Source organism: Lynx canadensis, chromosome A1, assembly GCF_007474595.2.
Source record: "Lynx canadensis isolate LIC74 chromosome A1, mLynCan4.pri.v2, whole genome shotgun sequence".
NCBI lineage: Eukaryota > Metazoa > Chordata > Mammalia > Carnivora > Felidae > Lynx > Lynx canadensis.
In genome coordinates this window covers 109,923,861-110,068,039 of record NC_044303.2, presented here as the reverse complement: position 1 = coordinate 110,068,039, position 144,179 = coordinate 109,923,861, and the positions used below count along the sequence as shown (strand labels likewise).

At 42.7% G+C, this 144,179-nt stretch overlaps 1 protein-coding gene and 1 pseudogene across 1 annotated transcript; one reads left to right on the top strand and one right to left on the bottom strand.

The window, feature by feature from the left end:
- Positions 1–78,873: 78,873 nt before the first annotated feature.
- Positions 78,874–126,340, bottom strand: HSPA4 (heat shock protein family A (Hsp70) member 4). The gene is given in 21 exon segments (XM_030318083.2): positions 78,874–81,075; positions 81,289–81,450; positions 82,748–82,867; positions 85,406–85,513; positions 86,221–86,346; positions 87,478–87,630; positions 91,044–91,133; positions 92,067–92,248; positions 93,241–93,374; positions 93,815–93,921; positions 94,466–94,617; positions 96,257–96,333; positions 101,991–102,201; positions 102,204–102,234; positions 104,219–104,352; positions 104,992–105,090; positions 108,603–108,729; positions 110,584–110,686; positions 110,688–110,722; positions 112,768–112,825; positions 126,011–126,340. Coding segments are annotated over 21 exon segments (2,520 nt in total). The 5' UTR covers positions 126,118–126,340; the 3' UTR covers positions 78,874–80,871.
- LOC115512099 lies at positions 115,948–116,692 on the top strand (annotated as a pseudogene).
- Positions 126,341–144,179: the final 17,839 nt, after the last annotated feature.

Here is a 144,179-nt window from a genome sequence, read left to right as displayed (position 1 = left end):
CATACTCAATGGGGAAAAACTGAGAGCTTTTTCCCTGAGATCAGGAACACGACAGGGATGCCCACTCTCACCGCTGTTGTTTAACATGGTGTTGGAAGATCTAGCATCAGCAATCAGACAACAAAATCAAGGCATCAAATCAAAGGCATCAAAATTGGCAAAGAGGAAGTCAAGCTTTCACTTTTTGCAGATGACATGATCTTATACATGGAAAATCCGATAGACTCCACCAAAAGTCTGCTAGAACTGATACATGAATTTAGCAAAATTGCAGAATACAAAATCAATGTACAGAAATCAGTTGCATTCCTATACACTAATAATGAAGCAACAGAAAGAAAAATAAAGAAACTGATCCCATTCACAATTGCACTACCAAGCATAAAATACCTAGGGATAAATCTAACCAAAGATGTAAAAGATCTGTATGCTGAAAACTATAGAAACTTTATGAAGGAAATTGAAGAAGATATAAAGAAGTGGAAAAACATTCCGTGCTCATGGATTGGAAAAATAAACATTGTCAAAATGTCAATACTACACAAAGCTATCTACACATTCAGTGCAATCCCAATCAAAATTGCACCAGCATTCTTCTCAAAGCTAGAAGAAGCAATCCTAAAATTCATATGGTACCACAAAAGGCCCCGAATAGCCAAAGGAATTTTGAAGAAGACCAAAGCAGGAGACATCACAATCCCAGACTTTAGCCTCTACTACAAAGCTGTAATCATCAAGACAGCATGGTATTGGCACAAAAACAGACACATAGACCAATGGAATAGAATAGAAACCCCAGAACTAGACCCACAAACGTATGGCCAACTCATCTTTGACAAAGCAGGAAAGAACATCCAATGGAAAAAAGACAGCCTCTTTAACAAATGGTGCTGGGAGAACTGGACAGCAACATGCAGAAGGATGAAACTAGACCACTTTCTCACACCATTCACAAAAATAAACTCAAAATGGATAAAGGACCTGAATGTGAGACAGAAAACCATCAAAACCCTAGAGGAGAAAGCAGAAAAAACACCTCTCTGACCTCAGTCGTAGCAATTTCTTATCTGACACATCCCCAAAGGCAAGGGAATTAAAAGCAAAAATGAACTACTGGGACCTTATGAAGATAAAAAGCTTCTGCACAGCAAAGGAAACAACCAACAAAACTAAAAGGCAACCAACAGAATGGGAAAAGATATTTGCAAATGACATATTGGACAAAGGGCTAGTATCCAAAATCTATAAAGAGCTCACCAAACTCCACACCCGAAAAACAAATAACCCAGTGAAGAAATGGGCAGAAAACATGAATAGACATTTCTCTAAAGAAGACATCCAGATGGCCAACAGGCACATGAAAAGATGCTCAACTTCACTCCTCATCAAGGAAATACAAATCAAAACCACACTCAGGTATCACCTCACGCCAGTCAGAGTGGCCAAAATGAACAAATCAGGAGACTATAGATGCTGGATATGATGTGGAGAAATGGGAACCCTCTTGCACTCTTGGTGGGAATGCAAATTGGTGCAGCCACTCTGGAAAACAGTGTGGAGGTTCCTCAAAAAATTAAAAATAGACTGACCCTATGACCCAGCAGTAGCACTGCTAGGAATTTACCCAAGGGATACAGGGCTACTGATGCATAGGGGCACTTGTACCCCATGTTTATAGCAGTACTCTCAACAATAGCCAAATTATGGAAAGAGCCTAAATGTCCATCAACTGATGAATGGATAAAGAAATTATGGTTTATATACACAATGGAATACTACGTGGCAATGAGAAAGAATGAAATATGGCCTTTTGTAGCAACGTGGATGGAACTGGAGAGTGTGATGCTAAGTGAAATAAGTCCTACGGAGAAAGACAGATACCATATGTTTTCACTCTTAGGTGGATCCTGACAAACTTAACAGAAACCCATGGGGGAGGGGAAGGAAAAAAAAAAAGAGGTTAGAGTGGGAGAGAGCCAAAGCATAAGAGACTCTTAATAACTGAGAGCAAACTGAGGGTTGATGGGGGATTGGAGGGAGGGGACGGTTGGTGATGGGTATCGAGGAGGGCACCTTTTGGGATGAGCACTGGGAGTTGTATGGAAACCACTTTGATGCCAAATTTCATATATTGAAAAAAAAAGAATTATTTATATTACATTCTGCTCTTCAAACAGTATGGATTTGACCTCCTGATTGGACCCTGGATGATGTAATTGGGAATGAGGCAACATGAGTGGGAATGCTCTCATCGCTGAATTTTGCAAAGGTGCAAAAGCAATTCAACTGAGGAAAGACAGCCTTTCCAATAAATGGCCCTAAAGCCATTAGACTCCTACAGGAAGAAAGAGGAGGAGAAGGAGGAGGAGGAGGAAGAGGAAGTAGAACAGTTTCAGCTTAAGTCGAAACAGATCATGAACTTAAATGTAAAAGATAAAACTACAAAGTTTTAAAAAAAAACAGCAGAAACTCATCAGGACCTAGGGCCCCTTCAGGACCTTTTGATGCCAAAAACATGATCCATAAAGGTAAATCTGACAAACTAGAATTCATCGAAACTAGAAACTTTTGCTGTGTGAAAGATCCTGTTAAAAGAATGTAAACACAAGCTATAAAGAGGGAGAAGACACTTGCAAACCATCTACCCAACAAAAGACTAGTATCTACAATACACAAAGAACACTCAACATCAACAGTAAACTAGCAAGCAATCCAATTAGAAAATGCGCAGAGGGCATGAATTCCAAAATTCAAAAACATTTCATCAAAGAGGATATACACAGGGTAAGTAACACATGAAAAAGTGTGCAACATCATTACCCAAAAGGGAAATGCCAGTGGAAGCCACACTGAAGTCTCACTATATGCCTACCAGGATTGCTAAAATACTACTCTCCTAAAATAAAAAATAGTGACAGCACCAAATGCTACTGAGGATACAGAACTGGACAGCTCCCACACTGCAGATGGGAACGTACCACGGTGCAGCTACTCTGGAAAACCACCAAGCAGTTCAGCTGTTTTCAATCAGTAGTACATACTACCATATGACCCACTGATTACACTCCTGGCCATCTATCCCACAGAAATGAGAACTGATCTTCACACAAAAACCCATTTACAAATGGCACCTTAATTCATAACAGCCTCAAACTGGAAGTAGCCCAGATGTTCTTCAACAGGTGAACAATTCAACAAACTGTGACACATCCAGACCCAGGAACTCTACCCAGTGGTATAGTGGAGAAAGTTCTGACACATGCAGACACATGCAACAACTGTGAAGGAGTCTCCAGAGAATGATGCTGAGTGCAAAGGTCACTATCAAAAGGCTGCACACTGCATATATGATTCCATTCATATAACATTGCTGAAAAGGCAAAATTACAAAAATGGAGAACAGATTAATCGTTGTCAGAGATATAAAAATGGTACGAAGGTTGGAGCAAAGTGGGAATAGTTTTAAAAGGACAATGTGCAGGGCAACTGGGTGGTTCAGTCGGTTGAGCATCTGATTCTTGATTTTGGGTCAGGTCATGAGCCCAGGGTCATGTGATGGAGCCTTGCAGTGGTGCCTGCTTAAGATTCTCTCTCTCTCTCTCTCTCTCTCTCTCTCTCTCTCTGCCCTTCTCTCCCACTTGTGTGCTCTCTCTGAATTTATATAATAATAATAATAATAATAATAATAATAATAAAAGTAAAACATGAGGGGCACCTGGGTGGCTCAGTCGGTTAAGCATCCAACTTCAGCTCAGGTCATGGTCTCCTGGTTTGTGAGTTCAAGCCCCATGTCAGTCTCTATGCTGACAGCTCAGAGCCTGGAGCCTATTTCAGATTATTTGTCTCCCTCTCTGTCTGCCCCTCCCCTGCTCATGCTCTGTCTCTGTCTCCCAAAAATGAATGTTAAAAAAAAAGTTTTTTGTTTTAAAGGAAAACATGAAATCTTGGTGGTGATATAAATACTGTGTCTTGATTGTGCCAATGTCAATACCGTAGTCATGGTATTGTACTGCGGTTTTACAACATATTACCTTTGGATCAATCTGGATCAAGAGTCCATGGGATCTCTCTGTATTATTTCTTTTTTTTTATTTAAATAAGAAATTTATTGTCAAATTGGTTTCCATACAACACCCAGTGCTCATTCCGACAGGTGCCCTCCTCAATACCCATCACCAACCGTCCCCTCCCTCCCACCCCCCATCAACCCTCAGTTTGTTCTCAGTTTTTAAGAGTCTTATGCTTTGGCTCTCTCCCACTCTAATCTCTTTTTTTTTTTTCCTTCCCCTCCCCCATGGTCTTCTGTTAAGTTTGTCAGGATCCACCTAAGAGTGAAAACATATGGTATCTGTCTTTCTCCGTAGGACTTATTTCACTTAGCATCACACTCTCCAGTTCCATCCACGTTGCTACAAAAGGCCATATTTCATTCTTTCTCATTGCCACGTAGTATTCCATTGTGTATATAAACCACAATTTCTTTCTTACAACTACATGTGAACCTACAATTACCCCAATTTTTTTTTTAAATTTCAAAACTTCTAAGCCCAGATGGTGTCACTAGTAAATTCTATCAAACATTTAAGGAACATATAACACCAATTTATACAAACTCATCCTGAGAAAAGAAAGCAATCAAAATAATTCCCTATTCATGTTGTGACCCTAGAATAACTCTTTTATATGAAAATCGACAGGATCAACCCAAGAGTGGGAAAATTACTAGCCTAGTTACTGATAATATAGATTCCAAAATCCTAAACAAAATATCAGCAAAGGAATACAGCCACTTAAAAAAAAGAATAGCACATTATGACCAAGTTGGATTAATCCTGGAAATGCAAAGTTGATTTAACACAAGGAAAAAATGATTGATGTAATTTACTACAATATCAATTTAAGGAGGAAAAACATGAGCATTTCAAGAGATGTAGTAAAAGCAATGAAAAAATACTAAATTCATTCACATTCTTGGTCTCCTCTTTGCAAAGGAGAAACACAAAGAAATTTTCTTTTGTTATAGATACTTAATTTTTTTTAAATTTACATTCAAGTTAGTTAACATATCATGTAGTATTGGTTTCAGGAGTAGAATTTAGTGATTCATCACTTAAATAAAACACCCAGTGCTCCTCCCAACAAGTGCCCTGCTTAATGCCCATCACCCATTCAGCCCATCCCCCGCCCAACACCCTCCAGCAATCCTCAGTTTGTTCTCTGTATTTAAGAGAGTCTTATGGGTTGCCTCCCTCTCCGTTTTTATCTCATTTCTCCTTCCCTTCCCCTATGCTCATCTGTATTGTTTCTTAAATTCCACATGAGTGAAATCACATGATATTTGTCTTTCTTTGAATGACTTATTTCGCTTAGCATAATACACTCTAGTTCTATCTACGTTGTTGCAAAGGGCAAGATTTCATTCTTTTTGATCATCATGTAATATTCTATTGTATATATCTGCATTTGCGTGTGTGTATCATCAGTGGATGGACATTTGGCTCTTTCCATAATTTGGCTATTGTTGTCAATGTGCATGTGCCCCTTTATTTTTTTTTTTAACTTGTTTTATTTTTTATTTCTTCAAATTTACATCCAAATTAGTTAGCATATAGTGCAACAACGATTTCAGGAGTAGATTCCTTAGTGCCCCTTACCCATTTAGCCCATCCCCCATCCCACAACCCCTCTAGTAACCCTCAGTTTGTTCTCCATATTTATGAGTCTCTTCTGTTTTGTCCCCCTCCCTGTTTTTATATTATTTTTGTTTCCCTTCCCTTATGTTCATCTGTTTTGTCTCTTAAAGTCCTCATATGAGTGAAGTCATATGATATTTGTCTTTCTCTAATTTCACTTAGCATAATACACTCCAGTTTCATCCACGTAATTGTAAATGGCAAGATTTCATTTTTTGATTGCCGAATAATACTCCATTGTATGTATGTATGTATGTATGTATGTATGTACGTTTGTATGTATGTGTGTGTGTGTATGTGTGTGTGTATATATCTAGATAGATAGATAGATAGATAGATACACACACACATACACACATCTTCTTTATGCATTCATCCATTGATGGACATTTGGGCTCTTTCCATACTTTGACTATTGTTGATAGTGCTGCTATAAACATGGGGGTGTATATGTCCCTTTGAAACAGGCATGTGTCCCTCTAAATCTGTATTTTTGTACCCGTGGATAAATACCTAGTAGCACAATTGCTGGGTCATAGGGTAGCTCTATTTTTAACTTTTTGAGGAAACTCCATACTGTTTTCCAGAGCAGCTGCACCAGTTTGCATTCCTACCAGCAGTGCAAAAGAGAGCCTCTTTCTCCGCATCCTCGCCAACATCTGTTGTTGCCTGAGTTGTTAATGTTAGCCATTCTGACAGGTGTGAGGTGGTATCTCATTGTGGTTTTGATTTGTATTTCCCTGATGATGAAGAATCTTTCTTAACTGACATGAAAATCTATAGAAAACCCTCTTCATGGTAAAACACTTGAAGTGTTCCCTTTCTTTGCTTTCCAAACTGAGGTGCTTCAGGAGCGGTGGGCTTCAATACAGGCACAGCCAGATCCACGAACCACACCACACACAATCAGTTGTGAAAACGACACAGAAATGGCATCAAGAAAACCTGTTCATAAAGATATGAATCCCTTAAGGGAGGAGACCCCAAATTCTTTTTTTTTTAATTTTTTTTTCAACGTTTATTTATTTTTGGGACAGAGAGAGACAGAGCATGAACGGGGGAGGGGCAGAGAGAGAGGGAGACACAGAATCCGAAACAGGCTCCAGGCTCTGAGCCATCAGCCCAGAGCCTGACGCGGGGCTCGAACTCACGGACCGCGAGATCGTGACCTGGCTGAAGTCGGACGCTTAACCGACTGCGCCACCCAGGCGCCCCGAGGAGACCCCAAATTCTTAAGAAACATACTCTTTGCCAAGAAGCACAACCAAGAAGGCCTGAAGAGGATGCAGGCCAACAATGCCAAGGCCATGAGCGCGCACGTGCTGAAACTGTCTAGGTCCTCGTCAAGCCCAAGGAACCAAGCCCAAGATCCCAAAGGGTGACAGCTGCAACCTCAGTCGACCTACCTACACTGCTTTCCCCAAGCTCAAGAAATGGGTACATGCCCACAATGTCAAGGTCTCAGGCTCTGCGGGTCAAAGGCCAAGGCCAAATCTCAAACCGAGGCCCAGGTTCCAGCTCCTTCTGCAGCTCAGACTCCCACAAGTGCCCAAGCCACCACAAAGGCTCCAATGCAGAGGCTCTATCTACCAATCTGAGGAAGAAGGACCGGTGTGACCCTGGGTCTTCTGTCTGCATGGGGCTGGGGTCCTCCTGTGCTGTTTGGACAAACAAACCTGTGACAGGAAAAAAAAAAGTGCTCCCTTTGAGACAGGGAACAAGACAAAGATCCCACTATTGCCACTCCAATTCAGCCCTGAACACTGTGATCCTAGCCAGATTAATAAGACAAGAAATTAATTAGAAGGTGTAAAGATTTGAAAGACAGAAACAAGATTATATGATTAAATGGGTAGCAAATTCAAATGAATATATATATATATATATATATATATATATATAATACATGATTAAAATTTATGAGGGTTTAGTAAGGTTACTGGATTAAAACAAGAGTACAACAAAATCAATTACATTTCTATATACCAGGACAAAGAGTAAAAATAAAAATTATTCTTTTGAAAGATACCCTTTACAATGGCATTTTTCCAAAAGTACCCAAGAATAAAATCAATAAAATCTACAAGATCTCTTTGAAGAGAACTTGAAATGAGAAACAGTGAAGACAGTAAGTGGAGAGATAGACCATGCTGATGAACTGGAAGATTTAATAATATAATGATGTTCAATTTTCCCCAAATGATTTACAGAATAATTACAATATCAATCATAATTTCAAGAGGTAATTGTGACAAGCTAATTCTAAAATTTATAAAGAAGTCTGAAAGGCCACAAATAACTAAGAAATTCTTTTTTTTTAATTTTTTTTCAACGTTTTTATTTATTTTTGGGACAGAGAGAGACAGAGCATGAATGGGGGAGGGGCAGAGAGAGAGGGAGACACAGAATCCGAAACAGGCTCCAGGCTCTGAGCCATCAGCCCAGAGCCTGACGCGGGGCTCGAACTCACGGACCGCGAGATCGTGACCTGGCTGAAGTCGGACGCTTAACCGACTGCGCCACCCAGGCGCCCCAAGAAATTCTTTTTTTAAAAAAAGGCTTGGAGGGACTGGCCTTATCAAATAAAAGACTTAATATAAAAGTATGATAATTAAGACAATGTGAAATTGAACAGCATTACTCAAAGATCAATGGAAGTAGGGGCACCTGCGTGGCTCAGTCGGTTGAGCGTCCAACTTCAGCTCAGGTCATGGTCTCACAGTTTGTGAGTTCGAGACCCGCATTGGGCTCTGTGCTGACAGCTCAGAACCTGGAGCCTGCTTCAGATTCTGTGTCTCCCTCTCTCTCTGTCCCTCTCCCCCTCACGCTCTCTTTCTCTCAAAATAAATAAACATTAAAAAAATTTTTTTGAAAGATGATTGGAAGTGAATAGAGAAATCAGAAAGAGATATATAAATACATGGAAATTTTATATATAGCAGGGGTAGAATTGTAGATTGGTGAGAAAAAGATGAACGTCTTTCAATAAATGGTACTAAGGAAAATGGGTATCCTTAAGGGGAAAGAAGTGGACCCTGTCTCACCCTATACAAAAAAAAAAAAATCATTTCTGGGTACATTTTACAAAGTAGCATTTAGAAGAAAATAAAGAACATCTTTAGGACTTTAAAGTTAGAAAAAAATTTTTTGAAAAGATACCCCAAAAAAAGATGAATAAGCCTACCGACATTAAAATTTAAAAGGTATGCTCTTGGGACGCATGGCTGGCTCAGCGGTTAAGCATCTGACCCTTGGTTTAGGGTCAGATCACGATCTCATGGTTCGTGAGCTCAAGCCCCTCATTGGGCTCTGCACTTGGAATCCTCTCTTTCCCTCTCTCTCTCTGATCCTCCCCTACTCATGCTCCCTCTCCCCCTCTCAAAACAAATAAGCTTTTTTTTTTAAGTTATAGGAGAATATATATATTCCTTCATTTCCACAACAACAAAAAGTAAACCCAGTGAGCCAACCAACATATAAAAAGATGTTCAGTCACATCCGCAATCAAGTAAATGAAATAAAATCAAGCAATGTCAGTGTATTTCAGATACAAATACATTCCAATCTGGAAAAAATTAAAATGACTAATAATAACAAATGATGGTGACCACAGAGAGCAACAAGACCACTCACCCATGGCTGGCAGAGCCCACGCCGGCACATCCGCGTTGGGAAACTTTTAGGCATTATCCTAACAAGTTTTAGATGTGTGTAACCCATGCCCCAGCAATTCCACTCCTACATAAATGCACAGTAAAGACCCACACGCATGTGCAGCAAGACACATGTTCATGAAGGGGCGCCTGGGTAGCCCAGTCAGTTAAGCATCTGACTTCGGCTCAGGTCATGATCTCGCAGTCTGTGAGTTCAAGCCCCATGTCAGGCTCTGTGCTAACAGCTCAGAGCCTGGATCCTGCTTTGGATTCTGTGTCTCCCTCTCTCTGCCCCTTCCCTGCTCATGCTCTATCTCTCTCTGTTTCTCAATAACAAATAAACGTTAAAAAAAATTTTTTTTTAAAAGACACATGTTCATCAAGAGTCGCCATAGCATTTGCTGTAATGGCAAACACTGGAAACAACTCCAATGTCTTTCAACAGGCAGAATGACAAACACATTATGATATACTCACGTAAGAGAATACGGCAATGAAAATGAATTAAGTGCAGCTACACACAATATTAGAGGCATCAGAAAACTAACACTGAACAAGAATAGGTATAGTCCAAAAACAGTCAAATCTCAACTAAACTGTACTTTGTCAGAGACACATAGAAGTAACAAAACTAGGAAGAGGCAAATAGAAAAAGACTTTCACAAAAGTCAGAATAATGAGAGAAGAGAAGAGATTACTGCTGAGAAGATACACAAAGACAATATTCTATTCCCTGACCTGGTGATGATGATTATTTTCTTTTAATGTGTATTTATTTTTGAGAGAGAGAGCACACATGAGTGGGGGAGCGGCAGAGAGAGTGAGACACAGAATCCGAAGCAGGCTCCAGGCTCTGAGACGTCAGCACAGAACCGGACGAGGGCCTCGAACCCATGAACTGCAAGATCATGACCTGAAGTCAGATACTCAAGTGACTGAGCCACCCAGGCACCCCAATTATTATTTTTAATAATTGAGTATGTGTTATATGTAGTGTTCTGTATTATGTTATATCTTAAATTAAAATATTTCTTAAAAGACTTCTGTTCCCAGCAATACAGGGAACCACGTTCCCCCAACACAAAAAAATCTATTCCCACCTGGGGAATGCTGGAAAAAATACATCAAGTGTTCTTTTTTTTAAATTTTTTTTTTTCAACGTTTATTTATTTTTGGGACAGAGAGAGACAGAGCATGAACGGGGGAGGGGCAGAGAGAGAGGGAGACACAGAATCGGAAACAGGCTCCAGGCTCTGAGCCATCAGCCCAGAGCCTGATGCGGGGCTCGAACTCACGGACCGCGAGATCGTGACCTGGCTGAAGTCGGAGGCTTAACCGACTGCGCCACCCAGGCGCCCCTTTTTTTTTTTTTTTTTTAATTTTTTTTTTTTTTTTCATCAAGTGTTCTTAAATGCAGAGCTGAAAGAAACCAAAGCTACCACACAGAGAAAGATAAATCAGAAGATAAATTATGAGCAAACTGGGATTTGGGTTTGGATACATAAGTAGGAAGAGAAATAAAACCCGGGAACCAAGCAAAGTGAGGAACTATAAACTGAACCTCTGGAATAAATATGAGATATTCAACAGGACACATTCTCAAGGAAAGAGGATCCTAGAGAAAATTTTACCATTGGTTCAGAGAAACAAGGAAAAACATCGGACTCTGCATCTGGGTGAGAGAAAAAGCCTCTCTTGAAAATGAGTAGTCATGGCCCTACTCAACATGCAGATTTGGAGTTCGAATTTATACCATCCTTGCGGTTCAGGAATCTCCAAAGTGAGAAACGGGCCTAACAATTAGTGCTGGACCAGCAGCCCCAGCGAGGCACACAATGGAAACTAATAGAAAACCACTCTGAAGGGACATGCCTTCCACCCAGGCCATCCAGGATTCTCAAAGATAAACCTGTGTTGAATATGAGCTCAAAATAAAAAATGACTCAACCACATGAGGGAAAACCCACCAGGTGCAAAAGACATAAGAAACAGCAGGATAAAACCCACAAGAACTTCAGATACTAAAATAGTTGGAGAGAAAACATGTTTAAAATGATTAAAATCAAAAGAAGGAATTGAAAATCACAAAAGAAAAATAAAAAGCTGCAAAAGGAGAACAGGCCCAGATGAAAAAGAGCCAAGGGAAACTTCTATAAATGAAAAAGAGAGAAAGAGAAACGCAAAGTTCAATAAATACAGTCAAGAGCACATTAGCGCTGGGACCAAGAGCAGCAGAAATGCTCCCAATGGAACACAAAGAGATCAAGAGATGGCAGGTCTAGGACAGAGGTTAAAAATAGAGCAGACAAAATAAAAATAGCAACTCCCATCTAATAGAGAAGTCCAACTTAGGACCTAGGAGTTTGGACATAGGTGATGTTCAGCAATTATGGCTGAGAGGCGATGGAATCCATGAGCCAAAAAACTCAGAAAATCTCCGCGGAGCAGGAAAAGTAAAGGTAAATCCACATTCAGCGCTTATCAAAACAAGCAAACTCTTGGCCCGCTTCACCTATTTCCGCCATCCCCCGATTGCTGAAATCACTACAGTGCACACCGGAAACTAATATAACACTGGATGGGAACTATCCTGGATCTAAATAAACAAAGGGACACCTGGGTGATTGAGTCGGTTAGGCGTCTGACTTCGGCTCAGGTCATGATCCCCCAGTGCATGGGTTTGAGCCCTGTGTCGGGCTCTGTGCTGACAGCTTAGAGTCTGAAGCCTGCTTTGGACTCTGTGTCTCTCTCTGCTCCTCCGCCACTCACGCTCTCTCTCTCAAAAATAAATAAACGTTAAAAAAATTAAAGTAAATGAAATTTTTTTTTAATTTTTAAAAAGTAAATCCATACTTGTAGTAAGACAGATCACCAAAGAGAAGAATTTCAAAGCAACCCAGGAAAGAAGACAGTCCACCTGTGAAAGAACTGCAGTCATACTGACAGATTTAACCGCAATAGGAAAATGCGAAAGATCACAGGATGAGGTCTTAACATGCCTAAAAGGAAAAGAAGGTGAATCTAGAATTATCACCAGAACAACCATCAAGTGTCTACTTTCAGAAGACTGAAATTACACTGAGAAGGAAAGAAATTTGAGAAACTAATCAATGAGGATATATACATGGAGAGAAGTCCAAGAGTAAGAACTATCAACCTGAGAGATAGAAAAGCAAAGTGAAATTAAAACACTGGACAGCAATGATACATAACATAGAGGGAAGTCACCTAAGTTAAACATCCTGAAATCTTTGCACTGTTCAGAGGAAGGAAAGAGGAGTGCCTGAGTGGCTAAGTCTGCTAAGCCTCTGACTTCAGGGCAGGTCATAATCTCCCAGTTTGTGAGTTTGAGCCCCAGGGCGGGGTCTGTGCTGACAGCTCAGAGCCTGGAACCTGCTTTGGATGGTGTGTCTCCCTCTCTGTCTGCCCCTTTCAACTCTCATAGTCTCTCTCCAGCTCTGTCAAAAAGAAACAAACATTAGAAGAAGAAGAAGAAGAAGAAGAAGAAGAAGCAGCAGCAGCAGCAGCAGCAGCAGCAGCAGCAGCAGCAGCAGAAGCAGCAGCAGCAGCAGAAGCAGCAGCAGCAGCAGGAGGAGGAAGAGGAGGAGGAGAACAAGAAGGAGAAGAAGAAGAAGGAAAGATTTTTTTTTTTGCTTTGAAACTGAATTGTAAGATTTCCAAACCAATAGATGGAGTCAAAGGGAATTAATATCACACAAAAAATAAATCTATCAATCCAACAGAAAGCAAAAAAGGAGGAGATCCAAGTGGCAAAGAACTAGCATAATAAATAGAAATGACAAAATAAGAGGCTAAAAATAAATCCTAAAGGCTGTAATCACAACGGAAGAAGCTTGCCAGTTGAACGTGATTACTAGATTACGTTTTAGGAATATAATTCTGTTTTACGTTGTTTGTAAGAGAAACCTGTACGACACAAGCATACACAGAGATAAAAATAATGGATTGGAAAACACTATATAGTGTTGACCCCTTCATCAGCAAATGTCCATTAGCTGATGAAGGGGCCAACAATATATAGTATCCCCACACAGGTGGAACGTTATTCAGCTAGAAAAAAGAATGAAGTACTGGATGAACCTTGACAACATCATGCCAAGTGAAAGAAACCAGACACACCAGGGTACATCCTGTATGATTCCGTTTACAGGAAATGCCAAGAAAAAGCAAATCCATCAAGATAGAAAGTAAATGTGTGGTTCCCAAGGGCTAAGAGGGAGGAAAATGGAGACTAACAGCTAATGGGGAGTGTTTCCTTTGGAGAAGATGAAAATGTTCCAGCCATAGATAGTGATGGTCATTGTACAACTCTGTGAATATACTATAAGCCACTTAACTATATACTTTAAAAGTGATTTTTATGGTATGAATTCCATCTCAATAAAAAAAAGACATACATTTAAAAAGGTTAAACAATGGATTAGAATACAAGTCAGACACAAAAAAAAATTGTTCTACAACTCTTCTGGTCATATTAATTCCTGACAGTAGACCTTAAGACAAACATCAGGGATAAAGACAATTACTGCATGATAAAAGTGGCCATTCACAAGGCAGATAAAACAAATTTTTAAAACATAGCTTCAAAATATATAAAGCAAATGTAATAGTGTTATAAGGAGGAACAGACACATTTACCATCATTTCAGGAGATTTTGACATAGCTCTTTCAATAACTGTCTTGAGCAAATAAAAACGGATAAAGATATATAAGATTTGAACCATACAATAAATACGCTTGATTCACAGATATATACAGAACCCTGCAATTAGAGAAAAATTCAATCCTTTCAAGCTTACGGCAAACTATACGAAAAACTAACCATGTACAATATACAATGCCACAAAAAATGTTCAATACCACAGGACCAAAATCACAAAACATGTTCCCTGAGCAGCATGTGATAAAACAGTAATCAGTAACAAGAACCTCTACACATTTAGAGAGTTAAATGTAAATTTGTAAATAATTCATATGTCAAAGAAGAAATCCCAATGGAAATCAGAAAATATTTCAGGTTGAGTTATTAGAAATATAGCTATAAATATTACTTGAGATAGTTTAAAGATATATATATATATATATATATATCAGAGTTATTAGAGATATAGCTATAAATATTACCTGAGATAGTTTAAAGATAATATAGATATAGATATAGATATACATAGATATATATAGATATATAGGTATATAGATATATAGATATATAGATATCTCTCTCAGAACTTGTATGATGCACAGAAGCAACAGAGAGAGGGAAATATGTACGTTCAAAATAAATGTCTACATTAGCAAAGAATAAAAGCCTCAACATCAGAGATGTGAGCATTCAACTCAAGGAATCACAAAGAGAACAGTAAACATGAAGAAAATAGGAGGCAAAAAAGAGGGAAGAGCAGAGACGCTTTTAAGAGAAAGAAATGATAAAAAGGGATTAATAAAACCAAAATCTTGTTTTTTTGCAAAAACTAATAAAATAGCAAACCCACAGGAACACTGATCAGGACAGAGTATAAACAATACAAGGAATGAAAAAAGAAGATGAAGTTACCACAGATCCAGCAGAGATATTAAAAAAAAAACCATAATGAATTACTATGAACAACTTTAAGAAATCTATATGAAAACTGATATGAAATGGACCATTTCCCAGAAAAATGGATTGCCAACACAAAGTCAAAAAGAAATGGAAACCCTGAACAAACCTATAAAAGAAAGCAAATCGATAGTTAATCTGCTCACAGAGACAAAACCAAAAACACGAGGCACAGACAGTTTAAAGAGGCAATTCTATCTTCTACAAAATGTTTCAGAAAATAGAGAAGGAAAAGCTTCTCCATTCGCTTTATGAGGCTAGTAAACTCTTAAAACAAATGCCAGATGAGAACAGTGAAAGAAATGAAAATTATGGGTCAATTTCACTTATGAACAACAGAAAAATTCTAAATAAAACGCTAGCAGATCAGACTTTCAAAGATAATGCCTCATGACCCAGAAGAGCATATCCCAGTAATGTAAGCATAGAGAAATTCTAATTTATTCCTGTAATTCACTACATTAAGGCATTAAAAAAGAAAAATCTCTGATCACCTCAGTAGATACTGAAAAAGCACTTGATAAAATTCAATACCCATTCATGATTTAAAAATAAATAAATAAGAGGGGCCTGGGTGGCTCAGTCGGTTGAGAGTCTGACTTCAGCTCAGTTCATCATCTCACAGTTTGTGAGTTCGAGCCCCATGTCAGGCTTCATGCTGACAGCATGGAGCCTACTGTGGATTCTTGGTCTCCCTCTCTCTCTGCCCCTCCCCTGCTTGCCCTCACTCTCACTCGCTCTCTCTCTCTTTCTCTCTCTCAAATAAAAAAATAAACATTAAAAAAAAAACAAACAAAACTCCTAGCCATTTAGGAAGAGGAGGAGGCTCTCTTGGGGATAATCAGGTTTGTGAATTCTCTCCAGTAATTCCCTTTGGGTTCGAACATTAGTACTTGAAAGTGAGCAGGCAGAGGGACCTCCAAATGTCGGCCAGGCAGCATTTAATCATTGCTGGTGACCAGAGACAGTGGGATATCTGTTCTCCTTCCCCTTTCTGAATAGCGAGCCTTATTGGGCTTCATCCTGCACTTGCTTCACCACCAGTCATTTGCTGGGGGAAGGAAGGCTGGGACCTGTCTTTGAGTTCATAGGTCACTAGAGGACACAAGGATGTCAGAGAGAGCCTGCAAATCACCTAAAGATCCCCTGGAATTCAATCTGCGATAGTGACTAGGTGTGACCTGGTGGGTATCCCTTGGGGAGAGGTTATATGTGTGTGAGGAAGACTGAAGTAGCCGCTCAGCAAGTATGGGGGCTGACCGTGGCAAAAACTAACCCGCTGGTCACAAAACTCACTTCCTCTTCTTTCCAGACACATAGGTACACAGAACCCAGCCCCTGAAGTTATATGTGCAGCCAGATGACAGAGTCTGGGCCACTGGAAAGAAAGCCAAGGTGATGTGCACCACTTCTAGACCTGACCCGTAAAACTCTTGCATGTGTGACCCTTCATGTTCCTTCCACTCTTCCAGGTGCCCTAGAGGCCATGCTGGAAAGAACCCGAGTCCTTTGTGTGATCAGTTAGAGAACTGGCCACCCATGAGAAACACGGAATTTGAAATTTAAGTGAGCAAGAAATCAACCTACCTTTTGCCACAGATGCTGAGATTTTCAAACCTGTTAGAGCAGCAAATACTCTCTTAACTAATGGAAATAAATAAAAGCTACATCATACTTAAGGTGAAATGTTACAGTCCTTCCCTTTAGAGTCAGCAAAGAATCAAAGATGTTCACGGTCACCTCTACTTTTCTGGAGGCCCTAGCAAGTACAGTAGTCTGATTGACTGGTAAATATGGGTTGGTAGGTGAATAAATGTGTTGCAAACAGGCGTAAGATTGAGAAGGAAAAACAAAAATATCATCATTTACAGTAGATGTAAACAAGCTGAAAATCCAAGAGTTTCTGAAGACACAAGTAAGAGAGTTTGATGTTACCAATCAATATAAAAAAGTTACTTGTGATTGTCTATAAAAGCAACAATGGATAATGTAATTTTTCAAGAATGCATCATTTCTAATAGCAAAAAAAAAAAAAAAAAAAAAAAACAAGGTACCAAAGAATAAATCTAACCAAAAGGTATGTAAGTGTTTTCTAGAAAAAACAATTGGGCGGGGGGCGGGGGGGGGGGGTGCAGTGCCTGGATGGCTCAGTTGATTAACGCTCAACTCTTGATTTCAGTTCAGGTCACTATCTCACAGGCATGAGATGGAGCCCCGCATTGGGCTCTGCACTGGGCGGGGAGCCTACTTGAGATTCTTTCTCACCCTCTTCCTCTGCCCTTCCCCACTTGGGCTCTCGTGTTCTCGCTCTCCAAAAAAAAGTTTTTGTTTATAAAAGACACTCGAGCACCTGGGTGGCTCAGTTGGTTAAGCACCCGATTTCAACTCACGTCATGATCTCGCAATTCGTGGGGTCGAGTCCCACGTCAGGCTTTGTGCTGACAGCTCAGAGCCTGGATCCTGTTTGGATCCTGTGTCTCCCTCTCTCTCTGCCCCTCCCCACTCGCACTCTGTCTCTCTCTCAAAAGTAAATAAACATTAAAAAAAATTTTTTTAAGAAGACACTTAAAAGACTTATATAAATGATGATATACGCTATGTCCATGACTAGGAAGGCCCAATATTCTAAAAATAAAAGTTTTCCCCCAAGTTAATCTGTACATTTCATGCAATTCCAATCAAATCTAATCCAATTCCAATGAAGACAAACATAGCCAAGACAATCTGGAGAGTAAGGAATGGCAGAGTTGATCTTAAAATAAGATTTCTCATAAAGCTATAGTAATTACAGCATTCGTATTGCTTCAGGGATGAACAAATACACTGGCGGAACTGAGCAGGAAGCCCAAAAACAAACCCACATGTACACAGGAGCGAGACACTTTGCCAAAAGAGGCAGCTTGGGTAACAAACCAGGGAGGAAACCTGCATGATTCAGTCAGTAGTCCTAAGACAATTAACCATCCCTATTAAAAGAAGATAGAGCAAAACTATAAAACCTTTAAAAGAGAACATAAAACATCTTCAACACTCTGGGTAAAAAGACTGCTTAAACAAGGAACTAAAATGCAAACCATAAAGGGAAAGATAAATACATGTGACTTCATTTTATACGCAGGGGGATATATATCTGAACACGCCTGCATGTACATAAAGAAATTCAGGAAGCATGTGTAAGAAATGAGTAACAGTGCTGAAGGGCTGGACAGATGGGGACAGGAGTAAAAGCCACCATTTCATTTATATTTATAGTATTGTTCACCATATGACTATACTACATATTTAAAAAATAAATTTTTTAAATGACTAACCCCAAAAGAGACCATAAGTGAAGTGAAAAGACAAGCCATCATCTGAGGCAAGATGTTCATAGTCATATAGTAAAGTATTGGTACCCAGACCACATAAAGAAATTCTTAATAGAAAAACAATCCAGTAAAAAGTAGGCAAAGACCTGAACATGCAAATTACAGAAGTGAAACATGGAGGCCAATAAAAAAATGAAAGCCTACTCAATTTTGTTAATAATCAGGAAATGCTATTTAAGTTTACACTGCAAGACGATTTCACCCTCATCAGAGTGGCAGTAATTAACCAATCCAATAATACCAAGTGCTGATGAGCTCCAGGGGAAATAGGGCCTTTTAGACACTCCTAGTCCAAGTGCAAATTGGCACCACCACTTTGGAGAGCAAGTTGGCAAAATCTAATTAAGTTAAAGACGTGTGTATCCTTTAATCCAGCAGTTACATGTGGAAGTCTAGAAATTCTAATGCATATGCACAAGGAAACATTTAAAGAATGTTCCCAGTACCACTGTTGGTAATAAAGAAAAACTGGCAACAATGTAAATGACCATCAGCGAAAGAACACATAAATAAGTTGTGGGATACTCACAGAAGGGAATGGAGCATGAATCAAACAGAGCTACGAGTACTAACATGGATGAATCTTAAAAACACAACGTTGACTTTAAAAAGCAAATCACATACAGGGCGCTTGGGTGGCTCAGTCGGTTGACCATCAGACTTTGGCTCAGGTCATGATCTCAGGGTTCGGGGGTTCCAGCTCCCGGTCAGGCTCTGTGCTGACAGCACGGAGCCGGGAGTCCGCTTTGGATTCTGTGTGTCTCTCTCTTCCCTCCCCTGCTCATTATCTGTCTCTCTCTGTCTCTCAAAAATAAATACACATTAAAAAGCAAATCACGTAAAAATATGCACAGATGATGTCATTTATATAAAGTTTTAGAAACGTGGAACATATACTATACGTTGTCTGCTTGTATAGTCATATGTAATGATAGTACCAAAACATGATGAAGACAACCAAAAAAATCCCTGGCAGTGGTTAACTCAGGAGTGGGAGAAGAGAACGGTGAGATCTTATCCCTGCATATGTACTCTCCTATTTGTTTAATCTGAAGAAAATGAGCAAGATACAGATGTTTCACAGAGCAGAGCAGTGGATAAGAGAGTACATCAGTGTCTGTTGTATGCTTGTCCATACTTTCCTTTTTTAGGATTTTTTTATTTATTTTTTATCTTTACACCCAACATGAGGCTCTAACTCACAACCCTAAGATCAAGAGTCACGTGCTCTACCAACTGAGCCAGCCAGTCACCCCTGTCCATATTTCTCTATATGATGGACACATTTTTTTTAAGTTTATTTTCTTATTTTGAGAGAGAGAGGAGAGAACACACAGGGGAGGGGCAGAGAGAGAGAGAGAGAGAGAGAGAGAGAGGGAGAGAATCCCAAGCAGGCTCTGCACTGTCAGCACAGAGCACAATGCAAGGCTCAAACCCATGAACTGTGAGATCATGACCTGAGCTAAAATCAACAGTCAGACACTTTAACCGGCTGAGTCACCCAAGCACCCATATAATGGACACATTTTTAAAGTTAGACCCAGACTATAAATAATTTGAGAGCCTTAAGGGAATGCCATCCTTTATGCTTTACTGTATTTCCCATTTTCAAAACATTAATTCACCTGCATACTTGTTATCATGTCAAGCACAAATAAGCCCATATATACCATAAGTCATAATAATCTGCTCTTTAATACAAATATGGCTCTGGATGGCAGGTATAATTTTCTACTCTTTTGTTTCCAATAATCAACAATTCATTTCAAAATTCCAAAAAGGCAAGAAAAGATAAAAAAGAATGAACTTTCAGGGGCACCTGTGTGGCTCAGTTAAGTGTCCAACTTCAGCTCAGGTCACGATCTCATGGTTCATGAGTTCAAGCCCCACATCAGGCTCTCTACTCCCAGCGCAGAGCCTGCTTTGAATCCTCTGTCTCCCTCTTTCTCTCTCTGCTTCCTCCCTTCCTTGTTCTCCCTCCCCCCCCAAAAAAAAATAAATAAACATTTAAAAAAAAAAAAAAGCAATGAAGTTTCAGTTGCAAGATGATAAACTAAATCAAGGCTACAGTCTTCTCTTGCAACCAATCCATAAAAATATTGGCAAAATCCAGGGCGCATGAGTGGCTCAGTCAGTTGAGCCTCTGACTCTTGATTTCGGCTCAGGTCATGATCCCAAGTTCATGGGATTGAGCCCCACATCAGACTCTGTGCTGACTGTGGAGTCTGCTTAAAATTTCCCCTCTCTCTCCCATTTCTCCTTTTGCCCCTCTTCCCCTGCTTGCGCCATCTAAAATAAAAAAGTAAAAACACAAAACTAAAATTAAAATTTACATGTTGATATTAAAAAAGACTCCATAGGGGCGCCTGGGTGGCTCAGTCAGTTAAGCATCTGACCCTTGGTTTCAGCTCAAGCCATGACCTCACGGTTCTTGGGTTTGAGCCCTGCATTAGGTTCAGCACTGAATACAAAGCCTGCTAGGGATTCTCTCTCTCTTCCTCTTTCTGCCCCTCCTCCACTTGCACACACACTCTATCAAAATAAATAAACTTTTTTCAATAAAATAAAATAGATTCCCTAACTAAGTCGGAGAACAGGCACATCTAAAGCATGAATCAGGGGCCAGAAACTCTTCTAGAACAGGGCACCAAGGAATAGAAAGATAGAAACTACACAGGAAAACTGGTGAGGGGAAGGAGGGGGAAAAAAAAGAAGAAACATTAACCATCTGCCACAACGTGAAGTTAAATATGTGTCTGCAGAAGGAAAGGACCTAAAATAAATAAAATCTAAATGTTAAAATAAATAAATCTCACACACACACCAACACTACCAGATAAGAAAATACAGTATAAAGCCTCTGTGATTATAGCAGTGTGGTACTGTGCGTGACTAAAGAGACCAATGGAATAGAAGAGAAAAATCCAGAAATATGAAAATTTAGCTTGCTTGCAGGCAGTGCCTCAAATGGATGGAGATAAGGTAGGCCTTCACTAAAAATGCTGTTGGTATACTAGATGCTCAAAGAAAAGATGATAAAACTGGACCAGCTCCTTACACCAAAGCCCCGAATAAATTCCAAGCTGGTCAAAGGTCTAAAAGTAAAAACTGAAACCATACAAATCATCAGTGGAAAATCTGATACAAATCATCAGCAAAAAAATACAAAACAAAACAAAAAGAAGGGCAAATATCCAGCATAATCGAAATAAAGTGGGGAAGACTGCCCTTACTCCAACTCAAAATCCAGAAGCAATTAAAGAAAAAAAGAATGTGACTACAACCAACTCAAACTTCTACAGGATAAAAAAATCAGTAGTTCTTGTGTACTAGCGCTGATTACAATACAGAGAGGGAAAAGAAACATCAGTACCATAATGTATCTTGGGATATACCTAATATGAAACATGCAAGAAACAGTACAACTAGAAGACTAACTGAAGGATAATCAAAAATGATCTAACTGGAGAGAGAAACTGTTTTTGAGAACAGGAAGGTTTATTCTAATTATCAGTCCTCTCAAACTATAAAGTCAAAGCAATCCCATTTCTAATAGCCACAAGATTTTTCAAGGAATTACACAAGATGATTCTAACATGTATATGAAGGGGGCACCTGGGTGGCTCAGTTGATTAAGCATCCAACTTCGGCTCAGGTCAGGATCTCATGGTTCCTGAGTTTGAGCCCCACATCAGGCTCTGTGCCGACAGCTCAGAGCCTGGAGCCTGCTTCAGATTCCATGTCTACCTCTCTCTGTGCCCCTCTCCCACTCTCACTCTATCGCTCTCTCTCTCAAAGACAAATAAATGTTAAAAAAAATTAAAAACATATATGAAAAGGGACAGCACTTTGGAAGAAAGTTTGGTGGTTTCTTGCAAAAGTAAACATACTCCTACCATATGACTTAGCAATTGTGTTCCTTGATATTTACCCTTCGGAGATGCAAACTTATGTTCACATGAAAACCTGCCCATGGATGTTTATAGCAGCTTCATTCGTAAGTGCCAAAACTTGGAAAGAACCGAGATGTCCTTCAGCAGGAATATAGATATATAAACTGCCATATATCCAGGTGATGGAATATTATTTAGTGCTAAAAATAAATGAGCTATCAAGCTATGAAAAGACGAATAGGAACCTTAAATGCATGTCACTAAGTGAAAGAAGCCAATCTGAAAAGGTTACCTAGTGTGTAATTCCAAACTCTGTGACATTCGGGAAAAGGCAAAACTATGCAGACAATACAAAGATCAGTGGCTGCCAGGGTTTAGGGAGGGAAGGTAGGAGAAATACGTAGAACACAAAGGATTTTTAGGGCAGTGCAACTCCTCAGTGTGATTCTGTCATGATGGACGTACGTCATTACACATTTGTCCAAACGCACAGAATGTACAACCCCAAAAGTGAACCCGAGTGCTAACTACTGACTGTAACAAATGCACCACTCTGCTGGGGGAGGCCGATGAGGGGGGAGGCTGTGCGTGTGTGGGGGCAGGGAGCGAGTGGGAAATCTCTGTGCCTCCCCCTCAATTTCATTAGGAAACTTAAACAGCTATAAAAAATTGTCTAAATAAACATTTTTAAGTTGTTAAAAATTTAAGTGTACAAACACAGTAAAAACACTTTTGAAAAAGAACAAAGGAAAAGCTTGTCTTACCAATTATCAAAATATCAACGTATGTATGAGGCACCTGGGTGGCTCGGTTGGTTAAGCATTGACTTCAGCTCAGGTCATGATCTCACACACAGTTTGTGAGTTCGAGCCCCGCGTTAGACTCTGTGCTGACAGCTCAGAGCCTGGAGCCTGCTTCGGATTCTGTGTTTCCCTTTCTCTCTACCCTTCCCCAACTCATACTCTGCCTCTGTCTCTCAAAAATAAATAAACATTGAAAAAATTAAAAATAAATAAAGAAAAAACATTAAAAAATTCTTAATAAAAATATCAACATATATATCTACAGGAATGACTACTGTTTGTATGAGAGTAAGACCAGGCAAATACAGCCAAGTCCAGAAGTGGATCTATGTGTGTATAAGAGGCATCTCAAATCAGAGGTAGGAAATTGGACCTCATAATGGTATTTAGGCAAGTAATTCTCCATTAGTGGAAAAATAAAAACATATCCCATATACTGTTCTCAGAAATAAATTTGATGAAAGACTTTAACAGTATTTTTAAAAAGTCAAAGTTTTGGAAGAAACTGAAGTAAGAGAAAGTTCTTCTTAAATCACAGATATATACCTAAATTAAAAATGATACATTTGGGGGCACGTGGGTGGCTCAGTCGGTTAAGCATCTGACTCTTGGTTTCCACTCAGGTCATGATCTCACTGTTCGTGGGATCAAGCCCCGTGTCAGGCTTTGCACTAACAGCACAGAGCCTGCTTGGGATTCTCTCCTCTCCCCATGCCCATCTCTCTGCCCCTCCCCCTCACGCATGATCGCATGCACCCTGTCTCTCAAAATAAATCAACCTTAGGGGCGCTTAGGTGGCTCAGTTGGTTAAGCTTCCGACTTCAGCTCAGGCCATGATCTCATGGTTCATGAGTCCAAGCCCTACATCAGGCTCTGTGCTACAGCTCAGAGCCTGGCAACTGCTTCAGATTCTGTGTCCCCTGCTCTTTCTGCCCCTCCCCTGCTTGTGCTCTGTGTGTGTGTCTCTCTCTCTCTCTCAAAAAAAAATAAATAAACATTTTTTAATTTTAATAAAAAAACTTTAAAAAATGATACATGTGGCTAAATAAAAATTGCAAGTAGGAATGGCAAAAACAACAAAAGAGCATGAAGCATCATGCTGTGTACTAAAAAGTACAACTGTCACATAGCTAACTAAGTATCCAGCCTACGTAAAGATCTCCTAGGAAAAAGATAACCCAACAGAAAAAAATGGATAGACAGGTAATTGACTGAAGAGCAAAACCACATAGACAATAAGATGAAAATATGTTACTGACACTCGTTCCAGCTTATGTTGGCTACTGGCATTCCTTGCCTTGTGGCTTCACCACTGCCTCTGGGGTCCCACTGCCTTCTCTCCTGCTTATAAGTGTCTCCCTCTGCCTCCCTCTTGCATACTTGCGGTTGCCTTTGGAGCACACCTAGATAATCCAGGAAGCTCTCCCCACTTCAAGATCTTTCATTTTATCACACTCTTTGCCATTATAAAGTCATATTCATCCTTTTGTCCTATAAGATATTCATCACAGTCTCCAGGGATTAGGATGTGATTATCCTTGTGGGAGGAAGTGGGCATTATACAACGTACCACAGGCCAGCTTACTCCAGTTCCCTTGGTGTTGAATGAGGTTAGTCCTAACTATCCAGTAGGGTTGTTGTGATAATTGAATGAATTAATAAATGTGAAGCACTGAGAACAATGCACGGCTCCAGAAATAATACTTGAAGGGGTGCCTGGGTGGCTCAGTTGGTTAAGCCTCCAACTTCGGCTCAGGTCATGATCTCACAGTCCATGAGTTCAGGTTGCACATCAGGCTCTGTGCTGACAGCTCAGAGCCTGGAGCCTGCTTTGGATTCTTTACTCTTCCTCTCCCTCTGCCCCTCTCCCCTGCTTGCACTCTGTCTCTCTCTTAAATAACAATATAAGTAAATAAATAAAAATATATATTTAGAAAAATACTGAAGGACCTTTTCAAGCAAGATGAAAAAATCTCAACCTATAAAAAAAGAAAAGAATAATTTTATAAACTCAACTCCATTAACATTTAAGTTATCTATACAATAAAGAACTCTACCAACAAAACAAAGCTATAAACTTCAGACTGGAAGAAGGTATTTGCAAAGCACCAATGAAAGATGAGAATCTACAATGTATAAAGAACTCCTGTAAATCATGAAGAAAAAGACAACACCATAAAAAATAGGCAACATATAGAAACAGGCAATTCACAGAAAGGAAACATACATGACATGAAAACAAGAAATGATATTTAACCTAACTAGTAATCAGGGAAGTGCATTTAAAATTGCAGTGAAATACCATTCACTTCTACCGGGTTGGTGAAAACCTAACAAAGTAGCAATTACTGACAAGGATAGAGAGCATTCCAAGCAGGATGTTCATTAGTGTTGATACCACATTTCATCAAATCTAGAACAACACTGATTACACGATGAATCATTATTTTGTGTATCAATAAAAGAATGGCACTGTGAAATAATTGTAAGACATCATGAATTTCAGAGATGTTAAAATGAGGGGAAAAAAGTATACCTGAGACTGTATGAAATATAATAGCAAAAAAAAAAAAACTGGAAATAGCCTGAAGTTTATCCATCACAAAATGGCTCAACAAAATGCACACTATACATTCATACAACGAAACTCGTATTGCAGCTGAAAGAACAGATCACAAAATCAGGTATTACTAAATGACAATGGCAAGCTGCAGAATCATCTCAAAGAGTATAACGTTTATGTTCACATGTATGCATGCATACACACACACAGACACACACACACTCACTCACTCACACAAAATTACACCCAAATTTTTTTAAATTACCATTTCTGGTAGAAGGATTGCATAAATACAATTTTTCCTACTTCCCTGAATCCACACCCTTTTGTAGTGCCTGCCCAAACTGACTTTGGTCTTAGCTATGAGGCTTGCTTTGGCCAATGGGGCAGGAAGAAACTTGACATAAGCAAAAGCTTGAATGAATACTTAAGGAGTTGCCTTATAGACCCTCTCAGCTACACAGAAGGAAATCTAGGAATCTTAACAACATTGTCTGACATGCCATGAGTAGCAATAAGTAAGCCTAGAAAAAAAAGAAGCTCTTAAAAAATTATGGGTGTGCCTTTTGGAAAATGGAGTTAAATGGCATCAGATGCATATACAAGCCACAAAGTTCTTGAGGATATTGTTTTTGTCCTAAGTGCCTCCAGACTGGGTTGAAAGTATTCAAAATGTAAAATGGCCTGTGGACAGGAAAAAGACTGAGAAATGACTCAAAGGACATATTTCTTCTTTAGGATTGGCCGAGGGCAGTAGAGAGAAAGGTGGTGTCAAGGGCCTTGGGAAAAAAAATGGAATAGCAGGCCCCTCCAAATGAGCAGCATTAGGTGCTAACCAAGGGACATTCACCACCTCTGAAGTATCAGGTACCTAGAAGTGAAGTCCTGACAAAAATAGGGAAACCTAGCAACATTTTTCTGGCTTGATTTTAGTAGTGCTGTGGACAGTGATGCAATATGCCTCCCATTCTTCCCCTTCTAAATGGGAATGTCCACTGCAGCTGTCCTGTTCCTGCCTCACCATGGTATTCTTGCGGGGGGGGGGGGGGGGCGGGGGGAGCAGTAATTTGTATTTTTAGTTCAGAGGTCCCAACATCAAGAGATGCTACATTCAGGAAGCCACATGAAGATGTGATGTGGATCATGAGATACTAGACTCCAAGCATATTGACATAACTGGAAAATCTTTTAGGGATACTGGACTGGGGGAGATCATCTTTTGTACATGGGAGGCATGTGATTAATCCTGTCCATAGTGTGCATGATGGTAGAATGATGGCATTAATGGCCCCAGGACTTCAGGTCTCCCTGTATCTGTACCTTTTAGTAGTGCCCTCTCACATGGTGTCTGGACTTATCCATGTGATTTGCTTTAGCCAATGAGACAGCAGCAAGCTGGATACATTACAAGCAGAGTCTCCAAAAAGGGCTTACATGTTTCCATTTCCTTTCTTGGACTCTCACAATGAAAACGTAGCCAGAATACCCTCATGGAAGAATAAGTGGAGGAGAGCAAAGTCAGTCCAGCCCAGGCCATTCAAATAAAGCAGACCGCAGCCATCTGCTAGGTGATCACAAGATTAGCCCCTATCAGATGAACTACCAATCTGTAGACTCGTGGATAATGGTGGTTGCTGCAAATTGCTAAGTTTTGGAATGACATGTCAAGGAATATGCGGTATGCAAAGGACTTTAGCCATACTTGTAACTTTCCTTTTTTAAGAAAGATAACAAATAATAAGATATAGATTATTTTTGTGATTAAAGAGTTAAAATTGTCCATGTCTGAATAGCCTAAGATCAGAAATTTCAACCCTGAACATCCATTCAGAAGCAAAAAGCACCAAAAAATATTGTGCCTCCCTACCACACTTCCCCACAGACTAATATGTAACTCTTTAAATAAAAAAATATATATATGTGAAGAGACATTCTACCAAGAAGGATATACAGATGGCACAGAAGCATAGGAAAAAAATGTTCACCATCATCGGCCATGAGGGAGACGCATATCAAGACCACAATGAGCTCACTACACCTACTAGAACAGTAACATAAATAGTAACATTGCCAAATGCTGATCAGTAGGGAGAGAAATTCAATCTCTCACACATTGCTGGTGGGAACATGAAATGGTACAGACACTCTGGAAAGGAGTTTGGCAGTTACTTTTTAAAAAAACTAAAAATATACTAGCTACATTGGGGTGAGCATCACGGAGTTGTCGAATACGGAGTTGTCGAATTACTATGTTGTACACCTGAAACTAATTTAACACTGAGGGTCAACTATCTACAAACAAGAAATATACCAATCCTATGACCCAGCAATTACATTCGACCCAGAAATCCTAGATAAAGACTTAGATCTAAACAACGCTTATATATGATTGCTCAGAGCAGGTTATAAAAACAAAAAAATGGAAACAACCAAAACCTCCCTTAATAGGTAAATAATTAAACCATGATACATCCACAGCATAGAACACCACTCATCCATGAAGATAAAGGAACTATTGATACACACAACTTGGATGCATCTCAGGGACTTTACACAGCATGAAAAAAGCCAGTCTCAAAATGTCACTTACTAGGAGATTCCATTGACATTACATTTGCAAAATGGCAAATTATGGAGATGGAAAACAGATTAGTAATTACCAAGGTTAGGGATGGTTGAGGAAAGGGGGAATGGGTTTGACTACAAAGAAGTAGCAAGAGGGAAATTTTTACAGCAATAGAATAGTTCTGTATCCCAAATGCAGTGGTATTGACACAAATATACACGTGATAAAATAACGGAACTACAGAGAACTAATGTATCAACATCAGTTTCCTGATTTTAACACTGTACCATAATTATGTGTGATGTAATCATTAGGGAAACTGGGAGAGGGGTACACAGGACCTCTCAGGTACCATCTTAGCAACTTCCTGTGAATCCCTAACTCTTTCAAAATAAAAAGCATTAAAAATAAAAAATAATTTTCAAAACACTAAACCATAACATAAAACTTACATAAATGAGAGAAGAGCTGATTTCTAGATTTTCTGACTATGAAACTGGAGAATGTCATCATAAGTGACCTAGCAGCCTCTAGATCAGTGTTTGTCAAACCAGAGGTCGAGATCTATTTGTGAACAGAGAACGACAGAGGCTGGCAACCAGCACTGGCTATGAATGGAATAGAACAGAGTAGCCTAAAAAATATCAGAATGCAAAACAGGTAGTAGGAACAAGTACAATTTCTTGAGATTTTCATTTAAGTTTTGTATGTGGATGTGTGCACTGAGTCTCTACATAAAATGTATTTCTTACTGGGGATTACTAAAGATACACTGAGAACACACTATCTTAGAACAGTATCTTCCATTGGGCACAAAGAAGTATATATAAGGAATTCTCAGCTGGACCATGGGTAACAGAGGAAACTGGGAAGTTAAGCATCCATCATCAACAGGGGAATGGCTAAAGAGATGTGGTGTGGTCACACCAGAGAACACCACTGGATTTGTTTTCTAGGGCTGCTGTCAACGTAAATAAAAAGGTAAACCAAGGCAGGCTTGAATTACCATAAATTGAATCTATTCAAGAAGAATAGCAAAGGAACTGCAATGTGGAAAACACACACTATGGCAAGCTACAGGCAGTCAGGGCAGTTCACCGAGGGTTCGGGGCACGTTGTGTTTATGGCAAGCAGTGCCAATGGGGGAAAGGGCAGCTGGAGTCCAAGCAGTAAGTTCACTGGCTTGAGGATGGGGAGAAATTCTTGTCAAATGTTTTTTGGTCAGGCATTTACACGACTCAGTCTCTTGGTTAAGTTCTGTTCTTCTGAGGGCACATGTGTGAAATTCTCCATTTCTATCTGGGTCTATTTTATTTTTTATATGTATACTTTATTTATTTATTTTGAGAGAGATAGAGAAAGAGAGAGACACAGAGAGAGAGAGACAGAGAGAGAGAGAGAGAGACAGAGTGTGTGTGTGTGTGTGTGCGTGCACGCGTACGTGTGAGCGAGCAGGGGAGGGGCAGAGAGAGGAAGAGATAAAGAATCCCAAGCAGGGTCCACACTGTCAGCCCAGAACCCAATGGGGGGCTCAAACTCAAACACCAGGAGATTATGACCTGAGCCAAAATCAGAAGTTGGATGCTCCACTGACTGAGCCACCCACATGTCCCATCCACTGGTGCTATTTTAGATTAAAATCCTTTCACGGTGCCTTCACAAATTATTACAAACTTGGTGACTTGAGACAACACAAATGTATTCTTTTACAGTATTTTCCAGAAGTCAGAAGTCTAACACAGGTCTCAGCAGACTAAACTCAAGCATCTGCAGGCTAGGTTCCATTCTGGAGGCTCTCAGGAAGAACCCATCTCCTGACCTTGAAGTTGTTCACAGAGGTTCCATTTCTTGCTGGCTCTAGACTGAGGGTCATTCCCAGTTTGTGGAGATCACTGCCTCCTTTGGTTCATGACCCCCTTCCTCCACCTTCAAAGCCAGCAACAGCAGACCTTGACACATCACATCTCTCTTACCTATCCTGCCTTCCTCTCCCTCTGTTAAGGACTAGTGATGAGACAGGTCCCACCTGGATGATCCAAAATAATCTCCTCATCTCAAGGTCCCTACCCTTAATCACATCTGCAAAGTCCTTTTGCCATGGGAGGGAACATATTCAGAGGTTCCAGGAGTTAGGGTGTTGACATCTTGGGGATGGAGGGACATTATTCTGGCTACAACCATGAAGCAATTTTTAAAATGAGGTAGACCTGTCAGTACTGATAGGGCTAGATCATGGAGATATTTGTTAATGAATGTTTTTGAAGCAAGCTGTAGAATGACATATGGTATATGACCTCTTGTGTCTTTATATAAACACATAGACATACAATACTACACACATAGACACCTACAAATAAATAATACAGATTTTCCATGGGCACAGAAATATAGATAGATAGATAGATAGATAGATAGATAGATAGATAGATACACAGACAGACAGACAGAATAAAGATCTAGAAGATATATACCAAACAAAGAACCATAGCAACCTCTAGGAAGGTAGGAATGGAACCAAGATTGAGCTGCTCAAAGGAAGCTACAGCCTTATTTAGGATAGTTTTCCTTTACAAAAATGAGAATATATTTATGCACACCTTATTGGAGTAATTAAAATTATAATTTAAACATAATACAAAAGTTTATGGAAAAACAATTTATGGAGAACCTGGTGGCTCAGTTAGGCGTCTGATTCTTGATTTCGGCTCAGGTCACGATCTCACGACCCAGCCCTACATTGTACTCCATGCTCAGCAGGAAACCTGCTTAGGATTCTCTCCCTCTCTCTCTGCCCCTCCCCACCTCTCTAAAATTTAAAAAAAAAATTAAAAATACAAGCATTAAAAAAAGTAATACAAAAATTTTTAACAAGCTACTCAATTATTCTGAGGAGTCAAGCATAGAATGACTCCTTATTGTATTCTTCATTAAAGAGAGAATTTTGTAAATTTTATTTCATATAAAAAAGAAAAAAAGAACCCAGGAAAATAGCTCCAAAAACACGTTTGGCCCTCCCCTGCCCGACAGGTGTCAGCCAGAACTAGGTATTTGGTGGTTGTGGTCCCTCCTGACACCTCAAGAGTGGGCCTGAATGGGGCACCTGGGTGGCACAGTTGGTTAAGCATCTCAGGTCAGAATTTCACAGCTCATCAGTTCAAGTCCCACATCAGGCTCTGTGGTGACAATTCAGAGCCTAGAGTCCTCCTTGGATTCTGTGTCTCCCTCTCTCTCTACCTCTCCCGCACCCACTCTCTGTCTCCCTCCTTCAAAAATAAATATATTTTTTAAACAATTTTAGAGGGACCTGGGTGGCTCAATCAGTTGGGCGTCTGACTTCGGCTTAGGTCATGATCTCACAGTCCGTGAGTTCAAGCCCCGCGTCAGGCTCTGTGCTGACAGCTCGGAGCCTGGAGCCTGCTTCGGATTCTGTGTCTCCTTCTCTCTCTGCTCCTCCCCTGCTCATGTTCTGTCTCTCTCCGTCTCAAAAGTAAATAAAAAAATTTTAAAAAAATAATAAATAAATAAATAAATAAATAAATAAATAAGTTTTAATTAAAAAAAAAAAAAGAGTGGGCCTGAATGATCAGCCATGAGAGCAAGTCCTCTGCTGTCCTCTGCCAAGGGAAAAACTCCTTTCATTTTCAAGGCTGTACCCCCACATGGTCAAACACAGCCATGTTAGGAGCACCTACAGTTCTCTGCCCCAAAGCCACCTTCCCACCAGAAGAGACAAGTACACACCAGCCCATAGGCCTGCTGACAACTCCAAGGGGGTATGGGCCAAGGAAAGCCCAACGCCGCTCCAGAGAGAGGAGATCACAAGTACAGAATGGACTCACAGAGGCTAAGGAGGAGCTCAAGAGCACCTGGTTAGTTGCTGTACCCCAGGCCCACGTGTACACACACACACACACACACACACACACACACACACGAGGGTTAAGAGAAAGCTTCATTTTCCCCAGGTCCTGGACCCACAGTAAATCCCATTGTCTTTAATACCCATGAGAAGGAAGAGTCCACATTATCATTTACTGCACAGACTCCAATTCCAGACCTTGGTCCCGAGCATAACCCACAGGTTTCTACTAAGGCAGCTGCAGATCAAGAGTCAAGACAACGCCCAGGACCAGGTAAGGTCAGCGATACCAGACCACAAAGGTGACAGCAAAATGTATCCCATTTGCCCCACCCTCTCATCCCAGACCCCTAATGCCCTGCTGTCTCTCAACCTCACCAACCCAGGAGATTGATTTGGACCATTTATACTCAGCCTCACACACTTATAAGGGAAATCTCACACCCTTCCAGATCAACAGAGTTACAGATGAAGCAAAAAGCCTTCCTTAAGAGGCTGTTCAATGAGAAAGTACACTTTATTTTTTTAATGTTTATTTATTTTTGAGAGAGAGAGGGAGGGAGAATATGAGTGAGGGAGGGGCAGAGAGAGAGGGAAAGAGAGGATCAGAAGCAGGCTCTGAGCTGACAGCAGAGAGCCCCGATGCAGGGCTTAAACTCACAAACCTCAAGATCACGACCTGAGCTGATGTTGGACGCTCAACCAACTGAGCCCCCAGGAACCCTGAGAAAGAACACTTTAATAGGCCACTGTAGGGATCTAGCATTAACTCAACCAGGTATTAAGCCCCTGCACCCTATACACACATCTTCCTAGAATTCTTTCCACCAAGAGCACTGCACAGGAAGGTTTGTAGGTCATGGAGCTGGTCAGAGGCTGAGCAGAATTCTGACTGTAAGTTTTTCAAAGTGTGGCACAAAACCCAAATGTTACAATTTTTCACAAAGAGTGAAGAATTTGACTACAGAAGCATTAAAACTTGCCTATGCCCCTGAAAAAAGAAAGCTGGAAAACGTATACAGCAACACACCCAACAAAGGACTCATTTATCAAGACTCACAGAAACCAATGAGAAAAACTCAAGAGGAAAAAGAACAGTAAACGTGAATAGATTAAGTGAAAAAAAACATACAACAGGCCAATTTCCAAGCCTATATTCCTACCTCCTTGCCTGTACTGGTTTCAGCAAGATCATATCTACAAAAATTTTTTAAAAATCATATTCCCTTTGATATAGTATGTCCACTGCAGGGATATACTCTCTGAACTTATTTGCAAAGGCTCCCCAAGAAATATATATATAATAATTACAGTTTTGCTAATAAGAGCAAAGAAAAAAAAAAGAACAGAACCAACCAAAGTGACCATCAATGAGAATAATTAGATAAAACTGTAGTATATTCAGGCCAGAACCACTATGCAGCTATGAAAACTGCTGGGCAAGATCTGTATGTGCTGACGAAAAACAATCTCCAGGCTAAATTATTATTATCCGAAGAGGGAAAAAAAGTAAAGTGTGGAAAAATGTAATCCTCTGAGTACGGATTCATATATGCAACTATATGCCTGATTTTCCCCAGAGGGAATCCATGAGAAACTCTAACAATAGCTGTCTATGAGGAGAGGGTAGGGGAGCCTACCGAGCCTCGGTGGCTCGGTTGGTTAAGTATCAGATTCTTGAATTCAGTTCAGGTCCTGACCCCAGGGCCATGGGATGGTGCACTGAGTGGGGCTCTGTGCTGAGCATGAAGTCTGCTTGGGATTTTCTCTCTCTCTGCCCCTCTCCCTCGGCCTCCCCCCCCCCTTCCCACCCCCTGCCCCACATGGGTACATTGTCTCGCTCTCAAAAAAAAAATTTGTTTCATTTGGTTAGTTTTTTTAACGTTTATTTTTGAGAGAGAGAGAGCCAGAGCATGAGCAAGAGACAGATAGAGAGAGGAGATACAGAATCCAAAGCAGGTTCCAGGCTCTGAGCTGTCAAGCACAGAGTCCAATGCAGGGCTCGAACCCACGAATCACAAGATCATGACCTGAGCCGAAGCTGGATGCTTAACCAACTGAGCCACCCAGGTGCTCTGTTTCATTTGGGTTTTTGGTTTTTTTTTTTTATGATATTGCTGGTATTTTTCCAGATACAAAGAGTATAACCTATTGTTTTTCTTTCCTGCAGCTCCCTATATTAAAAGAAAAGTAGCCCATTTAAAAATATAAATACATAATTAGATGAGGTTTTGAAGGTGGAACTAACACCCGGCAGCACCTTGCCCATTTCCTGTCGTCTTTGCCGAAATCCCAGGCCATGAACTCCAGTCCAAATCACAAGATTCGCACCCTCTTCTACTAGTGGTGCCTTCCAGCCTACTCTGGTGGCTCCACCCCAGGCACAACAATCACTACCTTGCACCAATCCTGCCTGAGAATCAAGGCAGAAAGGGCAAGAAAGAGCCTTCCAAGATGGCTGTGCCCCAGCCGAAGGTAGCCAAAAGAGAGCCTCATTCCTCACACAGAGGAACGGGTTTCTTCCCTAAGGAACTTGGCCTCCATCCAAGCCGGTGCCTGGTGCCAGGAGCCTGACCACAAATGTGAGCCATCAGTGATGACACTGCACACATGCTCTTCCAGCCAAGGTCAAGGGCCCAGTCCAGGAAGCAACATTTAAGGAGTGCCAGAGACATCCAATTTCTTGGGTTCCTTTGCTCATCTTTGGTAAATGTAAAAATGCATGCCTGAAAGGCCAGCTCCCTTTGAAGACACTCATCAGCTCCTTGGGTGCTTCCTTCATTCCAATTCCACACTCCGATTGTGACACAAATTGATTTTTCTGGACATTACAGGTATTTGCTGAATCTCCACGCTTCCTTGTTTGGCTTCAGGCTGGAGCAATGTCCTGGTTCTGGAGCTCATGAGGCTGACCTGGCTGGCATGCTGATGGAACGTGATTATAAAATCTGCATTTCCCACTTCAGACATGAGCCCCAAAGGAATATGTCCTGATTATTTATGCTCCTCTTGTCTTCAGCTTCTGGAGCTATGGGAAAATCTTCTCTCTACCCATCAAGTTTTATTATCTCTTTAAAAAAATGTCCCCCTCCCCTTATCCTCAAATATCATCCATCCATCCGGGCACCTTCGTGTACTCCTGGTCAGTGGCCAAGTACTAGCAGGAAGTACAGGCCCCAGAATGGATCATGAAACTGGGGAGGCAGGAAGAGCTCAGTCTGGAAAGAGGTAAAACACAGAGGTGTGAGGTGGAGTAGTCTCAGGGCAGGGGCTCACTGCACAACCAACATGAGAATGGGCTCTAGGAGCCCCAACACAGAAGAGCTGCTTGGGGTGAAAAAGATCCAACTTTGGGGTGCCTGGGTAGCTCAGTCGGTTCAGCATTTGACTTCGGCTCAGATAGTGATCTCACAGTTTTTAGGTTCCAGCCCTGCATTGGACTCTGTGCTGGCAGCACAGGCCCTCTGTCCCCCTCTTTCTCTGCCCCTCCCCTGCTCATGCTTTCTCTCTCCCTCTCTCAAAAATAAACAAACATTAAAAATTTAAAAAAAAAACTCCAACCCCATAAGCAACCCTGCTCGGGAAGTGCCAACTTTATGTCAGGGCTCATGAGCCCAGGACTGGTGCCCCTCTAATCACTGAAGCAGGACAGACACTCTGGGGAAAACCGGGCCTTCCCAGCTGAGCCAATCTGCTGCCTAAAGCTTAGCCCCTTTGCATACAAATGCCATACCTGAAGCTCCAGATGGCCACCGGAAAACCCCAAGAGAAAAAAAAATGGGGCCTACAACAGGCAAACGGATGTAACTGTGACAATTTTTTGAGCGAGAGAAAATGGAAAGAGGTTGGCAAAGGCCAGTACAGAGCAAGAAAGAAGATAGGAGCACCGAACAGAGAGGGGCCAAGGCAGTGGGTTTATCTTCTCAAGGGAAACTGGGAAAGACAGCAGCATAGCAAACTCAGAAAGGGGACAGGGAGCAGAGCTGTCTGCACACATCTCCTAACCTAGGGTCAGACATGGCTTCTAAGAAAGGGAGGACCAGCCCTCTCTGGTCACCCCAAGATAGGCTGAACCACCATGCTGGTTTGCCTTGGACTTAGGGTTTTCCCAGACTTGAGACTTATAGATCTAAAATCAACTAAGTCCAGAGCCAATCTGAAAAGACTCTATGGATGCTGATGCACAGGGGCACTTGTGCCCCAATGTTTATAGCAGCACTTTCAACAATAGCCAAATTATGGAAAGAGCCTAAATGTCCATCAACTGACGAATAAAGAAGATGTGATTTATATATACAATGGAATACTACTTGACAATGAGAAAGAATGAAATATAGCCTTTTAAGTAGCAACATGGATGGAACTGGAGAGTGTTATGCTAGGTGAAATAAGTCAGGCAGAGAAAGACAGATACCACACGTTTCCACTCATATGTGGAGTCTGAGAAATTCAACAGAAGACCAGGGGAGAGGGGAAGGGGGGAAAAAAGTTACAGAGAGGGAAGGAAGCAAACCATAAGAGACTCTTAAATACTGAGAACAAACTGAGGGTTGAAGGAGGCCGGGGGGTTGGGAGGGAGGGGAGGGTGGGTGATAGGCATTGAGGAGGGCACCTGTTGGGATGAGCACTGGGTGTTGTAGGGAAACCAATTTGACAATAAATGATATATTTTTTTAAAAATGAAAAGACCCGGGGCGCCTGGGTGGCGCAGTCGGTTAAGCGTCCGACTTCAGCCAGGTCACAATCTCGCGGTCCGTGAGTTTGAGCCCCGCGTCAGGCTCTGGGCTAATGGCTCAGAGCCTGGAGCCTGTTTCCGATTCTGCGTCTCCCCCTCTCTCTGCCCCTCCCCCGTTCATGCTCTGTCTCTCTCTGTCCCAAAAATAAATAAAAAACTTTGAAAAAAAAAATTTTTTTTAAATATAAATAAATAAATAAATAAATAAATAAATAAATAAATAAATAAATAAATAAATAAATATGAAAAGACCCTATGGAGAATCCAGAAGCGCAAGAGAAGTTCTCAGAGCCACCGTTCAGAGGCAAATTTCTGTCACTTTTCTTTTCAGCTCTTATAATTCCAGAATGTACTCAATCACAGGGCCCAAGTCAAGAGGCTCATAGGGCAGGGCCCCATGAACGGCCTTTACCCCAGTGGCCAATCCTTCTTTACAAGCTCAGTAGGCCTGCCTCACTTGGAGACAGGATGAAGGGTATGACACCAAACAAAGCTCCCAGGCTCTGTATTGCTTTGGAGCCTCTCCCTTTCTGGCCCCAGCTCCCAGACCTGACCATAGAGGAAGGAACTGGACCATCAATGCCCTCCAGGGCTGTGATCAAAGCTTTACAGATAACGAGGCAGTGTGGGGGGGAGGGGTGTTGGACTTAACAACAACACAAAAAAGGCAGAGGTCTAAGAAATTTAACATGAATCCAAGTTGGTGGGGCTAGTGTTTCTAGCAACCAAAGACTTTTCTGGGGTCCTTACAAACCCCACGAGGGGCTGAGCATCTCTACAGACTCGGGCTCAGGTGAAAAGGCAAAGCCAACAACTGGGTACACTTCTTTCCAAGCCAAGAGCGCTCTCTGAGTTTGAGCAACACGACCCGCAATGAGCGTGCCCTACACGCTACACCCCCACTCCTCCCACTGAGGACCCAGACTCAGCTCCTCACACCAAGAAGAAGATTCTGACTCGGGGGAACAGAAAGCCAGACACACACATCTGCTACCAGCTCCTCAAGTCTAAGGGTATGCCCGAGGGAGCCACTGAAGGCAGGTATGAGTTTTACAGATGAGCAACCATGCTCCTGTTGTGAGTTATTGTGAAGCCCGCTGTGGGCCCTGATCGGGTCCATAACCAGAATACCATTTGTTAACCAGTCAGGTGTTACACAAAAAATGTCCCTGTGGCTACCAGGCAACTGAATGTCTTGACCTTCAGTTTTACTTTACTAGATCAAGTCACACCGTGTTGATTTGATGTATGAATACATAAAGAATAATGAGGTGAAATATTAGTCAAAGTAAATATAATTTCACAGAGCTGGATAAACCAGGTGGAGATCTCACCCTTCAATACTTTTCCTACCTTGGCTCACTTTATCTTTCTTTTTCTCACTTGTTCTAAGAAAACTAGCTATTGAAGCTTTTGAGAGGATGCAAAAATTAAAAAAGAAAAATAATTCTACGAGTAACAAAAAAAAAAAGTTTCCATCATGCTGAGGAGGGAATACATTTGTGGAAATGATGGGCATTCCAGCTGCACTAGCCAGCCATCCTCAGACTTCTCCAGAATTTGCCAAGGACACAACACCAGAGAGTGAAAGAGGCCCTGGAACACAAAACAGGAGTGAGGTGAGACCAACTCTGCCTCTTCCATCCCCTAACTGTTGCCTGAGCCCAGAGGGGATACACTTGTGCAGGGGCCTCCTCCCAGGACCTATAACCCGGGTGTTTGGGAGATGCTTCTGGAGCTAAAAGCACTTTCACTGTGGGCAATTCAGAACGGTGCAGGTCACCCTTTCCCTCCCTGAACACAGAACTTCTCTGCATCCAAAGGGGCGGTGAGGGAACTTTGGATAACGTGCAGCGAGGGGTACTCGCAAGACCCTGCGACCAGAAAAACGGGGGAAGCAGCCACATTGCAAGCCAACAGCAGAGCTTAACTTCCACCCTCGGCTCTCTGCCTCTGCCTCTTCTCATCTGTCTCGGGTGCCATTGAGGCCAGCAGGACTGAGACGGCGGGCAGGACGGGGGCACTGGGAGACATGGTAACAAACAGCCTGACATGGATCCTCAGAGCTCAGAGAGACTCGCAGGGCTGCCTCCCAACGGTTCTCACACCATTACCTGATGAAGTGTGTTCAATAGGTGGCAGATGACTATCTCCAGGACTCCAGCTTATCTGCCCATTAAATCAGATTGCTAATAAAGAGGTTTTAATGGGGAGTATGAATCTTAGCACAGTAACTGTTTACCTCAAGTTTTTGTGCTACACACCCTGAAGTGAATCGCTAAACAAAAGAACATCTGTCACAGCTCTAGTCAACATTAGACAGCTGGGGCCAATCCTAGGTCCCTACCAAGCACAGAGAAGCCTCCTTGGAAGCACACAGGTACATACACACTCACACACACCATGGATACACAACACAAGCGGCCCTTTCCTGCTGAGGAGAGCACAGGGTCATCCAGACTTGCCACAAGATAGTCCTTCCTCACCTGTCCCTACTACCTAGAGAACCCTAAGCCACAGCAAACATCTGTCTCTCTCTCATGGCCATGGTGTCACACAGTTTGGGCAGGGACATCCCGAAATCAGAAGCAAGGGAGGCACAGAGTTGGTTGGGACACCCCCCCCCCAAGTCTTTTTATTGAGCCACAGAGTAAATTACTCTCAGAATCAGAATCACTCATGATTCTATTGTGGGAAGAAGAGAGACCGTAGAAACCAAGTCTGTCTGGTAGCATGTGAGAGACCACAATCCCAACTCAGGAGAAGTTTGGGATTCCACATAGTAACTGACCCAATACCGTAGCGACCCAGTATTTAACGTGTGTGAAGCACCAAGCCCAGTGGTGAGCACCTGCTCCATGTCATTCATTCTCACCACCACCCCGGGAGGCTGGGGTTGTCACCCCCATTCACAGATGAGAAAACCCAGCCCCAAAAAGGAAAGGGACATTCCTAAGTTCACAGGGCTAATATATGAAGGAATCTGGATTCAAATCCATGTCTGAATCACAAAGCACCTTCTAGCAATTAAAACATTACATACACACACCTGTAAGATGTGCTGTGGTGACAGAAAGGACGCATTAAATGAAAGTAGATGTGGGGGCCGTGAACTTCCTGAGCTAGAGGCTATTCCTCTGTTAATACCGTTGGACACTGTCGGGCACACTTCTTCCACGTCAAGGCCCGCATACTTAAGACTTGATCTCTGACCACACAACATCCCCAGGGACTTCCCCAGGACTACTGGCACTCTCAGCGCTGTGCATACAAGAACCAAGGCTAAAACACAGCATTTACACAATGATATTTTTTGAAGAGAGAGAGACAGCAAGCAGGGGAAAGGGGCAGAGAGAGACAGAAAGAGAGTATCAAGCAGGCTCCACACTCTGCACAGAACCCAACACAGGGCTTGATCGCACCACCCTGAGATCATGACCTGAACTGAGATTGAGAGTCGGACGTTCAACAGACTGAACCATCCAGGCACTCCGATATGATATTATCTTGACACAAAAGACTCAACCAGACAGAACTAAGCTATCGCGATTTCATCTCTAACTCAAACACTTGTGGGGTTTGGAAAATCACCCGTCTACTATGCTTACAGCCCACTAGCATGGTAAGAGGAAATAACCAGGCCTGTGACACACACGGCCCTCACGTGCAGCCAGGAATTCCTGACGAAGAACAAACCTCACAACACAACAGGGAAACGGAGTCCTGACCTGGACTCACTTGAATTTCAACACACACCGATTTCCACACAACACATCTCCTCCCTCGAGTGGGTCAGGGTGTGTTCCCTGAGCAGAGGACACTGGCAGCTGAGTCTGGGCCAGGCTTCTCGCTTCTCCTCATGCCCTCCACACACACCTGCCCCCTGCAGCCTGGGTCCAGGGGCAGCCCTGTGGGCACAGGAACCAGGGCAAACACAGGACAGACACTGGTACATGCAGGCATAGAAGGGCCCACATGCTGTCACTCTCTCCAAGGATGGAAGTTGTGTTGAGCATTCATCCCATGCTTATTTACCAAGTGTCTAGGCAAAGAGCTGATCCTGGGGCAGCAGGGGAGAGACTCGGGCCCATGATCACACAAGCAACCAGCAGGCAGGGCAGACGGGCCAGCAAAACGGACGCTCCCAGCCCGCTGTGATGAACACCGTTAGCACCCAGCCTCCTCTGAGCCTTGTGATGCTCCGGGGGTCCCATGGCCATGCATCCCATCACCACCTCATGGTCACCACCATGAGAACCGAAGACCTCCTCCTGGGGCCGGCAGCCAGAAGTGACATCAGCCTTAACAAATTTGGCCAAGGCGAATTCATGGAGACAGGGAAGGAGAAGAGGGTTACCAGGGACCCACGTTGGGGGAGGCAAGGTGAGTTACTATTTAATAGGTACAGAGTATCTGTTTGGGATGAACAAGTGCCAGAAATGGAAGGCAGCAATGGTTGCATAACATCATGAATGTACTTAAGGTCACTGAGTTGTGCATACAAAAATGGTTTAAATGGGCAGTTTTATGTTACATCATTTTACAATTTTTTTTTATTGGCCAAAGCAGGGAATCACCTCAATTGCCAGTCCTTCCTAGCCCTGGAGAATAACAAATGGTCTAGAGGTGAGTCTGAAACAGAGTGGATGCCCAATATATAATAACTATCATTCTTACCATTATCAATCACATGGGTTGTCTGTGACCACCTAAGTTATGAATGAATGAGAGAATGTTTCTCAACTACCACAAGAGAGTTTCTATCACAATTAAATATTAATTAACGCTACAATCACTGCAGAATCCCAATGGCTGACATCATACGTTTTCACATTCAAGCTCAGCTTACTCCCATCTCCCACCATAAGCTGTTTACCGTTGCTATTATTTTAGTTCCAACCACTGTGATCACTGTACTTAAAATTCAATCAGGCTTCTAATTTTAAGCATCTTTTTGGTGTATAGCGCCAACAGTTGACAAGCGTCCTGAATTTAACATCTGTTCCCAGCAGTAAATGGTTTTAATTTGAGAAGTGAAAACACATATAAGGCAATTATGAGCGACTCTCACACTGTGATTCATGGCTGTGCCACAGCATCTTCCTCCACGACGGTGACGGACTGAAGGATGGAGCACGCAGCCAGGAGGACTAGCAAAACATGGGAGCTACACAAGAGGCATGGACACCCCACTGCCACCAGAATGCCTTTTGACTAACAGAAAAACAACCTACTATGCTCCAAAAAACCTGCTGGACATTTTTACAGGCTTCCTCTCACGTAATCCTAGAGGAAGAGGCATTACCCCAGAACTAGGAGTAAAAACGGGGTTTCTGGGGCAACCTCATGACTCAGAAAGCCTCATTCATGTCCACAGTCAAGAAGCCATGGAAGGTGACCCCTGACCCAGTCTTAGTTGTGCCCCGTGACAGTGTTGATGTCTATGTCAAGGCTCTTGTATTCAGAGGATACAATTCAGGGGGATTCCAGCTGGAAACTAGCCAGCTGGGCTCATGGACTTGGGTCTGAACTTAGGGACAGAGGGGATGCCAACAAAGCCCAAAGTGTTTTTCATTCAGAGTTGGGATGTAATGTACAAGCTGAGACAATGATGGGATCATTAAGCATATAGAAAGCAAGCAGCAATTTCTTTGGCCTCAGTCAGATGCTAATTATATTTAAATTGGTAAACTGTGAAGGGAAATGGGCATAAAATGCTAGAAATATACCATGTTATTAAGGATGTGTGAAATCTTCAATTAGGAATTTTAATATTTGGGGGCACCTGGCTGGCTCAGTCAGTGGCAAGTACGACTCTTGATCTCAGGATTGTGAATTCAAGCCCCAGGTTGGGTGTAGAGATTACTTAAAAATACAATCTTTGAAAAAAGGAATTTGGGGATACCTGGGTAGTTCAGTTGGTCAAGGATCCAACTTCAGCTCAGGTCATGACCTCATGGTTACTGAGTTTGAGCCCCGCATCGAGATCTGTGCTGACAGCTCAGAGCCTGGAGCCTGCTTCAGATTCTGTGTCTTGCTCTCTCTCTGCCCTTCCCCCACTCATGCTCTCCCCCCCCCTTAAAAATAAAATAAACATTAAAAAAAGCAATTTTAATATTTGTAGCTCTCTAAAACAGAGCTCCCCTCATGTTCCAGCCTTCTCCACAGGGTCTTCTAGAACTATAGCTCCATAATTTAAAAATTCTCTGAGATCATCATCCTCTACTCAAAAGCCTCCCTGCCTTCTCTCAAACCTAGCTTTCCATGGAGATGCCACCCCATACCCCACACCCCAGATGCTCAGGGATGGGAGGTAGAGCTCCAGTCCTCTCTGCTGTCACATCAATACTCCCATCAATGATGACCAACTCATTCATCTAAGACTTAGGCTCATGACAACCATCTTCTCCTCCGCCCTCATTGCTTCTCAGCTCCTAGGTGACCAGTGTCCACATAAAGGACCCATCCTGCACGCGGACCTCCACTTCCTGGACCACCTATTCCAGTATCCTCCTCCCTCCACCCCCTTTTGGCCATCCAGAGTCACACCCAGAACCTTGTCATCTACCAAGAGCATTCAGCTATCAACGTCATTAATTCAAACATCACCTTCTGACCACACCCTCTCCTTGCAGCTTGCTGCCTCTCCACATTCTTTGGCAGCTCCAGGACCTCCATTTCTTCATCCCTTCTCTTTCTGCCCAATCCATCAGTGCGGTGCAGGTGCATGAATAGAAAAACCAGTTGAAGAGATTAATAAATTAAACAAGTTTGTCTTTTTATTCATGTAAATTGGAACGCTTCTATTATTCCATTGGTCAGTATAATGCTGGCTTTGACTTGGGGTGTTTATGTATGTGGTTTTTAAATATCACCTTAAGATATTATGTCAATCTATCAAGGGGTGGTCAAGGAAGGCCTTTGCTGCACTTAGGCACAAATCTGAAAGGAAGGAAAAGAGGGAGCCACATGGCTTCCTGGGTAGAACATTCCAAGCAGTACAAACACTAAATCCAAAGTCCTTGAGGTAGTAGGACATTTGGTGAGTCCAAAGAACAGCAGGGAGTCCAGCAGAGCAGCAGCAGCAGATCCAACAAAGGTGACAGAGTGATAGGAGATGAAATCAAACACATGGAGCAGGCTGGAAGGAGGAAGTGAACTACCAAGAGTTTCCAAGGCCATGTGAGGGTAGTGGCTTTTACCCCAATGGGAGGGTTGTAAGCAAACTAGTGACATGACCTAACTTGCAGTGTGAAGGTCATGTTCTGGCTGCTGGGTTAAGAAAAGACTCCGGTGGGTAGGGGACACCTGGGTGACTCAGTCAGTTAAGCATTTGACTCTTGATTTTGGCTCAGGTCATGACCTGACAGTTCGTGGGTTTGAGTCCCACATCAAGCTCTGTGCTGACAGCATGGAGCCGGCTTCAGACCCTTTGTCTCCCTCTTTCTCTGCCCCTTCCTACCCACCTCTCTCAAAAATAAACAAACATTTAAACAAATTTTTTTTAAAAAGACATTTAAACAAATTAAAAAAAAATAATAATAGACTACAGGGCTGGCCAAGGGTGAAAGCAGGGATTCTTGGTGGCAGGCTATGACAGCAATCCAATCAAGAGATGGACAGGGAGTTAGAAGGAGTCAAAAATGGTCAGATCTATTTTGAAGATAAAAACAACTAGACAGATAAATAAAAATAGGCAACAGGTGATAGCTGGAGAGCTGCTAGGTAGGAAATCAACAAAATGAAGGAGGTGCACATGCACATGTAAAAAAACCTACAAGTTACTGTTGAGTAAGAAGCACATCACAGAGAAGTACATGTGATTCTACTCACAATAAAAAATTACATACTTATACATTCATAGGAAGATATCTGGAATGATACACACTCCACTGCTAAGAGTGGTTTCCTCTAGTAAATAGGATTAGAAGGGGCATAGGGGGAGCTCTCCTCTCTTCAATACATTTTTGGATTAAGCAGTGAGCATTTATACTCATTACACATGCTGAAGGAGACAGGAGGGGTGGTGAGCACCCCTCCACATGACCAAGTGAACCCTGAGCCATATGACCTCTTCAGAAGTAAGTCCCCAAGGAGAGTCACACATCAAATGACATACTAGACCTAAAAGTTCCGACCAGCCATTAGCTTCTTTCTCACGGTAAACAATATTGCAGGGTCCACTCACTTCTTTGAGCTCCAGTTTCCTCACTGGTAAGACAGGGGTAACACCACCTGTGTCACTGGAAAGCCAAGATAACGGACCTATGCCAAGTGACTAGCAAATCGCCTGGGACACACAGACGCTCAGTAAACAGCAACCTCCGTCCCCTCCCCAGCCAGGATTCCAGGCAAGTCCAGAGGTGGGGCTGCTCCCAAAGTCTAAAAATGCTCTAGTATTCCAGTTCCAGGAAGGGTGCTGTTCTAAATGAGGTTGCAGCACCCCATCTCCCATAACAAAGAGGGTCTCCCTCAGAGGTAAGAGCCAAGTGCTTCACTCAGACCCGCTCTGGAGAAAGGCAGAGAGCAATATAGAAATATCCCCACCCTAACCTCAGTGTATAGCTGGGTTCCCCAAAAGTCTAAGTCAAGGTCAGAAGTTCCTGACAATTGTGATTTTCCTCCCTTGCTTGAGAGAAGACTATGGAGGGGAGGGAAAGAAAAGCTGGATGCTATTTATCTAAAATCACTAATGCTTTCTGAGAAGCCATAAAATGTGCATGCTCTTGCCAAATGGATGTCAAAAGAGCTTTGATCTCCATTTTGGCCGGAAATGACCCGTTCCCTTCCTAATGCAGATATATGGTTTTTGTGCCTAAAATCTGCCCAGTCAGATGCACGGCACATTCTTAATTATTCTGAAATGATTAAAAACAGAGCCATAAATCTATGCTTTGACACAACATGGTGATTTGACCCCAAGACATATCATAATGGGTTATTAACAATGCTTCCCAAATCTATGGGAATTTTTTTCCAAAGCTATTCGCTAATTAATAGCTGTTCACACAATGATCACTTTTGAGTAATTATGGAACTGTGCCACATTATTTTGTGATGAGAACATAATTATGCCCATTAAAATTATTTGCATACTTTTTAACCTTCTGCCAGAAATAAATGAGGCTAGTCTACGGCTAACACAAACTTTGTGACAAAACCTAGAGGTTATCACCTCTGCGACACTTCTTGCCCAAAGCTTGTTTTGTAGCCCAGAAATTTAGGATTCTTCCTTGAGCCTTTTTGGAATGCCTGGAAGCAAATGGCACTGAGAAAGTGCGTGGCAGGGGACATCTTCCTTATCTTACCAGCCTCACATCTCCATCTCTGTGACTGTCAGGCTGCTTACCCTTAGCATCCCTCATCTCGGCATGGCCCCCATGCCCACCTCACCTCTCCAGTCCACCTTCCTGACCAAGCCCCCAACACCCAATTTAAGCCACCAGCCTGACCGAACTATTTCCTGTGCCCACTCCTCACTTCCTTTGACTGACTGGGACCTACTGGAAGGCAAGACCTCATCCACGCATCCCTGTGTCCAGTAAAGCCTGTGAGACAGAACTTGCCTTGTCCAAGAGGCCATTACCAAGTGGAGGAAAGTTCAGAGAGCATCCTTCATTTCTGCTTGCATCTAAGCAGCAAGACCGGGTGGGAGATGTGGGGCCTTGCTTTTTCCTGTCTCAGGACTTTACTTTCTGTTGGGAGTACCTTAGGGTGTGCTTAAGATCGGAGGCGGGGGAGCCTTAGAGCTTTCCCTATAGGCTGTCCCTCCAAGGTTCTGGGAGTCTCCTGCCTTGGATTTGGGTACATCAAGAGGCCCTAAATGCATGGAACCAACTTGTACTAAAAACAGTATTCACCATTTATCGGAAATCCTAATTTAAAGGGGCACCTGGCTACTTATCTGGCAAGTGGTGATGGAGATGGAGGCAGGTGTCCCCCTGCAGGGCACCTGCCCAACGAGCCCAGGTGGTCTCCCTCGTTGCTAAGGCAGAGGCCAGCAAGGCCATCCAGCTCCTCAGCAGCCACAGCTCAGGTGTTCTGGGCTCGAAGCTCATCCCAAGAACCATGTCATGGGGTGCCTGGAAGGCTAAGTGTCCAACTAAGTGTCCAACTCTTGACTTTGGCTTGACTCGAGATCACACAGTTCGTGGGATGGAGCTCCACATGGGATCGAACCCCGTGTCAGACTCTGCACTGTCAACACAGAGTCTGCTTGGGATTCTCTCTTTCTCTCTCTCTCTCTCTCTCTCTCTCTCTCTCTCTCTCTCTCTGCCCCTCCCCCAATTGTGCTCTTTCTGTCAAAATAAATAAACATTAAAAAATAAAAACCACGTCATACTGCCTCAGCCCCTGCCCCTCTGTCCGGGTAACTTGTCTCCTGCCTAGTGTTCACCTTCTTCACCTTCCAGAAGACAGCCTTCACTCCCAACCTTCTCACTCCTGTCAGCATCTTGAGCTGTGGCCACAAGAGACTTCACTGCCTAAGGTCACAGGCAAGGGCAAGGGGGACAGAGTTCAAAAGGGGAGATGGTCCCTAACGCTGGCCACCACACAGTCCAAGAGGAACCTCCTCTGTACAGCATGGGGAGCTGATTGGGGGTGGGCAGGGAGAAGCGGTAGCAAAAGCTCACAGCTACAGCCAACCTTGTGTCCTGTCCCCTCCTGCTTCCTGTCCCCAGAAAAGGAGGCTTCCAACAGCTTCCCCCCAGTTCCCCAGATTCATTATTTCATTTGACTAACACATACATATTACACCCCTACTATGTTCCAGGAACTGATCTAGATACTTGGGATACATTAGAGAAAAAAACAGGAGAGATTCCTGCCTTCTATCATTTATTCATGGAGTAATTCAAAAACTCCAAAATTCAGGAGCAAAGCAGTCACAGATCAAACTGGAAACCAAACTTTCACCACCTGTGTTAAAGGTAGGTAACACTGCCTTGGATTGAAAACATTCGATTGTTCCCGAGAGAAAGAGAGAAGAACCAAAATAATCCAAGAATGATACAAGAATGTTAACAAATACACTGAAGGTTGTTCTTTGGGGAAAATCAGATTAAAACAATCGAATTTCTTTTTTTTTTTCTTTTTTTTTTTTAATTTTTTTTTTCAATGTTTATTTATTTTTGGGACAGAGAGAGACAGAGCATGAACGGGGGAGGGGCAGAGAGAGAGGGAGACACAGAATCGGAAACAGGCTCCAGGCTCTGAGCCATCAGCCCAGAGCCCGACGCGGGGCTCGAACTCACGGACCGCGAGATCGTGACCTGGCTGAAGTCGGACGCTTAACCGACTGCACCACCCAGGCGCCCCTAAAACAATCGAATTTCTGGCAAAAGAATTTGGCTAACGAATTTGGAGATCTCAATGACATGGAAGATTTTTAAGGAATATGTAAATTATCAAAATGAACCCTGATAAGAATTTTTTAAGACCAATCATGAAGGAAAAAGTCACCAAATATTTACTTGCACAAAGGCTCCAGGTCACATGCTGAATTTAACTTTCAAGAAACTGCTAATTCTGGTCATACGAACTGTTCAGCCACAAAAAACAAAGTTGACCAGCAATGTAATTTAAGAAACTACCATAATGCAGACATCAAAATCTGACAAAAGAGTACAAAAAATAAAACAAAACAAAAAAACCATGCATTATCCTCACTTGTGAAAATAAGTGTTAGGATGGCCAGTGACGCAGGTGGCAAAGAAATGCACCAAGAATGGAACAAGAAACAGGAACAGAGTTTATTCACTCTCCAGGGGACGAGAGGTGCCAGACATCAAGAGAGATGTCATTGGGGGACGCGTAGAGGGGATGCCTGAGTGGCTCAGTCGGTTACGCATCCGATTCTTGGTTTCAGATCAAGTCATGATCTCACGGTTCATGAGAAGGAGCCCCGCGTCAGGCTCTGCACTGAGCAGGGAGCCTGCTTGGGAATCTTTCTCCCTCTCTCTCTACCCCTCCCCCCATTCACACACACGTGTGTGCTCTCTCTCTCAAAATAAATAAACTTTTTTTTTAATGTTTATTTAGTTTTTGAGAGAGCAGGGCACGAGTGGTGGAGGGGCAGAGAGAGGGGGAAACACAGAATCAGAAACAGGCTCCAGGCTCTGAGCTGTCAGCACAGAGTCCCACGTGGGGCTCGAACTCACAGACTGGGAGATCATGACCTGAGCTGAAGTCAGACACTTAACCGACTGAGCCACCCAGGCGCCCCTAAATAAATAAACTTTTTTTAAAAAGTAGAGTGGCACCTGGGTGGCTCAGTCAGCAAAGCATCTGACTTGGGCTGAGGTCATGATCTCATGGTTTGCAAGTATGAGCCCTGCATCGGTCTCTGCGATGACAGCTCAGAGCCTGGAGCCTGTTTCGGATTCTGTGTCTCCTTCTCTTTCTGCCCCTCCCCCGTGAAAGTTCTCTACAAAAAAAGGTTTACTTTTTTTTTTAAAAAAAGAATTTCTCTTCCATGAGAATACTGGTTCTATCAAATGATTATTTCATTACGTGACACTATCAATGACAAGAAAACAGACATATACCATCCTTGGTTATTATAAGGCATGTTTCTTTCACATTGTTGAATAATGTCTTTCAAACAATGCACAAAGTTAATATTAAGTAATTCCTACCCTCTCTTTTCCACACAATCATCACGTTGGTGCATCTTAGAACCACTATCTTAATTTGAGGAAATAAGATAGATCTCAAATGAATAACTCTTATCATACCTACCAGTGTGACACTTAAGTTTTGACATTAAAGTCAGGAATAAGACAGGGATGCTCATTATCACCATTGTTAGCTAAGACTGTTCAGAAAGGCCTGAGCAATACAAAAAGAAACAGCATGTAAAAATATAACTATTAAAAATGACACTATACTATTATTTTCATTCAATCACTCATGGTAACATTACATTCCTACACAAGTCAAGATAATTTCATCTAAAAACCTATCAGAATAAGAGAGTTCCATATCATGGTAGTCACTAGCTGGCAAGGTGTAGTATAATGAAATAAACATATTCCTATGCTATTCCTAAGAATTTAAGTTGGTAAATCCTTTTGGAAACAATATGGCAGCTTCTATCAGAAATCTTAAAATATTCATAAAGAAACAAACTAAAGTTAAGACCTATTAGGGCAGATACTATTGCTTTCCAAAAAGCTAATCGTGTTTCTTTCCTCCTAACAGAATCCCAACTTTGGGGAACAATGTCATGACAATGTCATGTCACCTTTTGCCAAGAATAGGTCTTGGACTAGGCATTTGACGTACACCATGTAAAGGAAAGTACTAGAGACTTCAATCTCTAAAAAGAAAGATCTTAAGGGCAAATACCTTTTGCTCCTACCCTTTTCCTTCCTCCTTGGGATTCCAACAAACAACAACCTGATGCTTAGAGACGTGGCAGCTATTTGGGGCCATGAGGAGACACACTGTCCCTGAAAAATAGAAAAGAGCTGGAGAGGGGTTGATATCACTGAGCCACTGCTCCAGCCCATGTAGTCTTTTCTCTCAGTGTGCATCTGAATACACAGCGGGCCTCCATCCATCATGGCTGTCTGACATCTTTTTAATAATCCCATGATATTTTGTTGGTTTCATATGAATGTTACCTTCTTGCACTAGGAATCCGAACATGCACTTGTCAGACTTCCTTATCACTAGATTGAGGACATGGGTCCAGGTTCTGCTAATCTGACGACCCCTTCCCCCACCGGCCCCCCCCCCGGCCTTGGACTGGGACTCAGAAGGGAGAGGTGAAATGAAAGCCATGTGCAAGGAGCTCGGTTGTCTAGTAGTGTGCTGTACATGGCAGCTGGTCCTTCTAGACAATCTGTGGCAGAGCTTCTAGAGTTCAAAACCTGGCATTATTAGCACAAAGCATTAGCAAGCAGCCATGGTGTTTCACTACCAAGTTCCACAATGGGATGGAGCACTAATCTTGGCTCCATTGTTCCTGGCTGTCATATCCAAGCCTAGTTCTCTCCATCACCACCCCAACTTCCAGAGCTATTTAATACCTTGTGTAAAGATTTCTTTCTCCTTAAATATCAATAGTGGATTCTCTCATTTGCAAGCAAGAACCTGAACCTATAATTACACCTCTCACAGTCTATTCCAAAAAAAAAAAAAAAAAAAATCCAAAACCCAGAAAGAGCCTTATACATAAAGGTAACTACTGTTGTATTATCTGTAATGGTGGGGAAATTTTTTTTAACAAGTTAGATGTCCCACAATGAGAAAATTATTAAGAAATGTGTTATGAAACCACTTGAAGTCTATAAAATTTTTCTAATAACATGGAAAACTAAAATAATGCAATACTACAAAATTACACATAGTTGGTTATAGCCATATGAATAGTGATGAGAGTGCCATAACCATTTTCCCATTTGGGTCAGGGATTCCTTTCATTGGTCTAACAAGTCCATCCTATGGTGAACACCTTGGGGGTGTCTGCAAAGTCCATGATTCATCCCATCTTCCCTGAGAAGTTGCCTTCTCATAGCACAAGTGTGGATCCTAGCAGCCATGTTTGCCTCATGACTGTCCTCCCTCCCTGACCACAGCTGATTGGACCTCGGGAGACTACCTCACCCAAGCTGGGTCAGTGAGAATTTCTCTAGATATTGAATTCAGAACAATCCAGTTTCCTCATGTGACTGGAACTGAATGCCAGTAAGAACTCAGGTGGTCAGGATGGTCATCTTCTTATGTCCAGAGAAAGGAGAAACGCTGCCCTGCACAGCAAGAGTGGAGGGTGGGAAAGGGGAGATGGGGGGGGGGTGGAGTCAGGGGAGGAAAAAAAGAGGGGGGGTGATGGGAGGAGACAGGAGGAAGGAGAAAGAGAGGAAGACACAGGGCACACAAGGAGGAGACAGGAAGGAGAGTCAAAGGTGGAGAGAGCAAGGGGCTGGGAGAAAGGAGGTGGGGAGAGACTGGGAGAGGAAGAACAGACAGGGAGGATAAAGAGGGGGAGACAAGAGGAGATGGCAGGGGGCTAGAGGGGGAGCAGGCATCTCTCTAGGTTCTACTCCTAGCCTGTTCCTGAGTCTGGGATTCCTTCCTGCCCTTGGGTTCCAAGAGAAATTCCTATGCCCTCAAAATAATTTATTGCTAATAACTAATTTGAGAAGGTTTCTGTGACTCAGAACCAAGGATGATTTTACTTGATTTCTAAAGGTAAAACCTCAGGATGCCATGGGCAATCTGAGGGCATCTCACCCTCAGCTCCGCTGACTTCTTTTCTACCCACCCTCAACTTCCCAGGGGCCAAATCTTGCACCTCAGCCTGCACAGCCAAACTAAAAGTCACCCCAAGCAAGTCTAGCCAAAGCAACCTGGTGACACCAAGCTCCCAGCTCCACTCATGGGATCGGTCAGGGTGGGGGACCAGACGAGGGTGAGAATGAGCAATAGAGTACACAGCCATTTACTAAGAACAGACTTGGGGCACGTGGGTGGCTCCGTCAGTTAAGTGTCTGACTCTTGATTTTGGCTCAGGTCCGTGGGTTTGAACCCAGCATCAGGCTCTGCACTATCAGCACAGAGCCTGCTTCTGATCCTCTGTCTGTCTCTCTGTCTCTCTCTCTCTCTCTCTCTCTCTCTCTCAAAAATAAACATTTAAAATAAAATTTCTTTAAATTTTTTTTAAAAAGAAGAATGGCCTTGTCTTTACTGGAAGAAAAACAAAAATTTTGGAGCTGGGAGCTGCTTTAAAGGTCTAGCCCAGAGCCAAAAGGAGCAGTGGAGAAAGGAAACTAGTCCAGAGATAGGGCATTTTGAAAAGAAATCCAATGTGAGCAGTGCCTAAAAGATCCAGCCCACGAGAACAAAAATGAGTTGAAGAGAATACTTACAAAGTTTGCTGTGTAATTCCTGGTTGGTGGTCCCATTAAGAAAACCTTCAGCAAAGCTGTTCATTACCCTCATCAAGGCTTTTGGAGCCTCAGGCATCTCTTTCAGATGTTTAATGGTACTGAGGTTGCCTTAATGAAAGAAGGTCCAGGGTTTTTTCCTATTTCACACTGCAGCAGGGGTGCAGCAGAAAAACCAATCCATGGACTACTCAGAGTACAGAGGATGGGATTTGGTGGTTGGAATCCTAAAAATCAGAGGAAAGGGAGCCAAAGAAATGTTCATGCATTTTCTAAGGAGAGGGCTGCTGGTGACGGTACTTCTGACAGGTGCCCAGAGTCCAAGTGGGCTACAGTGTATAGAAAGGCTCCCATCATCCGTCTGTGCCATGTGCAATGGAACCTCTCCAGGAATCCTGTTTGACATGTAACTGAATTAATGGTGATGAGATGACTGCTGATCATCATGATTAAAGCCTTTGCTGATGCAGAAAACCCAGAACCTCGAAATGGCCAGACCTGCCATGCTTCCCCCACTCTGACTGCCCCCAGCAGTGATGCAGCCTAATCGGAATGTAGAACTCCATTCTCCGCTCCTCACCTTCTGGGGCCCTGTCACTAGAGAGACAAATGACTTGCCACCCCAGTATCCATTCCTGCCGCCTCCACAGAGAAGATTCTTATCTAGAGGTATGATGCCATCCTTTCTTCTCTCTGAAATTCATCTTCCCCAGAGGAGAAGGTCCTTCCAGGTCCAAGGAAGCACCTTCTGACAGGTCCACATCTGCATGTAGGAGGGTCGTTATCACACACCCACATGGGTCAGGAATGGTGTCTTAAAAAGAAATAATTTTCTGTCCTGATTAATATCTCTTTAAGACACTTTCTCTTCCCTCTTCCTCTCAGTAACACTCTTGGTTTCTTCATTATTAGCAAAATCCTACAAGGTTTGTATAGAAAGATGACTGACTTTTCATAACAAATTCCCCATACACATTCCAACAAAAAAATCATCTGCACCCCCATACACATGTCCCAGCCTGCCCCCAAAAAAATGACAGAAGTGGCCCACCAGGGAGCTGACAGCTCTAATGAGGGAGAGACTTGATTAGCACAGCCAAAGAAATGAGACCTCTCTGGGAAAGGCAATGAAAGCCTGGAGAAGCTCAAACATGTCTGGACAAAGCACAAGAGTAAAGGCAGAGAAACATGGTACATGCTGACCCTAAGAAGTGATGTCCTCAACTGGCCCTGGCCAATGCTTATGTTGGAACGAGCCCCCTTCATTCATTCCTTCTTGATCCTCCATCAACCCACCATTCTAATGTTCCTTTCACCTAATCACCCATCTTCCTTTTCCTGCCCCATTATTTATGCATTCATCCAACCATCCACACAACCTCCTCTTGCCTATTTATCCAGAGATTCACCACCCACTCTTTCCATCCACACTTTCATTCACCCATTTTTTCACCCAAACACTCCTCTGCACATTAGTCTGAGCTCCATCAAACCATCCATTCCTCCATCATCCGTGTTTTCAATCTCTTGGTTCATTTATGTCCCCACGAAGCCATTCTGTCACCTATCTATTCACCCATGTATTCATCCAACCAGCAGACTGCATGCTACACCTATGGCCAAGTTCTGTGGCTACAGATATGAGTATGAGCTACTCCCTGCCCTCTGTAAAGATCTCTTGGTCCAGTGTGGCCCAATGAAGAGGTCTTTATGAATAAAGCCCATGCAGTGAGCTTCTCTGAAGACCTAAGTGTGTGCTCTGTCTGGGATCCTGAAGCAGCTCCACCTGGCCAGCCCCATCACAGCCTGACCCAGGGACTGTCTCCTAGCAGGCACAGAAGAGGGGGACAACATCACATGCAGCACTGCCAAGACAGGAGCACCCACTTTCCAGAGCAGTGCCACTCAAGTGCCCAGACCAGGCAGGAGAGAGGGTTCTTCATAGTTGCAAAGGGCCCCTCATCTACATGGCTTCTTCTCATCAGCCTCCAGACCAGCACCAATCAATAGAATTATAGAGCAAGTCACAATCCCTATCAAAATAACACCAGCATTCTTCATAGAGCTAGAAAAACAATCCCAAAATTTGTATGGAACCAGAAAAGACCCCGAATAACCAAAGCAATCTGGAAAACGAAAACCAAAGCTCGAGGCATCACAGTCCTGGACTTAAAGCTGTATTACAAAGCTGTAATCATCAAGACAGTATGGTACTGGCACAAAACCAGACACTCAGATCAATGGAATAGAATAGAGAACCCAGAAGTGGATCCACAAATGTATGGCTAACTAATCTTTGACAAAGAATATCCAATGAAAACTTAACAGAGGACCACAGGGGAAGGAAAGGGGGGGATGAGTTACAAACAGAGAGGGAGGGAGACAAACCATAAGAGACTCATAAATACAGAGAACAAACTGAGGGTTGATGGCGGCGAGGAGAGGGGAAGGTGGGTGATGGGTATTGAGGAAGGCATTTGCTGGGATGAGCACTAGATGTTGTATGGTAGCCAATTTGACAATAAATTATATTAAAAATAATTTTAAAAATAATTTAAAAAATAAGAAGCTAACAAAAGAATATCCAATGGAATACAGATGGTCTCTTCAGCAAGTGGTGCTGGGAAAACTGGACAGGAACATGCAGAAGAATGAACCTGGACCACTTTCTTATCCCATACACAAAAATAAACTCAAAATGGATTAAAGACCTCAATGTAAGAGAGGAAGCCATAAAAATCCTCTTTGATCTTGCCCACTGCAATTTCTTACTCAACATGTCTCCAGAGGCAAGGGAAACAAAAGCAAAAATGAACGACTGGGACCTCATAAAGATAAAAAGCTTCTGCAGAGCCAAGGAAACAATCAGCAAAACTGAAAGGCAACCGACAGAATAGGAGAAGATATTTGTAAATGACTTATCAGATAAAGGGTTAGTATCCAAAATCTAGAAGAAGGTATCAAACTCAACATCCAAAAAAATAATCCAGTGAAGAAAGGGGCAAAAGACATGAATAGACACTTCTCCAAAGAAGACATCCAGATGGCCAACCAACACATAAAAAAATGCTCAACATCACTCATCATCAGGGAAATACAAATTAAAACCACAATGAGATACCACCTTATACCTGTCAAAATGGCTGACATTAACAACTCACGCAACAATGGATGTTGGAGAGGATTCAGAGACAGAAGACCTCTTTTGCACTGCTGGTAGGAATGCAAACTGGTGCAGCCACTCTGGAAAACAATATGGAGGTTCCTCAAAAAATTAAAAATAGAACTACCCTATGACCCAGCAATTGCACTACTAGGTATCTATACAAGGGATACAGGTGTGCTGTTTCGAAGGGACACATGCACCCCCATGTTTATAGCAGTGCTATCAACAATAGCCAAAGTATGGAAAGAGCCCAAATGTCCCTCGATGGATGAATGGATAAAGAAGATGTGGTGTGTATATACACACACACACACACACAAAGGAGTATTACTCGGCAATCAAAAAGAATGACATCTTGCCATTTGCAACTACGTGGATGGAACTAGAGGATATTATGCTAAGTGAAATTAGTCAGAGAAAGACAAATATCATATGACTTCAGTCATATGAAGAATTTAAGATACAAAACAGATGAACATAAGGGAAGGGAAGCAAAAATAATATAAAAACAGGGAGGGGGACAAAAAACTTAGAGACTCTTAAATATAGAAAACAAACAGAGGGTTCCTGGAGGGGTTGTGGGAGGAGGCATGGGCTAAATGGGTAAGGGGCACTAAGGAATCTACTCCTGAAATCATTGTTGCACTATATGCTAACTTGGGTGTAAATTTTAAAATAAATTAATTTTAAAAAAAGAATTAAACCAAAAAAAATAAAATAATGTAGATGGGACACCTGGGTGGGTCAGTGAGTTGAACATCTGACTTCAGCTCAGGTCATGATCTCACAGTTCCTGAGTTCAGGCCCCGCATCAGGCTCTGTGCTGACAGCTCAGAGCCTAGAATCCCACTTTGGATTCTGTGTTACTCTCTCTCTTTCTGTCCCTCCCTCGCTCATGCTCTGTCTCTTTCTCAAAAATAAATAATAAACACTAAAAACTTTTTTAATTAAAAAAAAGTGGAAAAACAATATATAAAGGTGGCATCCTTGGCATGATGTTAATAATCTCATCAAGGGCAATAAAAAATTGCCAACAAAGAGATTTCTTAAATCAACTTCGGAAAAAATAAATCTCAGCCCAATTTCTTATTATTAAGATCTAAGTTCAAATTCACTTCACCAGATATGCCTTTCTTTATTGCTGCTCCTGAAATAGCAACCATTACCCCGTTGCTTTGGCAGAGTATTCTCTTAAATATCTTTACAATTCTTAGTTGTTGTCGTTTGTTTACTTGTATAATATTGGTTTCTCCTACCTGGATAGAAGTTCTTTGAGGACAGGGACTTTGAATGTACTGATCACAACCAAGTCTTCAATCTAGAGAGACATCTGAAATATTCAAGGGCTCAAAAGTGTTTGTAGGATGATTGAATAAATAATCCAAGGAGTTGAATCAAGAAAGAAAGGAAGAAAGAAAACAAAGAAAAGAAAGAGAGAAAGCGAGCAAGTTATATACTTAAGGTTTTGTGGTGGCCACATTAAACAAGAATTTTTTTAAGGTGAAATTAACTTTAATATATTTTACTTAACTCAGTATATCTAAAATATCATTTCAACATGTACTCAGAATAAAAATTAACAAGAAAGTATTTTATACTTTTTGTATAAAGTTCAAAATCCAGCTTGTATTTTCTATTTACAGGACACCTCAATTCGGACCAGCCGCTTCAAGAACTCAATAGCTACAGATGATAAGCACCCACCATACAGAACGGCTCAGTTTGACAGCCCACGACCACCATTTTAAGGCCAGACCAAGACATGAGGCCACCGGAATAATCCGGGGCCTCTTTAAAATGACAGTTACTTGCCAAGTGTTTGCTAAGCAGTTCATAGAGGACCAGCTGAGCAGTGGGACAGGAAAGACAGGAAGACAAAGGACCCTCAAATCTCCTGCACTGCCCCCAACAAGTAAGGCCCAGCCACAAACCTTCACAAGCTCTCAGCAAAACCCAGGTCCTACAGTCACCAGACTGGCCTCCTCCCAACCAAGGCCAGCCACCCTTGGTGGTTGCTTAACTCTGCCCTAGGAAATTTAAAGTCCCCCAGGGCGCCTGGGTGGCTCAGTCAGTTAAACTTCCAACCCTAGCTCAGGTCATGATCTCACTGTTCAGTTAGTGAGTTTCAGCCCCACGTCAGGCTCCGTGCTGACAGCTCAGAACCTGGAGCCAGCTTCAGATTCTGTGTCTCCTCTCTCTGTCCCTACACACACACACACACACACACACACACACACACACACACACACTTTCTCTCTCTCTCTCTCTCTCTCCCAAAAATAAACAAACATTTAAAAAAACAAGCCCCTAAGGGTAATTCCTCCCAACTATATACAAGAAGCGTTATTCTTTTTTTTTTTAATTTATTTATTTATTTTGAGAGAGAGAGAGCGAGTGGGAGAGGTGCAGAAAGACAGGAAGAGAGAGAGAATCCCAAGCAGGCTCTGTGCTGTTAGGGCAGAGCCCAACAGTGAGACCTGAACTCAAGAAATCTTGACCTAAGCCCACAGACCCCGATGCTTAACTGACTGACCCACTCAGGCGCCCCTATAGAAAGGGTTATTGTGATATGTGGGTTTTCTCCAACTCTTCCAAGTTCAGGGCTATGTAAGCTCCTCTTGGAGATGGAACTCCAGGATGCTATCCAGCCAACTCATCTCTCCACCAGCTTTATCACAACTCAGGTTAAATATTCCTTCTTCCCCAGGACAGAAGATAAAGCTGGGAAAATACAGAGATATTGATCCACTGGACACAGACTTCCCAATTCTTGCATACTTGGGCTCTCGTGACTTCAAGAAGACTACCCAGCAACCAATGAGGAGGAAAGATGACCTCACTCTAGACATAAAGAAACTGAGGTGCGAAGGGGCTGAGTGACTAACAAAGTCACAGAGTGTATCAGTAAAAGTGAAGTAGCAAACTCAATCCCCAATTGTCCCCTTCCCCCTCATCCTTACCCACAGAAAGCCCCTCTAGACACGGAGACTAGGCTAAGGAGAGGGTCTCAAAATGTTACCTCTAAGGCGATGGAGCCATTCCATCCCCAGGGCAGGCCCATGAAGACGAGGCCTCACTGTCTAGTCCCACCTTCCCCTGACACTGTCACCCAGAAAGAGCACAGCTGGAGAGCCCCGCCTGCAAGTTCCCTTCAACGAGCTGCAGGACTTCTCACCTCTGTGCCTCTGCCCACACCACTCCTTCTGCCTGCCATGTTCTTCCTTCTCTTCCTTTCCCTGCTAGGCAAAGTCCTTGCAGCCTTCAAAGTTCAGCCAGACCTCAGCTCAAGGAAGCCTTCCCTGACAGCCCCAGGCAGAATGACTACTCTGCATGCAGTTTTTCCAATGAGCAATAACTTGTCCGTGCTTGTGTTCCAGTGCCTGTCCACACTCTGTACTCCCTGAAGGGCAGATATGGAACCTGTAACCAAAACACCAACCAATGAGCACATCAGCCAGCACACAGGAAGGAATCAGAAAATGTATATTAAAGAAGCAGGTGGGAAACTTATGGCTCACTGAGAGCCTGTGTCACCAATGTGTAGGCAGGGGTCCCCCACTCAGTTGCATCCCCCTCCCATTTCTCCGGAACCCCAGGTCCCTGTCAAACCCCCAGTCCCGGTGCAGCATGGACACTGGAAAACCCCTGCACACATGTGAACACAGGGAGTCCCTCCTGGAGTGACGATGCAGGGGTTCCCAACTTCCACATTACCTCTCTGTCCCCTTTGGAACTGTACAATTCTCCCCTCCCTACTCATACACTCAAAGTGACATCTTCTTGGCTCTCAATGAGAGATGTCAAAAGTCACAGGTAATTAATTTGCTCAAGAGCATAATGGGAGATTATTTATCTGTGTTCTCTAGAAAATGAAGGCCATAGTAGATCTTGCTGATTATATTACCCCACCGAGAGGCAGAAATAATCTTGAAGGTAGCAAATTAAATCACTACTTTGTAACTCACTAAAACAAAACTAATACCCAAAGAAATGTTTTCTCCACCGTTTTATAGCAATTTCACCATTAAACTGTCTTTGATTGCAATTCATAACAATGAATAAAGAAAAGGAAAAAGGAGATCTTTAGTCCAGCCAAGAAATTTATTCTAAGCACTAATGATTTTCCCTATAAGCAAAAACATTGGACATCGTTTCCAGAGTAGACACAGCCCACCTAAAATGAAGAGTGGGAGTTACCATGGTCACAGTGCATGAGCAAACTGCTTCATCCTCCCTCCTCCCCAGAGAAAGCCACCAAGTCCTCTTGCTGGTGCTAAAGCCTAGATGGCCCTCATCAGAACAGCCCAGATGAGTCCCCATGGCACTGCTCCGGGTATAGACTGCCAGAGAGCCCCAGACTGGGCCAGTCATCTTCTTTGGCCTTCAGAGTCCAGGGGTGTTTATGCTAAAAGGCTCCTGGATGGGGCAGGGAGCCAGTTCCAAGGGAGAAATGGGATCTGACACTGTCTAGATATCAAGCCATACAGAGGCTGGCCAGTCACTGAGGGAGAGAGGTAAGACCACTGAGTGATCTTCTTCCACAGTCCCCACTTTGAAGGAACCTGTCTCCTGGGGCCCAGAAAACCCCCAGGGTCCAGTACCTATGTGTCTGGATTCCAGAACCCCAAGCTGAGCAACCCTGTACAGCCTGGGATGGACAGACAGGAAGGAAGCTGGACACAAGGCACCTGCTCAGCTGGTTGATTCCTCCTCACTTAGATACCCCCTGGGCCATCTCCCTCACCCCTGTAGATCATATTACCATGCGACTCCCAAGTATCTGTGTCCAGCCAGCTCTCTACTCCCAGTGCCAGACTAAAACAGCCAACTGGCACCTAGATAGTTCCTGTCAGACATTTCAACACCACTGCAAAGTTACAGACTTTTACAATTCAACCATCCAAATCTGGGCTAGTGATTTTCTGCACTAAACCCGATGCTCCCGCATAAGGGAGTGGCGCCAACATCCATCCAGCCATCCCACTGGGCAAGCCAGACACCTGTGTGCAGCACACCTCCCCTTCCCTGGGAGCACATGCCTGCTCCCTCACCGAATCCAGGCGATTCCACTTCTTATGTGTCTCTCAAGTAAGAGCATTTTCTGTGCACCAGCCCCCACCACCCTGGCCCAGGCCACCATCTCCCAGCTGGGGTTGGCTTCCTTTCGTTCTGGCTCTGGGGCATTCCATTCTCAACTAGGAGCCAGGTAAGTCACTCTGCTTAAACCCTTCAACACTACCCATTGCTCTTACGATGAACGCCATCTTTCCTCCCCAGGCCTTCATGGCTCCATGGCTCTGTGTGGTCTGGCTGCGGTCTGTGCCCTCCTTCCCACCATGGCCCCTTCTCTCTGCGCTCCAGCCACTAGCCTTCATCCAGTCCCTTGCACTCTCCTAGATACCCACCCCGCCATCACAGGGTCTTTGCCCTCCATGCCCACCTCACCTGTTTTGACAGTTATCCTTCAGGTCTCAGCTTAAACACACATCCCCATGATAGGACTTCCCTACCATGGACTTCTTCCTTACAGCACTCACTTTCACTCATGTGCTCATAAAATGTCTGGCTCCAGTAGAAACCAAGCTCCATGAGGGCACAGACCATAGAGTCTATTTGGCTCATCACCACACCCCCAGTGAGTAGTTATTGTATCAATGAATAATAAATAAGGACAAGATCAGGGTTTCAACGCCATGGGCCAAGCATCTTTTTTTTCCTAAAGGAAGGACACACTCTCCATATGACTCAGCCCAAATGTCAGCCCCCTGCGGCCCTACACCAACCTTTGAGCCCAACTGCAAACTGATTCTTAACATTGGCCCTTCATTTATTCCTCCCTTGAGTGAGAAAATATGGTTGGTTCAGGGCCACTTGTCTATATACTTGGACAAATACATCGCGGGGCTTTTCCAGGCACACTCTTGAGGTCCTTCTGAGGAACACCAGTGACACCAGAAGACAAGCAGCAAGACGCTTCTCTCTCAGAATGTGGGGTCACCACAACGAGAAGCACTCTACTCACCTGTGAACAGTATCATGTGCCCCCCCACACACACACATGCAGCACCCCATCTTCAATATCCTCAACATCTTTCAGAGAAAAACATCACCCTTAACAAACCCCAAGAAAAACCACGTGTACAGGGAGATGTTCCAGGCTGAGCTTCGCTGGGCTCACGATCTGCAAACTCAAGAACATGGTAGGTTGCTGCTCCCTCCCAGGTGTCATTCGCCCAGACACTGAGGCATCTCCCAGGAGAGGACTTGCCCTGAGAGAAAAAAGGAGAAGCACTGTGAACTTGACCCAGAGACCAAGCCTGGTGATGTGACCTGTTCTGTCCCCAAGCTTTCAACCTGAGTTCAAGCGAGAAGAGAGTCGTCAATCAAAACCAAAGGACCCCTCTCCTACAAACACTGCAGGGCTCTGAGATGTCAGAAGTCAGGCTGCAGTACCCCCAAATGAAGAAAACATGAAAAAGGAACAGCTGCCTTCTCTTTGCCTCTGCATGAGCTCAAGGCCACATACACAAACCGAAAGTACTCAAGAAAGTGGCTGCAGGGAAAGAGGGCAGTTGCCTTCGGAACCAAGAGGCCGGGCCAGAATCATCTGGGCCCAAGGGCCCTGAAGATGAACCTGGAGGAGAAGAGAATAGGCCCCCAGATGCCACTGTGCTCCCTTGTTCACGGACATGCAGAGCAATCACAAAGGATTTAGGGAAATCACGCTGGGGACTGGCTCCTGATGAGCCAAGCTTCTAAGGAACGTGTGTGAGTATGTGCCAGCGAGGGCAGTTTCACTGCCCCAGTTAGTGTATGGAATTTGTAAAATCGAAAAGGTCCCCCAGAGACTCAGACCTTCCAAAGCTGAGTCCAGAGAGACAGGTTTATGGCTCATTATTAAACTGCTGAGAAAAGGTATAAACCAGGAGAATATTAGACATAAATCAAACGAATGAGGCTGCAGCCCCATTAGTAATGGGGAGACTCAGGCACAGGTGAGCGGTGTCTGAGTCTCATGGCCACTTGGTACAGAGTGAGCAGGGACAGGCAAGGGGGAAAGCCTGAGCCTCATGTCACTCAACCCCAACCAGCCCCAGCTCCAACACTCTGCCGCTGGGCTTCCGGCTTAGGAAGGCAGAACCAGAGTCTGGCTCACAGCAGGTGCCGTGTGAACGCTGTGGGTACAGGATGTGCTACCACAGGCAGGTGTCTCATGCTTGCGTGCTCTGACAAAGGCACCAGGAAGGCCAGGGACAGAGGGATTCAAGCCCCAAAAGAGGAGGCCCATCTCCCGGGGAAGAGGAGCGAGTGATGGAAGATGGAAAGTGCCTGTGTGGGAGTTTGGGCTGACCCCAAACACAACACAGCCAAGGAAGCCATTCACCTGTCCATCCTGACAGCCCTCCTGCCTGGAGAAGGGAGGCCAGGGATGTTACAGAAAGGGGTTTCTCCGAAGGGGTCAAGGACTGTGGAGTATCCCCTCCTACATGAAGAGGAGAGAGGGTGCTCTGATGAGGAACGGAGGCACCTTCAAGAGGGAGACTCCAGCTCACCCCCCTAGACTTTTCCTGAACTGTGGAATCACAGGACCTGGTGCCACCACAGGCCTAGAAGTGCAGTTGGGGGAGAAGGGAGAAGACAAGAAAATCCCGATATCCATTTTACACTTGACACTAAGGCTCTCAGAGTGTTCATGAACTGTCCCAGATAAGGCAGCCAGGAAGGCTCAGCCACCTGTCTCACCTGCTTTGGGGGTGAAGCGGAGTGGAGGGTGGGGGAAGTGTGCAGGTGCCAACATCTGCTGATGTTCCCCCACCTGGACCGGATACTCCCTGAAGGCACTTCCCAAACACCTCCCCAGAGTCCTCCCTCTTGGCCCAAGCGCCCCCTCCCCACTCACCTTGCACTGGAGCGGACACCAGGAAAAGGCCAGGCCTCTGTCGGGCCCCATGGGAATCCTAACACCAGAGGGGCGAGAGCAAGGTAGAGTGGCCCGATGGCCACCCATGCCTCCTCCCCAGCATCACTGCAGGGGGCTCATGAGGACAGATCACAGGAAGGGGAAGGACAAGCCTGTCTTCTGCCCCCACCCTCCCTCTTATCTCTGCCAGGGGTGCCGGAGACAGTCTTCTGCTGCAACAAAGCCAAGGCTAAGCCAGAGTGTTCCCTTTTATTTCACTTCATAAACTGCCTTTGGGTGCCTGGGTGGCTCAGTCGGTTAAGAGTCTGACTTTGGCTCAGGTCATGATCTCATGGTTTATGAGTTCAAGCCTCATAACAGGCTCTGCACTGACAGTGTGGAACCTGCTTGGGATTCTCTCTCCCTCTCTCTCTGCCCTTCCCTCACACGTGCACACCCACACGCTCTCTCTCTCTCCCTCTCCCTCTCTTTCTCTCTCTGTCCCCCAAAAAATAAACTTTAAAAAAAAATTAAAGACGGGCACCTGGGTGGTTCAGTCAGTTGACTGGCTACCTCTTGATATCAGCTCAGGTCATGATCTCGGGGTTCATGGGTTCAAGCCCCAAGTCGGGCTCTGTGCTGACATTGCAGAGCCTGATTGGGATTCTCTCTCTCTCCCTCTCTCTCTGCCCCTCCCCTGTTCTTAAGCTCTCTCTCTTTCAAAATAAACAAACCTTTTTTTAAAAGATTTTTAAAATAATGAATAAATAAACAAACTACTTCCTCAGGGAAGGCATAAAATTGAAATGTAACAGATGAGTTAACATAATTCGTGTAATTTTTACCTAGGAAAGTCTTTTACCTAGGAGGGTCAGTGTGGCATGAACAAAGCTCAGGCCTTAGAATGGTTCTCTCTCAACTGAGGCCCAGCTCTACCATTCATGTAATGGCCTTGGGACCACTGGTTTATTCAACAAGCATTTACTGAGCACCCATGACACCCTGGGTTTGTCAGAGGCATTGGATTACATCAATGATGAGGTGACACATGGTCCTTGCCCTCCTGGAATTTATAGTCTAGGGGCTAAGGACACCAATCAACAAGATAAATACAATAAAGTAGCTCATCTCTATGACAGGAATAATTCTCAGTATTTTACATGTATTAACTCATCTAATCCTAAGAGGAAAGTTCGATTATCATCTCCATTTTACACATGAGGCATAGAAGGACTAACCGACTCATCCAAGGTCACCCAGCTAGATGGGGAAATCAAGAACAAGCACAGGTGGTTGTAAGCTCTCTCTCTCAACCCCCTCACACTGCACCTCTTGTGATAAGACCTATGAAGGAAACAAAAACAGGGTGATGGCAAAGACCAGTTGGCAGAAGCCTTTTTACATAGGGAAACTGAGGGCACGATCTCTGAGGAGGGACAGAGACCACAAGTAAACAAGCAATGGAGCCATGGAAACCCCTGAGGAACAGCTTTTCAGACCGCAGAAATTGCAACACAAAGCTCCCGGTGCAAAGCCAAGCATGAGTGTCATCCAGAAATGCAACCCAGGCTGGTGAGACTGGAGTCCAGGACAGGAAGAAGTGGGAGGGGATGAGGCTGGAGAGGAGGCCAGACCAGATCTTTCCGGCAAAGAGGGAGTGTTTGATTATCTTGATAAGCATTCAGTAATACATGCAACTGTTGATTCACTATATTATACACATTAACATAATATTGTATGTTAACTATACTGGAATTAAACAAACAAACAAACAAAGCAAATGTTTGATTCAAAGTACACGAAAAACCCTGAGGATGCCTGAGCAGAGAGAATGAGAAGCTCTGAATCACTCTGGTGGAAGGTGGGTGGGGCCAGGACCTTGGACACTGACCCTCCATTTCCTCATCTACAAACGAGGTCTTGGCACATTCTAAGGCCTTTGGGGACATCCAGTAAGATAAAGCCTTACTCCTGATGGAGAACAGAGTTCTTGTGCACTCTCTGGAGGTACCAAACACGTGGAGGGTCACAGGCAGTGGGCCCCACGGTGAGGGATGGGAAGTACAGACCCGGTTCCTGAGTGAGGTCACAGCCCTAGCAGCAACTCTGCATCCAGCTGGCAGACAGTTCAGCCCAAGTTCCTTCCTTACCAGGTCAGCCTCTGCCACTCCAGGCAAAAAAAAAAAAAAAAAAAAAAAAAGTCTTTTCCCTCCCAGATCTGTCACAGTTCTGTTGCCCGAGAGCCAAGGTTTTCTATGGCATTTTAGTGTTAGGATGACCAATATGGATCTACACTGATCACTGGGAAACTAGCGGCAAATGTTTGGCCTCAACTCATCCCCATGGCCTGTGCCACACGCTGCCAAGATTTTTTTCCTCACTCGCCCCCTCCATGTGCACTGCCAGGAGGCTCTAAGGGTGGAGGAGCAGGGCTCAGAAGAAACTTGTGTTCCCTGAAGTGTGAATAATCCTATTAATAACCAAAGAACTTCCATTCACTGAGCCAGACATTTACCTGTAACCTGCACAATAATCCTAGGAGGTAGGCAATGTTCTTATGCCCATTTTGTGGACAAGAAAATGGAACCCCAGAGAGGGTAAGTGACATTCCCAAGGTGACAAAGGTGACAAAGACAGGATTTTAACCTGTACCTTTCTGACTGCACAGTCTGTATTGTTTATGCCTCACCAAGACGATCTTCTTACAGCAGAGACTCAGGATGGGTTTATCTGACACTGAGCCTCACAGGCCTCATTTAACCTGATGGCTAAGAACAGTTAACATTTACTGAGGGCTTGCTGGGGGCCAGGTGCAGTGCCAAACACTCCACATACACCATCTTGTCTCCTCTTCAAAGGGAGGTCCTACAGTTACCTCGATTTCACAAATCAGGAAGCAGAGCTCAGAGCAGCTAATTAAAGGCTCCAGTGCTGGGTCACACAGGAACGGGCCTTTGGGCTCAGGGCTGCCTGAGCGACATGATCAGCCATGTGTTTGTTGCTGAAAACCCTTAACCCTGGAGTGCTCTGGGGCAGACTGGAGTCAAGGATACCTCATCCAACCCCTCAGGGAGGCCAGCCTGGAGCTTTCCATGAAGATGAGGAAAGCTGAGCCTGTCTCCTGGCCAGACTGAAAGCAGATGACTTGGTATATGAACTCCCCAAAGGAATGGCTTTACCTTCTGCTTTTCAGGCCAGTCAGCCAGAAGAGTCATGCCAAGGCCAGTGGACCCAGAAGAGAGGCTCCATGCCAGGGCACCCCTCTCCTCCAGAGTATGTCAAACCCTGGAGTGCAGGCTGTAGACCTGCTGGGTCCCCATTTACCCCTGTGTCCTGGGAACACCCCACCATATAAACAGAGAGATGAAATTCAGCCAGAACCTCACCCCTGAACAAAGGGCCTCCATGGGTCCTCATTGCCGAACCACAGCCCGCACTGGGTCTTGCTTAGCACCTCTGCTCCTATAGGAGTTGAGGGAGGGCAGATGGACCCAGAGGCCTGGGGGTACAACACGACAGCAATGTGAGGGGCCATGCAACATAGGGACACTGCCCACTCTCCCAGCCCCGATGGCAATGTGTCATCACCAACTTCCTCTCTCCCATGCAGGCCCACGTAAGGAAGGAAGCCATACAGAAACTTCGGCGAAGCAGCTCTTTCTACTCACTAATGCCAGGGCCCTCAAGTGCTCCTATGGACAGCCACCTGGCCCCCAGCCGTTTGGTTCTGTTCTCTCCCCTCCATCCCTAGCAGTAACGGACTACTTGTGGGACCTCTCTGGGTGTCCAGAATGGTGCTGGACCCTCCCACGCATTCCTGTTAATCCTCATACTCGACCCAGCAGATAGGACTATTATTATCATCTCCATTTGACAGGTGAGGAAACTGAGGCACAGAAAACCCCAGTGCCTTGCCCATAGTCACCCAGCTCATGTGTGCTGCAGCTGGGACTGAGCCAGGCCTGTCCGGTTCCACACCTTCCCCCTTTTCCCTCAGTCCTCCAGGCAGCACCAAACATCTCTGCACCCTTATCTCTGGGGCACCAAGAGCCCAAGGGCCATCAGGTGGCAGGAACCTCTCACTGCCTCCTTCCCAAGGAACCGTACCTTCTCTTCCCTACCTCCTTCCCCCCGGGGGACTCCTTGCAGGGCGGCCTGGGACTATCAACTCTGTGGCTGTCCAGGAAGCAGTGATGGGCCCAAGTTCAGACACTCCAAGCTCCCTGGCTACAGTGTGACAGCGTCAGTCTCCCCAGATGTTGTTTACTAATAAATCCCTGAGGATTTATAATCAAGTTGATGGGGTCTAACTGATGGGTCCAGGACAAAAGGGAGCCAATTACCCGACACTCCCTGCTATGATCTTAAAACAGATGTTTGAGTGTGCAAAATGATGGCTTGTGGTTGGGAACCGCAGATACAATTCCAACCTTCCCTTTCATTGCCATTCATAAATGTTAAATGTGGCGAGATCTACATTGGAAATTCAGTTGTTGCGATTTTGTCCCAGGTTTGTGAAGCCAAGGCTACATATGGAGTCTGTGTCCTGGTGATTACTCTGCAACTCCAAGAGAAACACGCAGGAAAGAACTGGCACAAAGGGCAGCCGAGGACACGCCATGCAGGGCTCACCGCTGACCACCTTGTTCCTGGAGACACGTAATAGGGGTCACCAGCCCCTGCCCTCCCGAGTTTACACTTTGGTTGACTCATACCTGGACTAGCAGATCAGGCCCCTCCCACCCTTCCAGAACCCAAATCGGCCAGGCCCTTGGCACATTTATACTGGCCAAAGAGGAAGGGGAGCTCTCACACATTTGGGTGTGATTTACATACAGTTATACCTGGTTCTCTGGAATCGCCCTGAACCACCGCAGCAGGGACCCCGGGAAGCCAACCGTGCCACCGTCTCTGCTCACACACCTTCTCACACAACTGCCCACACAGGAGGGGGGAAGGGTAGCAGGAAAGATGAAGCAAAGGGAGTCTGGGAAGGTGGAACACCCCTGTCCAGGATTCTCAACGACAAGGTTTCTTGCTATATTTGCTTAAGGCCAGAAGCCGTTCCCAACAGACCAGTCCCTGGGCCTGCTCACAGGACAATCCCAGAAACCCTCAGCCAACCCAGCCCCATCTCTGAGCAGGTGTGTGTGCTGGAAGGCCCTGAGAATCCCGCACAAGAAGGCGCCTTTTATGGGCTGAGTTGTGTTCCCCTGAAAAAAGGTATGTTCAAGTCCTTGCCCCCAGTACCTCAGAATGGGACCTTATTTGCAAACAGCATTTTATAGAGTTAATCAAGGTAAAATGAAGTCATGAGAATGGTGCCTAATCCAATAGAACTGGTGTCTTTATAACAAGGTGAAATTTGGGGGCGCCTAGGTGGTTCAGTCGCTTAAGCAGCAGTCAGACTTGGGCTCAGGTCATGATCTTGTGGTTCATGGGTTCAAGCCCCAAGTCGGGCTCTGCACTGACAGCTTGGAGCCTGGAGCCTGCTTCAGATTCTCTCTCTCTCTCTCTCTCTCTCTCTCTCTCTCTCTCTGTCCCTCCCCAACTTGTGCTCTCTCTCTCTCTCAAAAATAAACATTTTTTTAAAAATAAAAAGGGGAAGTTTGGACACAGAAACACACACACACACACATAGGGAAGACAATGTGAAGACACAGAGAGAACCCCATCCACAAGCTAAGGAACACTTGGGACTACCAGAAGCCAGGAGAGGAGCTTCTCCCTCACAGACCTCAGAAGGGACCAGCCCTGTGAACACCCTGACTTCAGAGTACAGGCCTCCAGAACTGTCAGAGAAGAAATTCAGGGCTTTGAGTCCCCTGGCGTGTGGTACTGTGTTATAGCAGCCCCAGAAAACACGTACACCCACGGCCCCTGTGACACCACATTACACAACACAGCCAGAAATGGGCCATTCGCATTTTTAGGGGGCAGAGCTTTGCTGAAGGCCCTTCAAAGATCCAGGGCGCAAGCAGGCCACCCTAACATAAGCCTCCTCCAGGCCTCAGGAAGGACACTAGCAAGGTGTTCACATAGTCTCATGTTTTTGTTTTTTTTCATTTTGTGTATATGTTTATTTATTTTTGAGAGAGAGAGAGAGAGACAGCACAAGTGGGAAAGGGGAGAAAGAGAGGGAGACACAGAAACCGAAGCAGGCTCCAGGCTCTGAGATGTCAGCGGAGCCCGAACCAGGGCTTGAACCCATGAACCATGAGATCGTGACCTGAGCCGAAGTCTGACACCTAACCGACTGACCCACCCGGGCACCCCCGTGGTCCCATGTTTGGTGTGTGGGGCGAGGGCGGGGTGGGGGGGGGGATTATGAACCGGGCTATTTTACCACAATCAGGGCTGAAAAGAAAAGAAAAGAACATTTAATCACCACCAATTTACACTATGAATTAAGAAGGAAAAGTCCCCAAAACAGCATGCAGGGTGCATCACCAGAGCCTCCACAGAGGCTCCTTAATGTTGCCCCAGAGCCCAGTATGAGGAGAAGGTAAGGGCATCCATTTGCACCAGGAGGAGAAAACTGCCCCTGAGAGCAAACACAGGTCCACAAGGGAAGGGAGAGGGAGAGGGCCACGCAGAAGAGACACAAACAAGTGGCTGAAGACAACTGTCCATACGTCCTCGTACCAGGAACGGCAAACCTGTGATCTCTGACACCACAGCACTGGACTGTCTTCTTGGAGATCCAAAACAGGTATATTCCTCTTTCCCACTAGCTTGACAGACAAAGAGGAGGTCACTCACTTGTCAGGGAACCCCGCAAACAGCCTGGTCACTGCAATTATGGGTGGGGGCCAGTATTTCCACAGAAACCTCAGCCAAAACGATTTTATAGCTGGATGTCAGAAATCAGGGAGCCTGGTTGAACAAGGACAACAAATGGCCAACTTGTCTTCCAGCGAGTGATCACAGAGACCACGGGGGCTGGAGCCCCCCGTGGCACCGTGGTCACGCCAAACCACCTGCATCCTCACCAAAGTCCCTCCTGCAAACCACTCCCCACCCCCTTCCTTATCTGGTCACTGTCAACTCGCCCTGTTCTAAGGGTCAGGAATTGGAGGAGGTGGGGGCTGTGGAGAAAAGACGTCCCCCAAATGGATTACTACTCTGCTTGTGGCTCACAAGATTCCCACTCTGAATAGGTGCCACACCTTTTTTTTTTTTTTTTTTTTTTGAGATAGACAGCATGCGAGTGAGGCAGAGAAAGAAGGAGACGAAGAATCTCAAGCAGACTCCATGCCCAGAACAAAGCCCAAAGCGTGGCTCAATCTCATGACCCTGAGATCATGACCTGAGCTGAAATCAAGGGTCGGACGCTTCACTGACTGAAACACCCAGGCACTTTTTTTTTTTTTTAAGATTTTTTTAAAGTAACCTCTACACCCAACATGGGGCTTGAACTCACAACTCCGAGATCAAGAGTCGCAGGCTCCACCAACTGAGCCAGCCAGATGCCCTGCCATACTTTTTTTTAATATATGAAAACTGTCTGTTCCCAGAAGCAGATTCCCTTGGATTATACTCAGAACAATACGATCCCCACTTAACCACAGAAACCTGGCCATAATCCCGGACCACCATTCTTCACAGCAAACCTCCTACCCCAGGATCACAGTCTCCCAGGGATACAGGCCTCTGCTTGTGGAGGGGAGGGGGTCCCACAGCCAGCCCAGCCTGCCACAGCTTCACACCACCATCTCTGCAGCCAGCCTGCCCCCCTCTCCCCTCCACACAAACAGCGCGATCTGTCTACAATGCAAATCAGACCCAGTGGTGTGTTAGCTTAAACTTTTACCAGGGTTTATCAACACCCTTGGGAAAAAAGCAAGACCCCTTTTCTCTGTGTCAAAGATACAAGGGTTCCAAGCCCCAGGAATTCTCTCCTCCAGTACTGCGGGCTGTTTGCATGGGTGACTTACCTGCTATGTCCTGCAGGGGGTCAGCCATCAGTACAGGTCCCGGTAGCCACATGTGGCCCCCACAGACATGAGACCCCTACTGCACTAGCTGGCCCTCTGTAGTGCCTATTCAAGTGTGCCACAGTCAGGCAGCAGCGAACCCCAGCAGAGGCGCAGGGGGCCAACCACCTCCACCCACACCCCCAGGTGCATGGGCAGGGGTGAGGATGCATTCCTCCATCCTCCTGTATCACCCAGCCCGACTCCACCTGGGTTTATTAACTCTCTCAGGGGGCCCGTGGTCTTTCTTATAAAGTGACCTTGCTCACCATGACCTCCATCTCCGATGGCATTTATCATGCTCAATTTCAAAGGGCCCCAAACCTCTCTATAAAATAAAGGCTGCAGGGCGCCTAGGTGGCTCAGTATGTTAAGTGTCTGACTCTTGATTTCAGTTCAGGGGATGATCTCACAGTTCGTGGGTTCGAGCCCCACATCGGGCTCTGCGCTGCCTGCGGAGCCTGCTTTAGATTCTGTCTTCCTCTGTCCCTCCCCGACTTGTGCTCTAAGTAAATAAACTTTGAAAAATAAATAAATAAAGCCTGCAAAGGGGAGTGTGGAGACATTTTATGCAACTTCACCCACTGGGCTTTTCCTTATTTCTGGGGATTCTCGGCCCTGATCTTTCCATCCTGAGCTGTCTGTCGATCCCTGCTCACCCAGGGTCAAGCCATCCCCTCTCTCTTCACTGCTTATGTAACCACCACCTACTCATCTTTGCTTCCCAGCCCCTGACTCACCCCCTCAAGCCGCTCCATAGCTCCATCCAACCCCGCCTCCGTGGTGAATTATGTGCTTATCTACAGGCCCCACTAGACTAAGGGCCACCTAAAGACAGATGTGGGCCCTGCTGATGGGTGCATCCCCAGACCAGGGCACAGTCCCATGACTGCTCAGAGAAGGTGAAGGAGAAACTAAGCCAACAAATGAAGTTCTGACTCCCCCCCACCCCCACCGCCACTGAAGTCCCACAAGCACCAGAGCCCCTCAGATGGTTTGCCATGGTTCCCAGGTAAAGCCCTCCAGTGGCCACTACTGGCCCTTCCTGAGAAGCGGGCACCATCATAGTGACGCCAGATTGTCAGGAGCCATTTAGTTTGTAAACTCAAATTAACAGGAAGCAATTTCATTAACAGTGCTGTTGATGAGTGCATTCCAATTCAGGGCTTATTTTTAAAGTGTCCTCAAAAGCTGTGCAGAGCAGGCTGAAGAGCTGAGTCTGATATAATGGAAACTGCGTGACACTGTGTGTCTCACCTGGGAATATCCATACACCAAAGCCTTATCCCTCAACTGTGAGGACGCTTCCAAGCCACAGAGCTCCCCTCCAGTTTGAGGAGAGGATGGACAGGACGTGTGCATACCTGAAAAGGGGCTTTGGGGACCGAGGTCCCAATTAGAGAAGGGAACTCAACTCAGCAAACGCTTCTCCACCCTGGAGAAGCTCTCAACGTGGCCAGGACAAAGACACACGCAGAGAAACAAATCAGACTTACCGACTCTGTGAAAGCCTGGGCAAGGGGACGCACCAAGGAGACGAGCCAAAGGCCAGCCCCCTCCCCCCACCCCAGGAGAAGGGAGGCCCTGCACATCAGTGATCACAAATGAGGGCAAATCATTTAGCCCAAATCACCCCCAGGGCCAGTGTAAACTGGATGTCATATTCAAAGAGACACAAAATCCTGCCGCCAGACGCAGTCTCAGAGGAATTTCAACTTTGACTTGGCATTTCTTAAGGAACACTTTGCATTTTCCTCTCTTACTACTCCTGCAACTGTACCCGAATCTCTCCCTTTCCACCCACAATGGCCTTCACCCCCAGCTGTTTATTATGTCCATCAACAGCCTCATTTATTTCCCCTTTACCCATTACCCAGGCTCTCCTTCCCCAGAACAAAGCATCAGCATCACCTGGGAACTGTTAGAAATGCAAAAGTGTGGACCCCCATTGCAGATGTGCTGCATCAAAACCTCTGAGCATGGGGCCCAATGACCCCGTATTTCAACAAGCTGCCACGGGATTCAGAGGCACATTTGAGTCACTTCTTTACCTCAAGGGGGAGCCCGGAAGCTGATCCACAGCAAGGGTCCCCCACCCCCATCCCTCCCCTGCCACTTCAGTTCAGTCTCTCACACCCATTCTCCTGATTAGGCATTAGAGAAATCCGGAAAACAAGCTGACGAACACAGAACTCATAGAGGCTGGTCAAGGACAGGAAACAATCCTCTTTCAAGGGATAGAAGTGGAGGAAAACCCCCGGGGACACTCATACACCAGGGAACCTTGCGTCTTTCCTACCACTCAGGACTGGGGTCTCCACCATGAGGCAAAGAGAAGAGACTGAATTAGGTATCCGGGGTCTCACCTTTTTTACTCCAGTCGTTGCTCCTTGGCAGCAGATGCCCAGGATTCAGATAATCACGCAGCTGCTTCCTGGGAATCTCTGTCCATAGCTCTGGAGACCCCCTACTCTCTTCGTCCTGCTTCATCCCCTTCTGGGGCCAATAATGGGATGACGCAGAGTCAAGAGGAGTGGCTCAAGTCAAAACGAATGGTAGGGCGTCTGGCACCAGGTAGGAAGGATTCAGGGGTGGGGGAGGCAACACTCTCTCCCCAACCCGGGGGCTAGAGGCCCCGCCCCCAGGAGGCGGTCATTGTCTCTCTGCTCCTTGGCCTCCCTTCAGCATTTTCCTCAGGAGCCTGGGTTCTTGGCAGGTAAGGAAGGACAAGAAAGGAGATTCTTCCACAGCCCGCGAATACTTATTCTTTGCACTGCCAGTGGGACTTCAAAAGGCAAATGACATGCCTGGCGTTCATCACACTTTTACCCCTCTTGTTTGTCATGAACGTCTTCCACAACCATCATCTCATGTGACGGACAGGACTGGTGTGGTCCCCATTTTACCGAAGAAGAAACTGAGGCTCCTAGGCTTTAAGTCTTTCAGGGTCAATATGAGCTGCACGATGGGCATCACCTGGGAGATTGCTACACCTGTGGGCTCTCAAGCCCCATTCCAGCCCCACTCAACCAGAATCTGCCTTCTAGCAAGATCCCCAGCCGAGTGTGACAAGTACTGGGCTGGGTAATTCTCCAAGGTCTGGGGTCCGTCCAACATTCGTTTGCAACTAGCGAGCCTCACTCTGAGTGATAAGAATCGAAGGGCTTACTAGCAGAAGCCCATAAAAGATCCCCTGCTTTCTGGCCGGAGGCCTCTGTTAAACCACACCTATTGTGCTTTTAGCTACTGTGAAGGAGAGGAGATGGCTGACTGTGTTCTCCAAGTTCTGGGACTACTTCAGGACTGAAGGGGTTAAGGAGGCTGACCCAAGGCAAAGGAAGAGGGATGCCGCCCCCGTGTGGCAGCCTCGACACTGCAGCTCCATCGATCAGCACTAGCTGCAGGGGGCCCTCCAGAGTCTCAGCGAGCCAGTGCTACCCCAAATAATGCTCTATTCGGAGCCATTTATTTTTGGAGTGGGAGAGCCCCATATTCTGGTTAAACAACTTTCCAGAAGATTAACATTCGTCAAAATAGCTGGATTTGGAATTCCCGGCTCTGTGCACTTCTCCTGCTTGAGCCCTTTCCTCATCCAGAAAGTGGAGACTTGGGCTTGGGATACGGTTTGAAGTCTAGTTCTAATGCTTTGGGCTTGTTATTCACTGGAAATATTACCCTTCCGTGTTCAAGCATTCCCCGAGCGCCCATACCACCTGGGGGGCCGTTCTGACCCAGGCGGGGTCCACCCTTCAGTTGCAAGAGGTCGAGTAGACCAGAATAGGACCAGTCCAAGGGAAGGCCACCTGCCTGGTCTGGGGCTGCCTTTACTACTGTGGGGCGCCGTACATCTTCTGAGTCCTAGCCCACACAGCCCTCCGGGTCCTCACGGCCATCTCAGCTGAGTCCTACAAGTCTCCCCACTCCTGCCGCTTGCCCTCAAAATTGCTTTGCTGAGATTCACATCTTGGAAGCTGAGTCATTGAGATGGTTTTCCAAGTGTTTGCAGTTTTCTCCCCCCAAGCATTAGCCAAGTCTTAACTGAATAGACCGATTTATTTAAAATTTTCAAGTGCAAGTAGAAAAAAACGACGGAAGTAGTGAGTACAGGCCGGCTGACTTGTGGTAAGAAAAGGATTTTAGGTGCTCTCTCTCCCTCCATTGATCCAGGACTCCATATCCAACAGCACACCTGGACTTTGGAGAATATAAATCCCAACCAGTAAAAATGTCCAAACACAACGCTATATATCCTTAATTTTTCTGCCTGTTGTGCTTGATCCTAGGAAATCCCACCGAGGACTTGGAAGTACATACCCGCCCATTTTCCTTCTCTATCCTTCCAGCAGGTGCCAAAAGTGGAATGACAGGGTCAGGATTAGCCTGGCACTTGCCCATGGCTATTGGACAAATCTGGAAAGCAGTCTGTCTTTCCCAGTCCTCTGAGGGCTCCCTTTCCCTGAGCCCTCAGAAATTTACTCCATCCTTTCTCCTCCAATAGTTACTCCTCCCACAGACAGGATGGCTATGTTTCCATTTTGCCTCCAAGCCTGCTAACGAAGTCCCCTCCTTCACTTCTCCACATATGACACCTACTCCAGATAGCAGTGTCCAGCTCACAGAGGACAAAGGCACTGATGGTCATGTCCCACTCTGCTCCAGTCAGAAGCAAAGGAGAAGCACCACAGAAGGAATGCACTGGCCACACCAAGACAGCCATGGTCTGCAGAAAAGTGGAGGGAAGAGGCCCCACTTGCACCCAACAGTGGACCCAGGATGCTGCCCCATCTCCGTCGTCTCCAATCTGATGTCATTCCAAGTAGGCCACGCTTCCAAATACTCTCCACCTGCAACCTCACTGCATGCCCCTGAAGCCTGGCTCCCACGCTTTGGAAGTACCCCCAACAGCATCCAACCCTGCTGGCCATAGCCACCTCTCACTTTTCAAACTCCCCTCTCCTCCCTAGCCTGCCTCAGGCACCCTGACTCTCCTCTGGCAGGTGGTTTCCTCCCGAGCTCCCAGTTGCTCTCCCTGACACAAGCCTTCATTCCCTAAACCAAGAACGCGCCCCAAGCCCCAGACTGACACCAGCATCTCCGCTGACTCCAACAGACTTGAAGCTCCACTTCTCCATCACATACATCTGCTACTCTAGGTTCAAAAGCGTGGAGTCATTCCTTTAAAATTTTTCTCAACATCACAAAATTCCAAAATGCTCATTACACCAATCTTAGAAAATATAAAGCAAACACTGACAAACAGCAGCCACCCACAATTCTACCTTGGAAGGAAACCGTTTCATTTTGAAACATCCATCTCATTTTATGCAAACACATTTCATGTTCTTTTCAAACATGGGAAGCTGTGTGCATATTCTATAACCTACATTTCTCAAGTAAAAATAGAACATTCTGGGGGCACTAGGTGGCTCAGTCAGTTAAGCATCCGACTTCGGCTCAGGTCATGATCTCACATTTTGTGAGTTCAAGCCCCGAGTCAGGCTCTGTGCAGAGCCTGGAGCCTGCTTTGGATTGTGTACTCCCTCCCTCCCTCTCTCTGCCCCTCCCCGTTCGCTTTCTCTCTTTCTCAAAAATAAACATTAAAAATTTCTTAAAAATACAATATTGTTAAAGCCACTTTTAAAAGTAATGATTGAAATGTATCAAATGTACAGAGAAGCATATCATTAAAAGCCGGATCAACAAAACCTGAAGCCCCTGAAACCTGCATTGTTTTGCCATGTGATTATGCCACAAAGCTTAAATACATTTCCAGCTTCTAACATCAGAGTTCCATCTTACTTTCCAATCTTTCCTGTTTCTTCAGTACTAGGACCTACCATTTCCCATTTCTCATTTGGCTCCTTCCTTCAAACATGGATTTTTTTTTTTTTTTAAATAGGCTTCACATCCAGTGCAGAGCCCAATGCAGCACTTGAACTCAGGACCCTGAGATCAAGACCTGAGCTGAGATCAAGAGTCAGACGCTTACCAGACTGAGTCACCCAGGCACCCCAAACATGCGTCATTTTTAAAGTCCCACTAGCTCCAACCTCTCCCAGGCCCATCTCATTCTGCACAGTTGACCATCCCTAAAACACTGTCACTCTCAGGCTAAAAGATCTAAATAGCCCCCAGTGCTCCACACTAGATCCCCCTAATTGCTCAACCCCGCCACCTCCAACAGCTCTATAAAATTGCTTCAGGTGCTTAAAAAAATTCTCAAAGGCCACTGATCTAATGCCTCTGCAAGAATCCTCACCAATGCGGTGGGAGCTTTAGAAGTTCGCGCTGAGCTGAAGCTGCCACACTGCATAACCTTCACACTAGCTTTGGCTTCGCCTCCAACCCACTCTTCCTCAGTGACATGCAGGGCACTGGTTCCTCTCCTGGGTACACAGGACTGTTACTCTTTCCACATGACCCCAACACCTCTGTTGCTCTGATGACCGCTAGCTGGTTCCAGGCTTCCCACTCACTTCACCATGTGCCTACTCCTTTCCCAAGGTCAAGAGACCCATGGGAAAGCAGACCTCTGCTGAAGTCCTGAAGTCTGACCTCAGACACATCTGCTGAAGGGGGCTGACACAGGCCCTACTGGTAGGCTGTGACAGGTCAGCTCCTCCTAACACAACCAGAGCAGGACTCTGGAAGTGAGGCCTCCCGCCCCCTCACCTTGTAGTCCGGGCTCTTCAGATGGCTTCAACCCCTTTCCACACTCATTACCACCCCACATTCACACACACACACACACATCTGTGTACTCACACACACTATACATCCAATGGTGGCAAGGGTTACACTCTCACACTCTAGGCCACAGCGTTCTTTAACTAAAGGTGAGGGCATCAGTCCTCCACGGGGCCATAACCCACCTTCTGCTGCTGTCCAAACCCTCAAAGGAAGGACAACACAAGGGATGGATCCCCACATACCAGAGGACTGGGCCAAGACTCAACATGGGAGAACAGGAGTACAGAAATAGAGTAACTTCTTGCCACTCAGTATACTGTGCCTCAATTGTTCTTCAGATGGGGTCTCTGACCAATGTTAACAAGTAGAATTTAGTTAAGAGGACTCCTACCACTGGAGTTTTTATTGAAAACACACATACACACAAATGTACACACGCGCGCGTGCACACACACACACCTTTCATTAGGAAATTAAGGAAACCATTCCTCTGAGTGTAAGACAGGTTTCTTTTATTAATTTTTCCTAAACTTGTCTGTTTATTTAATGTTTCTCTTAGTGTAAGAACGTGACCCGGAGCTTTAACAAACCAATTTGGATAATGCAACCTGGATAAATGCTTGTCTGCAAACAAGTCCTCAATTACCATACACTCTCTGGCCTGGCCTCCAAGTTAATCCAATTGGTTTTAAGGCCTGTCTAAACAGAGAGCAAGCAGACCACATCATCTTATTTCTAGTTTAAACTTTAAACTTCAGTTTTACCCCCATCCCAACACCCGCACCCTCCCCCACACAAAAAGGTTTTTTAGAAGAAATGGCCATTAAAGGACGAGTCAGTTGCATAAGAATTGGCTTAATCCTGCAGCCAGCAAGCCAAAGTTAGCTATTGGCCTCAGCGCAGGCCAGCTGGAACTCAAAGCATGACGGGTAGAGAATGAATAGAGGACACTCTAAGAACAGGGCCAAGTCCTGGTGCCAGAGGCTTCCATGTGTGCTTACACACCAACATAAATACACTTCCACCTTCCTCCTCTATGCGCTGTTTCTCTAGAGCACTTCAGAAACTTATAACACTCTGAAAGTTTTTAGTGCAGACAGGGACAGAAACTTATTCTAAATAGGCAAAGCATCTTATTTCTAACAGCATAGGCCAAAATTAACAGAGAGGCACTCTGTCACACAGATAACAATTACAAAGATCCAAAATGTAACCGATGAAGCTTATAATAGCTTCTAAGGCAGGTACCAGCTGTAGCCTCTAATACAGGCTTCCCTTGGAGTTTCCAAATGCTTCCCTATCAACACTGCCCTATAGGGCAGTCACAGGGAATGCTTTGGTGCACCTGACATTGGCCGCACAGAAAGAATGCGGTGATGGTGAAATCAGGCACCGCACTTAACACTAATTTCAGACTCACCCAGTACAATCCAGTGTATCTTAGGGGTTTTTTTGTATGATCTGTCAGCTGTTTAACACATAAATTGGCAGGTTCGTGGCAGGTATTAACACTTAACACACAGTGACTGTGAATGAGCTAAAAAGCACTTTTAACTCTTGTCCTAGGACTTCAAGCTATACTTCAAATTTACACAGAACATCTCTCACCTGAATGAGCAGGCCAGGATACAAATCTTTACACCATAATTAACAAGAATCAATTCCTCAGTTCAATTTACCATGCCTATATCCAACAATACATCTATCCAATTCTAACTTCCCAACGAGAAAATGATTTAGACTTGATGCTTGGGGCATTATAGTGAACGTACTTTCAGGAATATTCTTTCTCAGGAAGAGCTTCCAGGTCCAAAATCCTCAGTTATCCACTTGCTGCAGGTGAAGGGGTCCATTTCCCCAAGAGCAGCACATGGCATTTGTAAGAGGAGCTCCTCTCCTGGGGGCGGGGGGAGGGGGAGGGGGAGGTGTCCCAGTGGAGTGAAGCAGCAGGAAGGAGCTCAGAGAGCACACTTCTCATGTTCTGCTATGTTAATTAACCCATGCCATGCCATGCTCTAGCCCTCAGAAAGAGGGGGACCCCAGCCCCATCCCCACACCAGGCAGGGAGCCTTCATGGCAATCTCTCCAACAGATTTCTGAAGCACAGTTTCCAGAGTTCCTGCCACACAGGTCACAATGAAAAGTCTGCTTGACAGGTAGTTAGAGCTTTTGCTATAGCTCAGCCTTCCAAAACAAACTTATCTTTGTGTAAGCATGATTAAACATAAAAGGAGTGAAGCAGAAGCTCGGTAAGTAAGACTAACTGGGCTTCTAAATAGTACCATTATGAAAAAGATACAATGCACTTAATTTCTGTATCTAACTATTTAGAAGTCAAAATGCTCCATACATTACCTATATCCCCTCCCCCGAAATCCCCTAAAAACTGACTAAGAAATCTCCAGTATTTGATTGCTCTAGTTGATATTTAGAACAAAGTTGACAACTTAAAGCTTTATAATAGTCTGTTTTAATATAAACAATTGTTGGAATCAATCAATGTCCATTTCAGGAAGCTTCTTGTCTGAATCCGAAGGCACAGCTGTGTCTGTACCCTGCTCGGCAGCCTGAGGGCCTGGGCTGTCTCCTTGTCCATCCACTGGTCCATTCTGCTCTGCATTTTTTTGCTCCTCTTTTGGAGGTTCCACTTTGGGTTTGGGCTTTGAAATTATAGGGCTACAGATACTCATCAGCTCCTAGAACGACAGAAGAGAAAATCATGGGTTCTTACAAAATAACAAATTTGACGTGACCCACTCAAATGAACCCAAGCCCACCATCTCCCAACCAGAAGCCAGAAACTAAGATGCAGTAACGAAGTTCCCAGCTAAGTGTCACTTTAAGGATTGTTAATAATTAATAACAAGGCTGACAAGAAAAGATAATTAAATATCAAGGCTATAAATTACCTTAATTTTAGCTTCAATCTCTCTTGCCTTGACAACTGGATCCACGGTCAGACTCTGCTTGTTCTGCAGATTCAGTTTGTTATTCATCCACTCCATGGCTTCATTTGTGCTTTTCTCCACCTTCATCATGTCTGCAGCATCCAAATGGTCATACTGGTCCTCCTGCAACCAGGAGACAACCAGACAAGGGTCAAAGGATTGATACTCTACCCACCCAAATATCCAGTTGTCTGCCATCTTTCAGAAAGTTACAGGCTTTTCAAAAATGAAGCACATTTAGCCTCACAATCTCAATAGAAATTCAATTCCTTAAAAAAAATTTCAAGAAAGAGTAACCCCAATTTTTAAAATACTCAGGAAACAAACTTAAGGGCCAAATATACACAAAAGATAGCAATTAAAAGACTTCAACAGCATAAAAAGCACAGGCCTGACACACAATCTTATGAAGATAATTTCACAAACATGACATTACAGGCCATTAGATAGGAGAACTGAAGTTTAGGCATACTAGTGAGGAACCAGAACAATAACAAAAACAATTTTATAAAGGAGACCTTTCAGAAGCAAATTCTTTTTCAATAAATAAGCCAAATTTATCACTCAAAGCTTCTTACACTGACAGACCATCAAGAACCTGGACTATAGTGAGTGGTTAAGAACCCATACTTTGTGGGGCCAGACGTCGGGCCAAACCCCAGCCCCTTCAATAGTAATTTGGGAGGGGTGCCTGGGTGGCTCAGTTGGTTAAGTGTCCGACTTCGGCTCAAGTCATGATCTAACCTTTTATGACTTCAAGCCCTACATCAGGCTCTGTGCTGACAGCTCAAAGCCTGGAGCCTGCTTCGGATTCTGTGTCTGTCTCTCTCTGCCCCTCTCACACCTGCACTCTGTGTCTCTCTCTCAAAAATAAACATTTAAAAAATTTTCCATAACAAACCAAACTGTATGCCTAATGGTTCTCAGAAAGACCAGGATAGAGCAGATTAAGTAAATGATACACATTTCAGAGCAAGAAAAGGAAACTGAACAATACTGCTCACTTCCAGATTCTACCTATTAAAACAGAGTAGCAAATCACAGCGTTCTTAGTAAGAGTCAATAAAATATCATACACATTACACTAACATCCAAAAAACAAAACAAAAAACCCAGCAGTATTACTGAACAATAGAGGAGAGGAAGGGGGAGGGGGGAGGGGGGAGGGGGGAGGGGGGAGGGGGAGGGGAGGGGGAGGGGGGGAGGGGGAGGGGGAGGGGAGGGGGAGGGGAAGGGGAAGGGGAAGGGGAAGGGGAAGGGGAAGGGGAAGGGGAAAGGGAAAGGGAAAGGGAAAGGGAAAGGGAAAGGGAAAGGGAAAGGGAAAGGAAAGAAAAGGAAAGAGCTGTTATGCCTCAAAACTTAACTCTACCAAAGTAAAAGTAGGGAAAGGAACAACAACAACAACAAAAAAAATAGATACCTTGTTTTTGAAAGAGCTGATTACTTTCATATACTGTTGGATTTGTTTCCCTAGTTCTTCAAATAATTTTGGTCTTTCTTCAGATTCCTGGAATCGCATCTTAATAGGGTGACCTAGATTCTTAACAGACGAAAGAATGCTTAAACTATCAAAGTAGTATTGTCTCTACTATTACCGAGATCTACTATGGAATACATTTCATTTCCATGTGCTATATATAAAAAGCCCAATAATGCTCCCCAGCCCAGTGAAATATATCCTTAGGCTAAATATGAGAATATACCTCTATACTGGTTCCATGTGGAGCCACAGTTCAACTTGTCACTGGAGTCCTAATTTTCAAAACACAGTGGGGAGACAACCCAAAAATAGATGCCTCCCGATAGTGATACACAATCCTAAGTACGAAGCACATGTGCCAAAAAAACAGTTTGTAAATTAAATCTGAAGTCTCTAGTTCTAACCATGAATTTATTAGATGGCAATAAACACCACAGAAGTAAATTAGACCGTAATAAGCAGAAAAACAAAAAAACTAGATCAGATTTTCTAGTTTTTTTGTCTTGTTTTGTTTTGTGTTTAATAACTAAGGGGGCAGAAAGATAACTACACAGATTGAGGAGACAAAGGAGCATGTATGGTCCTTATGGGGTTCCTGAGTCAAACTAACTAAAAAATACTTTATAAAACAACTGGAATTTGAAAACTAAATACACAGTAACATTAAAGTGGTATTAAAGGAGCGCCTGAGTGGCTCAGTTGGTTAAGCATCCGACTTCGGCTCAGATTATGGTCCCACAGTTTGTGGGTTTGAGCCCCACATTGGGCTCTGTGCTGACAGCCCAGAGCCTGGAGCCTGGTTCATATTCTGTGTCTCCCTCTCTCCCTGTCCCTCCCCTACCCACCCGCTCTCAAAAATAAACATTTAAAAAAATTTTTTAATTAAAAAATAAAAAAATAAAGGGGAGCCTGAGCAGCTCAGCCAGTTAAGCATCTGACTCTTGGTTTCAGCTAAGGTCACGATCTCACAGTTTTTGAGTTCAAGCCCCCACGTCAGGCTCTGCACTGCCAGGATGGAACCTGCTTAGGATTCTCTGTCTCCCTCTCCCTCTCTCCCCCTACCCTGCTCACTCTCTCTCAAGCTAAATAAACATTAAAAAGGGGGATGGGGATGGTAGGGGGGGATACGAAAGAATTTTTTAATGTAATAATGATATATAGTTTAATGTTGCATTTTCTTTTAAATACATACTGAAATATTTTCAGATTAAATACAAAAGACTTTCATCAAATACCTAGGAGTGGAAGGGAGCAAAAATGAAACAAAATTGGTCATGAACTGACAAAAGTTGAAACTACTGTTCTACTTTACTGTGTTTGAACATCGCCCATAATAAAAACTAAAACAAAAAACTCAATCTGAAGGATCTCTCTGGAAGCTCTTAATATCCTTCCAGAATGACAGGAAATTTGAAGGCACGGTCCTTGAGCAATTCCATTTCAGAAGGGAGTCACAATGGCCCAGTTTGACAACAAAGTAATCCACAGAAAGGTGAAAAGTTCTTCTTGTGCATTTGCATCCTTTTGCAAACAAAGGCCTCAACCTTAGATCATTTTTTGTTATTTTTTTTTAAATAAAGTTTTATTCAAACACAGTCACTTCATTCATTTGCAGCCCTTAACTCACAGAAAAGGCAATGACCCTGGACATGCACTAAAACATTCAGTGTACCAGGAATGATCCAAGGGCCTTTAAATCTTCACCCTAACATTCTCCCAACTGAACTTTTTCAGCCCCTTCATTTTTTTGTGCTTTCAACCCTAAGTTTAATGATCAGATTCTTTAATACAAAACCAGATGTTTTTGCTTTACTGAAAATCAAAGCTATATGGGGCTCCCGGGTGGCTCAGTCGGTTAAGCATCCAATTCTTGGTTTCAGCTCAGATCATGATCTCGCAGCTTCATGAGTTCAAGCCCCACATCGGACTCTGTGCTGGCAGCATGGGGCCTCCTTAAGATTCTCTCTCTCCCTCTCTCTCTCTCTGTCCCCCCACCCGACTCGCGCTCTCTCTCTCAAAATAAATACAAATAAAACTTAAAAAAAAAAAGTTACATAACAACCCTCCCTCAACTGCATTACAGTTGCCTTTAGGACAGGTTTTGCTAGGTTTTCCACCTCTGTATCAAGAATGCAATCTCCTTCAGTGAAACATTTTAAGGCTAAACTCCATTTTCAGAAAAATAATTTTGTTACTACAAGGTTCTAAAACAAAGATAACGGGGCACCTAGGTGGCTCAGTCGGTTAGGCATCCAACTTCGGCTCAGGTCACTATCTCATGGTTCTTGACTTCAAGCCCCGCATCGATATCTGTGCTGACAGCTCAGGGCCTGGAGCCTGCTGCAGAGTCTGTATCTCCCTCTCTCTCTGCCCCTCCCCCACTCATACTTTGTCCCTCAAAAAATGAATGCTAAAAAAAAAAAAATTTTTTTTTTTTTTTTTTAATTTAAAAATGAAAGAAAAAAAAAGGAAGCACTAGGTCCAACATGGGGGATGAACTCACAACTCCCAAGATCAAGAGTCGCATGCTCTGGAGCACCTGGGTGTCTGTCTGTCTGTCTCTGTCTCTCTCTCCCCAGCCCCCCCAAAATCACTTACTTTTAATTCTGCCAATTTATCAACATAAACTTGCTTTGGCTGGTCTTCTCCATCCTCATACAACCAGTTTTCAGTATCTTCTAATTTCAAGGTAAAACTGTTACGATCCTAAAGATGAATAAAATATAATTAGTGATGACAAAAATTAGTCAACTGGCCAGTGAAGTCAGAAGCACAGACTACAGCATCTGAATTCCCTCTAAAATATGGGGGGAGTAGGGAGACACAGACAAGACTGGCAGTATTATTTTACTTGTTACCTGCAGACAGTTTTATAATTCTCTCTGGTATGTAAGGGATAGGTTTAAAAATTTGGACACATTTGGATGTTTGAAATTTTCAGAAATACAAAAAGCATTTGAAAATATGTAAGCTATAAAAAAATAAAATCTTAAAAAAACTTTTGTAACTATGTGTAGTGACAGATGTTTAACTAGACTTACGGTCATCATTTCAGGTTTGCACATGTCACTATGTTGTACTCCTGAAACTAACATAATGTTTATGTATCAATTACGCCTCAATTTTTTAAAAGTGAAATAACAGTAAGCCTCAAAGAAAAGTGAGCTGATTTTTTTTAAATACAAGGTAAATAATAGCATGCAAATGTATCAAAAAGTGATGCAACAAAAACAAACAAAAAAATGATGAAGACTAGCCTTTGGGAATCATTGCACTAAAAAAATACAACACTTTTCCCCCAGAAAAGCACATTTTAATCATTTGAACATATACCTACAGATGCCAGCTCCCTTTCTACCTAATACAGCTGAGGCCACTCCCAGAAAACATGGAATAGGCAGGCACATACTTACAGCTTCACTCACAAACTTCTCATACTCGCCGCTAAGCTTGTCCCTCATCTCGTACACGTACTCTTCCACAGCATTCTTGGCATCATTCCTCTCTTTCTCCAGTTTATCCTGCATGATCATCTTACCCTGAGAACAGTACACATTAGATATTCAGACAGCTGAGACGAGGTCCTCTTAAATGTTAACTAATGTCGTCCTACAAGGAGAGAATCCTTCTTCCCCAAATCCTCTTAGCTCTGCAAATCATCCATGAATGAGAAGTGGAAATATGAGTCCTCAATAAATTATGAAGATCAACTCTGAGTTTTGTAGGTGTGCTTAGAAAAAAAATAGGGGCGCCTGGGTGGCTCAGTCAGTTAAGCATCTGACTTCAGCTCAGGTCATGATCTCCCAGCTCCTGAGTTCGAGCCCTGTTGTCGGGCTCTGTGCTGACAGCTCGGAGTCTGGAACCTGCTTCATTCAGATTGTGTCTCCTTCTCCCTCTCTGCTCTTAACCTGCTCACATTCTTATCTCTCAAAACTGAGTAAAAGTTAAAAAAAAATTTTTTATAATAAAAAATAAATAGAAATTATCAATATTTAGAAACTCAAAAGCAAAAATAAGGAAGAGAATTTAAGACAAGTGAACTTTAAGAAACTATCAGCTCAATGTCACAAGGTGGTATACTCTGCAGTATTACTACACAATACCAAAGAAAAACATCAAATCATTCACACAGTGTAAATGCTATAATTCTATAAAACAAATCTAAGATCCAAGGGATACATGATATTTAAAAAAAAAAAAAAAAAAAAAACTAACAGCAGACAATTCATTCAATAATTTGTGCTGCAGGGTCCCAAACCTTGCATCACTCACCATAACAAGAGTTCAGTATTGACTAGCAGTAGGGAAAGGAACTAATGAACAAAATAGCACTACCACTGATGCTTTGATTTCTACTACCATCAACTTCCATGACCCACCTCATCAAACATGCCAAGCTCCCAAGTAAACAAACACACTCACACACCTGAACATGAACAATACCACCATTAAATCAAAGACGTAATGTTAAAGATCTCATAACACAGCTTCTAGCAATACAGACATATAACCAGAGAAGAATTTTGACATTACATGGGATTTGCCCTTGCATTACCCAAAAACCTAAAATTGCTGCCTCAAGCCCCATAAAGGTCACTAGACAAAGAGTTTGAGCTCTATGGCCTTATTCATCAGTTAGCTGAATATTCTAAGAGGCTGGAAATAACCACCTCATTTTCAATGTACAAGTTGAGCATCTCTCTGTCTATCTGCCATAACAGCTGATTCTCAATGGGCAGGTCCACAGTACTGGTCTTCACTTTTGCCTTCTTGGCTTGGGGTGGTTGGTCCATCTTTTTGTCTTTTGATCCAGCTTGAGAGGTCTAAAATAACAAGAAATCACTATTAACAAACATATATGGGCCACCTTAAACTTCCATTTCAAGAGTTCTTTTTGCTTTTTTATCACTTTGTATTCTAATCTCAATAACCTGGGGCTACTTCTTATAGTATCTGCAAAGTTAAAAATATAAATACTGTGAGTAGTCAAATCCACAGCCACAGAAGTAATGGTGGGTGCCAGGGGCTGGGGGTAAGGGACATGGGGGAATGGGGAGTTGCTGGTTAATACGCACAGAGTTTCCAAACGGCAAGATGAAAACGTTTAGAAGACTGGCTACATCACAATGTAAATATACCGAATACTGCTGCACTGCATAAACACACACAAAACCTCCCATAATCCCACAATCAACACATAATCACAATTTTTTTTAATGTTTTAACGTTTTCTTTATTTTTGAGAGACAGAGACAGAGAGACAGAGCACAGGCGGGGGGGGGGGGCAGAAGGGGGGCGCGGAGGGCAAGGGAGACACAGTCTCCTAAGCAGGCTCCAGGCTCAGAGCTGTCAGCATACAGCCCGACGCAAGGCTCAAACCCAAGAGCTGTGAGATAATGACTTGAGTCAAAGTCGGACACTTAACCGACTGGGCCAGCCAGATGTCCCAACACATAATCACTATTAAATCTTCTCCAATTTTCTTCCAATCTTATCTAAACATACAGATTTGGATATGATATTAGGGAAAGATATGAATTTATGGTTCAGAAACCTATTACCAATATGATTTCCAGATCATCTATACCAATTTACATTCTCACAAAGAATCAGACAATCCATCCACCACACCCTGGCCACAAACAAGAATTTGTTTACCATCATCTATGATTTTCTTTGGGACAATAACCTTGGTGTGCCTGGATGGCTCAGTTACGTATCCGAGTCTTGATTTCAGCTCAGGTCATAATCTCACTCCTGGCTTGTGAATTCAAACCTCATATCTCCATGCTGTCAATGCAGACCCTGCTTGGGATTCTCTCTTGCTCCCTCTTTCTCTGCTCCTCTCCCACTTGCACATGAGCGCTCTTGCTCTCTCTCTCTCTCTCTCAAAATAAATACACTTTATTAAAAAAAAATAACCTTATCTCACACACTTACCTATTTCTTCATATTCCCTTGACATTCATTTATCAACCAACATCTCTTAGCATTTTAGTGATTTTTTTCCCTCAACTGACTTTTTCCGCTTTTTTTAACTTTGTATTATTTGTCCATATATCTATACAAGTCTTTATTGTTAAATGTATCCCTTTTTTTCCTTTGGGATAACTTTCATTGCTTTCATGCTTTCAAAGCCCTCCCTGATCCAAAGACTGGAAAAATATTCATTTGCTGTTTTTTTTTTTTTTTTTAACTACCTAACTTATCTGGAATTCAATTTGCTGTATGATACAAGGCACAATTTCAAAGCCATTTCCCCCACCTCCTATCCAAGTTAAGTCAGTTTCTAAAATTTATCATTTGCATTTAATTTCATACTAGGAAAGGTGTCAGCTCTCAAGCCACGTCAGCGAAGAAGCCTAACCAGCCCACTGAAATTTCCCACAGCTCCACAGCACTAGGAGGGGAAGGGACAGAGCACCTTTCCTTTCTCCTCGACAGTTCTCCATATACACACAAAGTACTACTCCCTCAGACTGTTGCCCTCAACCACTCACCATGAATGGTTTTCTACCTTGGAAAAGGCCTATAAGTAGGCTTTTCCACTTCCTCTGACCATTATTCTTTTTTATGATTTGCACACTCACAATAATTTCAAATATACTAATAAGCTGATGTGAAAATGAGTTAACAGCACCGCCTGGGGGCCCAGTCAATTCAGCATCTGACTCTTGGTTTCAGCTCCGGTCATGATCTCACAGTTCTGTGAGTCTGAGCTCCACATCAGGCTCTGTGCTGACAGTACAGAGCCTGCTTGGAATTCTGTCTCCCTCTCTCTCTGGCCCTCCCCTGCTCTCTCTCTCTCGGAAATAAACTTAAAAACAAAAACTTTAAAAAAAAAAATGAGTTTACAGACTTAAGCCATCTACAGGTTCTGCCAAACAATCAGAAATAGGTTACAAAGGTTAGACTACACATTGCAATATCCTAAGTTGAAAGAAAACACGTTTTCAATACTGACAACAAATTTAAACACGAAAACTTGGACGTCACCAAGTTAAAGAACAGGATTACAGGGGCACCTGGGTGGCTCAGCCAGTTAAGTTTCCAACTCTGGATTTGGGCTCACTCAGGTCGTGATCTTGTGGTTCATGAGATCAAGCCTCAAGTCAGGCTCCATGCTGACAGCTGTTGTGGGGTCCTCTCTCTCCCTCTCTCTCTGCCTGCACCACACCCACCCCCACCACGCACATGGGCGCATTCTCACTCTCTCAAGAAAAATTTAAAAAAATCAATAAAAAAATTAGGATCGTGAAGGATTCAACAGTGTTACATATATATTTTCAAATAAGTAGTTAGGATATACCTTATTATTTAAAACACTATCTTTAGACAAAAGACAAGTGTCAGATAACAAAATTTGAAAAAATTATGTCCCATTTATCAGTAAAAAATAAATTATAGGTAGGATGACTAACACCAACAGCCATTCAGAAACCAACAAGAACCAATCACAACCTAGCAAAACTAGTTTCTGAGTACATTCTTCCCACATACCAAATGGACTACAGTTCAATGTTCTAGCCAAACACTTTCCAAACACACTACAAAATCTTGCTTAAAAGTTTCAAATACATGGAGAATTCCTAACACAGCTGACCCTTGAATAATACAGGTTTGAACCGCACAGGTCCATGCATATATGGATTTCTTTTTGAAACAGTACAGTACTCCAAGTGCATGGTCTCTGCTTTATGATTTTCTTAGTAACATTTTTTCTCTAGCTTATCTTCTTGTAAGAATACAATATTTAATACATGTAACATACAAAAGGAGTTAATCAACTACTTATTTTGTGACTAGTAGGGCTTCTGGTCAACAGTAGGCCACTAGTCAACTTTTGGGGGAGCCAGACGTTATACACAGGCTTTTTACTGCATAGGGGTCAGGATCCTTAACCTGCGCATTATTCAAGGGTCAAATGCATAACTACCTTCGAAGATGCACTACCTCAGCCAAACCATCGATGTGAAGAGATTACAAATCACATTCACAAACACAACTATGGGGAACCTGGGTAGGTTGAGCACCTGACTCTTGATTTCGGCTCAGGTCGTTATCTTGCAGTTTGTGGGAACAAGTCCCATGCTGGGCTCCATGCCGACACCATGGAACCTGCTTGGGATTCTCTCCCCCTTTCTCTGCCCCTCCCCCACTCATGCCCTCCGTCTCTCAAAAAAAAATAATTACACACACACACACACACACACACACACACACACACAACTTATACCTCCATTTCTTCAGACTCTGCCTTATTCTCTGCTGGCGTGTGCTGCTGCTGCTCTTCAGCATGTGGTTCCTCCTGATCCACTTGCATCTTCTGAAAAACAGGTCGTATCAAATCCCGAAACTAGGAAACACTAATGAAAGAGTAAGCAACCCTCCTAACACAGGGGCAAAATCACATGGTAGGTAATTCTTGCTCAATTATCAGCACTCAGAATACCTAGACTCCAATTCCAGCTATAACATATGTTATCTCTAATAGGGAAGTCTTCCTCTCTGGATCTCAGTTCATGCATCTGCACAACGGAGTAACAGTTGTTACGTAAACCAGGGTGACTGTGGAACTACTCTGTAAACCACAGCAGTGTACTTTACTACTTTGTAAACTCATCTGATGCAGTGTGGCATCATCAGTGTATTTAACAGACGTTTCTGAAGAGAAAGGAGTTTCTTCCAGCTTCCTCATGAGTAAATTTCTCTCAAAAGTCTGGAGACTTTCAAGTTTTTAAATTAGTCTTTTCATCCTCCCAAGTAGAACCACTGCATGTACTAGGGGAGCTGAACACCTTCAGAATTCTGTTAAAAGAACAAAGGCTGACAATAATGATAAAACAAAGTTTGTGGAGACCTCAATTCTTGGCTCTCAATGCCTGCAGCACATTAGAATGACCTCGGAGCCTTCTAAAACTGATACCTGGGCCTTAATCCAGACCAACTCAATAAAATCTCTGGAGACTCAGTAGTTTCATAAAGCCTTGATTTTGATGAACAAGAAGGATGAGGCCCAGTGAATGATTCCAATGAGAATACAATCTACTTGTGAAAATAACTGAGACTCCAAGCATTCTTCAGTAATCAGAATCAAAAATAACTCAACTGAAAGACTGTATAAAGACGTATCTGCTTGAATAAGGGAACACATGCAAACTCACCCTCAGCACTCTGTCACAAAGTTCCTCCCTTGCCACCCAGTAAATTTGCTAGAATTTCTAGCCAAGTCACCTCTAGTATAAAACATCCAAATTACCTCTTCCTCCTTTGCATTCTGATCTGTTTCCATCGGTTCCTCATTTTCCTCAAACTTGAGCACTTCCACTAGAGATGCACTAGACACACTGAAGATGCCATGGATATTTACTCGCACCTTGACTTTCACTTTTGAACTGGAGCCATCAGACTGAGGAGTGACTTTCTGAACTAAAAACTGAGCTAGGGACATATGAGACAAAAGAGAAAATATGACCTGAAAGGACGAATTCAAACATGAATATATGCCTATATCGCCAGGTTATGCCCATTTCCCAGTGATAAGTCAGTAACATGATGCTTCAAATACTCTTACAAGCTTACATGATCATCAGATTTCTCCTTCGTCTTTCACAAATAGTCAAACTCTTAGTACCTTGTCCCAATTAAGGATTCAAACGTCTCCTAACCCTCCAAACATTCCCTTACCATTGGTCCCTTACTACAATTCATCTTTACATGCCACTGCCAGATAAGTTCCTAAACCGATGTCACCTTCTCCACTACTGAAAAAAAAAAACAAACCCAGGGATTCCATACTGCTTCTGTCATTTACCAAAAAACTGCCATATACGGAGTCAGTTAGTATACCAGAGTTTTACTTAAGTTTTATAATTCACAAACCTCTGCAAAATATGAATGATCGTTCTTATTCCAGTTTATAAATGAGGAAGACAGAGATTACCTTTCCCATAGCTTCTAAGTATCATTCACGGTATTCCTATACTTGACTCATGCATTCTAATTCTGTAATTATCATGTAACTCTAATTTCTCTCTCTTTACCTGGTATTATTTCCAGATTGTAAGAGTTTTTGAGAGTCTATGAAGACTCTAACCAACATGGATCCATGACCTAGGGTACTGATATAACAATTTCCTAATGATTTTCTGTGTATAACTCTGTGTTATGGTCAAAACTGAATTTAACTCTTTTTCAGTATCTAGGAATATTATGTGCAAGGTATACCCACTATGTTCATTAACCAAGAAATAACTGCCCACATAATAGGAGACCAAATTAAATAATAACCATCCTGCTAGTACTGAACTGGTAAAAAGACTGGCAGAGGTTTTTTGTGTATGAACTAAACTTCAGAATATTGTATTTGCCCTGCTATCCCAGTTCTCCCAAGTACTTTTTTTTTTTTTTTTTTAATTCCCAACTCTACTTACCTATAGCAGGATCTGGATAGGGCAAATCCTGCGGAGAGCTATAATAGGCCTCAAGAGTGAAAGGTTCCTTTCTATAAAAGGTGAGTACTTTAGAGAAAGGAGCAGCATGATTTTTTGTAAAGACTTCACAGTCACTAGATAAAGGAAAAAGAAAAAAACACACCAATTTAAGATATTCCTGAACACTTTTACCAATGTATGCTATGTTAGTAATTATAGCATGGCTCTAGTTACTCTTCTCTTGCTCTCATCTGGCATCATTTCCAGGATAGAAGAGCTTCCAAGGAAAATAAAAAACCGACATGTCTATCTATACATACGTATAAAATCAATTTTTAAGAAAAGGAATATACTTCAACAAGCACATAAAAGTCTTCAATTATTTCAGTCGGATCAACAGGAAACTAAATAAGGACACAAATTTATTCTCAAGACTAAAGTAAGGCATCACTCTGCTTCATGCACTGTGACAAAACGTTACGGATTTGTAAAAGGTGAAACAGAGGGCAATATTTTACTCAGACCTAACACTAAGTTAACTTTAAATATAAAAATAATTAATAAATGTTATTACCTTGACCCTTCTTCAGCTGGAGAATTCCATCTCAGAGATATTGGATATGGTACTACATCAGTTATAGAAAATTCTCTGACTTTGAAAGCAGGCGATAAGATTGCACACTAGAATAATAATTTTTAAAAATTCCATATGACAAGTACAGACATTATGAACTATTATGAGATGTATAAATAATAACTTCAAAAAACCATCAATGGTTTTTAAGTATTTACATTAATTATTTAATGATGTCTGAGTAAGTGGTTTTAAAAACTTGTTATCATTTGTCGAATTATCTTCCAGCCATTACTTACCATTTTCCCATTAACTTAAACCTTTACTCAACTGATGTAGAAGATTACTTCATATATAGACGATTAGTATGCCAAATTCTCATAATATCTCAGGCTTACATATGCTTCTAATAAATTAATTTATCTTACTGTGTATTACAGGGTACAGGGTACAATTCCATTGTCAATTATCAATGACCACCTGTGATTTATCAATACCACCTGTGATATCCATTTTAAAAACTAAAATTTCAGAACCTTACACCTACAGATCATCCTGAGGTGACCTCAGATTATTAGTGAATACAGAAAAGCAAAGCCATCTGGGAACAATAACCTATAAATGGCTAGCTACCTATGAAAGAAAGCTCACCTGCAACGCACAGCCTCGAGTGACCGCTTCATCAGCATTTAATGTTGTACTAAGTTCTTTTCCAAAAAATTTGCTGATCTTCTCTTTCACTGCAGGGATTCGTGTCGCACCACCAACTATCTCCACTGCATAAATATCTTCTTTCTTTAACTCTATTTTAAGATGATTAGAAGATATAGATTAAAACAATCTTTAGTACTTTACGGGGCAGCAGGGTGGCTCAGTCAGTTAAGTGTCTGACTCTTGATTTCAGCTCAGGTCATGATCGCACAATTTGTGAGACTAAGCCCCATGACAGGCTCTGCACTGACAGCATAGAGCCTGCTTGGGATTCTCTCTCTCCCTCCTTCTGCCCCTCCCACACACATATATGCATCACATGCGTTCTCTCTTTCTCTCAAATAAAAAAAATCTTTAAAAAAAATTTTTAATTAAAAAAAATAAAAATAAATTAGTACTTTGCATTGAAATAAAAGAGCAATGTAACATCTTAACACAAAGTAACTTAAAATGTAACAAAACTGCACCACTCCTTCACCCCACAGCCACCACCACCACTACCCATACATACATACATACATACATACATACACACACACACACACACACACACACACACACACAAACACACACACGCTCTGGGGGGGCGGGGGGGGGGGATTCCAAGCAGGCTCAGCCTGCACAGCCAGCCAGCACAGAGCCTGATGTGGGGCTGGAACCTGTGAACTGTGAGATCATGACCTGAGCCGAAGTCGGGCGCTTAACCTCCTGAGCCACCCAGGTGACCCAAGCAGGTTATGTTTTAATGCACAAAATAACAAGGACAGTGTGGCACAATACTGGAACTTAAGACATGAGTGCCAGGAATACTCAATGCCCTGCAGTGTACAGGCCCTGTAATCTCTGAAACAGTACCAAAGAATTGTTTAAACACCAATACTTAAGCTAGCCAAAGGAAAAATAAGAGAGCCTTGAAATACTGAGTGATCCTGATGTGGCATGAAAGAAAAAGCATTCAAAGCACGTCTAGCCACCTGAATATTCCATCTAGAACATTAATAATACAGGTACGGCCTCCTTATAAAAGAAGTAAAGAAGGTGCACATCAAATGTCTTCAGTCATTCATAAAATACTAACACCACATTTTATGCAACAAATACTGACGATACGTTGAGAAGGGCTATTTAAAGAAATGGATATCCCAGTATGGAAAAGTACATGCCAGTGTGCCATAGTCACTCTGATTTAAGAGCTGGGCCTTTGTCAAGATGACAGTATATCTCAACACACTGAAATACTCAGCAACCAACACAACAGTGGATTCCAAATAAAAGTATGTTGAAGGTTTTAGAAAAATTAAGGATACATTCCTAAATCAAACTTCTACTTTTAGCTAGAGATAAAATTAAAGCATCCTGTTAAAATAGCTTTGTGGTTATCACATCCTCCCTTTGCTGTATTTCTCAATCAGCAAAAGATTCACTGACAGAAAAGGCTTTAAGACTAGAATAAGCAGCAATGCAAAAGACAATTTTTACCAATAAATGAGATGCTTATATCCACCTCTGAGTCTGAATTAACTCGAGAAAAGTATTAGATTTCACTGGACAATATGATCAAAAGGGTGGGGGCTGGGGTGCTCCAGAGGAAAAATACAGATAACAAGAGGCTTCACGCAGCAATAAAGCAGTTCATACAATGAAAATGTATATAACTTTAACAAAAAGTTATAAATGACATTTTCCAAAGAGCCTGAATTATACAAACAACTCAGTCACAATAATACTTACTGGCCTGTTCCAAAACACTACGAAGTGGTGGCTCCACTCTAGCTAAGAGATCATCGCACATCTCCAGAAATTTGCCTCTATGAAAAAAACAGCAATAGGTTCAAATCACATTCCACTTTTATGTGGGGAATACATGGCTATAATCAAAAGGTAGGTAATAACAAGTATTGGCAAGAATGTAAAGAAACTGGACCCCTCACATATTCCTGGTGAGAATGCAAAATGGTATGGCTACTTTGGCAAAGGATTTGTCAATTCCTCAAAATGTTAAACACAGTGTTACCGTATGACCCAACAATTCCACTCCAGGTATACAACCAAACTAATTGAAAACACAAGTCCACACAAAAAATTGCACATAAATATTCTTCACAACAGCCAAAAAAGTAGAAAAAAACCTAATGTCCATCAAGCAGTATTCAGGAATAAAAAGGAATGAATACAGTAACACAGACTAATATTAGTTAAAAGATGGTTATTAAACTTTTAAAAAATTATGTGAGGTGAAAGAAGCCAATCAAAAAAGAACACATATTAGGGGCGCCCAGGTGACTCAGTGGATTAAGAGCCAACTCTTGATTTTGGCTCAGTTCATGATCTCACGGTTCGTTTCATGAGTTCAAGCTCCACATGGGGCTCTGTACTCACTGCGCGGAGCCGGCTTCAGATCCTCTGTCTCCCTCTCTCTCTGCCTCTCTCCTGCTTGAGCACTCTCTCTCGCTCTCTCAAAAATAAATAAAAAACATTTAAAATTTTTTTATTTTTGAGAGAGAGAGGGACAGAGAAAGGGAGACACAGAATCTGAAGCAGACTCCAGCCTCTCAGCTGTCAGCAAAGAGCCCAACGTGGGGCTCAAACCCACAAACTGTGAGATCATGACCTGAGCAGAAGTCAAACGCTTAAGTGAGCCACCCCAGTGCCCTTAAAAAATTTTTTTTAAAAAAAGAAGAAAACATATTATAGGACTCCATTTGTATGCAATGTTCAGAGTGGGCAAATCCAAAAAGCAGAAGAATAGCTGCCTAGGGCTGTAGTAGGAGAAACAGATGATGAAAGACAGCAAATGGGTACAATTTCTTTTTTTCCTTTTTTTTTTTTCCTTCAAACACTTTCAGTTTTAGGTTTACAGAGAAATACACAGAAAGTACAGAGAATTCCCACATACCCCTCACCAGGCCCCCACAATTCTCCTATTAACATCTTGCATTAGCGTGATACCTTCCCAATACAGACACATATAGTAATATAAACTAGGGTTCTATAGGCTTTGACAAATGTATGATGGTAAGTATCCAGCTTGATAAAGGCGTATGGAATAGCTTCACTGCCCTAAAAATCCTATGCTCCACCTATTCATCGCTCACTCCCCCTGAAATCAAACAGCATGGAACCTTCTCAAACTGGCTTCTTTTGTTTAGAAATATGCATTTAGGGTTTCCCCAAGTTTTTTTTATAGCTTGACAGCTCATCTAGGGTTTATGAGATGATGAAAATATTCTACAACTTCCTTGCGGTAATGGCTACAAATTTTGTGAATGTATTAAAACCCACTGATTACACACTTTAAGAGTCTGACTTTTATGAACTGTATCTCTGAGGTACAGAATATACAACACACCAGAAGAGCCAAAATTTAAGACCACCTATGCCAATATTGATGAGGACATAAAACAACTGAATCCCTTACGTGTTGGTGACCGTTTAAAATGAGTTTTTTCCTGAGCGCCTGCCTGGGCAGCTCAGGCAGTTGAGAGTCCAACTCTTGATTCTGGTTAAGGTCATGGTTCATGAGTTGAAGCCTCACTGTCAGTGCAGAGCCTGCATAGGATTCTCTCTCTTCCCTCTCTCTCTGCCCCTCCCGGCTCTCGTCCACACTCTCTCTCTCTCAAAAATAAACATAAAAAGGGGCGCCTGGGTGGCGCAGTCGGTTAAGCGTCCGACTTCAGCCAGGTCACGATCTCGCGGTCCGTGAGTTCGAGCCCCACGTCAGGCTCGGGGCTGATGGCTCGGAGCCTGGAGCCTGTTTCCGATTCTGTGTCTCCCTCTCTCTCTGCCCCTCCCCTGTTCATGCTCTGTCTCTCTCTGTCCCAAAATAAAATAAACGTTGAAAAAAAAATTAAAAAAAAAAATAAACATAAAAATAATTTTTTTATGTTTTTAATATGGTATTTATCTCTGAGAGAGAGAGAGCATGAGCAGGGGAGAGGCAAAGTGAGAGGGAGACAGAAGATCCAAAGCAGACTCCACTCTAACAGCAGTGAGCCCAGTATGGGGCTTGAACTCATGAACTGTGAGAACATGACCTGAGCCAAAGTCAGACACTCAACCAACTGAGCCACCCAGGCGCCCCACGCCCCGCCAAAAAAAATTTTATGAGTTTTTTTTCCCTAATAGCAATAAAACTGGAAAAAGCCAGTGTCCATCAAGAAAACAATAACCCTATAATGGCACACTAGTCAGCACACACAAGGAACAAACGACACATGCAACAACTAAGTCAAACTCAAGTTTTATGCAAAGCAAGTCTTACACAAAACTACATACTATATGACTGCATTTATAAGAAGTTCTAGGGGCGCCTGCATAGCTCAGTGAGTTAAGCGTCCAACTCTTGGTTTCAGTTCAGGTCACGATGACACAATTGTAAGGTATAGCTCCTCCCTGAAAGTGCAGAGACTGCTTGGGATTCTTTTCTCTCATTCTCTCTCTTTCACTCTCTAGGTCCCTTCCCAGCTCACACATGGGCACTCTCTCTCTCTCAAAATAAATAAACTCAAAAATCTTAAAAAAAACAAAAACAAAAAAAACAAAAAAAAAAACTTTAAAAGTTCTAGAACAGGGAATTGTAATCTATGAGCCCCTAAAATGAAAAATCCCCTAAGTGGCTGCCCCTGGGGATGAAGGCCTGAGGAAGCTTTTCCAAGATGGTCTATTTCATGATAAGGGTACTAGTTACAAAGATGTGTGCACTTGTCAAAACTCAGCAAATGAACATTTAAAAATTGAGTGTGTCATTAAATAAAAAAATCAAAAACTATAAAACACTGAATTCTGATTAATATGCATACTTTAGTATTTGGGGATAAGTATACAGATAGATGTGCACTATTTTGAGATGCACCAAAACAAATTGGTGGATAGACAGAAGGATGAATAGATGAATAGGTACATGACAAAACAAGCACTGTTAACGTTATAAATAGAACCCAAGTGGCAGCTTAACAATGTTCACTATAAGATTCTTTGTTGTGTTGAATACCTGAAAATATCCAACATAAAAACAATGAAAAAAAAAGTGCAGAGAGAAGTCTAGAAAGATGTCAAAAGCAACGGTAGAGGCTTTTTGATTCTTTTTAAAATTTGTTTGGAAAAATAATTCACGTAACTATAGAATTCACCCAGAGCACCAGGGTGGCTCGGTCGGTTAAGCATTCATCTCTTGATTTCTGCTCAGATCATGATCTCAGGGTCATACTGAGCCCCACATCAGGCTCCGTGCTGGCATGGAGCCTGCTTACGACTCTCTCCTCCTCTGCCTTTCTCCCCGCTCACGCAACACTCTCATTCTAAAAAAAATTAAATTCTGAAAGAATAAAAATCAAAGCACAAGAACAGAACAAGTATTGACGATGTAATTCAAGGAAAAAAACCCTCATATTTAAATAGCTATGAAACTATATACCGAAAATGCACACTGCATACCTGGGAAAAACAGATCAAAAACCACCAGCAACAACACCAAATTATTTGTAAATTATCAATTAAATGGGGGTGGGGGGCATCTAACAAAAGAACAAGTAACTGAAAAGTACACTGTCATAATCCCACAGCGATGCTATATGCCCAAAGGAGAGTATTATTCCATTTAGATAATCAAGGAAAGAACAGAAGCTAAGGTTATGGTCTATCCAACCAAACGGTGGACATGGAAAACTGTCATCAACAGTCAAGAACTTATCAGAGTTCACATGTGCTATTTTTAGAAACCCATCAGGGAAATATCCTTCCAACAACTCAAATGATGGAGAGACATTAACATAAAGTAGTAGTAACAAGCGTCAGCAAGAAGGTGGTGAAATTGAAACCCTTGTACACTGCTGGCGAGAATGTAAAATGGTCCAACTGCTGAGGAAAATAGTTTGGCAATTCCTCAAAAAACTACACATAGAATTACCATATGACTCAGCAATTCCACTCCTACATTTATTCCCAAAAGAACAGAAAACAAGATAGTCAAACAAACACGTATTCATGAATAGTCACAGAAGCACCATTCACGATAACTAAAAGGTAGAAACAACCCAAAGGTCCATTAGGTGATGAAAGGATAAAAAAGTGATGTTATCTATACAAACAAAATACTATTTGCCATAAAAAGCATAGAAGAACAATACATGTTACAACATGAATGATAAACACAGATAACACGGTGTTAAAGTCAGACACAAAAATGGCAAAACACATAGTGCATACTTCTATTTACATGAAACACCCAGAATAGGTAAACCCATAGATTTAAAAAAAAAAAAAAAAAAAGTAGTGTTTGCCACACAAGAGAGGCAGGGGAAGATGGGAAGTAACTGCTTAATGGCTATGAGGTTTTATTTTGGGGCGATGAGAACATTCTGTCACTAGACAGAGGTGGTCACCGCACAACAATGTGAATGTACTAAATGGCACAGAGTTGTTCATTTTAAAGCGTTACGTGGATTTTACCCCATCAAAAGTTAATCAGAAGAAATGCTAGATGGCGGAAATTATCTGGTTTCATTAGTTAAAAAAAAAAAAAAAAGACTGCTGGTGAGCACTACAGACTAAATGAAGACAATAAACTAGAGAATATGACAGCTTTGCACTCGATGTCCATAAAATACAACTGTTGAAAAAAAAAAGCACACAGGTTAATTAACTGTTTTTAGTTTTTAGAAAGACATTTACAAATGTCTACTTGGCTCTAATTACCACAAACATTCTACTAACAATTTCTGAAAGATACCCTGGTACTCCTTTGCCCCCCCCCAGACCACCCAACACATACACACACAATGCTGCTTAATAAAAATGAAAACCATCACTTTCAAGTAGAGAGGAAAGATGATTACAAATGTGGTTACTAGGCACAGTAAATCTAATTCAAATTCGATCTCAATTTTTTGAGGATAATTGAAGCCACACTTTCCCCAAACAAGCCATCAACCATGCCTGACTTCTATCAGTAGAGTTCACATCCTAAACAACTTATCACTCATCATCCAAGCAACCCAACTAGACAACGGTAACATTCTGGGTATTTCTGAGGATAGCCATGAAACATCAGTAACACAGAATTCTTGCAGCACTGTATAAAAAGAGCTGCTGCCCACAAGTGACCCTCGATTACTCAAGAACACCAATTTCTGAATCAATGACTACATCAAATTCAGAATTATTCAGCATTAAAGCACCTTGCCCTGATTTTTTGAAAACTGGCAACTCACATATAATACATGCAGCAGCACCTGTCAAGAGCTACCAACTGACTGAAATAATGAGGTAAAAGAGATTAGTCTAAATTATTAGAATAATCAAATCCAAACTTCAGAAAACGCAGGAGGCTGAATGGTCTCTACTTTTTACCTACAGAAGTTAGCTTACAACAATCACGGTAATTTCAACAATTAGCTACATAAATGCTAATATAAGTGGAGAAAAAAAATCACAGTTGAATTTAACATTAAAATAGTGATCTGATTACCTATTCATAGTCCCAGATACATCAACATCATTCATAAAACATTCGATGCTCAAAGGGAGGTCTGAAGCATTTGCACTCATCAATTTCTTCAGTTTCTCACACTCCTGAGACAGTCGTAATAATGCACGAATTTTGGATTTTATGTCTAGCTTGTATTTCTTCCCAAATTCTTCACAGAAGTGATTTACTAACACCTCATCAAATTTTCTGCTCCCAGTGTTGTGTCAAATGCAGTGGCCAGAACCTTAGGAAAAAAAGATAATTCAAAAATTAACCAATCAATTGAAATTTTTATCATGATATATATTTAACCGGTAAATTAACAAGGGGACACATTAAGTTTGAAACAAAGTAATGTGCACATGTCATTTAATCACGGTTACAAACACTGTGAAAAAAGACACTGTAATCCCCAATTTACAGATGATGCTACAGACCCAGATGAATCGGATCATCTGCAGGTCACAAAGCTAGTAAGTGGCAGAAGTACAACCCAAAACCCAATCCCCTCAATTCCCTCAATTCCAAAATTCAAGCTCTTTCCACTAGGCCAATCTGACTGCAAACTAAAATTACATATCCAAAGCCAAATGCAGTAATATGTCACTGCAATTCTGGTCTCTTGCCATCACAGAACTATGATTAATAGCAAAGGCCTAGCTCTATGCAGTTTACTATCAAAAAACATGCTAAAGGCTTAATTCACAGCAACTTGTAGAAATTTCATTAGCTTTGGTTATCCATTATCCAAATCTTTAGCAGATTAGAAGCAAACTAAATCTAGTTAGATTCACTAATAGAAGACAGACCAAATAAGAGATGACAGTCTTGACGAAAAAATAAAATCAATAAAAACAATCTATTCAATGATAAATGTTGTGGGGAAATGTTGTGAAGAAAAAGAAAAACAGGGCACAGAACTGAATATAGTCTAATTACAATTTTGTTTCTTCTAAAAACTAAAATGAAATACAACAACCTGTTCAGAGTAGTACAATTGTGAATGTTTTTCTTTTCATGTAAATGTTTTCCAAGTTTGGGGATGTTTTCATGATGAGTAAATTTTAATTGTAACTCCAAAACTGACAAATAGCAATAAAGGATAATTAGGGAGGGGGGAAAAAGGGCAGGTAATCAACCACTAATACACATCACTATGACCCAAAGCCAAAGCTAAATTATGGCCAGTAGCTTCTGTTCAAAAAGGTGAAAGTATACAATGTATTTTAGAAATAAAGCCATTTATTAGTGAGTAAAAGTTTAAGTACTAATAATTACACTTGGTTCATTATTTATATCTGTAAAAATCATGAACCTGTTATTTCCCAACTACCCCAAAGATTTTCCTTTTTATTTAACAAAAAAAAAAAAAGGCCTAAAAACAATATAAATCAGAATGTTAAGTGAAACCAAGTCTAGTTTTCAAAATAACAGGACTGTAACAGAGTCTCAACACGCCCCAAATTTAACATTTATTTTCAGTCAGTCCCTCCCCAACAATCCCCAAATTTGGGGGAGAAATGCAATTTAGGCCTTGACACAAACAACCCTGATACACAACCCTAATAATTAAATAATGCACTCAAAACTCCTTGGTTCTTAAGCAAATTCTAGATAAAATCACCTGCAGAACTGATTTTATATCCCACTGTGGAAGCAGCATATACCAGCAAATTCAAATGTTGACCAGATACTCTCTGGCCCTCTTTGTCTTTGATACTGCTAGACTTCTCAGTGTACAAAACTCTCTCCAGAGCTCTAAGATTTCCAGAAATCTGGACTATCTCTCTCAGTCTGGTTTCTTTTTGGCCATCCAAGTTCCAGTCCCTATACTCTTTTCCCAGAACATTCAAAACCTTAAGAGCAACAAGAGGATACCTTTGTCATCTCTTCAATCCTCAGTGTAAAATACACAAAGGGACTCAATGTTAAAGAATCCTAGTAAGCCTCTAAGGTAAGTATTATTTTCCACACATTGTAGATAAGTAAGGATCAGAAATCTTAAGAGCTTCTTCCTCAAGGTCTACACTCTCTGCTTCACACTACGCCAACTCCTGAAAAATTACAACTTCTACACTATCCCTACGTACCTAGTTTCTAGTTTAAATCATTCATACTAAGCTTCCATTGATGAAACAAAACGCTTTAATATATTTTTTCAATTGTCTCCCATAAATTCCTAATTACCACACACTTGAAATCACATTTTCCAAAAATAATATACTTACTTTAAGTTTCCCTCTATTAAATGCACATACAGAAACTTGATAAGAAGAATGCCCCATGTCTACAAAAACTACATTTCTTGGTTTCTCTTCTAGGGCAGGAAGATCTTGCTTATAGATTCCATATGCAAGAGCAACTACATAAGAAAAAAATTCAATGTATCATTTAAGTAGTACATTTAAAATTCAATTAAGTAAAAAAAAAAAAATTATATAGTAAATAGTAGGACTACACATACTATTTTAGAAAGAATCAAATTCTTCATACACTTGTATAATTTATTCATGAGGAACATTAACTTCAAAGAATAAAATGCTGACATTCCCTTAGACTTCCTTAATGTTTCCAATTTCCAATTCCAATGACTTTGCCAATTTTTCCCAAACCACTTCCCCCAGTTTTCCAAACATATTTTCTGGGATTTCTTCTACCTTTGTGCCATCTCAACATTTCCACGTTATCTCCTTCTGGATGCTGCTTTACACCTCATAATAGAAGTGGAGGAAAGGTCGATTTTGAATCTAGGCACTGCTCTGAACACACAATATCTGCTAGCCTTCCAAACAAACGTGATTAAATATCAAAGTAAGTGCTAGGCAGATAAAGAAAAAGCACCGGTCAGATGAATTCTTCACGCGTGACACAGTAACCAAAAACACTGTGGCACACAGGTAGTAAGTGCTCCAAGCAAAATGAAGAACAAGAAACCCCAGGGTTTTAAGATTGCAGAACCATCCAGATTCAGCAAGTCAAGAATGTTAACAGTCCCTGTTACCTGCAGTAGTTTCATTCATTAATCGTAAGCAATTAAGACCAGCAATTTGTGTTGCATCCATCACTGATCGTCTTTCTGCATCAGTATAGAACAAGGAACCTACAAAAAAATGTGCCAGTTTACTATATGAGACAGTCCTCATTTAAAATACACCTGCCAAAAAAACAGTACAATCCTGGGGTGTCTGGGTGGCTGAGTCGGTTAAGCTTCCAGACTCTTGATTTCAGCTCAGGTCATCATCTCACAGTACCTGGGCTCAAGTCCTGCACTGGGCAGAGCCTGCTTGGGATTCTCTCTCTTTCCCTCCTTCTGCCCCTCCTCAGCTCACCTGTGTTCTCTCTCAAAAGAAATAAATAAAAAACAAATAGACAAACAGTAAAATCCAGAAATGCCCTCAAATACGTACAGCGATTTTTTCTGTATATGATCAAGGAAGTATTTCAAACCAGTAAAGTTCAATATTCAGTAAGTACTGTTGGAACAAATGGATAGTCATACAGAAAGAAAAAAATCAAGTTGCATCCTTACTGCACACCTAATATTTCAAAGATTTAACAGTTAAAAAAAGTACTAGAAGGAAAGGGAATTTTTACCATTAGAGTAAGAAATTCTCTAACTAAAACACAAAATACAGTAGGAAAAAAAGAGAAAGAAAATATTATGTTTGAATAGCAATGCAGGAGGACAGATGGTAGCTATACTTGTGTGGGTGAACATAGCATGATGTATAAACTTATCAAATCACTAAGTTTTACACCTGAAACTAATGTAACACAGCATGCCAACTAGAAGTAAAAAAAAATGTTTTAAAGATTAACATATTTGACTCATAAAAATTCTAATGACCAAATGGGGGAAAAATATTTGCAACTCATATTATAAAAGGGTAGAGCTCATCTATTATATGAAGAACTACAAATCAATATGTAGACCATAAACTTAAAATGAGCAAAAGCTAAGAATGTTTTACAGAAAAGGAAATACAAAAGGGGTCTTAAATTGAAAAATGTTCTCAACTTCACCTAAAGAGTAAAACATTAAAATTACATACATTATTCAACTATTATGGAATTAGCTGATTCACCAATAACTCTTCTGGTGAAGCTGTGGTCAAACAAGCTCTATCACACACTACTGGTAGAAGTTTAAATTAGTAAAATTCTTTAAAGGGCAATGAAACAACAGCTGTTGAAATTACAAATACAGAGAAACTCTCTGTCGTAACAATTTTACTTCTAGGAATTTAGCCCTAGAAACAAACATCACACAGGAAAAATATCTATCTGTTCAAATTTACTCACTACAATGTAACTTTTTTTAAAATTCTTTACAATTAAAAAAAAACCTGGATGTGCCTGGGTGGCTCAGTCAGTTAGGCATCTGACTCTTGCTCTCGGCTGAGGGCATGATCTCACACTCTGTGAGTTCAAGCCCCACATCAGGCTCTGTGCGGATACCTCAGAGCCTGGAGCCTGCTTCAGATTCTGTGTCTCCCTTTCTCTCTGTTCCTCTCTGCTCACGCTCTGTCTCTCTCTGTCTCTCTCTCAAAAACAAACATCAAAAAAAAATTTTTTTAAGGGGGTTGGGGGGGGAGAAAAATTAAAGTAAAAAAAGATATATACAAGGGCGTCTGGGTGGCTCAGTCAGTTGGGTCTGATTCTTGATGTTGACTCATGTCAGGATCCCAGGGCTGTGGGACTGACCCCCGTTTCGGGTTCCACGCTGAACATGGAGCTTGCTTGGGATTCTCTCTCTCTCTCCCTCTGCCCCTCTCCCAACTTATGCTCTCTCAAATAAACATTTTAAGAAAAAGGATTATTTACTTGGGTACACAAAAACCTCTGGAAAGATCTGTAACCAAGTAATAAAACTCGTAACATCTAGGAAGAAAAAACTTCCTACTAGGTAAGCAGAGGGTGCAGAAGGGCCAATTTGATTTCTGAACAATGAGGCTACTATTACCTTTCCAAAAAATTAAAGTTTATGTTTTAACAATAATCAATTGATAAATAAAGCAAAATACACCCAGGCTCTATTTATATAGCTATTAGATATAACATGATACCAAGACCTGGGGCAGTACCTATGCAGAAGGGTTCACAAAGGGGCCAAGACTGCTGTCTTTGAAAGGCCTTAGAAAGGCCTGATGAAAAGGTTAGCCCTGGCCTGGCACAGAGTAACTTAACTGAGAAACAGGTCACTAAATTCAAAGAAAAATCTCCCTAAATAACAAGAGTGGCTCACTACACCTAAACTGCTTATACAACATTATTTATGCTGAATAGCTACCTTCCTTCTGGGAGTCTAGACCTTTGGTACAGGTTAGGCACAAGGTACTACCTACATAACTGACCTCCAGTTAGAAATCCGCAACTCCTAAGCTCAGGCAGAACTTCCCTAGTGTTGAGTGTGTCACGTGTTAACACAACATGTTGCTGGAAGAATCAAGCACATCAGGAACCTTGCAAGTGGACTCTTGGAAGTCTGTACCTGGTTTCCTCCAAACAATGCCCATGTACTTTTCCCCTCTGTTGATTGTGCTTTGTTATCTTTTCACTGTAATAAATCTATGCTTGAGTATGGCTACGTGGTAAGTTCTACAAATTCTCCTGGCAAGTCACTGAAACTCAGTGTAGTCTAGAGGACCCCTAACACATGACTTAATACATCACCTCTTAACTTGATCTCAAAGCTGGAAAAGCCACTCAGGCACTCTGCCACTGTACATAAATTTCACTTCTACACTGACCATATTTCAAGACCAAAATTAGGGCACTAGGTGGGGGAAACAGGGACAAATGTGAAAATACAACAGTTAGTGAAAGGCAGAAAGCATCTAGGAAGCACAAACACAGTGCCTGGACTGAATCTGAGCTCTTATGAGAAGAAGCACTTTTATTCTTTGCATCTCCAAAATATGGCACACAACAATAATCTATTTCTTCCTGACGAATGTCAGTTCTACTTTACTAGATAGCTAAGAACCAAGGAATCTACCAGACAACAGACTGCAGGACAAAACAGTCACCCAAGAGAGTCCTTGCTTTGCGGACCAATACACCAACATGAAGACAAAAGAGGCTACACAGCTAAGATACCAAGATAACAAATGCAGAGTAAGGAGATTCAGTTGCAAAGCCAAGACATCCACCCAAATCCAACAGTTCCTAAGGACTCCACTGTCCTACAAGCACAAAGCTACACAGAGCCAGGCTGCCATCCTAAGAGGGATATGGAAAAGACAAGATCAAATAGCAAAATACCGAAATGGAAATGAAGAAAATGACAACATAACTGAGAGTATTCAACTAATTCAACAAATGAGTAGCTATTGTGTGCCAGGCACTATGCTGTGTGCTAAAAGGAATCCAGGAGGAAGTGGGCTTTAAGATAAGCCTTCAAATAAGAATAGAAAAAAAAAAAAAAAAAAAGAATAGAGAAGACCTGAATAAAACTATGTGACAGAAAAGAACATCAAGAAAATGTAGCCTAGTTTGATAAATTCTTAAAATAATCACAACCTAAGGCAAAAAAGCAATTTTATTTGCAATTGACAAGTTTCTTTTCTGTGCTTCTTCACTCAAGTCCCCAGTAAAACAAAGGGATCAAACTCACCGAAACAACACAGTCCACAACAGGCTTCTTAAGAACACTTTCTGCTGTCTCCTTCAATTTGGACAAAAGCATGGCAGTCACTTGCTCTGTAGTAAAATTTCGCTCTTCCTCCATATATTTTACCTGCAATAAAACAACAAAGGATCTAGGCTTATTAAAGTTTCTCATGTCCTAAAGCCTTAAAATGAGCAATATCTAACACATCATCAAAGAAACATTATCTCAAGAGGGAACAAAACACTATTTAGGGAAGCAAAAATAACTTTAAAGTCACTTTTAGCTTTTTAACATGCTTGTCAAACATGAATACCTGCAGACAAGTACCATTACATAAACAATATACAGTGACCACCAACAAAACCTAAGACAATACCTGTGCACACGTAAACTAATATAAATCACATGACCCACATCGCACCTCTATAAAGGGGTCTGGTGGTGGAAACTCTTGCCACATGGACTAATACGTGTTTTTTACTTTGTTTACTGTGGTGACTTTACGGTCATTTCCAAAATTAGGATCCAATCTAACTGGAGGACACGTTTTTGTCCCATTTGTTCATTGCTATAGCAACACCCAGGACAGACCTGACCCCATAAGTACTTCTGAATTAAAGAATTTAAGAATTTATTCATTTAATTCAAGATACGCTACGCTGCAAAAATGTGCAACTTGGATAAGATTTGCAAACTTTAAATGCCGAAAGACTGCCTGGGATAAGCCCCATCCCACAGGCCCATATTCCCCCAAATACAATCCATACCACAAAACAGACCTCTCTTCTTTCCACTGCTCCAAATGAACCTGCACCCCACCTTCTCCTTACCTCTTCACTCCCCAACCCACTCCTCATATATTCTGGCTCACCATCTAGGAGTATCTCACTTTATTGCATATAAAGATGGGAAAGTACCCCTCCCTCCCAATAAGCCTCTTTCTAAGCTGCCTCTTCTTCCCCATTTGCTTAATTCTTAGTCAATTCCTCCACTCTTGTACTGGATCCACTTGTCCCCCAGGTCTTTTCCTAGTCTCCTCCTCCTTTGGCTCTTACAACATTTATTACCAAATGTGTCAATACCTATCCCTATTTCTTTCCTAACTATAAGCACCCTCCATTTATTCACCTCCTTTTTTTTCCCTTTTTCCCCTCCCCTGTGCTCCAGATTATCCACTACCAGCCCATTCAAACTGTTCTGAGATTATTGCCACAGATGTCCTAAGATTAGTCTTTGGTTATCAGAATTCTTCACTTCCAAATTCAACCTAATTCTCAGCTACACAGCACAACTGACTACCTTTTTCATATCATCCTCATCATCTCTTACATTTGAGCCTATTCCCGTGGTCATGATTTCTCCAACTGGGGTGTCTCAAACACCAAATCTCCTCTTGCTAAACTGAGTTGCCTGGGAAGCTCGATCCACCCTTCTGGATTCCTCTTACCACCTCTGAGTAGAGGGAAGAGTGTGCCCATCCTATCCATCCCTGGGCCTCTCACCTCTTTTGTATGATCAGCTCACTTAATACTTCACAAAGTCTTCTGGATGTCACAGAGATACCAAAAACTAATCTCCCTTTTCCCTAAAGAACAATACCTCTTTCCAATCTAAGTCCTATTGTCAAGAGTATGACCATACATTTCATTAGGACTTTAAAGTGTAAATTTCTTTGCTGGTATTGCAGAAAGTCATTCACTAAAATCACACTGGAAAGACTGCTCCATCAGTAAACAAGACAAGCAGCAATGGCAGTGTTAACTTTCAACCACTACCACCAATCAGTCCAACCCATAGTAACAGTGCCACCTATCACTCCCAATCAAATTCCAGGTCATTCAAAAAATGCCAACTGCCCAAACGGTCTTACTAGCAAAAGCTTCTCCTAAACATTTGTTAACGTTTTCACTACAACTTGAACTCAGAATAAAGATACAAATAAAACACTGTATTCATAAGGCATCACTTTGAGAATCTTACCTTTATACCAGTTAATCCAGTGGGCAGCTGCACAATATCATATGCAAGGTTAGATTTTTCTGCCTCCACAAATGGATCAGAGAATGCTCGGCATGGAATCTTTTAAACCCCTGGACGTGTTCTTTGCATTGGAGATCACCTAAGAGAAGGAATATCAGAGTCAAAACGTAAAAAGACTAGGAGCAATTAAATTAAAAAAAAAAAAAAAATTCAGGGATACCAGGGTGTCTCTGTCAGTTAAGAGTCTGACTCTTGATTTCAGCTCAGGTCATGATCTCACAGTTCATGGAATCGAGCCCCACATAAGGCTGTGTGCTAACAGTTTGGAGACCGCTTGGGATTCTCTCTCATCTCTCTTTGCCCTTCCTCTGCTCCCACTAATGTGTGCTGTGCTCTCTCTCAAAATACAGTTTGAAAATAAAATTCAGCAGCCTCAGACTCAATAGCAACATTTTAACTCCACAAAGTGTCCTTCTGAGTTCCATTTTCTTTGGCATTACACCTTTCTGTATGATCTGCTCCCATGTGAAGTGAGGAATAAGGGACCTGTACAGACCATAGTGGCAGGGATGGCACTAGAGCCCAGCTTGTCCTACTTCTCCATGAAGACATGTACAAAGGTATCTGTGATTCTTAAACTTCTAATCAACATTACATAAAATGACCTTTAATTTTTAAAAATTACCATAGTCTGTGATTCAAACTTTTCAGGACTCAATTGGCAATATCAATTCAGAAATTCTAGTGAAAGAAACTTAAGATTACAAAAAAAAGATAACATTAAGTACACAAAAATAATGCAAGACAGTGACCAAGTATTATTCATAATAGGAGGAAAACTGGAAACAGCATGGATGGTCAATTAACAGGACAATGGGTTTAAAAAATAAAATGTATCCATATACAGTAGGTAACATTATTTTAGAAAGTTGGAAGTATCTATATGGTATGATCTCACCTTTTAGAGTGAAAGAATCATTTAAACCCTTAGAAAGCAAAAAGGTTATACATTAATATACTAACAGTGATTCTGGATAACGATACTATGTTTCACTTCCAAATTTCTTTTACTTTTGTAAGAACCGCAGAGCTCCTCTTGTCAGCTATGTTAAAAGGCAGACAGAAGTCCTTTTACAAAACAATACGAGTCCTCCAAACCAGGCCCTACTTCAGTAGGCTGCCAAGCAGAAACTCAGTATCACAATAACTATGTCATCCTAGAAGTAGACAGGCAGTTGAGTACAAGTTAACTATTCTCAATAATGAAAGCAAGTTTCAAAACAAAAGAACTCACTGGAATTTCAGAAGGCAAGACATCCCAAACTAGTTCTCTACTTGGTATCTACTGCTTCCTAACATATATTCAACTTTTTGAAATCAGATTATAAAACACCCAACGTGACTAAATATGTGACTAAAAATCTATTGGCTAAGCACCATTCCATTGTCTCAGGCCTTTTTTTGTTGTTGTTGTTTTTTGTTTTTTTTTTTTTTAGTAACCTCTACACTCAACATGGCACGCAAACTCAAGACCCCAAGATCAAGAGTTGCATGGTCTTCCAACTAAGCCAGCCAGGGGCTTTTAAATCAGAAGCCCTGCCCAGTCCAGACAAAAGACAGGGTGCTTCAGGCTGAACCAGAAAAAAGATCAAATATGCAACTCTTTTACAGTCATTTCAGGCCCTCAAACACAGAACTCCTGGGAGTTCTGACACTCTGGTTACTCAGAAACCAACAAAGAATGTCAGGTGTAAAGTAAATAAAGTAACTAATGTCAAGTGTGCTTCTACAAGTATGCTTTCCTTCTTTAAGAACCTTGATTAACAAGATCAAATCTACAAACAACAATGACTCTAAGCAGGAGTAAGATGGAAGACCCCAAAAAGACAGACTTTAAGGAACACGTAAAATAAATGGGAATAAGTGAGCTTTGCTTAAACAAGATCTGGGCAAAATACCTCCTAGTGTCTTACGTTAAAACAGATTATACTGTTTATGTCATTTTAAAAAGCTATTTGCTTCTCACTCAAGCACAGGAGACTAAGATCAGACCTGTCTTTCTCAGCTGTCCACTTAGGGACTGCCATACTAGGCACGTAAAGGGCCCTCCAATAACTGCTGAATGAAAAGATGGACAAAACAGAGAAGTCAGTCATTTTAGGAAAAAAAAAAAAAAAACTCTACCTGGCTTTTAGCTGCTGCTCCAATTGAACGATTCTTAGGACCAAAAGAAATGCAAGCCCTAGAAGAAAAAACATTTAAGCATCAATCCTTACTGCAACATTACGTCCAGGCAGGATTACATCACCAGAGCAGGCAAGTTTTCTGAGTGTGAGGTTAAAAAGCCACATTTGTAAAAGCACACAGTAAATCTGATTTTGCCCTCTCCATTGAGTACGACTATCCATGAGAATGGGCGGCATCTGGAGCCCTGTCATTTAGACTTTGAAGCACAAATCTGATGAGATAACCATCTGTCTCACAATACTACCAAGAGGTGGACCAGCCCATCTCCACTATCTCTTATTCTTCAAGTCTGGGGCTCAAAATGCCAACACAAAGTAACGTACCCCCTTACTAATACATCTTGCCTTTTCAAACAGCTTACAACCTCACCAAGTAGCCTATAAACCTGGAGAACTTCTGTCCTCCTATATATAGTAAAGTTAACTTTAGTAGCAATGATTACACAAACTGTTTACATTTATTATCTCATTAAATTCTCAAGAGTTCCATCTTATCCCTCTTTTATAGGAAAAGAAACTGAGTCCAAAAGGTGAAGTAAACTTATCCGGGGTCACACAACTTAAAGCAATGAAGTGAGGGGCGCCTGGGTGGCGCAGTCGGTTAAGCGTCCGACTTCAGCCAGGTCACGATCTCGCGGTCCGGGAGTTCGAGCCCCGCGTTCAGGCTCTGGGCTGATGGCTCAGAGCCTGGAGCCTGTTTCGATTCTGTGTCTCCCTCTCTCTCTGCCCCTCCCCTGTTCATGCTCTGTCTCTGTCTGTCCCAAAAATAAATAAACGTTGAAAAAAAAAAATTTAAAAAAAAAGCAATGAAGTGAGACTCTAGATCCTTTCTCCATACCTTACACCCTACCTTGGACCCTCTCTATCTGCCCTAGACCCCTAGTTCTTCCAATTTAGAGTTAACTAAGCTCTGGAGTCATATTGCCTTGATCCAAATCTGACTATATTAAATGACCTATTGAGAATTCTTTTACTTTAATAAACTTACTAGCCCTGTGCAATCTGCCAGGAGGCTGGGCCTTTCTGTGCCTCGGTGGCCCTTTCCACCCTATAGGTAAGAACCCCTGTGAACCGATCTCCCAGAGCAGTTGAAGGTAGCTGTGCCCTGTAGGAGTATGGCATAGCCTAGGATCTCCTCAGATATGCTCTGAACTCTAAACTCTGCAGGACTAGAATGTGCTGGATGTAGAGTCCTAGAAACAAGCTTAGCTTTTCTGCATATATATAACACTAGCCACTAAAATTTCTTTTTAAATGTCCTCATTACTACATAATATCTCTATCACAGCCCATATTGCCCTTTAGAAAATGCTAATGATAATCTTATCCACTCCATTCACCCTCTCCACTCCAAAAAGGCCTTCTAGCCTAAGCCTAACATGGTAAACTCACATCCTTTTCTAAATGTCACCCGAGCTGAATTTCTAAGGTGTATCACACCAACACCTCAATCCCAACATAATTATAGGGCAACATTATTTATCTTCCATTGTTTCCTGCAGCCCTTTCTTCAAACCTTCATCTCCTCAAAACAAGCGCTGGGTCTTACAATAAAAAACATAATTTCTCACTTCATTATATCCTGTTGAAGGTTAATTTTCCTTTACCTGGAGAACTCTGAAATGGTCTTGCTTGTGATTATCTTCCAAACAAAATCAATAACCAACAAATAAAGCCCAGGTTCCTTAACTGTGGAACTTAAGACCTCTCACCAACCAACCCCAACCCCATTTTCCACCCGCATCTCAGGCAAAGTGACCCAACACAAGTTAGTCATCCAATCCTTCTGCTTTGCTCATACCACTTTTGCCACCTGAAATGCCTTGGCCCTTCTATATGCATCTCACTCATTCTCCAGAAGCATCACCCACTGTCTGTGAATCCTTCCCAATGTCCTTCAAGTAAAACTTAATCTTATTTCTACCTCTTAAACTTACCAGAATTGGGTTTAAAACTTGCTGGACTTTGGGCTATGCAATACAGAACACCTCCACCTCAAAGAATGTTCTATTATACAGAGCTGCGTAGGTAATGTTCTCAAAGTCAGTTAACATTTTTACCTACTTTTAAAATCTACATCTGCTTTAACAGTAAATATATGGTTTTATTTTGAAATTTAACTTATAAACCTTTTAAATATTTGACTAATCAGGAATTTTTCTTGTATGTGGTTTGAGGCAGGGATCTAAAATTTTTGGGGTGCCTGGGTGGCTCAGTCAGTTAAGCGTCCAACTTTGCCTCAGGTCATGATCTCACAGTTTGTGGGTTCAAGCCCCGCATAGGGCTCTATGCTGACAACTCAGAGCCTGGAGCCTGCTTTGGATTCTGTGTCTCCCTCTCTCTCTGCCCCTCCTCTGCTTGTGCTTGGTCTCTCTCTCTCTCTTTCAAAAATAAATAAATGTTACAGAAAATTAAAGAAATAAAACTGTTTTGCACATCTTGAAAAGCTAAATAAAAGTTGGTCTCAGTTCAAATTGAACAACAACGGTTTGAACTATGGGTATTTTGTGATACAGTACAGTACTATAAATGTATTTCTCTTCATTATTTTCTTACTGACAATTCTTTTCTCTAGCTTACTTTGTTCTAAGAATACAGAATACAAGACATATAATGCATAAAATGTGTTGACTGTTTTTCAGCAATGCTGCCAATCAACAGTAGACTATTAATAGTTAAGTTTTTGATTAGTCAAGTTACAAGGAGATTTTTGACTATGCAAAGGATTGTCACCCCTAACCCCTAAAACTGTTCAAGAGTCAGCTGTATTCATCCTTTTTTGGCTCATACATACACACACTACTGTTACAACTTCTTACAGAACAATCAAATGTCACTACTGGAATGTCAATCTTCACCACATGATACAGCACTAACACCTCAAACAAGGCATAACTCCTGCAAGTATGTGGAAAGTCCACATTTTCCTTAGCATATCATAGAAAATCATCAATATCCTATCACTACAAAGCAAATTACACTCCACAAAATTCTTTAATAGTAAGCCCATTGCACTAAAGAAAGAAATCCTTAGGTTTTCCACCTTGCCATCAACTTTATTGGTTTGAATACAAGCGCAAGTAAGAAGAGTTCAGACTCTAGAATCCGTATAATCATTATGGATCTGTCCAAATCCCTTCTCGGCCGTTCTAGCTGCATGACCTCTCTGCCACTTAACATCTCTGAAATTCTATCTGCTTGTCTCCAAAATGGGGAAGTTAGGGCATCAGCCTTAACAGCTGAGGAGAGCAGGAGAAGGTCACGGTGGCAGAAGACGGCTCCTTCTCCTACCAAAAGCAAAGATCACTCTGCCGAGAAGTCCCAGGATCATTCTAAAGATAAAGGGCCACCAAGTAGTCTAACGAGAATGATCACCGCAGGAATAAAGCTTGAAGAGATGCAGTGCTTCCATGCTTCCTCTGGTGGCAGCAACACCAGGTCGTGGTCCAGCTCTACCACCAGCACAGGTGTGAGCAGAGGCCCTTGCTCCTCTTAGCATCTAGCTGCTGGGGAAGTTCCAGCGTGCCCTGCAGCTCCAGCTCCAGCTCCAGCAGCTCCTCTGGCTCACAGAGTCCTAGGCATCGACACGACAATAGACGGTGCTCCCACTTGAAATCCAAACCACCCAAAAGAGGTGCAAAGGAAAGGAAAAAGCAGAGTCCTTCCCCTAAACCAACCCAAGTGCACATCAGAAGGCTCACTAGGAACGTGAGCACAGACCACATCATGGAGACATTGTCCACCTCTGGGAAAACTTAAATGATTAACGTGCTTGTTTCTACAACCTCTACATCCTTTCTAGGATGCACCCCCATCTGTCTACAGGCTAAGCGTCTATGGAGTCTGAGAATCCAGATGAATGAGGTGTTGGACAAAGGACAAATCAATGGTCAAGAGATCACTGGCACAGCTGTGCTGGCTCCCTGGCCTAGGCCGCCCCAGGTGATTCAGCCCTCCCAGAAGAATGCAGCCACCCCCGACCATGTGGTGCCAGTCACCCCCACAGATAAAAAGACAGAGTTCCCTGAGGCGCAGGCCTCCCCATGTGCCGGGGGATGTCACTCCCCTGGTGGCTGCTGTGGCCAGAGGAGCTGCTTCCAGCTCCAACTCCTCCCGATAAATAGGGCCACCGAACCTCTGCGCTGTGACTTCTATCCCATCCACTTCAGTTCTGTCACTTTTCTAAGCAAAACAGGATTGGTAGGGAGGAAAGAAATTCCTTATTCAAGGTTGGCCCAAACAACAGCAACTGAGAAATTTCCTCTGACAGCAGAGTTCCAGTTGCAGGAGTATTACTGGTTTGGGGTTGTGCCCATAAAGATGCTCTCCAGTTTTCAGGAGCTCATGAGAGAGTCACTTTAGTGGCAAAGCCATCAAGGACAAGCAGGGTAGCAGTGCGGCCCCAGCCTGGGGGTATGATTTTCATATCCACAAATGACGGAGGTCTAATCTGGTGGCCTGGTCATGCCCTTGCTTATTGGTCTGCAGGATCTCTCAGGAAGGAACGCACTTTTGAGCAGCTGCTGTTCCTGCTAGCCTGGCCCTGCTCCCCTGCTCCAGTCCTCTTCCAATGTCTAGGGTCAAACACTCCGTGTTAGTTCCCGAAAAAGGTTCTATTTTTACATGTACTCATGCACACACACCCACATCCCAGGTCTGCATTTCTCTCTGAAATTGGTGAACAAGTTGAGAGCCAGCTCTGCAGAGTCATAACTGCACAGACCCCTCTATTGCAGCTGTTATTCATGGGGGGGTCTTTTGCAGGTTACCCTGGCAATATGTACAGTACTTTTTGGCTTTTATTATACAGTCAGTACTGTAAATTTTGTTTTTGATTTTATAACTTGTAGCATTTGGGGCACTGTGGTGTTTATACTTTACTGTGTAGGAGTGAAAGGAATGTGTTGAATAAACCTGGGATAGAATGCAGATCGGAAAAAAATGAATAAAATGGGGAAAATTACAGCACCTACCTCATACCTGTACCAAGATTAAATGTGGTGATCCACTTTTAAAGGGCTTATATCAGAGGCTGGTACTATAAATAATATTAGCTATTATTATAGCTCCAGTGAAGCCCTGGTTTGAGTCTCATTTAAACAATATACAAACTGGGCGCCTGGGTGGCGCAGTCGGTTGGGCGTCCGACTTCAGTCAGGTCACGATCTCGCGGTCGGGGAGTTCGAGCCCCGCGTCAGGCTCTGGGCTGATGGCTCACAGCCTGGAGCCTGTTTCCGATTCTGTGTCTCCCTCTCTCTCTGCCCCGCCCCGTTCATGCTCTGTCTCTCTCTGTCCCAAAATAAATAAATGTTGAAAAAAAAATTAAAAAAAAAATAAAAATATACAAACTAATTTGCTATAAAAGTTCTGCTTCACCTTCTCAAGCTATCCATTAAAATCCAGTCAGCCATCTTCAAATCATCTACCTAGGAGGAATAAAAAGCCCTACTTCCATTCAAAAAGAACAAATGAATGGGGGTCAATATGCCAAACAGCACAAATCGAAGGATTTTAAAAATAAAAGCTTATGCCAAGTAACCTAATATGCACATGTGAAGAAAGCCCCAAGAGACTAAGTCAAATATTAGGGCCTGTTCGAGAACCTAGTCCACTACTTTCTAATTAGTGTAAGCTTATTGCAGAAAATTAGAAAACAAAGTATGGCAAAGAAAATAAACATCTGTAAATCCACAACCACCATCCCCACCAGGAATGGCCACTATTAGCATTTAATTAAATACTCCTACGGAATTCTAATAAATATAATAGGTCCTAAAAACACATAAGCTGAAATTCAGTTTGTTTCTCCTCAACACACCATCTGAACAACATTCAGGGGCCGAATCACCCCACTAGGATTTTTACATGGAACAAGGATAGAACAAGCTATTAAAAAGAAACATATCTACCACTCCCCACTCACCAGGAACTTCCAAAATTTGCACAGAGCCTGCACCCAATCTTTATCTATGGCAGGAAGCCTCTCCTTCAGCCAAACAGGTCAAGCTCCCACACCTTTCATATGCCAGGCAGTGTACTAAGCATTCTACACTTGATTTTCCCAGGTACTTGGAGAAAAGAACTATTATGGACCCAATTTTATAAAAGAAGTTAATGCGCCCTGAAACATAACTGGTAAATATCAGCATCTAAGATTCAAAATCAGTACCACCAGGCTCCAAGTCCCATATATATCTGCTTCTCATACTGCCTACCAAAACCCTTAAATTTATTCCCACTTCTAAACCTTCACTTAGACCATCCCAATCCTGTCCTCCATGTGTTTTAATCCTATGTGCTCAAGCCCCATCCCTGCCTTTCCTCATCACTCCATCCCCCAAGCATGCAACCTCTCCTCTGCATTGATAGCTTAAGTCTGTACTTAATAACCTGTCCACAACTGTTCTTACTCTCTTATGCTATTTACTACTGCTTTATCTCATTCGTGTTTCCACCTAGAATGGTTACACCTCTAGGCAGCAAGAATCTTTATCTTGTACTTCCTCTCTATGCCACACAACTCCAAGTCAATGCTGCTAAAAACAGAGACTTGGCTACTTGACTGACATTACTTTTCCTCCACTCCCAGTTACAGGTTGCTTTACATGAAATTAATTCAAATTAAGTTCAAGACTCCCCTGTTCTAATAGTTAAGTCCTAGAAATAACCATCTTTTTTTTAGGCCAGAGAATAACATCATTCTCCCCTTCCTGGGTAAGAAACACTACTGACCAAATATTTATGCACATTCTAATGCGATGTTATGAACAGCTGCAATCAACACAGATCCTTAAAAGGCAGTTTCATGTTTATAAGAATGTGTAGAACTGCTCAGGATATTAAAACAGCTGTTGCTCTAATTCGCTTTCTTAACCAATATAAGAAAATGAATTTATCACAGAATCCATAATAGTCTTTAGACTATCAAATAATAGATTTAAGCAAAAGCATCATGGAAGAGATTAATCAGACTATCCTCTGCTTACTTATCTATCCTCTGCTACTATCCTTCTATCCTGTGCTACTGCTTATCCTCTTACCCCTGAACTAGGAAGTACCTCCAAAATTAACATCTAACAGACCAAACAGCTCACACTTAAACGATACACTACTCTCAAAGCACATCAAATTCTTTTTCTTAATGTACTTTTTAAAGTTTATTTTTGAAAGAGAAAGAGAGACAGAGACAGAGAAAACTCAAGCAGGGGAGGAGCAGAGAGGAAGGACAGAGGATCCGAAGGAGGCTCTGTGCTGACAGAGAGCCCGTACAGGGCTCAAACTCACCATGAGATCATGACCTGAGCAAGATTATGACCTGAGCTGAAGTCGAACAGTCAACCAACTGAGCCACCCAGGCACCCCTTTTCTTTTTTAAGTAAAGTCCACACCCAGTGTGAAGCCCAAAGTGGAGCTTAACCTCATGAGCCTGAGATAAAGACCTGAGCAAGATCAAGAGTCAGACAAGTAACCTACTGAGCTACCCAGGAGCCCCAACACAGCAAATTCTTGAGGCATTAAGATTTGCACATTAAAAGCTGCAAATTATGAACCCTTAAGGCAAACTTCAATAGCTTCATTTTATTATCCTAACATAATCCACTAATGAATAGGATTAATTAAAAAAATACAAAAAGGTAGTAACAGCAATACTAGAAAATACTTGGCAATATTTACTGTGTCTGGCTTTATCTTAAAAACGTTGCATAGTTTTAACTCATTACAATCCTCACAATTCCAGTGAGAGAAATCACTTATCTTCCTGTTACAAATTAATCCTTTATATTTGTGTAAAGTATCCTGGCAGCAGTACTTTAAGCATATACAGCTGACCCCTGAACACAGGTTTGAAATGTGTGGGTCCAGTTATGCATGGATTTTTTGATACAATACAGTGGTATAAATGTATTTCCTCTATGATCTTAGTAAGATTTTCTTTTGCCTAACTTACTTTAAATAGAACATATATACAAAATTAAGTGTTAATCGACCATTTACGTTATCAGTAAGGCTTCTGGTCAACAGTAGGCTACTAGTAGTGAAGTTATTGGAATCTTTTTTGACATACAGATTTTTGACTGCACAGAAGTCAGCACCCCTGAACTCCACACTGATATACAGGGTCAACTGCATATTCTATGCCCCAGCAATTTCACATCTGGAACTCTATCCAACAGAAATAGAAGTACAGGAGCGCCTGGGTTGGTCAATTGGTTAAGCGTCCGACTGTTGATTTCAGCTCAGGTCATGATCTGAGGGTGGTTACATTGAGCCCAAAGTCCAGCTCAGCGCAGAGCACAAAGACTGCTTGGGATTCTCTCTCGCCTCTCTTTGCCCCTACCCCACTAGCACCCTCTCTCTCTCTCTCTCTCTCCCTCTCAAAATAAATAATTTTTTTTATAATTACACATTTAAGAAGGTAGATTCCTATCTATGGATGTCTAAAATATATGTGTAGAAATTTTACAAAATATAGTATGATCCTATTTGTTTAAACACACCCACTCCCCTATGTATATTTGCAGAAGTCTGGAAAAAAGGTATACAAGGATACACAACAAATAAATAATGAGAAGGACAAGAAATTTTAGCAACATAGTGTTTTTTTGTTACAACAAACATGTATCTTGTTAAGTCAAGAAAAAAATGTTTTAATGTAGAAAATCCAATTCAAGGGTGCCTGGGTAGCTCAGTTGGTTAAGTGCTGACTTCGGCTCAGGTCATGATCTCACAATTCATGGGTTCGAGCCCCACCTTGGGCTCTGTGCTGACAGCTCAGAGCCTGGAGCCTGTTTCAGATTCTGTGTCTCCCTCTGCCCCTCCCCCACTCGCTCCTCTCTCTCAAAAATAAACATTAAAAAAAATTTTTTTTTTAAATTTAGAACCTAATGGCATAAAGTTCCTGTCAAATAGTCTACCCACTTTGTATACAAAATTGTATTTTAGCTCATTAGTGATTCTAAGGAACTATTTTCACGTTTTCTGCAATTCAACATAAGAGGGTAAATGGGATAAGCAGTCTGAACTTTAGTTAACGAAGTAACTTGCCTTTTCTTTGAATCCAAAAGATCCAAGATCCACCTGCTATAATTAGCTCTACATAACATGCAAAAACAAGAACTTCATAGGAATACTTTCCTCACACAAGTATCAATTATTGATCTCCCAGTTAACCAGAAAGTACATACTTTCAGCTTTTGCTCTCTCAAAGGCAGCTAATAATAGACAATTTGGTCTCTTCAAATTTCTAATATTTCTAATGTTTTATTAGGAACTAGGGCCACAAAAAGGGTCATATAAACAATTCACACAAAGAAATTATTTCATAAGTAATTCATTTTTCTATCCTATACACTGTTCTTTTTGGAAAGTATAGCCCAATTCTTTCATAATGTTTGGCACTCCAGTAACATTTTCTTTCCAGAGCTTTAAGGTTGTACCCTTTCTACTGTAATAATCCCACTAAATATAAAAATAAGCTTTTCATCTTATTCCAAAGCCTATGATCAACATCAACTTGGATGCTCCTAATTTAAAACTCCAAAATTTATCTCAAAGCCACCCACACTGCCCCCCGCATGATACGACACTAGTGGAGAGCAACATCAACTCCCCCATGGAATAATATTGCAATAACCTAAGTAACACCCTGCTTCTTCTCTTCCCCTTCTCAGATAAATCCATTCTCCACAAAAAAAGGCAATCATACTTTTAAAATTCAAATTCTATCAACTCCTACTGCACCTAAATAAAAACCCTTTAACATGATTTACAAAGTCCTGCCTCACTCCAGTCCATCTATCTCACAACATTCTCTCAAACGGCTCAAGAGTAGTTATGATCTTCTCAGGCAAGTGTACCAAGCTCTTTTAAATGCTTCAGGTCTTCATCACTTGTTCTGGATCAGCTCCTGGATCAGCTCTTCCTTAGACCCACCCACCACCTCCAAGTAAATTTCTACTCATCCTCCAGGGCCTAACTTAACATTGCACTTCTTTAAGAGTATCTTCCATCCCCACCACACATCCAATTTAAATTAGGTGTCCCCACCCAGGCCTCATCATCATATTCTATACTTTCCTATCTAGACCTTTACCACAGTTAGTAGTGACTTGTTTGTTTAGCATCTGTTTTTTTTCCCCATCACCCATGCCCATGACGGCAGGATCCTATTTATTTGTCCAGAGTACCTCCAGGGCTTAGCACAATAGCTAACATATAGGAGGCACTCAATATTTCCTAAAATTTAGAAAACCTGGGGCACCTGGGTGGCTCAGTCAGTTGGGTGTCCGACTTTGGCTCAGGTCATGATCTCACTGCTCATGGGTTCGAGCCCCACGTCAGGTTCTGTGCTGACCGCTTGGAGCCTGAAGCCTGCTTCAGATTCTGTGTCTTCCCCTCTCTGCCCCTCCCATGCTTGTGCTCTGTCTCTCTGTCTCTCAATGATGAATAAATGTTAAAATTTTTTTTTTTTTTTTTTTTAAATTTAGAAAGCCTGTATTTAGTGGAAAAGCAAGAGTCTCTTCTGGACAAAAGTTAACTGGATCCTCCAAAACTGATTCCAAATACTGTTACACCTACAATTTGAAATGAGGTAATTCCAAAATAGCCAACTCTCCAAAAATTGCATCTCATTTCCACTATCACATTAAAGCAAACCTACATCATACTCTCTGTGTGCCTGAGACAAAAATCCATTTTTCCATAACTACTATAAAAAAAAAAAAAAAATCAACCTTTCCACTCCCACCTTCTACTTTGGGACACCAAGAAAGAACTTTAAACTAAGCAAAATCCTAGTTCAAAACATATGATATCCCTAGAAGTTCCTGGAAAATATAAAATATGGGTTAAACAGATTAAAAAAAAATCACTCAAGGGGTGCCTGGGTGGCTCAGTCTGTTAATCATCCAACTTCGGCTCAGGTCACAATCTCACAGTTTGCGGTTCGAGCCCCGTGTCGGGCTCTGTGCTGACAGTTCAGAGCCTGGAACCTGCTTTGGATTCTGTGTCTCCTTCTCTCTCTGCCCCTCCCTGCTTGCACTCTCTCTCCCACTCTCAAAAATAAACTTTAAAAAAAATTTTTTTTCAATTGCTCAAAAGTATCTAGACAGTATTTTATCATAGATACATGATGTATCTGGTCACCCATCACCTAGTCTTTGAGGCAAAATTAATTCCAATTTGGAAAGACTCATCTTTTTTCTTTGTTTTTTTTATTCTCAATTTCATTAACATACACTATAGTCTTGGCTTCAGGAGTAGAACCCAGGAATTCATCTCTTACACATAACCCAGTGCTCAAACCAAAAAGGGCCCTCCTTAATGGCCATCACCCATTTAACCCATCCCCCCACCCACACCACACCAGCCCTCGGTTTGTTTAATCTTTTTTTTCCTTAAAGCAACCCTTTTCATTCCAAACAATGGAATTCATGGTAAAACTGTTGTAGCTGTTGTCTTTTTTTTTTTAATTAAAAAAAAAAAAAAAGCCTAAGATAACAGTCTGAAAGAAAATTCAGGAACACTATTCGTTCCAATATAGGGAATTATCCCTGGAGAGAAGTCATGTTCAAAACTAGGCAAGAAAGGACCAAAAAGTTAAAAATGTGACTCAGTGCACTCTCTTTACAAATGAAGAAAACTTGGATCTAGAGAAGACAGTATCAAATAGAAAACTGATGCTTAAATAGTCAAAAACAAAAACTTCAATGCCTTGGGAAGAAAACTACACGGTATCTTTCCTGGAATGACAAATTAAAACATAAAAACCACTGTTAAAAACTGTAAAAATAGGAAGGAGTCTGACAACTAATGAATACAGGATTTCTTTTTGGAGGGATGAAAATGTTTTAAAATTGATTGTGAGGACAACGGCACAGTTTTGGGACTACACTAAAAACGATCAAACTGTACACTTTAAGTGAGTTGACTGTACCGTACGTGGGTTATATCTCAATAAAGCTGTTATAAACTATGAACAAATCGAGAAAGGGCCATCAAACCACATTTTAGGACCTGGGACGGGTTTTCAGGCAAGTGCCTGGTCTAGATAAAACAAGGGGCAGAAACTGGTCAAGTGGAAGTGTGAGCCCCTGGGCAGCAAAGATCAGACTAGTGGACAGAGCAATCTAGTTTGGCTACCAATCTGCTGAAAGGTGACAAAAGTTAGGGTGAAAAATCGGCCTTGGAACAGAAGCCCTCGAAGGGCCACCTGGCAAATAAGATAACCTAGAAAATAATAGGCTTCTTTAAAAGATTTTGTCCCAGAAGAAAACAATGGATTGAAAAGTATCTCTACGGTCAACAAGCAGGCTCTTTAACCAAGGAAAGACCTGAGTGAGTCAGGATTTTTTAGAGCTGTGTCTATACTGGTCCCATAACTTACTATAGATTCTAAAAGTCAAAGTGAACCCCTGAGTCATTCATTAACAATTGCGGCCAACACCCTGGTTGGAATGCATTAACTGTGAAAGTGGAACGCTGTTAGGTGTGGATGCGCACAGAATGAAAGAGAATGACCCAACATAGTTCCATATACTAAAACGAAGTGAAAAACCAATGCGAATGTAGAAGCATCAAGAAGACACTGATTTTAAGTACTTTCTGGCCGCTGTCGGCTCCAACCAGAGCACGAGCCTCTGGTGCCTCGGCTCCCTCTCTTCCGGGTGCTGCCCCGCCCCCACTCACGTGGGATTCTGGCCGCTCCATCTTCAGACGGCCGGCAGACACCGGATCCCGTACAATTCAACTAACTTTTATTAGGCGCCTGCTGTTTGCCAAGCTCCGAACTCTGTTCTGTGGTGGGCTCAAGATACGCTACTACGCCCTGGGCCTGCCTCTGCCCTCTAAAGGAAGAACTCGGTCCACTATACATCCCAAGCTTGCCTCCCCTCCAGGTCCTACCCATACCCTCCGCTGGTACGAGTACCCACTCACAGCCTTCGCTCAACCGGCAGACCAGTGGAAAAAGGCCTCGCCGCTGGCGCAGACACTCACGGCGAGCCGCGGCCACTGTGACCTGACACCCAGTGGGAGTTCCTTACCCACCGGGGCCTCGGTTCGAAACGGAGATCTGATTCCCCGGCCCGCGTTTCCCAAGGCGCGAGGGTCTCCGACCAGAGCAGGCGCTACCTCCCACCCACCCCCTCCCCGTGCACGCGGCCGGACCGGCCCACACTCACGGCGTGCAGCGGTCGCTGTACTCGTTAGCGATCGTCTCGATGCCGCCGGCGCGGGCCACAGCAACGTAGCAGCTCTGGAAGCCCAGGTCTATGCCCACCACCGACATGGCGCCGGCTACAGTTCGGGCTCGAGCCCAGGTCCGGCCAGCGAAACAGGACACGGACCCCGGCGGGGCTGGCGCGTGGAGAGCGAGCCGCGTGGGCCAGGGGATGGGGACTCGCGGGAGACGGGAGGGTGTCCTCGCGAGCGCCTAGATGTGGGAAGGAAGCCGCAGCGGAGAGCGCTGCTCAGGCCGGCTCCGGCTCAGCGGCCGCAGAGGAGGGCGCCGGTAGCGGGGGCGGAGAAGATCTCGAAAGATCTCGTCGCGACGAGAGTGAAGCTGTAGCGCGAGAACTGCGAAGGAAAGGAATGTTCTCGCGAGACGCCGGCTCAGACGCCTTTCCTTCTGAGGTTCCGCCCCCAATTGCGACAAGCGGACGTCACGTCCAGGCACGAGAACCTCGGAAGGGACAGAGCGGCGGAAAGATGCTTGGGAAGCCAATTGAGACTGCGCACGGAACCCGCCGCAGCGACTCCCCACGGCGGCAAAGAGCACTGGGGCACCTCCCCTTCCAGAAGAAAGTAGGAGGGCCAGCATGGGGCAAAATACTGAGGGGGCGCCGTTGGTCTACTTCCGCCGTTTTTCTTTATCAAAGAAGCTTCCGGTTGTGGGAGCGCAAACTAATCTTCGAAATCCAGAGAGCCTTCTCTGCTCCCCTCGGTGTAGGTCAGTCGATAGAGGACACGAACGCCCTTGAAATGCGGCCCTAAGCAGGGCCTTGGGCAGGGGCTCTGTTGAAGTCCAGGACCGCGCCCTGTCCGGCGAAGGGCAGGAATCTTCTCAGTCCCACCGCGGTGGTTTTTTCACTCAGCCGTGCCTCACCATTCTGTAGGAACCTACGTGACTTAAATCTTGAAATCTCCAGCACATTCCAAGCACCTGTCCTGAGCTAAATGCGAGGGACACGGATGAATGACACGCTACCTAGGTCCTTTCAGACCAGCTACTAAATGACAGGATTAGTCGAGGCTAAGGAATCTCACTTTAGAGCCCCTCATTTCCGCAGTGTATCAGATTGAGGACGGGAAGCCAGCGTGCCATCGGAAACCAGCCCTGTACAATAAGCATTTCTGATGAATTGATTGAAGAGATCTCAGCAGTGGAATCTGGACCTCCAAGTCTTCAGTAATGTGATTTTTTTTTTTTTTGGTCAATATTTATTTCATGTCTTTTCCTTAAGGGTGTTAAGTGTGTAATCTTTCAAACCGCCCCCCCCCCCCCAAACCTGAATCCAAAACTGGTCACAAGGATAACCAAAAAAAGGAAAAGGGATGGAAGTGGAAATTGTTATGCACAAAGTGGTGGAGACTAGGACTTTGCAGAAAAGCAAAAGTCTGCTTTCAAGTTGTTAACAAAACAACAAAAACAGCAATAGAATCTGGGTTGCTGAGAACTACAAGAACTTCGGTATTGTTGGAACCTAGCCTGAGTAGAAGATCTCAATCTCAAAGCTAGAACAATTGGACCATTTAATGAATGAGCCAAGAAGAAAGTACATTTTCTCAAATCTGCACCCCACACACACGCACACCTCAGTCTCCTGGAGCCATGCCCAAAGGCCAGATTGTTTGCCTTTACACTTGCAAATTGCCGCACAGTTCTTACGTTTTGGCTAAACCAAATGGGCTTTGTCTTTAAAAACTAGTACTGTGGGAGCGCCTGGGTGGCTCCCTCCGTTGAGCGTCCGACTTCGGCTCCCGTCATGGTCTCGTCATGGTCTCGCTGCCTGTGGCTTCCAGCCTGGCGTCGGGCGCTGTGTTGACAGCTTGAAACCTGGATCCTGCTTCGGATTCTGTGTTTCCCTCTCTCTCTCTGCCCCTTCCCCAGCTCACACTCTATCTCTCAAAAATAAATGAGCATTAAAAAAAATTTAAAAGATAAAAACAAGTACTGAGTGCTACCTGGGGTGGGAGGTTGAAGTAGTGGGTAATGGGAGCAGAAGCAGCAAGTTGTTTTTTTTTTTTAAGTTTATTTATTTATTTTGAGAGAGAGAGAGAGAGAGAGAGAGAGAGCAGGGGAGGGGCAGAGAGGAGAGACAGGATCCCTAGCAGGCTCTGTACTGTCAGCACAGAACCCAATGGCTGGATCCCGCAAAAGGTGAGATCATGACCTGAGCCACCCAGGCAGCCCAGAAAGAGCCTTTCAACAAAGAGCAGAGATGAACAGATACTCTACACCCACGTTCATAGCATTATTCACAATAAGCCAAAAGGTGAAAACAAACCAAATAACCACTGATGGAACAATGGATTTTTAACATGGTGTATGCATGCAATGGAATATTATTTAGCCGTGAAAAGGAACAAAACTGTATTACATGTTACAACATGAATGGACTTTAAAAAAACATTATGCCAGGGGCACCTGGGTGGCTCATTCGGTTGAGGATCCGACTTCGGCTCAGGTCATGATCTCACAGTTTGTGGGTGTGAGCCCTGCATCGGGCTCTGTGCTGACACCTCAGAGCCTGGAGCTTGCTTAAGATTCTGTCTCCCTCTCTCTCTGCCCCTCCCCAACTCGTGCTCTGTCTCTCTCAAGAATAAAAATGTTAAACAAAAAAAATTTTTTTAAACATTATGCCAAAAGAGGTAAATATGAAGCATCCTCACATTATAATTGCCTTTTATGAAGAGAGACTACCTTGGCATTCTTGTCCAGATGATGAAGCTCAATAATTGTTTGTGTTGCTTCTCATATGTATTTATATTGGAATGAATGTTGAAATAACATTCTAGTGAAAATCAAGTTTGGTATGTTTATTTTGAAGTAGTATTGGGGGAGTTGTTGATTTTTTTGCATCTATAGCACTGGTACTTTGAATAAAAGCTTTCAGTAGTTGCTTCCTTCATCAGAGAAGAATCCTTGAGACTGGTATACTTACTATTCCCCTGCATTAGAGAACATGTTTTCTAAATGTTGGGTGAAATCTTCATTGTTGTTACTCAATCAGAATTTGTGTTTAACTCCTATATGTCTAAGGACCATTCTGGAGTTTTTTGTGTGTATACTTAAAATACATAGGTAAATGGTTTTCTTCTTTTTTTTTTTTTAACATTTTCCAAAATAAAAACAGCCCTTTATAACCATGAAAATTAAAATAGAATAAAAAATATGCCAAGTAAAAGAAGCCAGACAGGAAAGGACCAATTTTGTATGATTCAATTTATATGAGAAAACTAGAGGCTGCATTCAGAAAAACAACTTGAACAATGGAAACCTGCTTAAGGTAAAAGGGCCCACAGTGACCCTGGGCTGAATACAAACATGTCCTTTAGGGGACCCACATCAAAATATCCATAAGCCCTAGTTGACCAATAGGTTACTTATACCTGGGCACAAGTACCAGAAAAGGAAAATTCTACATGTTCTCATGCCTCCTTATCTTCCCATTTTAACTATAGCCCTCCACCCTCACTGCCTTTTGGCAGACAGTCTCTGCTTTGCTGTCCTGCCCACCACTTCCCTTGCAGTGTATTCAATAAACTTCTATCTCCTTTGCTCTGCCTTGGGTGAATTCTTTCACCGACCATGCCACAGGCCTCTTCCTGAGCAGGTTGCCCTACATTTGGTGGCCCCAATCCAATCAGGACACCCCTCAAAAACCAAAATAGGCAAATTCATAGAAACAAAATAGAATAATGGTTAGCAAGGGCTTGTGCTTGGGGGGAATGGAGAGTTACTGTTTAATGGGTACAAAGTTTCAGTTTGGGATGGTGAAAAGTTCTGTTGATGGGTGTAGCCACACAACAATGCAAATATATTTAATGCTACTTTTTGGCATTTGTATTTGTATACTTTGTATACAAATTTGTATACAAAGATTTGTATACTTTAAGATGGTTAAAATGTTAGTTTTATGTTTTGTGTATTTTACCACCATAAAAAGTAAAAACAACAAAAAAAGGTTGACCTTGGGGAGCTTGGGTGGCTCAGTCAGTTAAGCATCTGACTTTGGCTCAGGTCATGATCTCACGGTTTGTAAGTCTGAGCCCAAGCATCAGGCTCTGTGCTGACAGCTCAGAGCCTGGAGCCTGCTTCAGATTCTGTGTCTCCCTCTCTCTCTCTCTCTCTCTCTCTCTGCCCCTCCCCCACTCGCTCTCTATCTCTCAAAAAATGAATAAACCTTAGAAAAAAAAATTTTTTAAAGGTTGACTTTGACCTTCCTTTTTCTTATATTTTTCTCCTACATAGGAGGATATCAGTGACACCAAGAACAGTATTGGCCTTTGTGATGACAAAAAGTCTTCTGCCTGTCTGCTCTGGATTGTAAGCACTGGGCAAACAGAGGCCAGACTGCCATAGGCTGAAGTGATTTTCTACCTAAACTATCACTAGGTCTGGGTTATGGACTCTGTCTCTGACTTCCTTCCTGTGGGAGACCTCCCCGGGCTTTAACTAAACTGGCAAAAAAGTACTACATCCATAACTTTTTATGTTCCACCTTCATATCTATCTACCTTATTTGCCTTGGCCCTGCTTTCAGTTTAAAATACCATGGGCCCTATCTATCTTTTTAATGATTTGTCCTTCTCAAAATAAAACATAACATCAGTCACAGAGAGTACTCATCCTGCTATAAATAGTTTCCTGGATCATCTAACTTATAGTTCAAGAGGCTATTCTGGGATATTTAAGTAAATGAAGTCAGAAAAAAGGTATTTAAGAATTCCAAGCAATCAAAAATGACAAGTTTCCAAGAATCACAATTGTGAAGCAATGAAGTTGCCAAAACATTTCTTGTTGAAGGCATTGTGGCTGAAGCACAAGTTACTTTGATTCAGCAAAGCATCTTGAGAATTTTAAAAGAAGGAACTTGTTGCATTCTTTTCTTTGGTACGATGATCAAATTTGTTTCTAAGCAATCAAGAAGATGTTTGTTTTAAATATACAGTGTTCATTAACTGCCCACCATGAGACAAGAAGTTCTCAGTTGGGAATTCATCATCTCCCCTGCCAAGTGTCTAATGGAATCCTGTCCTACACTCTGGGGGAGCTTCTGGAATTCTTTCCTTCAGGAGGAACCTACAAGCTCTGATAATGGTATTTTCCAGCCCCCTTTATATCACAGTGAGTGGACCAGTGCCTTAACCAAACCAGTACTCCTTTCTTAAACTCTAAAATTCCAGTAACTCCCTAATAGTGGTAATTACATCATTTCTAGATCCTACACCATGTGCCAGACATTGTGCTGAGTGATTTGGATATCATAATTCAATTAATCTTCATAGTAGATGAATAGAGGCTATTCTGGGATATTAGGTAGATGTTACTTTCCTGTTTAATAGATGAGAAAACTGAGACCTGAGACCAGGTTAAGGAACTGGTGACACAGCTTTCAAAACTCCTGACATCAACATTGGTCTCCTACAACTATATCACTCTTTTCTTTCAGTACATGTTCTTTGTAAAGTCTTATTAAAGTCAACATGGAAACACAAAAGAGTAAGAAAAAAGAAAAAAGAGTAAGAGAAATGATTCAACAAGTATCATTCACTGTTTACACTTTAGAACACATTTCTTCCTTTCAGTATTTTTGTTACATATGATGGTTGAATTGGGTTGTGCCTTTTTAACATTAGGTTAACCAGCCTCTCCCAAACTGATAGTGTTCCATCAGATAATAATAGATTAATATTGATGGGGTTTTGGGGTGGTGGGGGTTCAGGGCTGATGGCCAAGAAAGAATTCTTGAAGAAGTCTTTGGTGCAAAAAGGTGATTTTATTATAGCACGGGGACAGGACTCATGGGCAGAAAGAGCTGCATTGGGATGACTGGTTATATACTATGGAGTTGGGGGAGGTAAAAGGCAAAGGGAAGGCCTCCAGAAGGACTTTGATATGCTAAAGAGGACTCCTTAGATACCTGAGGCCTTGCTATTTCCGAGCTAAGGTGGTTTTTCCTCTAGTAAGGCATTAACATTAGGATAGTAGGGGTTTCCTCGAGAAATGTTATACTCTGTATTTGCCTCAAGTATTTGTCAATGGACTGCAGGTTATAAAGAAATTCAGGGGCGCCTGGGTGGCTCAGTCGGTTGAGCATCCGACTTCGGCTCAGGTCATGATCTCGCAGTCTGTGAGTTCGAGCCCCGCATCGGGCTCTGTGCTGAGAGCTTGGGCCCTGGATCCTGCTTCAGATTCTGTGTCTCCCTCTCTCTCTCTGCCCCTCCCCCGCTCATGCTCTGTCTCTCTCTCTCTGTCAAAAATAAATAATTTAAAAAAAAAAGAAAGAAATTCAATGTTACCTGCCATTTCCTTCTTGCCTTTGTTCTCCATATCACTATGTGGGAGGGTGATGTTGGGGATCCAGGAAACTGAGTCTATAGGTTTCTGGAGATAAGGCTATTGATAAGATTGCCTTTTTCTTGTAATTTACAGATATTTGTAAACTGATGGAGACTCATGTCCTACATGACTGTGATCTCTATCAATTAACCATTTGTTTTCTTTCCTTTCTTTGTTCTTGGGGAGCCAGGAGTGCCTGAGGAATATCAGACACATCCCACCTGGTTATGGGGGGGTGGGGGGGGGAGGTGGGTGAAAGTGCTAGCTTGTGCTTTGTTCTCAGCGTGCCTTATGCTCCCTCATCAAATATTACCATTTTAAAGACACTGAAAGTCCTATAGAAAATCTGTTTAACTTTGTTTAATCACAAATACAGTATAAATATAAGAAATACTATTTAAAAAATAGTAGAGCACAATTTAGTCTCCTTTTATCCTCAAGAATTTTCCCTTTTTAAAAAAATTTTTGTTATATTATATATAAATAAATTACATATAGTTATATTTTTTAGAGAAAGAAAGAGCAAGCCAGGGAGGGGCAGAGAAGGAGAGAGAAATCCCAAGCAGGCTCCATGCTGCCAGTGCAGAGCCCAACAAGGGGCTCATGAACTGTAAATTCATGAACTCATAAACTCATGAGCTGTAAGACCATGACCTGAGCCAAAACCAAGAGTTGGACACTCAACTGACTGAGCCACCCAAGCAGCCCCTCAAGCATTTTTCTAATCTTAATGTGCTTTTGATATAAAAACTACCATTAAAATTCACTTGTAAGTCCAAATTGTCTGAAATTTTAGGGTCCTTCCTCACTCTATCAAACTGTCTGCTTATATAGTAGCACCATGATCTCATTCTGAAGTCCTTCCCCAAATCCCCACTTTTTTGCCCTTATTTGGTCTGGTTACAGTTATGATATGGCTTGCAGTGTCATTATCATTCCCAGTCCTTTCCCTCTGTATAAACTTAAAATGCTGGATGAACTTTGCACAGATTTCTGCAGTCTACACAAGCTGATATGATCATGAAAATTTAACTCCTTTATCTAGATCCTGTAATCAACAGTAATTTTTCTGGCTTGGCTCACAACTTCCTTATCCATTGACTCAAGCCTCTCCTCAACCAGTGCAGAGTCAGTCTTCTTCCACTTCCAGTAGCTGACATTCCAGCTCCACCCCAAAGTGCTCCCTCTTGAACTGGTCTGCTGAGAGCAGAAACATGACTCTGACCACACAGCCCAACTGTACGGGGCCTTCCTGTGCCTGAGCATAGAGGGACCCCCCACCCCCACCCCAGGGAGCTATCTTGCCATAGTAACAGCAACCATCTCATTTCTACAAATTACAAATCTTTCTTAACAAGATCTTTCATTTTAACAATCAAATTCATCAGGACACAGTGTATACTATGCTGGTGTCCCTTCAGCTGAATACAACCCATTTGTCAAGACAGATGCCCTTTGCTTCTTGCACTAAGACTCAGAGAAAATGATTTTTAAAGGCCCTGTGGCCTCTGATAATAATTCACTCTTCAGGTTTCCTGATTTAAGAGGAATCTGAAGCATAGAGTGTGAATACTTATAATTTGATTAAGAATCACTGTTACGGGGTGCCTGGGTGGCTCAGCCGGATAAGTGTCTGACTTGAGCTCAGGTCATGATGTCACGGTTCATGAGTTCGAGCCCTGTGTCAGGCTCTGTGCTGACAGCTGAGAGCCTGGAGCCTGCTTCAGATTCTGTGTCTCCCTCTCTCTGCCCTGCCCTCACTTGTGCTCTCTCTCTCTCTCTCTCTCAAAAGTAAAGAAATAAACATTAAGAAAATTGAAAACAACAACAAAAAAGGAATCACTGTTACTATGAACACCATTAGTTACTAGGAACAAGCTCATGTGGCAGTATGCCCATACATTGCTTCATAACCAGAGGGGGACCATTTATTTTCTTGTTGACATGTAGTTAATGTTCCAATGCGATGTGAGTTCAAAATCTAAATATATCACAGGTGATTACAGTTTGACACTGAATGCCAGCAGCGCAAGCCCTAACTCAGAGGAGAATGACTAACATGTTTTCCTGGCGACAGCACAGACTTCCATCCTACGGTCAAAGGCAGCAGCAGCAGGCTAAAACAAGAGTGGAGACGATATGAGCTCACTAGAAGCATCAGAGTTTCCTTTCCAGACAAGACGAAGACAAGTCTGGGAAAGATGACCAGAAGAAGCTTCCATTATGGAGATATTATGAAATAAAAAGCATAATAAGGACAATTGTGTATTCTTGAAATACTTTGAAAGAATAAGGTACGCAGCAGAGAATAGAAATGTGATTAACCAGTCATTCTTCAAACTGGATGACCAGCCCTTTTAGAATACTATTTAGTCCTGAAATACAGCTATATTTTGTGCCATTTCCACTAAAGGCAGAAGTTTATTTTTAAAGAAAGAGCAGTGGCTTAGAGCTTCTTCTCTAAAAGTGAAATGCCCTTCCAAAGTCAAGGGAACACAGTGACAGTCTGGCATCTCTACATAAATGAAGTATAACCACGCAAATGAGGTTAAGTTCATGAATGTCTTCACCACCCCCACCCTCCATCTTGGCAGGCAAGTGAGCCCATGCACATGCACCTGTGTACAGAAACACATGTGTACATGGACACACACACACACACACACACACACACACAAACATTCCATATTTACTCTGACTGCTTAGGTGAGAGTCTTGCCCTAGAATTTTCAGTGGAATTTTCTAAAGCATGCAACACATTTTCACTGCAACATTTCAAAATGGCTGCTATGTGAGAAGCAGGGGTAGCCACATGCCCCTCATCTGTGAAGAGTAGCTCTCTTCACTAAAGGTGTGATTGCTGGGTAGCAAATCCATCTTGTCAGAACTGGAATTAAAAGCAAGGACTCAAACAGATATTTGTAGAGCAACCTTTATAGCAAGAGGGAACACAATATAATGAAGCAGTAAAAACTCTGATATTTGTACCAGAAAAGACAAAGATAAACCGAAATAAAAGTCCAGAAACAAACCCATGTATGAAAATTTAGCACAAGACACATGGTATTTCAAACTAGTTGTGAGGAAGGTGATTTGCAGACATTAGCTAACCGTTTGGGACAAAATTTTATTTTATTTTATTTTTTTAAGTGTTTATTTTTGAGAGACAGAGACAGAGACAGAATGTGAGCTGGGAAGGGGCAGAGAGAGGAGGGAGACATAGAATATGAAGCAGGCTCCAGGCTCCGAACTGTCAGCACAGAGCTGGTCACGGGATCCGAACCCACAAACCGTGGGATCATGATCTGAACCAAAGTCAGATGCTCAATTGACTGAGCCACCCATGTGCCCCCAAAATTTTAGATCCCTACCTCAAACCACATATAAGAACAAATTCCTGATAAGTCAAATATTTAAAGGTTTATAAGTTAAATTTCAAAATAAAAACATATATTTACCAGAAAATAAAGGTGAATATATAACATATACACTTACGCAAACACAGGCGCATATAGTGAACTTTTGTAAGCAGAGCACCAAAAGACAAAAACAGTGAAAGCAAAGATAGGAAACACAATGCAAAAAAGACCATAAACAAAAGTAAAGTGAATAAATACAAAATTAAGAAAGGTTACCCAGGGGCGCCTGGGTGGCGCAGTCGGTTAAGCGTCCGACTTCAGCCAGGTCACGATCTCGCGGTCCGTGAGTTCGAGCCCCGCGTCAGGCTCTGGGCTGATGGCTCGGAGCCTGGAGCCTGTTTCCGATTCTGTGTCTCCCTCTCTCTCTGCCCCTCCCCTGTTCATGCTCTGTCTCTCTCTGTCCCAAAAATAAATAAAAAACGTTGAAAAAAAATTAAAAAAAAAAAAAGAAAGGTTACCCAGATTTAGAGATAAGGCAAAAAGATTACTGCTTGCACTTTCAGTAACATTTTAAAACAACGTTTACCGAGCCTACCTAAGGGATCTATGATTCTCTAGAGAAAATGTAACTTTGTTTGACTTGCCATTTTTTGTTGATTAGGGCCCAGACTGTAAAATGAGACATTAACTTAAAAGGAGATTGATAAAGTGCAAATGGTGTTGGGGGGGGGGGGGGGGGGAAATGATTTCTGTTTAGTGGAAAAGATATCTCCAAAGATAATGCTTTTATTTCCCTGTAGAATAATGACAAGCTTTGTATTTAATTTAGCAATGTGACCTCAGTATTTTTGCCTTCACTTCAGTCTCGTGAGTTCTTCAATGAATCAGCTTTCCGATCCTACTGGTCCCCTCATTTATGAGTTATATATCATGGACACATTTTTAAATTTTCAAAAACTATACTTTGTCCAGAAAAAGCTAAAAATAAAACTGCCAAATGATCAAGCAATTCTATTCCTACTTATACACATAAAGGAATTAAAAGCAAGGATATCAAACAGATATTTGTAGAGCAATCTTTATAGCAGTATTATTTACAATAGCAAAATGTGGCAACAAGCCAAGTGTCCATCAACAGGTGAATAGATAAACAAAATATAGGCTATACATATAATGGAATATTATTCAGCCATAAACCAGGGATGAAATGCTGAGACATACTACATTATGAATAAACCTTGAAAGCTTTATGCTAAGGGAAATAACCCAGACACAAAAGAACAAATATTGTATGATTCCACATATATAGGGTACCTAAAAGAAGCAAATTCACAAAAGTAAAATAGGGACTACCATGGGCTGTGAGGAGAAGCAAATCCATAATTTTTTTTAATGTTTATTTATTTATTTTGAAAGAATGTGTGTGTATGAACAAGGGAGGGTCAGAGAGAGAAGGAGAGAGAGAATCCCAAGCAGGCTCCGTGCTGTCAGTGCAGAGCTCCCTTCAGATCCTCTCTCCCTCTCCCTCTGCCCCTCTCTGGCATGCTCTCTCTCTCAAAAATAAATAAACGTTTGTAAAGTAGAGGGAAAGAGAAGGAGTACAGTAGACTGTTTTAGATTCTGCAGCCCTACCACCTTGGCTTGAGTACCACTTACACCATAATCGCCTGAGTACATTTAAGGCAAGTAGCTTAACAGTCTCTAAGCCTCAGTTTCCTCCCCTGAAAAATGGGGGAAATAATAGGCCCTACCTCATAGGGTTGATGTGATGATTAAACAAGACAGTTAATATAAAATGAGCATTTCTCGGGGCACCTGAGTGGCTCAGTTGGTTAAGAGTTCGACCCTTTCTTTTATGGGGCGCCTGGGTGGCGCAGTCGGTTAAGCGTCCGACTTCAGCCAGGTCACGATCTCGCGGTCCGTGAGTTCGAGCCCCGCGTCAGGCTCTGGGCTGATGGCTCAGAGCCTGGAGCCTGTTTCCGATTCTGTGTCTCCCTCTCTCTCTGCCCCTCCCCCGTTCATGCTCTGTCTCTCTCTGTCCCAAAAATAAATAAACGTTGAAAAAAAAAAAATTTAAAAAAAAAAAAAAGAGTTCGACCCTTTTTTTTTTTAATGCTTTTTAAAAATTTATTTATTTTGAAAGAGGGAGAGGTAGAGAGAGTGAGTGGAGGAGGGGCAGAGAGAGAGGAAGACAGGATCCCAAGCAGGCTCTACACTGTCAGCACAGAGCCTGACACAGGGTTCAAACTCACGAACCGTGAGATCATCACCTGATCTGAAACCAAGAGAGAGATGCTGAACTGACTGAGCCACCCAGGCGCCCCAAGGGTCCAATTCTTGATTTCTTTTTTTTTTTTTAATTTTTTTTCAACGTTTATTTATTTTTGGGACAGAGAGAGACAGAGCATGAACGGGGGAGGGGCAGAGAGAGAGAGAGAGAGACACAGAATCGGAAACAGGCTCCAGGCTCTGAGCCATCAGCCCAGAGCCTGACGCGGGGCTCGAACTCCCGGACCGCGAGATCGTGACCTGGCTGAAGTCGGACGCTTAACCGACTGCGCCACCCAGGCGCCCCCCAATTCTTGATTTCGACTCAGGTCATGATCTCACAGCTTCATGGGTTCAAGCCCTGCATCAGGCTACACACTGCCAAGGTGGAGCCTACTTAGGATTCTCTCTCTCTCCCTCTCTCTGCCCCTCTCCCACTTGGAGCATGCGCTCACTCACTCTCTCTCAAAATAAATAAACTTTATAAATAAATAAATAAATAAATAAATAAATAAATAAATAAATAAAATGTGCATTACCTGACACATAGCAATTTATCAAGAAATGTTAAAGGGGTTCCTGGCTTGCTCAGTCCCTATAGCATGCAGCTCTTGATCTCAGAGTTGTAAGTTTGAGCCGCACATTGGGTGTAGAGATTACTTAAAAGTAAAATCTTTAAGGGGCACCTGGGTGGCCCTAGCCACCTAGCTGGAGCTAGGATCTCTCTCACTGGGGAACTTTGGAGTAGGAGGTGCCTCTGAGGTCACCCATACTGGACACCTGCCACCCACTGGGCATTAACACAGACACTTATCAACATATGCTAGAGAAGCAGAGACAATGAACAAAGAGCATGTAAGTTAAACATCGAGTCTTCATCTCGGGGTCTTGATGTCAGCAGGGTTGTGAGTTCAAGTCCCATGTTGGGCTCCACAGTGGGTGTGGAACCTCCTTTAAAAAAAATGTGGGGGGGGGGGGTTCCTGGGTGGCTCAGCTGGTTAAGCATCCAACTTTGGCTCAGGTCATGATCTCACAGTGTGTGGGTTTGAGCCCCATGTGGGGCTCTATGCTCACAGCTCAGAGCCTGGAGCCTGCTTGGGATTCTGTGTCTCCCTCTCTCTCTCTGACTCTCCCCCTACTTGTGCACTGTCTCTCTCTCTCAAAAATAAAGCATTAAAAAAATTAAAAAGAACACTAACTTTAACAAAAAGCTTTAAGAAATAAAAAAGAAATGTTAGGGATTGTTGTTATGATAGTTATTCTAACAGGATATTGCATGAGATTTTTCTCACTTGTCCCAGAAATGGTGATTAGGGCCCACAGACGAAAACCAAAGTGCTCACTAATCCACACCCTTAAGAAAATTGCCAGCCAAGACATTGGAGCCAGTCAATTCCCCCAAGAGAGTAGGCAGAAACAGCCAGCCTGCTTCCCATTCCAACCACCCCAACCCTCCAGTCTCTGTAGGAGAAGTGGGGAGGAGTGAAAGGGAGATGAGGAATTTGCTTTGTGGAGAGTACAGAATCACTTCAAGGTGAGAAGAGATTTCCTGCCAATAGGAGAGAAGTGGAATGTGCTGTCTCTCAGGAAAAGACAAGTGAGACAGAGAAGTGCATGTGAAGAAGGGAGATCTCCATTCTACGCCTCTGTTGGCCATCTGCCAACACAGTGCACTAGCCAATTTCCTTCTGTGAACAAGGGAGGGACAAATAGAACAAAAGAGAAGAAAACTGGGGAGAGCTAGCTACCAGAAGGTACCAGGAGAGTAAAGCAGTGTGTCATGATAAGGGAATGTATATTTTCCCCGGATCCACTGCACAATGGAATAGGTGGCTGAACCTGACCTATCTCATTAGACCCCACCCAAGAAGACCGCTAGCTACAAGAGGGGACCCGTGAAGCAAGAGGCAACAGTTGAGAAGGAATGGTCAGGCTGGAGCTAGGATCTCTCTCACTGGGGAATTTTGGAGTAGGAGGTGCCTCTGAGGACACCCATACTGGACACCTGCCACCCACTGGGCATTAACACAGACACTTATCAGCATACGCTAGAGAAGCAGAGACAATGAACAAAGAGCATTACATACTCAGGCAAGTATGAAAGCTTTTGAGAAGAGACTTCTATGACTTTCAGCTAAACGTATCTTGATATACTTCTTCCTCTGCAGAGCATGTACTGGCTGCCCTCAACTTGCAACTTACATATTTCAAGCTCAGCCCTACACAAGGATGAAAACTGTAGACCTTCAATTCTTTTTTTTTTTAATGTTTATTTATTTATTTAATTTACTTATTTGAAAGACAGAGAGAGACAGACTGTGAGCAAAGGAGGGGCAGAGAAAGAGGAAAATACAGAATCCAAAGCAGGCTCCAGGCTATAAGCTGTCAGCACAGAGCCCGACGCAGGGCTCAAACCCACAATCTGTGAGATCATGACCTAAGCTGAAGATGAACGCGTAACCGACTGAGCCACCCCAGTGCCCCAGTTCTTTTTATTTTTGTTTTAAGTTTATTTATTTATTTTGAGAGAAAGCAAGTGGGGGAGGGGTAGAGAGCGAGGACGACTTAGGATCTGAAGCAGGCTCTGTGCTGACAGCAGAGAGCCCAATGAAGGGCTTGAACTCACAAACCATGAGATCGTGACCTGAGCTGAAGTCAGATGCTTAACTCGCTGAGCCACCCAGGCGCCTATTCTGTTTTTTTTTTTTTAAAGATTTTATTTTTTTAGGTTCATTTATTTATTTTCAGAGAGAGAGAGAGAGAGAGAGAGCGAGCAGGGGAAGGGCAGAGAGAGGGAGAGGGAGAATCCCAAGCTGACAGCACAGAGCCTGACGAGGGGCTTGAACTCAGGAACCATGAGATCATGACCTGAGCCAAAATCAAGAGTTGGACACTTAACTGACTGACCCACCCAGGCACCCCTCCAAGATTTTATTTTTAAGTAATCTCCACACCCAAAGTGGGGCTTGAACTCACAACCCTGAAATCAAGAGTGGCACGCTCCACCGACTGAGCCAGCCAGGTGCCCTGTAGACCTTCAGTTCTAATATAAAATTCCCAGGTGAGAGATCCTAATTGCTTCAGCCTGGATCAGTCCAGCTAGTTCAGTCAAGTATAACTGAGAATACAGGGTCACTAACACCTAGTCTCAGAGGACCATCATCATGAGGTAGAAAGACACCCCAAAAGATGTCTCACAGTGTCGATGTAGCGAAAGAAAATGTTGTGCCCCAGAATACTAGAGAGCTGAGGAATCCAGACAGGCTTGAGTAGGCTTTGAAACCAACATTACATTGGTGGAGAGGGGAATGGGCATTTACTATTCATCAGTTTCTGGAGTTTCACAAGGTGATGTGTAGGAACTGTGGGTTTTGGAAGGGGCAGAAGCGTCTTGATCTGAGATGAAGTCAGGGAGGTCAGTGATTGCCAGAGAGAGAGAGAGTGGGGTCACCTTCCATTGAAGCCCATAAATCAACCATAAATCATGAGATGCTTGGTGTGATGGGATTTCTGGTGGGCACCTGCAACGGGAATGCAGCTTCACACATCCAAATATGACCTGGGGTAGGAACAGAGACAGAGACGCCTAAGAGGAATCAAACCGTTAAATATAGAGGGTAATCTGTGAGTTACCCCAGAGCCAGGATACTGGAGCCAAGTTTACTAAACAATCTGAGGGCACTGAAGGTTACACTTTTACTGGCAAGTAAGTAAATAAATGAAACCATGAAGATTTCACTAACAGCAGCATGATTAAATCACTTGTGACTAAATTAAATCCAACTAACTACATGCTGGGATCATGATCCTTCACACGAGGGGGTTTTTCTCTACTAGGTTTCCCTATCTGCAATTGGTCTGGTCAAATGGAAAGGTGAGGCATTTTAAAACCCTTTCGTGGGGCGCCTGGGTGGCGCAGTCGGTTAAGCGTCCGACTTCAGCCAGGTCACGATCTCGCGGTCCGTGAGTTCGAGCCCCGCGTCGGGCTCTGGGCTGATGGCTCAGAGCCTGGAGCCTGTTTCCAATTCTGTGTCTCCCTCTCTCTCTGCCCCTCCCCCGTTCATGCTCTGTCTCTCTCTGTTCCAAAAATAAATAAACGTTGAAAAAAAAAAAAATTAAAAAAAAAAAATAAAAAAAATAAAACCCTTTCGTGTAGTTTAGACTCTAAGATTTCCGGTCCATATTTGCTTCTTTGGGCAACAGCTGGTCCAAGGAGTCAAATTTCCCTGGGACCTTGTTAGAGTGAGCTGTTTTCTCCCCATGCTCATTCATAACCCTTGAGGCCTTACAGCTCCTCAATGGTAGAAACAGAGCATTCTGTGATTCCTAAATCACATTAAGCCCAATTTGGCCTTGAAGTAGAATAGGAAAGCGGCAAGTACCTTGAAAAAAATTGGCAAAAAACAAAAATAATAAGTAGAGGCGCCTGGCTGGTTCAGTCAGTGGACCATGCCAGTACTGCTGATCTCAGGGTTGTGGGTCCGAGCCCCAAATTGGGTGCAGAATTTACTTAAAAATAAAATCTTTAAAAGGAAACACAGAATGAGTAACTTGAAATCTTACTAAAGGCTCCTTACTATTTGTGGTTTCAGTTTTAAAGCATCTATTGAAAAGAGGGAAGGGTGATTTTTCTGAGGATGGAAACATAGGATATCATTTGAGACGCCACAAACTGTTTCCAGTTCTAGAAAAAGGATTCATGGTAATTTACCAATACTATTACTATAGCGCCACTATTTAATTTTGAACAAAGGTTTGTGTTTTCTTTGGCTTTGAGGAAAAATTCTCAAATTTAGTTCCACTGGAGTTAAACTGTCACCATTTGTCCACTGTGGAGCCATTTTTTTGCTCTGCCCAGTACCCCTTCTCTTTACCACTCTGACAACAGGGGTGGGCCTAACCCAAGATGAATCATTCACAGCACTTCCTCCCACGGGGCCACAAAGACTGAACCAGAGAGAGGCAGATGAGTGTGAGACTTGGTGGGGAACTTTGTTTCTCTCCTCTCCATCTTGATAATGTTGAACTTTACCTAAGCCCTGTGTTCCTAGAAAATAGAAACGGTTAAGAAATTCCCCTGATTCATGTTCCAACTTATGGCAAAGAACCACTCTTCCTCATGTGACTTAGATAAGCCCCCCAGGTGGTCCTCCTGTTTACCTACGATAAGGCCAGACTAAAACTCTCCAAATTCCTATTCACATTGTCTCATAAACGATTATGTGAATTGTCTGTTCCCCAAACCTTTCCTGTTGAGCTCCCTGAGACCCCTTGATTACAAAAACAATTCCAACTGTAAAATCACCCCACTGGGAAGTTGCCTACTCCTCCCTAGAAAAGTCTCCAGACAAAACTACCCTGCTGAGGCACTGATTTTCAGACCTGGGATGCTCTCCCTATTGTAATAGCCTAAATAAATCCAGTTTTCTTATTGTTCAGTATTTGTCTTTGACAGCCTGTGGAATTGTAAGGAAGTTCCCAAAGTTCCAGTGGCCACATTCCCACCCATAGAGAGGGGTCTGAGGTAATGAGGCTATTACTCAGATGAAAGCAGACACTAGCTTGGGCCACCTGGGTGGCTCAGCTGGTCAAGCATCTGACTTTGGCTCAGGACATGATCTCGTGGTTCGTGGGTTCGAGCCTCACATCGGGCTCTGTGCTGACAGCTCAGAGCCTGGAACCTGCTTCAGATTCTGTGTCTCCCTCTCACTCTGCCCCTTCCCCACTCACTCTGTGTCTCTCTCTTCAAAATAAATAAAACAAACAAACAAAAAAGGTAGACACTAGCTTGCCTCATAAAAGGCATCCCATCCCTGGTTCAAGGCCTAGCTGCCTAGAGCTTCCCTGCTTTGGCATCTACCAGTATTTATTCCTTAAGTCCTCTTTTTTACAATGTTCTTTTTTTTTATTCTTGTTTCTGTCACTTCCAACCTGAATAGCCCTCATAAATCCACCACATTCAAAATTACCTTGCAAGTGCAGTAAGTATATTCATATAAGAATACTGGAGATTAAAATTCATTTGAAGATTTATCAGTGATAAAAAGCCCTTCACATGAATGTTAACTAGACTTACTGTGGTCTTTTTTGCAATACCTATCTTCATAGCGTTACGTCCCATAAGACTACATCCCAATAAACCCATTGTAAGTTAACAAT